Below are 144,179 nucleotides of genomic sequence, written 5' to 3'. Positions count from 1 at the left end.
TCAGCCCTCAAGAACTTTCAAAAATAACATCAAAGCATCGAGCTTGCACAATAAATTTGATGTGCATGTAGACAAGCACAGAGCACAGGACATCACCAAGACTCCTAAAATGAGTTTTGCATTGAATTTAAGTAGTACATAAAGCCTTGGGCTGGCTGGGGGTTGAATTCCAAGACATAAAAAAATTATCCGGGGGAAATTCAGCTCAGCAGGGGCTACATAACCACTCTGGGACACAATGTGCTCTTTCTTTATGTGAGCCAGAGCAACATTTTTTGCTCTTGCATTAATTCTGACCATTTTTGTAGGTCACAGAGCTGTGACTTCAGTCTCTGGAGTTGCACCTTTTTGCAGCAGGACAGATCTGCTTTGCTGGGCAGAAGTTGTTTTTCTTCTGGAGAACATTCCCTGTTCAGCTTCTCAAGAATCTTTGTGGGAAAATAAGATCTCAATGCAAATGGCTTGATTTTATTAACATTGTTATTATTTATATGAAAACATGTTTAGTTAAAAAGCAGAAATTTTCGCCAAAAAGTCACTGTAATACATTAAGAGAGAAATTCACATAAAAAATTCAGGGATTCTTATGAGCTGTTTAAATTTTATTCCTCTCCCTTTCCCTTGACTGGATCTAGAGCAGTGCTCGCTTTGCACATGCACTCAAAGAAAAGAACTCAGCTCTAACTCTCAGCTTGTTCACCAATGTGGGTTTGTAACATTGCTCCAGAACTGTGCCTGTGATTTGAAAACTTCTGGTTTCTGCTTTCCCTTAGACATTAAAATAACATGGCATTAAAATCACAACAAATATTGGGTGACTTATCCAGCTCCCACCTAATGTGTGGAGAATTTTCATTGTGAAAACAGAATGATGTCAAAAAATTACTTGGAGAATCATCTTTCATTGCACCAGGTACTTGCTTCACAATAACATGGCAAAACAATGAATTTATTTTGCAGTACCTTGGTGTTTGGGTTTTTAAAAAGAAGAAAAATGTATCTTCCTTCTGCCATCTGTGTGCTCTTAAAAAATTTTTTTAACTCCACTTACTTGGGGGTCGTGCTTGTCTTTAGACAGGATTCACCATTTTCAGCTTGCATTTCCCATGGTTATCAAACTTTTCCGCCATTCACAGATAAATCCTCTCTGGTGCATGCACAGAAATGTCCTCAAAGGAAGGAAAGGATGCTGGGGAGGAAAAGAGCCTCATTTTATCATTTGACCTCCCACGACTTGTAGGAATGGTTGGACTCCAGGGACGAGTCTGCTGAAAGCTGCCTGGGTGACCTCAGCCCAGATCTGTGACATTTCTGCTCCTCACACCTCAGTCAGCACAAGGGACCTGATAGGGCAGTTCTCCTCCCTCCCTGTACTTGCCCTCGTAAAGTTTTTTTGGTAGTGGGAGGGTCTTTGCCATGTATTTGCTCACTAGTGGGACTCCAGTCCTGCCTGGAAGTGCCACCACACACTCAGTACAGAGATTGCTGGGGCAGAACAGCTCTGATCTCTCTAAAATGGATAAATCAATTTTATTTCTTGTCTGCAGAATCCTTACAATCTCAGAATGATTTGGGTAGGAAGGACCTTAGAGCCCATCCAGTCCCACCCTTGCCCCACCTTCCACCATCCCAGGTTGCTTCAAGCCCCATCCAACCTGGACACTTCCAGGGATGGGGCATGTCAATCCTGAACTATTCTTGACGTGTCCCAAGGATCAAGCCACATAAAATGAGGCCAAATGTCCCCATTTGTCCCATGTTTTCATTCCCACACTAAAGAAAGCTCAACCTATTTCCTGGTGCACTTTTTGCTTCTTCTCAGTGTGACTGAGAATTAAAGTCTCTTCACCCCACCACAAGAATGTGATCTGGTTACAGTATTGGCTTATGTTTACTTTAGCAGGCAAATCACAGCCACTCTCTAATCCTTCAGTGCTTCCACCAACATTTCTCATGTCAGGGAAAAAATGAATCTACAGCCTTTTGAAATGGGTAAATATAAATATATAGTGCACAACATGTCCTGTTCCAGCTGGGTGAGAGCCCTAGAACTGATTGATAACACGGCTCCTTTCCTGCTCCACTTCTGCACTAGGAAAGCTAAATAAAGGTTTGAAGAAGTATTTCTATTTTTAGTACAGGAGTGTGTAGTCACCCTATTCTTTCTTAAAATTCTGCCTGTACCTAAGTTGGCTTTGTCTAGCAAAGTACTTGCACTTATTTTTGTCTGAGAATTTCAAATGCTTCCAGTCTACTTCACACCTGAATATTTGCCAGAACTGCAGCCCAGATGGAGAGGTCTGTGGTGATCATCAGGCTGATCAGAAGGAGACAGTTCTCCTTTTGGATTTGCAGATGACAGCTTGGGAAAGTGGGTATCTTTTCCCTACAAAAATATTGAGCATTAAGAAAAGAACCCAGGTCAAAATCAGAACAAAACAAGATGTGAATAGGGAAATACAGATAAATAGGGAGATAGAATACACATCAATCAAACAATGTTTATATTTTCAATGTATTTAACTCCATTTACAATACAACTCTAAAACAAATGCCACTCTGATATTTGTTTTTCATTTCCTAATAAAATAGTGAGGCAATCTAGACAAATTTTTCTGTTTGACAAAGAAATGTAACAAGAGCTGCTGTCATTTGGGCAGACTTTTGTATGTGTAATACATAATTTTTCATTCTCAGAACCTTGTGCTGAGAATTTACAGACAATGCTTTTGTTTTGCAAATACAGAGGAAGGCATTTGCTCTGAACTGATGGGAATTTCTGCCTTTTTTTTCATTTTCTCCCTGCAGTGGGGGTGTCTGCTGGGGAAGAACAAACTCCAGCGTGATTTTGCTATAATGCACACTGACAATGAGAAAACAAAGAATGTTCCAGGACACTCAAGAGTCAGTGCAAGCTATAAAACAAACTGCTTCCCATAAAGTCAGTAGTTGTGCCACAAGAATCTATTTGAAATTTATCCCCCTTATTTTAAATATTTCCTTCATAAAGAATTTTTACTTCCAAACGTTCTCTTCCTTCTGTGCTTTTTGTCATTTGGAATGAGCCAAAGACACCTACAGTCCTCAAATCCTTATCTTTCCTCATAGCCATCAAATGAGATTAAACCTGGGACCAGGGGAAGAAAGTTGGCAGGAACTGTCAGTAAAAAAAAATAAAACCTTTTCCATGTTGTGTTTGCAGAGGTTTCTTCATATCTGTATCCATTGAGAGAGAGCTTTATAATAAATGTATTTTTAGATTAAATTTGAAATTTGAGTTGAAATTAAATTCTAAGTTTAATTTAAAAATTAATTTTACATCACATTTTAGATTTAAATCTATCAGGCAGCCATTGGTGGCCACAGAGGGACATCACTCTAGCACCCCAGAAAAAGAAGGTAGAAATGTCTCTCTATATTAAATTTTATATAAGCCATGGCTACAGGAGTGAGCTGGGCTAGAAGAGCTTGTGAAGTTGTGTTGATATTTGTGTGATTGGTGCTGGACCTGGGCCCATGGGAGGCCTACTGGTTGTAGTTAGAGAAATGACTAGCTAGGAGATTTTCTCATAGAACGAGTTTCCATTGGAAAATGTCAGGTTCTCAGAACCCAAACTCTTTGTGGGAACAAACATAGCATATCAAAGAGAAAAGGTATTCCTGAGAGAAAGGGAAAACAGAGAAAACAAAGAAAAGAGGGGGGAAATCTTTCAGTATCCCAGAAAGAGGCACGAGTGCTTATGATGTTTACATGAGATGCTGAAGTCCTGCTCCAGTAATTATTTCAATGGAAAAAGGAATAACTGGAATGATGCTGTGGTGCATTTAGAGTATATAAAAAATAGTATATAGCAAAACATATTTTGGATATTTACCAGAAGTCTCTAGTTCTTGATCTAAGTAGAAAAATAAGTTTTCTGTTGGTTATATTCATGTTTCTGTATTATGTTCTCCTTGCTGCACATTTATTTTACAATATATTAAATTGCTCTCTTCAATTCTTTCTCCGTAGGTTTAGTCAGGCATGAAGCTAATAGTAGAGCTGGTAAGTACTTTTCAAGCTTAATTAATGGTCAGAAGAAATGTCAAAATTCTTGACAAGATTATTTTAGTGCGTGTAAATATTATGGTCTTGTTCAGAGTAGAGGTGAAGCCCTGGGGAAATTTGCTAGAGGAAAATTATGACATTGCCTATTAATAATAAAGTCATTGCAGATGTTTTACCAGATAATGTGATTGTGGAGGTGGAACATGAGACAAATGAACACTTCGGCAGTGATTTTGAAGACTAAGGAATTTAGATTTCAGAGTGGAAAACTCTCCACTCAGCCTTCCAGCTTATCCACTTTTAATAGAAATCATCTCCCCTATTTATTTAGGAGCAGGGAGAAAAATTAACACGTTAGAGACAGAGGAAGAAAAATTACTGAATAAAAGATGTTTTCACCTTCAACTTCCTTCTAACATCCTATCTTTTGAGTCTGTATATGTTTTGGTCAACTTTAAATTAAATATGATAAAACCCCACTTCACAGTTTTCAAATAACCTCAAGCTGTGAAGTTGTTTATTTACTTCCAGGAATTAACTGGAGGTTTAAAATCCAGGCTCACAAAGGGATGTAGAAACTGCATTCATATCAAGGTGTTTAACTCCCAAAATTTGTGAGTTTGCATCTTTAAATACTTAGAATCATGGAACGGTTTGGGTTAGAAAGGGGCTGGACGATCATCTCATTCCATGGGCAGGAATATTTTCCACCATCCCGGGTTGCTCAAAGCGCCATCCAACCTGGCCTTGGACTCTTCCAGGGCTGGGACACTACATTCTGAATTATTCCTAATGTATCCCAAGGTCAGGACGGGGAAAACAAGGCCAAATATCCCCATCACGTCCAAGCTCCATCCAACCTGGCAGATTCACAGGATTTGCCTTAACTTTCTTAGTATTGATTGATCCCTACCTAAAAAATGAGAAGCCAGGCCGAGCAGTTACAGAAGGGTATTCACAAAATTGCTAGAGGTTGTGTAAGGCCCAAACCAAACTGTTCAAAGGAAGACTCATAGCTCAAAAAAAAAAGCCCATCTGGTGGCAAAGCACCCCAGGGGTTTAAAAATACCAGTGCCTGGCCTGCAGATATGGCTCCTCATGCATTCACATGCTGATTAACCATCTGATTTGTCCTCCATTTAACTCTGACAATTGCTTTGCAAAACCCCAGTGTGCATTAAGCCTCATAAAAACACTTGTGGGCCATCGTTGTCAGCAGCACCCTGGATGTGCCAAGCAAAAAATTAACATAACTTGACTGCTATTATCTCCAAGTAAAAATTATTATTAGCATGACTGGAACACCTCCAATTCTCTCCCCACTCATGTTCAGTTCCCACTGCTAATAGGATCTTGCTCATTTTAGACTCCAGGAGCAGGACATGTCACCATGACGAGCACATACGCACCAGGGCAAGTGCTGAGAGATAACTGAGCTGTAGAAATGCCAAATATCAAATCCCCACCATCGCAGCAGGATTTGTTAGGAAGTCTTCATCATTCCTGGGCAGATAGAACAGATAAAATGCAGTATCCAAGATTATCTTGATGAAGTTCTCCTTTCAATATGCATTTTTGTAAGTCTCAGAGCACTATTAGCAAGATTTAATCAATTAATCAACATCCTTTTCCTCTTGGATACTAGTGAGGATCTGATGATGCATGAAGCACTCACAAGGTTTTGCAGCTGAAGAATCAGCCTCTAAAAGCCTTTCTTTTCAAAGACAGCGAGGTCAGAGCAAAGTTTATTGCAATCTTCCCCATAGAGAGGTCAAAAATTAATACTGGGAGTAATTAACACCCTTGCTTGCTTTGCACTCAGAAGTGATAAGTATCTTGTAAAGTCTGGGGCCACACCAGATTGCTCATTGCTTTCACTGCCTTGAACTGTCACAAACTGGTAGTAAATGTTCCAGGCAGATGTATTAATGGCATAAACATTTGCAGAGGGAGCCTGAGCAAGTTATGTGTAGGAATTCAGAGGGAGAGGATCAGTACCACTTTTAAGAAATAGCTTTTTTTATAGTATCACTCTGCTTCCCTTTCTCTTTTCTGCTGCCTGTCTCAGCATGTTTGTGTATAATTTGTGCTGGACAGTGAACTGTGCTGAAGCATGAGATGAAGTTTTTATTATATGGCACAGCAACAACACCATGAGCAAGGCATCAAGGCAAAATGCAGACAGAAAATTATATCAATGATGTCCACACCAATATCCTGCCTTTGTTTATAGTTCTTTACAGCTCCAAAGAGGGTCCATGATTTTCTTCATCAGCAACCTCTAAATTTGATTTCTTATCCCCTTGTACATTGCTTTCCCCGCTGAGAGGATGTGAAATTTTGGCCTGTCACAGGGTCCTCTTCCTTCCTTTGTCATGATCCAGAGGTGAAGTCATAGCATCAAATTTACTTTGGAACATTCTTTAGGCAAAATATTAATTAATATTGCATTGTTCCTGAAAGTCAGTTAAAATATCAGTAAGAACATTTGTGATTATGTAAAAGGAATGCCAGGAGCATTTTGAAGCTGTTAGTCTTGGATATCTTGGACTGTCTGATTTTTCCCTGATCTAATCCCACAATATAAAATCAGATGTCAATCACCAGACAACAGAGTTGGCAGCTCCCTGCTGGTGCAGTTACAACACACTGGGAGGGTATCAAAACATGTTCAATAAAATATAATTCAGACACAAGCATGAATATAATTCAAAAGGCAAAATTCTCCAATCTGGCTGGTATTTAAAAAGAGCCAAACTGTAGGACTATGTTCCAGTTATCCCTCAGAGCCTAGGACTATGTTCCAATTATCCCTCAGAGCCAATGAAATGGGAAATAAATGGGGCTTCATCTGAGCAATGCAGAGCAACAGCATTATCAATCCCAAACTGCTACTACAAAAATGGGCCAGACACTGAATGGTCACAGCTTGAAGCAGGAGCCTGGCAGGGAAGGAAACCAGGATTTGGGGAAAGAGCAGGCAGAGGAAATCCTGGCCATTCCCCTCTCACTGCTACATATGTACAGGATGGTTTGGATCTCATTCTCTCAGGCAGAGTTGAGTTGAGGTGAGGCACAGAGGTGAGGTGCTCTGATTTATCCAGGATAAAAAGATCAATGAAACAACAGCATTATGTTCATGTTAGGGAGCACAGATCACACAGTATATGCTTAACGAGCTACTCCTAAATAGACTTCCAAGCTGTGATGGGTTGAGCACTGGCCAAAAGCCAGTGCACTCGCCTAAATTATTTACTAATTTTCTGCTGTGAGATAAGGATTAGGAGAAGGACAAAAGCAAGCTCAAAACTTTAAAGGGTTTGAAGAAAATTTTATTGGCAGAACTAAAAGGAGAATAATAAGAACTAAATAAACTTTCAGAGTATTTCTCCTCCCCCCATCTCCTCTTTCTTTTCCCACTGACAACATAAAGTGACAAAATCTGGGATTTTCAGCTAGTTTACCACCTCTAAAATGATCTCTTCTCAGTTCACTTAGGGAGAGGAGTCTCTCTTACCATGCCATGGAGACTTTTCCACAAGAAACAGTTTTTTCGTGGCTTCAATGTCACAGCGAATCAGCCATCCAGGAGATGGAAATCTGATTGCCATGTGAAAGTCCTTCCCCTTAACTAATAACTTTTCCCATAATTGTTTTGGGGGCTCAATCTTTGGCTAGTGGAGTACAAGTTTAAGGATGATCTGTTCAGAAGCAAAGATTCTCTTCATCTATCTCTGAGATTATCTTCATTTCTGGGGGCAAAGAGTCTTCATCACTCTTATCTCTCTGTGTTCAAGCTTCTCATTGGATCACAGCTACTTCAACATTTGCTTGCTTCAGCACGGGTACCTTTGTTTATGCCTACAGTTTGAACGCACCATCCTCCCATGCTTTTCAGCCCAAGGCTAAAGCATCTCCTCACTCTCCTCCCATCTAGGATTTGACTCCTTCAACTGACCTCAGTGTCTCCATGTTATTTTCTTTACGTGTCTTCACCCTTTCCTTTTCTCTTACTTGAGAGAGGATTAATGTCTGTGCACTAAGAGTTAATATCTCGCCTGGGTCTTTGGATAGTCATGTTATCTCTGCCGGGCAGCAGCCAGGCTGGCTGCATGGCTGTTTTCTGGCCCCTGCCACATTCAATTCCAGCCGCAGGGTTGCTTTTCAGGGTGTGGCTGCAGAGCCACGTCTGTTCTTAGCCACACGACTTCTTGCGGCACCAGGACAGTCCCAGCAGGGTGGCTGAGCGGCCTGCGGCTGGAGCGGGGGCCAGGGGGCCTGGGTCGGCCGAAGCTCCAGCAGAGCCGGCTCGGCCCGCCAGCTGCGCTGGGGATGAATCTCAGCCAAGCTGCGCCGTGGGCCGAGCTGGCCCGGCCACAGGGCTCAGGGCCCTGCCTGGCCCTGCCGGGCCCTGAGAGCTGTGCGGTGGGCCGCTCGAGCTCCCAGTTACCTGTTCAACAGCCAGAAGCAAGAGAGCTTTTCCCAGACTTTGTTTGTCTTTAAATGTTATTTTACAGAGGCATGTTCAGCTTTCTTAAGTGGTTTAACAGGGTGTCAGTATTCAAAACTAGCTAACTGATTGGTTCTGTTTGGTCTGGTGGAACTGTTAGCAGCTCATCTAAGAGAATCACCTCTGCGGTTGATGGATTTCTCCTTAACTAAAAAACCAAGTCATCTTAAACCACAGCACAAGCCTAGAAATCGTTTGCATTATTAAGAAGTCTTGTAATAATTTATGTTTTCCACCTGTGGTTAGTAGTGCCAGTGACTAACCCTTAGCATCCTGTTGAAAAAAAATGAACCCAAAAACTTCCTTAAAATAGCCAGAAGTTTTCCCCTCTTCCATCACTTCAATTCCATTACTCAGGTTTGTTTTCTCTTTTACTTTGTTCTTTCTCTAGGCTGCAAGTTAAAGCACTCACAGAATTTCAATCAGAATCCAAGGCAGGAGCGATTTGCAAATTCACTTCTCAAGGCCGCAGGTGCTTGTAGCTGAAGGTCGGCACAAAATGTAACAGAGGTGTTTCCTCATCAGGTACTGGCACAAAGCTGCCACAGGGCAAAAGTTCCCACCTTCACTGACTCTCCAAAGTGAAACTTCATCCTACAGAAATGGATGGAATTTTGCCATGGACTTCTGTGTAGTCACATTCTTTGTCCATGGCACTCCGGTGCTTAATCATGAGCCGTCTTCTGGATAAAGAAGGCTGTAGAGAGCTAATGGATTGCCCCCCCCCCTCCCCCAATCCACTAGCTCTCTACAGCCTTTTTATTTAATAGAGCAGATGCAGCCATGTATTTATGAGAAATTTGCAGTGGTAATTGCATGGACTGCTCCTCTGGGACTTTGGAGGAGTCTGCCAAAATATCATTATTGTTAATTAATCAGATCTATTCTGAGCCAGCTGCTGCTCCTACTGAAATCAATTGCATACATTTCAATAAACCCAGGTTCCTTAGAATCTGGCCTCTTTTTTTTCCTGATAAATTCTGTATTTCTTTTGTTTCCTTAAGCAAGGCTGCTTTTCCAGCAATTCTGAAAAATCCTGATTTATTTTAGCAAATTTCATGATATTCACTCAGTCTGAGACTCAGCCCAGTAAGAATCAGGTTTATGTGTCACATTCAAACGAGCTTCCACAACACACCAGACAGAAAAGGGTTTCTTTCACTCGTTTTGAACTTGAGACATGCAGACATTAAAAAGCAGGATATGTCTCACACTCAGGCCCTCAGTAAAAGAATCAATAATAAAGAAAAAAGAATCCTTTCCTGTTTGCATAGCTTTGGAGTAAATACTCATGTTTGGCTCCTTGGAGGTCTCAGAGCTGTGACTGACTTGTTTGGTGAAATGCTCTCAGTGTCACCATCACAGGGTTTTATTTAAGACCTGTGAATTCCACACTGTGCCTCATCTTCAGGTACTTAGAGCCTTTGCAGCCTCCAAACTCTGCCAACATTCCCTCACACCTACTAGAACAGTACAAAGAGAAAGAGAGATATATAAGAAAATTGTGGATTTATTTATCCTAACCCCCAGTTTAGGATACCGTTTTTAAGAGGATCCTAGAAAATGTGTTTTCTGGCATGAAGTGGCACATGGGCAGGCCATGAACAAACTCTCACAGCTCTTGATGGAAAATCAGGATGTTTTCTTTCAAAACCAAGAATTTGAACCCTCTATGATCAAAGCAGGAGATTTGAGGACTAGAAGATACCAATAAATGCAAAGGATGTTGATACAAAAAGTTACTTCATGATGATGGAAGAAATGGGCTGTGGTTTAGGGAACTGACACTGATTTATGCTTTCTCTCATTTAATTGACATGTGTATAAGTACCCTAATTGCCCTTGGAGGCAGAGGAGAGATTTCTCACTGTCAGGGCTGAACAGATTGGCTCAATCATTGTCACTGGAATTGCTCTGGTAATATAAAGATGTGAACATTTTCTACTAATGCTAAGTCAATTTAGGACCAGGAGCAGGTTACCCTCTAGTGATTCTGTTACCCTCTAGTGACTGAAATCTTTGAGATGCTGTAGAATGTCTTTATTGTAGACATAAAACCTTGTTCTTCATATTAAGAGGTTCAATATTAAATTCCTGCTACAAAAAATCTGCTGCACAGAGACAAGGACATTTGTACACTCATTCAAGGAATCCCAGAACTCTTCCATCATAAGTAAATAGATTGGTGGTCAGGTGCCCTGTATTCACAATTGCTGGATTATGCTCTTTTCTGACCTAGAGATGGGGCAACTGAGAGGTATTTTAAAAACTTTTATTCTATTTTCAGCCTCATGAGAAGGGTGAGACAATACAGATGTTACAATTCACACCATCACAATCAGAAGCCAAATATTTCCTAATTACAATACATTATAAGTGTTTATTAGCCTATCAGCTTTTGCTGCACTATGCTGTAAATGCTTTAAAGCCAATCATATAAAATTACCCCTCGTGGGTCCTACTGCAATCTATCTTTCATAGTTCTTTCATTTCTCTAAAGTATCTAGTCTTATTTGCAAGGTCATCTTTTGAAACTTGTTTCTAGTTCCATTTCTCTCTCAACAGTGTCTGTCCATTCCATGGCATTTCTAAGTCAGCATTTGTTATCTCAAAGTTTGCATACAGTTGCAGACTACGTAAGCCTTCCATCAGGCTTTGAGAATTCTCTACAAATCCATTTCCCACATTTCTCCCTCTCTCTTGAACGGAAAAAACTTCTTTGATGGTCTTGTTCATCGTTTGTCGTGCACAGTGAAGTACACAAGGTACTATCACTAACATTGTCGCTATAGCAATCAATGCATAGAAACGTATTTTGTAAAGCCCCTTTAGTCAAGGTAAATGTCCTAGGGTGACATTATGATGCTTGTATCCCCAGTCATAAACAGAACAGTTGTTCTGTTTATGCTGGATATTATGTTCTGTGCCTTCAAGACTGGCTTTGAGTAGCGAAGTTTTGTTTTGTTATCAGCCACTCCCCCACAGCTGGCGCGACACAGAGACAGGGCAGTGCATGGTGCTGCTTTTGCTTTTTGCTTTGCTTTTCACTTTGCTCTTGCTTCTGCTTTGCTCCTGCTATTGCTTCTGCTTCTTAGTTCAGCTAAGCAGTCTGATTTTTTCCTTGGACTATTCTCCTTTCCCTTTCTTGGAATCACTCAAACCTGCTCCAGACTGGGACCTGGGAAACACCGAGAGTTTGCACCTTGTGGCCTGCAGCAACTATTCCCAGCACCGGAGGGACTGATAACAGAGAGACCACTCCCAGGAGAGACTTTCTGAATTTTTCATCTTTTTCAGAGCGGTGACAGAGTGGTGTCATCTGGTATTGTTCATTTTGTGTGCTGGGGGGTGTTTTGCCTGTTAAATAAACAGATTCTTTCCACTTGTCTCAAAGGAATCCTTCCCGACCCGGCTGTGTGGGTTTGCTTTCTGGAGGGGCCCCCTTTTGGAGGTTTTCTCCCAAATTTGCCCTAAACCAGGACAGTGAAAAATTCTAATCTTCAAACAAGTTGTCTAATGATGATCTATCATCTGTTTTAATTTGATTTGTTAAATCTCTCAGTTTTTGAAGTTGTTTGTGGATGGACTCTGAATGGTTAGACAAATTCTTATCTCAAAGTTTGCATACAAATGCATACTATATGAGCCTTCTGTCAAGCTTTGAGAATTGTCTACAAATCCATTTCCCACATGAATTCCCTAAGGGATTCAAGAGTCTTATTGCTCAAATTACCTGGAATTGAACAGGGAAATCTATCACAGGGAAAAAAATTATGCCTAGTGAGATGGATACCTGTTATGAATGAATGTGAGGTTTAGAGAAGGCCTGCCTTTTGCCCAGGCCTCTGGCAATAGGCAATAGCTTTTTTGAGGTGGTCAGCCCACCAAAACCCACTCTCATTCATGAGTTCTTTAATAATGCCTGATTTGGTTTATTATAGACTAAATTATTTATTTAATAGACAGGAAATTAACTGACATAAAACTTAAAACAAACTAATACTACACAGGAAAAAGGACAAAAGAAGGTACCTGTTAATGTTATAGCACGAGGTTAAAGGTACCTGTTTATGTTACAGCTAGTGAAGAAATAATATAACTAGGATTCAATGTATCTTACCATCCAATTGTTGGTGGGGCACACATCAAGATCCTTTCCCTCAATCCGCACAGAAGTAACCATGGAATCTGCATCCAGACTCCAGGGAGAGATCTCCCACACATTCAGGGTGTGTGTGTAGAAGGCTTCTGCTTCTGTGATAACTCATGTGTCATTCATAGTTTGCAAAACAGTGTCTCTTAGTCAATAAAATTTCCTTTATCTCTTCCCACATCTGCTCTCCAGGCTAAGATCTTGATTCTCAGCTGGGGCCTGAGCCCTTTTGGCACCAGAGATGAGCCCTTGCTGGACCTCTTACCCCGGAGGGTAATCTCTTTATGCATCTGAGGGCGAGGGTGGGGGAAGTAGGTTGTAGACATCCTGCCACAGCAAGGTTTAACTTGTTCTTGCTATGTTTCTGTCAGTCCTCTGCTGACAAAACAGATAAATCCTTCTGTCTTCATGTTCTTCCTTTGTCCAGCTGCATAATGTGGAAAAGGCCCTTGGAGCACTGGGTGAGCTGCTTGTAGGTCCATGCAGCTCCCTCAGCTCTTTTCAAAGGATTCAGTATGGACTTGGATTTTTAAGAATTGCACCTACTTTGAATTTCTATGTTCAGAGCCCATCCTTGAATAAGTCATCCCTGGCTGTTCACAACCTATTAACTGAACTATTTATTACTATTTCTTCCTTTTAAGATTTACTGTTCCTATCCCAGATTCAGCTCTGAGATCTGCCTGGGTTGTTCCTGTTACCTGGATGACCCATGTCCTCAAGGATATCAACACCATGTAGAAATACTTTCTGTATTTAACACTCTCTCTTCTTCCTCTTTGCTGTCTTCCTTGGCAAAACACTTTTCTGCAAAGATGTTTGGAAAGCAAACCAAAGCTGCTTCCAGTGCCATCCAACACATTGGCATTTTGCTCTGACAGTTGTTCCTAATGTGTTAATATTAATGGATTCATTTTCTTCAGCATTCATGGGGCACACACTACAAACCTTTTAAAAGTAGCATACAGCAAGCTGACACAGTTTGAGACACAGGTGATGGAAACACACAGGAAAAATCAGGGAGAAAAAGTAATTAAAATCACTAAAACTAATCAGGTAAATAGAGCAGGAGATATATTTGGAACCTGGGGATGAAAAAATAGAAGAGTTAATAGAATGGTTTTGTCAGGAAAATCCACAACGACAGAGGTTTATGTCCAAAAAAAGAAGACAGAGGAGTCTTTCAACTTCATTTGAAAAAAGGGAGAGAGTCCACCGGGGCACACGTCCACAGGGTTTTCTCTTTCAGGGTTTTGTGGGGCACAGCCTCCCTTTCATCCTAAACTCCTGACCGCATGTAGCCCTCTTCCTTTCCCCACTAGCTGAGGTACTGGGAAGGCGGAGCCTTTCCGAACCGCCTACCCCTTATCCCCTTTTGAACCTACTGTTTTACCCCAAAGCTGAGGCTTGTGCAGACCCTTGACTGTTTCAGGAGCCAAGCTGTCCGGGCTCTGCAATGAACCTGTTGCCCAAAGTCAGTAGAACCATTAAGACCCATTTCAAAGACGTTAACACCCATACCTTCACCCATCACATTATTTTTAAAGACATTAGAACACATCTTTCCTCTCAGTTCCATACCTTATACAGGAATTTGGCACCTTTTATGCAAAGGTGCTCTTCCAAATCCCTGCTCTGTATCTTTAAAAGTCTTCATCTCTTTGTTGCCACTGAAGTGTCTAAACATAAACCAGACTTTAGGTATCTGGTTGTTCCCCCTGTGCTGTTTTTGCCCCTGCTTGGTATGGACATCCTGCTTCCACCTAATATCTCCTGCCTGTCATCCCTTCCCCTTGGACAGAAAATGCTTTCCCCACAGCAGGATAACTCCAGATTTGCTGCATCTGCCACAAAATCAGGGAATGGTTTGGGTTGGAGGGAACTTTAAGCCCATTGAATTCCATCTCCTGGGCAGGGTCAGGTTACCTTCCCCTATCCCAGGTTGCTCCAAGTCCCATCCAACCTGGCCTTGGACATTTCCAGGGATCCAGGGGCAGCCCCAGCTGCTCTGGGAATTCTATCCCAGCCCCTCACCACACTCACAGGGAGGAATTTCTTCCCAATATCCCCTCTAATCCTGGCCTCTCACTGTAAAAAATCATTCCCCCTTGCCCCATCATCACTCCACACCCTTGACCAAACTCTGCCATGAAGCAGATATAAATATTTCAGCCAGACCTGTTCCCAGGTCACATTTAAATCATGGCCAAACAATCAGATGGATCAACACAACTGAAAGATGTCATGGAAATGGCAACAATTGTGAAATCAGGAATAGGATGCCTTGGTAACAGTTTATATCCCGTGTTCATTTTTTTGTTGTTTGTTTTGTGTCCGGAATGGTCACTGTCTCCCCTGGCTCCACGAGTATCATGATGGGTGAGGGACAGTCCAGGACCCTGCGAGGTTTGGAGGCCAGGAGCTGCTGCTTCCTTCCAGTGGGTGATCGAGTCAAGAGCCATGCAGAGTGGGAGTCTGCCATAAATACTGTTGTCCTGTGGATTTTGCCTGTGTCTTCCTTTTCTTTTACCATTGGCAGTGTGACTGGGGCTGGCCAGCTTGCTTCCGTGCTGCTCTGCTGCTCAGGAGCCCAGGGCTGGCACGTGCTGCGCCTGGGGTGCTCCCCTCCGCGCAGCGGCCTGCCCTGGGAACACCCATTGGCCATTTGGTGGGCGGTCCAAAGGAGCCATATCCCGCCCAGCCCCACTATTTTCTGCTGCTGCTTCAGAGCTTTATGTTACACTTTCACTCCACACCCCCTATCTGCCCAAGTCCCAGTGGCTCCTGTCACCACTCTGGTGAGTAGTCCTTGCTACACTTAGTTTGCTGTCCTGGGTGTGCCGGCCTGTGAAAAATGCATATTTTATGATTGGCTTTTTGCAAATATTACAATGAATATTATATCTGTTATGTTAGAAAGTTATGCTGTATTAATTTTCTTAAGTAGTGTGTTAAATATAGTTTTAGGTTATAACATAATGTTAAAATAGAAACTATGTTATGTAAAATACTTCTTTTAAGAGAGGACTCGCAGTGAGATAGCAGTCACAGGACACCTAAATCTTTCAGAAAAAGAGAATTTAATTGCTCCATTATCAGAAGAAACTAACTTCTTCTTGCCTCGCTCAGTCTTGAAGACGCCGTCAGGATTAAGAGGAAGAAGCTGACACTGACCAGACAGAATCCTGTATTTGAATGGAATTTATGCATCATGTATGAGGTGTATGAATATGCAACAGGCTGTTGTTTTTAAGGGTTAATCCTCTGTCCTTTTTCGGGCTTACTTTGCCCAGAAAAAGGTACCCCGACATCTGTAACTCTTTGTTTCTATTGTCTCATATTGTCCTAATCCAAATTGTCCAAATTATTATTACTCTAATTATATTACTCTTTTTATAACCATTTTATTACTATTAAACTTTAAATTTTAAAAACAAGTGATTGGCGTTTTTCACACTCCCTCTGCTGTTCTAGCTGCTGCTCTGACGTTCCTGCGGCAGCCCATCTCACCATCCAGAGGGGTACCGGGACCAGCTGACAGGGTGGGTTTGTAAAGGAAGCCCCTGCTCCATCCCCCCCGCAGTCTCGCCCACCACCACCCACGCGCAGAGAGGCGGCTGCGCCACAGCGCCCCCTGCACTCCGGGGGAATCATGGCAGCCACCATACCAGGCCGGGAGCCACCAGCGCCTCTGGCGGCTTTGCCTGGAACTGCACCGAAGGGGAAAGTGCCTGCAGCCGGGAGTGGGCTGTGCTGGGTGTGTGCTCTGTTTGGTGTTAATGAACAGAATGAACATAATTAACACAGCTGGTACTGGGTGTGTGTTCTGTTTGGTGTTAATGCTGCAGTTGTTGGTTTTTTGCCTTGTTATACATATGTGTATTAGTACAGAACACTTATTCCTTTTCCTATGTCTTTGCCTGAAAGCCCCTTAATTTCAGCGTTATAATAATTTGGAGGGAAGGAGGTCACATTTTCCATTCCAGGGAGGTTCCCACCTTCCTTGGCAGACAACTGTCTTTCAAACAAGGCACAGGAGAATCTGAAAATATATTTCCCACAGAAGGAAAAGAAACGTGCATCTAGGGCCCTCCAGCCTGAGAGGTGCCTTGCACTCATCACATGGAAATCTTTGGAAATAAATGTCCTTTTATGTTTACAAAGCATCTCTCATCCACAGAACAGAAAGTGCAAGGAATTACTATTAAATTTTATATTGCCAATGCCAAGACATTCTGAGATTATAGCAAATAAAATTCACATTTCAATAATTTATTGGAGAAGGTAATTCTTGAGAACTTTACTGTCAGACAGTCAGGAGGGCTGCTAATTTATCTGTGGTTCCCTTGATGCCAGAACAGCCATGGGAATGGGAATGTCACATGTGCTTTTCCTCTTGTTTTATGGTAAATAATGGAGCTCACATTGTAAGCACTTGGATCTGCCTGAGCCATGTCAGGTTCCAGAAAACAGACAAGGAAAGTCTGACTAGAAAAAAACCAAAGCTTTGCTCCATCAGAAAATGGAGCATGAAATTGTTTAAAAAAAAAAAAAAAAAAACCAAACAAAAAACCCCAAAAAACTAGAGATCACAGAAATAGAAATGGTGAAGTTTGCCCATAGTCTCTTGGCTCCAATGAGTGTCCCAGTATGCCAAAGACTTGTCATCAGAGCCACCAATGGAACGTGGGAAGAGCACGCCGCTCCCCTGCTCCTGCTGCTGCCCAGGCTCCCGTTGTTTGTGTCACTAACTCCTCCTGGGATTTTCTATGGATCAGAAATATCTTCTTGCTGCTGACATGGGGTTCAGGGAAGTAAAATAAAATACCTGCTGGTGACATAAAGAGTAGATTTTTTCCTCCACGAGAAATTACATGCCAGTGTGTTCTCTTTAAATCACAGCTGAACATAAATACTTCAAAATGAGTAAATATTTTTGGCTCTCTGTCATTCATGGAATCACAGGACCAGTGCCTGCAACTGCTGGAACAACTGTTAGAGAGTTTATTTTCTTTGTTCCCTTCATGCTTTGCTTTTTGTGAGAATGTTTGCACAATCCCTGGCTGAAGTGGACTTTGAAGTCAAAGTTTATTTTTTCAGTTTCCTCACTGATGCCTTGACTTACTTCTTATTCTACAACAGCATCATTATCCTAACTCCACTGCAGTCCATGAATTTCCATCAGTGCAGCAGAACTGCGAGCTGGGCTGGGTTTGAAGAATCTCATGGAGCACTTACTGAAGTCAAAGGGAAAAGATTTCAACTTGGGCTTGTTTCAGGTCAGACTGCAAAAAACCAAATTAGGCTTCCCTAGAAGAGGTTGGAGGTGGGTTGGAGGCCAGAGGAGGAACACGCTGCAGGTCTAAGAGCAAAATGGGAAACTGGATCGGAATGGGTGAGTGACCTTTGTTTGGTGGAGTAGGGAGAAAAAAGAATTGTCTCATTTTTCTCCCTGTTTGAACATATTCAGTCTCTCCCTGTAGCTCTTCCACGTTTTCTATACACTGGCAGCATTAAAGAATCATAAAGTGCATTTATGTTTACTTAAACCTCTTCCCACTAAAAAGACATCAGTGTGCTGCAAAATATCTGTTGAAGAGCTCTTTCTTTGCTCTCTCAAGTGAAGTCCAGCCCATCTTTCATCTCTCCCAATCCCCACAGCAGAGCCTTGATCCACTGCATTCACAGCACCTCTACTTAGCCACTTCAGGGAAACACAGTGAGGTGGACTTTGGGAGCATTTCACCACCCAGATACATCAACAGGTTGTGCTGTGGTGGAGATTTTGAAATGAGAGATACAAAAATAGCTCCTGTAATTACCTTCTGTGATGCCTTGAAGTTATTTTGCCATAAGCACATCCCTCCTCAAACACTATTTGAAAGGATTACTGTCTGCTCTCCCTCCCCACCTCAAAAGTTTGTTTGGTTTTTTTTGGCCAGGATTTGCTTCCATTTTTTTTCTTTGCAACTTGAAGGATTCCTCCACACTGTCCAATTTGAGTCTGCAGATAAACAATTCCATTTTCAACTTCAGTTTTCCTCCAATTAAGCCATGACTCTTAAACAATGTCAGAAATTTTTTAGCTTCATACCAAAGTGCAGAGGTAAAAGTGGAACAACAAACTAGTTTTGAATCCTTTAATGGATTTTTTTTCATATTCATCTTGTCAACAATTTGATCTAAGTAACAAGGAAAATCTCCCTGCCAATTTTCTGTATGAAGTACTGAATTTTCTGGACACTGGCTCTTTCCGGCAGCACCTCTGGTTTTCCTGCTAAAGAATCACAACCAATTGAATGTCAGTTGTTAACGAGTTCTAAACTCTTTTATCTGATGCTTTAGGCAAGACCATGATACCTAAGTAATTAGCTGAAAGAAAATGAGGCCAACAAACATTCTGAAGAAGCTGCAAAGCAGATTCACTGAGTTAGCAAAACAAAGCCAGATCCAGCTTTCTTTTCCAATCATCCTGGTGTTACTGGAAGCTTTTTGCTGGCACAGTAAACAGGGAGAGTGGGGGTTTTTTTCTGCCTCAGATAATGGGTACAAATTCAAAAAATCATTTCACGCTGGATGAACAGCCAGCTTGTTTGTGGCTGGGCTATCATCAAGACATTGTAAACGGGGAGCTGAAATGGGGAGAGGAACCAATGAAAGTCTGGGCATCTTCTGCTCCTGCGGTTGTTGCTGCTTCCACACCTTCTGCAGGAATTTGCGAGCCTCCTGGGCAGGTTACTGTTGCAGGGGCCAATAAATATTTACCTCAATAAATGGCAGAGTGAATGCTCTGTGTTTCAGGTTGCATTCTGACAGGTTTAACCTTTCAGGGGTGTAGTTCTGCCAGCACAGCTCTCCATCCATCTGTTTTGAAAACCCACTGAGAGTAATTTTGCTAGGAGTGGGATTCAAAAATACCCTGCCCCTAGGCACAGCTATTCTACAGACATAATTCTAATTAAAGCTCACCTTACAGTGGAATCAAATAGGAAATTCTGGCTCGTGCATCCCTTAACCTCTTCTTTTACAACAAAGTTTTATCCACAAATATGAGAATTAGGCACTCAAATCCTGCTTGCAAGAAACTCTGAGTCAGCTGTTGGCTTCTTATTGCTGCCAAGGGGGACATATAAATCAGCATTAGATCTCATGGGTTTGAAACCACCTGATCTTAGCACTGCTGCTCCTCCTCTTTCATTTTCTCTGAATGACTGTGGCTGCAACTCTGCATCATTAACTTGAAATGGGTGTTGTTTTGGAGAAACACACAATCAAACCCACTGGGGCATTAGTGGGATTGTCTTCCAAAGAGTTCCTTGCTGAAACAGATTAAAGAACACCATAAGAAAGGGTTAAACCAGCCACTGATAGACTTTTCAGGGCCAGAATGGATCACTTGCAATAGATACGTTTTCCTGGTTATAACACAAGAAACCCCATCATCCTTTGTCATGTCTGATCATCACTGGTGCCTCACCAATAAATATCAGCTCTGATCATCACTGCTGCCTCCCTGCTAAATAAAGTACTGCCTTCTGCCTTTTTATTGAATCCTAAAAGAGATTTTTTTTTTTCTTTCTACAGAAAGATACTTGAGCAGTGCTCCCCTCCTCTGCAGCTGACTCATCTGCAGTGAGATTTATCTGGAATACCAGCTCTCAACCCATGTGGTGGGGAGTTTTCTGGTAAAAACAAGAGAGAAAGCTGACACTTTTCAAACACTCCCAGTTTTTTGAGGCAGAGAGAGAATTCCAATTACCACAAGAACACAGCAGAAAATCTGCAGCCTCGTAACAAACTCAGTGAGATTTATAGGCGCTACTCAGAATGCTTAAATTAAATAGAATTTTTTCAGCCCTGAGATTTTCTTTTAACTGACTGTACAATATGTAAAGTAGGCCAGGAGTATCTAAGAGTGTGTCTGGCATTTAATACACCATTTTCCACTGCTTTCATAAGGTTACTGCTCCTCATTTAATTTCCTTTTTTTACATTATGGGGCTTTAGTATTCATGATGATGATGAAATATCTAACCCAAGACACTGCCAAGGGAAATTTTAATCAAAGGCCTTTCACAGCTGAAAGGCTGGCTTGGTTAAGTGATCAATATCTACTGATGGAAAGAGTTTGGAAGAAACATAGTTCTCTTTGCTTAAAGAAAGGAAGTTGCTCTTAGAAATTATTAGAAATTATTATTGCTCTTAGAAACTTTGGCCAATTTTTAAGGGGGATCCCACCTTAAACAGGTTGGTTGAAATCATCATGCAGCCATTTTAAAAGCTGAGCTGTGCTATTCATTAGAAATGAATATGAACAGTTTGTAGATGGCTGACAGTTTGGGAAAGAAAAACCTACAGCAAATGAAATCTGTGCACGATAGGACTTGTTCTCTGTCTCAGAGCTGCCCTTTTTACTTCACTACACATTGGGCTGAAAGTATCGGTGGAAATCTACCAGGAACACGAGGTAGGAGGGTGAGGAGCACTAATTAATGTAATTGGTTGACAGCATAACAATTAAGATGTAAAGATTTGCCCCAGCAGCAAATGAGGATCTGGGATCAAATCCCACCAAGATGGGACAGAGAGGGATGGGCTGTAGAGGATCTTAGTGCAGGTTGATTTGGAAGGAGCATCCCTTCAGTCCTGACAAAAGGGATTTTTTACAGCTTAATTACATGGGAGCAGGTTCCTAATCCTGGCCCTCTCAAGGTTGCCCATTCCAGAAATCCTATTACTAAGCAAAATACAAAACGACTGGGTTTAGTTTTCAATTGTTGTCAGTACAAGTCTTTTTCTGAATCAGGGCGTGGTGGATCAATCGATACATTTCAGAGCCTGTGTCAGAAATCAGTGACACAGAAATTTAATGGGTGTTGTTGTTCTCTCCTCTGCTCCTCCAAGCCCAGTCTATTTTTGAGTGGATCAGGGAAGTTCCAAGAGCAGTATTCCTATGAGTTTCAAGAATGTGCAGTTTCTCCTTCACCTGATTTCTGGTGTCACATGCACATTTGCATTCATTACACATACAATTAAACACTTCCACAGAATTCACAGAATTCACAGAATGACTAGGTTGGAAGCGACCTAGCAACCTCAAAGATCATCAAGTCCGACCCATGCCCTTTCTCCCTTTTTCCACATATTTTTATAATTTCTTCCTCAAAATAGATAATTCTTTCCCATCCTCCTCTTAAAAATACTGTCAATTCACGTTAACACAGTGTGGTTTAATCTTTTTCAGGCTTTGTCCATGTCACTGTTACTGTCCATGTCATTTCCCTCATCTGGAGCTCAAGAAGATTTTCCCTGGGAAAAACCGTGTGAAAAGGTTTTGTTGCAGTAAAAACTCCCCTGGACTGGGGTCTACAACCAAAAGCACATCCCTATTCACAGTAATACAATTCCCTGGCTGGCACCAGCACATGGAGCAACCAGGGAAAAACCAAGTCAGCCCCAGAAAGATTTAAAGATCTGAGGTTTGACCAAGCCAGACCTTCACTCGAGAGCTCAGATACTGTTCAGGTTTGGAGCTGGTTGTCGGACCCAACTCTAAAAGCATGGTCCAGCATCCTTTTATTTCAAATATTTTGAGGGATGACAGGAACACTTACAGTCAAAGGTTGATCTACCAGCCAAGTTATTTTACTGAGAACAAAAGTCCAAGGTTGCTGAAGCTGCATTTGCTTTGCCAACAAATTATCTGAAGGCAGAAACCCTGGATATACTGTATCCTCTGGATAAATTTGCTGCAGGCAAAAAGCTTTAGGCTTTCACAGCTCCTTTTCCCTTTGCAGCAGCTCTTAAACCTATGGTTTGAACAAGAGAAATAATCAGTGTTGCTGTAGAAATCCATAGTTATTTTCTGCAGATAGCTCCTTTCTTTGCAATGGAGCCTGATCCTCTCCCCAGGATTTTCAAGGCTGTCAGGATTTCCAGATTCTCTCCCAGAACAAGGCTCTTCTCCTTGTCTTGGTGCAGCCTGGACGGTCTGGCTGAGGCAGAGCTGGGCAGCAGTCACTGGTACTTGTGGAAGACTGGGATTTGGAAGCATTGCTGCTGCATGGCAACAAGCTTTGCCTTTGAAGATTACTCAGAAAATGTGAATCCATCTGGGGTTAAACCACAGTCCTTTCAAAACTCCTCAAGTTGCCAACTCAACAGTCCCTGCTGCCCCCTGAGCCCTGTTATCCCTTCCTACTGTTTCACTTTAATAAAAACTGAGCCATTCCATGTTCCACCCAAGGGGAGAGTCCTTGGGGTGAAAGAAAGTCAAGTCAGGGATGGATCTCTCAGTTAACTTTGGAACCAGATTTTTTCCTCAGGTCTGAAGATCCATAACTGCAGTGCTTTGCCCATCCCCTCTCCCTTGGCCAGTCAGCAGAACCCACTTTGACTCCACAAGGTGTGAGCCAGGCCTGAGCAGGTAGAAATTATTCTGATTTCATGAGATCTTACTGTTTTATTTAAGGGGTTCCTGGCCAAATCCAGCTCAGGCAGGAGGTCTCGACAAGCATCTTCATCATGTGCTTTCCTGACCTTGATGTTTGGAGTCCTGGACATGTTCCCAGTCTGATGAGTTGGTGTGGGGAAATATCTATGAATGCAGAACAAAAAATTGAGATAATCATGAAAGTCTGCCTCCCTGGTAGGCCAGGCTGATCTGAGTTCACTGCTGTGCCTGGCTGCTATCCAGAAAAGCCATAATTCCCCACCACACCAGCACCCTGAGAGCATCTTTAACTAGTAATAAATCCATGAAAATGTAAAATGTGCACATTACTTTTCTCTCCTGTGTGCCTTGTGGATATCTTTTTACCTGTTTCCTGCAGCAAAACTTGCATTACAAAATCAGAGCAATTTGGGGTAAATGAATGGATCCAGTCCCTGCTTGACTGCAGACAGGGAAAAATTTTGCTTGGACTGTTTTCCAACTACAGAGATATTTACTGTAATATCCAAATGCTGCTTCCAGACCTCCTGCAGATGAAATGCAATCTTCTGGAGCACTGGGAAAGGAGGCAGCCTTCCTGAGCTGGAGATTTGTTGTCAGATGTGCTCCCTTGGTGTGCAGGCTGCATTCCCAGGAAGTTGGGAATATTCCTAGCTGGGAATAAAGAGAAATGTCTTATTTCACATGGGAGTCGTTGAACTCTTGCCTCTTGCAATGCTTCATAAGCATCAGCAAAATCAAGATTAAGCCAAAGGGAATGCAAGCAGAGCTGGGAGACCTTCTCCATCTGGGGTTTTTATGAACAAAACAGCAGCTGTCCTGTTTTTGATAATGCACCCATCAGGATTATGCTTTGGACAAAAAAAACCTGATTTTATTTTGCTGCTACTGCTTTCTATGGGCTTTGGAAGGCTTGCAGGCATTGGGGAACACCTGAGGAATCAGAGCTCATTGTTTCCCACAGCCAGGGATTGCAGTCACACCAGCACAAGGGAATTCAGGGATCACCAGGACCTCTAATGAATTTGTTAAAGACAAATTGCACCAATTAATAAAGTTAATCTGAAACCTGGAAGAGATTGCACTGATATTCCACTCCCCTTCACACACCCTCCTTTAACACATTAGAAGGGTTTTAATTATTTCTCATTCTGTGCTTTTTTTTCTTTTCCTAATGGAGTTACAGTGCAATTTATGCTGACCACAATTGAGCAGCTTGTTTTAAAGACTTGGAATGGAGCTAAATGCAAGGCAGCAACTTTGTTTAAAACAAAGACATTCCCAATATACCACTACATGGAATAAATCAAAATCCTCAGCCTGAGTGAACACTCACAGGAACTGTGCCTTCCTCTCCTGGAGCACCTAAAGGAGTTCCAGGAGATCTGGAGAGAGACTGGGGACAAGAGAATTAGAGAACAAGGAGCTTTCCACTGCCAGAGGGTAGAGATTGATGGGATATTGGGAAGAAATTCCTCTCTGTGAGGATGGTGAGGGACTGGGATGGAATTCCCAGAGAAGCTGGGGCTGCCCCTGTATCCCTGGAGGTGTCCAAGGCCAGGTTGGATGGGACTTGGAGCAACCTGGGATAGGGGAAGGTGTCCCTGCCCATGACATAGGGGTAGGAATAGATCATCCTGAAGGTTGTTTCCTACCCAAACCACTCCATGATTCATTTTATGATTCATCCTTTTCTTCCCATACTCCTGCACTATTTTTACCTCGATCTCAAATAAATGTCATATTTGTGAAATATGCTGTAGCATATGGAGAGAAAAAAATACAGGAACATATCCAAGGAGTAATTCCAGTGGCAAGTGTCCCTTGTACCTTGCCAGGAGTCACCAGCACTGAATTTAAAGGCACCACGTTTGTCTGTGACAGGGTCATTATTCTGGGCAGATCAGCTCTGAGTCTTGATGAGAACCCAAAGCAGTGGAAGTTTTACAGCTGGCTCAGATATGCGGCACCACCAAGAACAGAAAAGCCAAGAGGGCACAGCAGGAGGTTATTTGGACCAATAAGTCTGGGGTCAATTTGGTTCTCATGGAAGACATTATTAAATCTCTGCATCTCAGGTTTCCCCCACTCCCCAGTCAAATTTTATTTCATAGGGGCTGTTTATCTTAATATTGAGGAGTCTCTGATATTCCAAAGCAGGAGCTGCCCCCACTGTTTTATGACATTTGTTATTTTGCTGCAAGGCACAAGAGAGATGAGTGATGGGTGTGATTTTTCAAAATATAAGCTAAAAATTATATTAATATTATTAATATGTTAATTATAATTAATAGTAATATTATTATTAATAAGGCAACTTATATAAGGCAAAATTTTGCTTATATAAGCAAAATTAAGTGCATTTCAGCATCAGTTCCCTGGATCTTTAACCCCCAAAACTGGACCTCTGCTTAAAAGCAGAGGCTTCCAAGAGTTATTCCAGAAACTCTGCAACTCCTGCAAAGAAGAACAATGAATCAAGAGTATTTGAGCATAAACAAGTGAGCAGTGAAAGCCCAGCAGGTTTGGGATGATGTGCACTCCTATCCTGGTGCTGGGGCACAAATGGAAAATTCCAGCCCAAAGAGCAGGGTACGTTTTCTAGGCTAAAGGAGTGGGTTTCTGTGCTTATACCACACTCAGAAAATTAAAGTAATTCAAACCATGACACAGCAGAGGTGTCCTCAATACAGACATCTCAAGAAGGGAGAAGGAGTGGCATCAAGGATGCAATGCTTTGGCAGCAGCTGTACCCCCTTCTGCCCTCAATGCAGGGAGCAGTAGGAGGTGTTTCTTCTTCCTCAGTGTGTGGAACTTGCACATCACAAACCCCATAGCCAGGTGACCAAAAAACCCCCAAATTCAAAGAGTTTTAAGGAATCAATCATAGACAAAAATTAGCTGTACAAGCTGAAACATTTCCTTTAATTGTACTAGAAGTTTTCTTTTTATTTCAGTCATGTTAACTTCTCTGCAGCCCAAGCAGTTTGAAATAACATTATTCTCTGCTTTGAAACTTCTCCACATTGATTTTGCTGGCATTATTGTTTTAATATGTCCAACTTGGCAATTTCCCTAGAAAACCTGCTTTCCAACACAAATGTTTGGATCCACTCTGCTGTCTGTGCTTTGACTTCTCAGCTCAGTGTAGTAGGAACTTCCAGACTTGTCTGTCCTTAAGAGCTCAATCCTACAGAAAGCAGTGAGTGCCAGGAAACCTTTTTTCAGCATGGAAATAGGAATCCACTGTTTGCTCAATGAGAGACAGCAGAAAAGCTTGGGAACCAGTTGAACACTGACCTAAAGTTAAGGCTGTGCTGTTGCTTGAAAGCATCAATTTAGTTTACAGGGGCCAAAAAAGAGATGCCCCAGCAGAAATGCTTTGGTGGTTTGCCTTGTATAGAAGTGAAAGGAGGATGTTTTCCAGTGTGGCTGGCTTTCTTGCTGGCACTGAAATGGAGGAGCTGGCAGGAAAAAAAAAAAAAAAAAAAAAAAAAAAAAAAAAGAAGGGGAACTGAAATCAGGTCCATCTGCTTAGAATTAGTCCTGAGTTCATGCAGAGCACTGTGTGGCAGTGATGCTCCAAAGGGGAATGGAAGTAGGGAGTGAATTACAGCTCTCAGAACATTTTCAGCTCAATGAAATATGGAAAGTGAATTCCTATGCAGTGATATGCTTGTTTGAACAGTTTTTATCAAGAAGACGTTTTTGTCCAGAGCTTTTTGGGTTTGTATTTCTGGACCTGGAGTTAAGGCAAGGCTCGGCCTGCATGGGAACATTGGTGCAATCCCAAAGTCAGAGGACTGATGTGTTTCTCTTTTGGAGAGAACTTTTCCTCCTGCTCTTATGTGGGGTGAAGATGAAATCTGGGAGTTCAGTGGCTATAGAAAAGGGGATTTATCCTCCCTCAGTAGGAAAAGATTCTTGGAAAGGGCTGCCCAGGGAGGTTTGGAATCCTCATCCCTGGAGGTGTCCAAGAAAGGCCTAGATGTGGCACTCCGTACTCTGGGCTGGCAACAAGGTGGGATTTGGACACAGGTTTAACTCAATGGTCCCAGAGGTCTTTTCAACCCTCAGTGATTCTGTGATTTTGATAAGAATATTTTTCCAGAGGTCAGGAAGGATACACAGCCCAATTTGAGGTCTCTAAAGAGAGAATTCTGGCTTCTCTGGCTATTCCTTAGCAATGGCTGGGTGCCAACGCAAAGCTTTCAATAATCCATTAAACGTTCCTTTAGGACAAAAGAAGGTACTGGAAGGCAGCACAGGTAGTGGGTAGCTTCCCTCCTATGAGCGATGGCACTGCACTAATGGAAACGGGTTTCTCTGGCCCTGACTCACTGAGGTGTAAACTCACTCCAGTGAGACTTTTCCTAGCTGAATTTCCCTGGAGGGAACATAAGAATGCTGCCCATCTTTCCAGTTCAATAACTGATTCCTTTCTTAAGGGCTTCCTGCTTCTCTTCCTTGTCTCTAAAGTGTCTTACATTACCCTTCATGCAGGCTTGGAATTGCAAAAAAAATTGTATTTGCTTCCTGATGTTCCTTTCTTTGTTTTTTAAAAAAAATTTTTTCCTCCAGACCATGCATCATTGCAGATACTCCATTTCTGAGAGGATTGCTGCACATCTGGCCAGGTTTGATGACTTGCGACTTTTCTATCCTGACATGCTCAGTGGGAAGGAAAAATGCACTGAACAAAAATTTCTGATTCCTCCATCACCAAAATGTCTAAAACTCACTTCACTGAGACAGTCTCCATCACCATACTGAACAAAAGGAGAAAAATACAGTTATACAGCTCTTTTCATTTGAAATCAGATTATTTAACATTAGTAGTATTCCCAGGGCAATACTACTTGGTCGGTGCTCACAATGGGAAATCAGCATGGCCTCTTTATTATCCTGAGTGTTGGTTTTGTAAGGAAGTTCAGATGCAGAAAAGCACATATAGAGATATCACAGGTTCTTTATCTGATTAATTAAATGAATGAACAGGCTTATCAATTAGCTAGTTCATTCATTCATTCATTCATTCATTCATTTGTTTATTTAACTGCTTCTACTTTCTCCCCTGTATCTCTTTGCTAAAATAAGTCAGTGTTCGAGCCCCATATTTTGGAGATAAGGTTTAGAAAAGGTGAGTCCCTAGATATTTGGAACTTTATTGTTGTAGTAGTAGTAGTAGTAGTAGTAGTAGTAGTAGTAGTCATCGTAGTAGCAGCAGTGGTAGTATTAATCCTAATCAAACCAGGCTCAAACATTAGGCAAGAGGGATATTTTTCATCTCCTCAGCCTGATCAACCAACAGTCAAATAAGCAGCAAAAGGAGCAACACTTCATAGACAGGCTCAGAATATCCACACAGACACTCTGAAAACTCAAACCTCTGCTGGATCACTGTCCTTGGCAAGAGATTTTTTGCTTATTAGACAAGAACTTAAATAAGCCAGCAGTTAGTCCTTTCCTCCAGGTACTTAGTATTGTGCCTAGAATGAAGCATTAAAAATAATAGATGTGACCACTTCCTTCCCTTCCTTGTGTTGCACTGACTTTAGGACAAGATTTATTTTCAAAAGCCAGCACTTGAGATGGGTTTCTTTCAAGGAGTCACAGGAATTCTGTGTATTGTTTGTCTGAATAATTTTTGGAGAGTATATCTTTGGTTTGGGTCCATTCTTTGGTATATAAAGACCAAAATACTGACCCCCGCCAGACTGGGAGCATTGGTGGGGACAGTTTCAAGGTACAGAACAACCTGAGAAATCCATATTTCCACATGTGTGGGTTTTGAAACCCCAGGGAAGGAGAATTTTCTGACACAAGGATATGATTGGTACTCATCTGCCTTTGAAGTGGCCCTCTCTAGTGTCCAGCATAAACCAGGGAAAAGGCTTCAACCCAACTTTGACTTTGACAAAGACTCTTGGTATTTTAGTCATCTTTCCAAGAGTGACGAAGAGCATCTAACTCAAAGTCCAGTCCCGTGTGAACATCAACAACCATGTGTCAGCTTACAAAGGACCATGGAACATTTTTACAAATCACTTTGCCGCAGGTCCAAATGAGTTCCTCACTGCACTCAGAGACCACTTTATTAAAAAAAAAAAAACAACAAAAACCAAACCAAACCAAAACTAAAAACCCCACAAAAACAAAAACAAAAAACAAAATCCCACACATTTAAGGGCTGTGAAAAATACCATAGGCCATGGGGAGAGAGTAAAAGGTATCAAGGGAATTACTGACATCTTACAACTCTAAAATAAGGAGGCATTTACTGAACAATGACAACAATAAAATGCTAAGAAAAAGTGTTTTCATTAGCAATAAATTCTATCTTAAAACACAGGCAACATAAATGTCAGCTGGGGAACTGGGAGCAGAACCCAGGAGACAAATCCTGAGGCTGACTCTCCATTGCCAGGAAATCAGAACCTGAACACTACTGGCGCAGCCACGAAACCCTCTGTTCCTCTTGACAGAAACCCGTCCATACACATGGAACCGTCTGTGGTGCCTTTCCCATTTTCAATTAGTATTTATATCTATCATTACAGAGAATAATTCCTTCCTGATATCCCATCCATCCCTGCTCTCTGGCAGTGGGAAGCCATTCCCTGTGTCCTGTCCCTCCATCCCTTGTCTCCAGTCCCTCTGCAGCTCTCCTGGAGCCCCTTTAGGCCTTGAAAGGGGCTCTGAGCTCTCCTTGGATCCTTCTCCAGGTGAGCATTCCCAGCTCTCCCAGCCTGGAAGCATCTCTGTGTCCTCTTCTGGACTCTCTCTCTCTCCTCCACACCCTCCTGATGTTGGACCTCAGATCTGGAGGCAGCTCTGCAGGTGACATCTTACCTGAGCGGGGCAGAGCAGGAGACTCCCTGGTGGTGTTCAATTAAATTCTTTAACATGTAAACCATTTTGCTTTGCAAATCTCATTACCACCCTTGCATGTTTGGTGTTTTCAGTAGAGTTTTAAACAGAGTCCCAAGCAGCTGGGAAGGTTTGTTTGGGTTTTTTGAGCTTTTTGTTTTCTCTTCATTTTTCATGAGATGCTAATTTGTGGTAATTGCATTCTACAGCCGTGAGAGCCTGGCTCAGAGGAAGGGAATTATTGGTGTGTGTATTTTAGTAATAACCATCAGAGAGTCAGGAAAGAAAAAAAAACAAACAAAAAAAAAAGAGATAGAAGAAAACATATCATTAAAATGCTCATGTCCTCTGGAAGAAAGCTCCAGCTTGTTCTCTTAAGGGAATAAAAATCTGCCTGGTGTCTCTCCAGCACCTATGTCTGCTGGCATCCCACCCACTATACAAACTGTGTACATTTCTACAGACAGCCCTAATTTAGGTCAGTTGGTGCAAATTAAGGAAGAAATGGACAAAGGTTTTGGTTAAAGTACAAGGTGCATGGAAGCTGCTGACTCCTTTCATCATTTGAGGTTCTTGAGGAAAGGACCCATCAGACGAGAAAGAATAAAGCCCGGCTCTTTGTTGGTGTTATGGCAATACCTTAATATCTTAATTAGGAACAAAGAGTGCTCTGTTCTGTTCAGGGCTGAGCTAAAAGGGGTTATGCTTACGACAGAACAGAGCAGATGGGTGAAGGAGCAGAGGGTGCAGCAGGAGCCAGGAATGACGTGGCTCGTCCTCTGTCTGGCCAAACTGGTCAGCTGAGGAGGCTCTCAGGGAGACAGGTTGGCCTGGGAAAAGTTAAAGCAGCAGCTCCAGAGGTCTTGCACAGGTACAGTATTGATTGTCTGGTCTTCTGTAGATTTGTGGGCTTGTTCTACAAATGTGTCTTGGTCTGGAACATCCTGTGCTTCCCGCTGTGTGACAGGCTCCTAAATTATCCTGATTTCTCCTGGCATGGCAGTGTCTATCCATGAGAAAGACAGGGCACAGTGAGCTCAGCAGACACATTTCTGGAGCTCCAGCTGCTGACTCTGCTGCCCCCCTTTGGGGGGCTTTGGATCTCCTCCCTGTCCACGCCAGTGCTGCTCCCTGGGACACACAGCCAAAAGGACTCTGCTGCCACATTCCTTTCCAAGCTGCTTACTTCTGCTGTCATCAGCTTGGGCCCCTTTCCTTCCAAGGGGATCTCAGACAAGATATGGTGATAAGCAAATAATGGGTAAATATGTGCCTATGGAAAGACTGATACACCACTAAAAGCACGTTCTTTCCCATCCTTTCCCTAAATAATTTTTTTCTAACAGTTGCTGCCCAGGGATGGCAGTGGGTGACATGAGCTCTGCATTTATAGTCCCCAAGTACCACAGCTCCTTGGAGATGAGAGGCTCCATCTATCAAACATCTATCTAGCATGACTATGGGCTGAGCTGCCTCGAGGGTTTTTTAAACACAAGCTGCAGTTGGAGCATGGGAGGAAGTTGGACACTCAGCAGAGATGACAGAATTAGCCACAAAATCATATGGCAAGAGAGCCTGGACAATCAGCTGAAACAGGGCACAACACGCTCACAGTGGCTTCCAGCCCCTCTGGAATAAGAATAAAGATGGAATTTCTTCCCTGGGATTTTTCAGAGCCATGTTTCCCTAAGAGATTTACTGCACTGTGTGCCCTGGGTGGCAAGGAAATCTTACAGGCCTGTGGTGAGTGCTGAGGCACAGGACCAGACCTCAATCTAGCTCAGATCCAGAAAAGATAAAGGAGAACTCTGGGTTTATTTCTGTTATATGGATTGTGAACTCCACTGCCCAAAGAGCTGGATGTGCCACACAGGACACACAGCAGAGCTCTGGCCCTAAGAGGGACTCAGCCTTGCCAAAAGTTGCAATCGGAAAGGGAGATGAAGAGAGATGCTTTGGTGATGAAATCAAGTCAGTGGGATGGAGTGCATTGGATCTTGTGGCTTCTCACAGGTGGGGAGGCAGCAGATAAAAGAGTGAAGGAAGGATTTAAATGAGTCCAAGAAAGCATGATTTAGACACATCTTAAATTTCCCCCAACTATTTTACATATTAAAGATGAATGTTGAGCTAAAGCTCAGAAAAGTGGTGTGAACTCTCACCCAAGGGAAGCAGCAGTGCCAGGATGGGAAAGGATGCAGCAAGACATAGGAGGGGTAAAAATTCAGGCAAGCACTCATCATCTCTGGGTAGATTTATTTCAGCACTAGGTAAAATCAGTCCTTCTGAGGCTACAAAAGAGCCCTGTCCTCCATATGTGGTCAGATTTTATCAGATCATCCAGGTAATAAATCAAACCAGAAAATTTGTTGTGAGTTACATAGAAATAAACATTTAATAGCTCCTCTCAGACCTGCAGCTGTACACAAAATCCAGTGGCCCAAATCTTCATCTGTGGAGAATTAAGAAGGTACCCTGAGGTTTTAATGGGGCTGCCTTGATTTATGCAAAAGCATGGATCTTGTTTAGCCAGCCTGTGCTTAAGTGATTTAGGAACATGGTGAAAAGTCCCTATGAATCCCAAGACGAAGAAACCTCTTATACTTGGACATGTTATCATTAAGTATGAGATCACAGACAGATCTACCCGGTTTGAAAATTTCAGCCTTTTTTTATTTCCAAAACTTTTTTTAATCCACATTTTGGATGTTCACTCAGAATCCCTATGCTAGGTTGGTTTCTTCCCTTTCTGAACACTCAGAATTTTCCAGTTTATCTTCAACTCAATCATGCTAAAAGCTTCAGGCTGTCCTAGTCCTAAAATACAGTGGAATGAGTCCAGCTTCAAGTTTAATAGACAACATTTAACATCTCTTGCCTTTGGGTGGGTCTTCTGTCTTATCCAAGCAGAAGTCAAACCCTCACTAAAATCTGAGGGATGATTCATCAAAACAACCCTTTTCACTTCTTTCTGGGCAAGTAAATAGTCATTTCAAGGCCTGGAGCACCTAAGAGAAGTTCCTCCACTCCTTGTCAGCTGCCTGCATGGTCTGGCACTGAGCTGAGCAGATTACCAATGACACTTCATCAAATGCCTTCAGACACAGAAACAATGGAATTCGGGCCTTTTGATGAGATATTTGTAATGAAAACACAATTGCTGCCCAAAATTCAGGGTTTAAGGCTCTGATTTTAACATTTTTTAGCTCAGAAATAGCTGAGCAGCTGTGGATTGCTGGGACCTCTCTCTAGGGACCCTCTCATACTAATGAGTATAATTAACAACAGGATCTGGTTTGTGGATGCTAACTGGGCAGAGTCAGGTACAAACGTTACTCAGAAGGATTGAAATCCAAATGAATAAGAGAAAGAGGACAAAAGCATTATTTCCTCTGCATCACAGATAAAGATACACCCAGAAATGGACCTGCCAAAGATCAAAGATGGAATGAGGAGCTCATCGAGGACTGTGTTCCTTCCTTACATGACTCAGAGACCTGCCTCTGTCTGGAAAATCATTTTGGGTGGCACAAAACTTTGGGTTGGAATTAGATGGTTTTAAATGTCCCTTCCAACCCAAACCATTCAGTGACACTGTGAACACCAGGGGACAGTTCATCCTTTCTCAATAGAGGACAAAAGCAGAGTAAAACCCCATATGGATCCTTGCCTAATATGTTCTTACAAAATTCCAGTGGTGGATACTCAGAATCCCATGGACAAGCTTTCATCTGTCTTTAGAGGTGCAAAGTTTGAGATTAAATAGCTCCTCCTTTTGTTTTCTAGACTTGCATCCCTCTCACTGCTTTCTCCCAAACTTTGATTAATCCAGAACTTTTACACTGGACACAGACAATTCCAGCACATCTGGCCAGAGCCAAGCACAAAGATTGCTTCACCAAGGTTGATGTGACACTAACCTGACCTGTCTGTCCCTGCCTGGGGACACTCTGCACCGCGTTTAATGACCCTCCTGACCCCAGGCTCTTGGTGGTCTCCAGGTGTACAAGCTCTTCACTGCCATAAATTCATTCTTCTCTGAAGATTTTAGGACAAAATCTGCTGTCACTTCCTTCTGCTTCCCTCCACTCTGGAGAGAGGTCCCTTAACAAGGGTATTGCTCACAGATGAGCTGATATATTGAGTATATTAATGACTAAAGTAATGAACATATATGTATTTATTTCCATGGTGCATTTAAGAGCCTGGAATAAGCTACAAGTATGGCAAGGTCTATGTACCAGTAGAAAAAAAAACCAGAGTGAGGTTCAGCTCCTTTCCCTCCCCTCAGTCTTTTAGACTCATTTCCCAATGAATCGATGGAAACAGAGTTGCCTCATCTGAAGATAGGCATCTAAAATAAACCTGCTGAATCACAGCCTTTAAGCATCTCTAGTTACTCAGGATTCCCTTCATCCATTTACGATTTGCTCTCTTCCAGCACTCTTTGTTACCCAGGGAAGGATGAGACCTCCAAGCAGCCTCCAAAAATCATCTACCTTCTGTAGATGTACAACAGAACAGGCACCGCATGTGGCAAGAAAACTGTGGAGAAACAGCAGCTGAGCATTTAGAAAGCACCTCATTTTTGCAGTTTGCAAGTTCCTCAAAATCAACTTGAATTCTTTTCTTTTTTATTCTTTTTTATGCCCCCTCACTTTGCCATTTCTTCTCTTGGGGTTTTTTACTCTCTAAGAGACAGCAAATGGTGTAGCTGGAGATGCCACAAGGGTTACTACACTGTCCCAAACTCTTTGCCCAACCTGCACAAATTGCACATTCCTGGGAGCCTGCTTTTTAAATTTTTCCTCCAGTAGCAATGGCTATTGCAGAAGCAAGCAGGCACTCTGAATTTGTTGGACCAGTGATCAGGGTTGCTGACAAGTGTAGATCTGCTTTCAGTACTCTCCTGGGGGAATCTGAGCATCACCCAAATTTACCTGTCTGTGAAACTCCTGAACCCAAAACCCCAAACTTTCCCTCTCAAAGTTACTGCCCAGAAGGAGGAGGTGGAGAGTCTGTCATGCAAGAATAGGCACATGGTTCATCTTCTTCATTGTGGATACAGGGTTTGCTAGCCTTTGGCTATGAAATCCCACTCTGTGTCCCCTTCACTTCAGGACATCACTTTTGTATCTGTTCTTCATTGGGGACTTTGGACACTTTTTTTTTTTTAAACTGCAATTAGAAGCCATGTGAAAAATCAATCTCCCTTCAACAGCACATTCTGCTGAAGGAATTTCCTCCTTAAACCCCCATCTCCAGTCAGCTGTGCTTTGTCCCATCATGCAGAATCCCCAGGCAGTGTGTCCTGCCTTTATCTCCTTGTTCCGTTTGCCCTGCAGGAAATTCTCTTTTTAGATCTCAAAAATTTTGTGTTAACTCATGAACAGGAGTTTGTTATCTGCCTTCCACTCTCTGGTCTCTGCAGGAGTTTGAGTGGAAAAAAAAAATAATAAAAGATTTAAAAACACATTGCCCAGAAAGAAAGAGTGCTCTTTCTTTCTGGGCAATACGGGAGTGGCAGTGAATTACGGTAATGGTAAGACTAATGCTCTGCTACATAGCAGAGCAGCAAAGTTCCTCCTGCTCCTTGGCAGTGTGGAGCTGAGCTCTGAATAGGGCACGGATCCTCCAGGGAGCCTGGAGCCAGCCCCTCACAGCCGCGGGATACAGGGAATCAGCCCCACTGCCAGCTGCTGAAATACCAGTGGGGCAATAAAGGGAGCAAAGCCGAGGATTTCCAGGCACGGAGCCCCATCCCCGCATGAAAGAGGATCCTGCTGTGCTGAGAATCTCCTTCCCAGATGCTCACAGGAGCTGTGCTGCCTTCTGAAGACTGAAGAGGTGGGTGTGGGGCAGACACAGCAGCTCGGGGTCTGCTCTTGCCAGCATCAGCTATCTCCACAGGCTGGGCATTATTTGGTAATGATCACAATTATAATGCTCAGAGATGCTTGATGCAACACTCACTTTTCATGTATGTGCTTAGATAATCTGTCCTTTTCTTCCTTGGGATTATTCCTCAACTTGTTCTATCTGGTAGGAAAGAAAATAAGATCCAATTCCATTTAGTGTACTGAAGTAAAATACCCACAGTGTGATACCTACTCATCTCTCCCTTCCCCCCTCCTCCCTGCCTGTGAACTGGGAATTTTGGGGCTTCAGAGTTTGAAATGCTTTTGCCTACAGGAAAGTTCAACTTGAAGGTTGGGAAATAGGACAGTTGTTACTGCTTAAAGTGTGATCTGGGGGACTCATCCCAAAGGACACTTAGAGAGTCCTTCCTCATCTGGGGTTTTACAGCCACAGTCTTAGTGGTGGTTTTTCACCTCTGATTAATAATTGGGACAGAAATTCTATATCCACATGGAGATACTGGGAAAGGTTTTGCAGCTCCCACTTGCAGCTCTCCTCTCCGTGCTCCCCAGGTCTCGGTTCCCAGGCTAATCCTCACTTTTCCATCTGAGGTACCTTTTCTCCATATTTAGTCAGCAAAGGCTGAGCTTGGCTTCCAGATACCCTGAAATGTTGTGTCACTCACTAGGAGGCTTGCTCCTTGCAACATCTTCTGCTTGGCTTTGGAGTTGCTTTTCCTTATAGATTTTCAAAATTGGCAGCTCGGCCGGACTAACACTTTAGTGGGGAAAAGTCTCGCTTAATAAAGAAACTTGAGATTGAATTCTGGGCTTCTAAATCTGCTGCACAGTTTGTATAGTCCTGAATTGTGTCCTGCAGGCTTCTGTCTTTCCTAGAACTGGTCTCTGAAGGTGAGCTAATAATAAGGATTGATGCCTAGCCCCATAAAGAAGGGAAAATTCAGGCAGGAAAACCCACATGGATCTCTCAGTTGCTGTTAAACAGTGCTGGGCTGGAAATGGTTGGTTCCACTGGCTGGAGCCAGCCTGAGGAAAGCACCCTAAAATAGCCTCCTGCTCTATTCATATATGGGAACCCTAGCAGCGAGTGTGGCTTCTGGGAATCGCATTGTTCCTGTTTTTGTCTTCTCCAGGGGGGTGAGGATCTGCAGAGAGCACGAGAGCATGGCCCTGTGCACACGGCAAACTCCACTCTTCCCCTCAGAGCAAGCCAGGAGCTGATGTATATGAGCTTTAATTTGCAGCCCAGGACCTCGACTGATGAGTGCTCCACGTACGGAAAGCTCTGACTGACAGCCTAAACCCTGGATGGGGAGTGATGGATATCTCAAACAAAACTGCTGAGCAGACATAGCAGCAATCTCCACCCAGTCAGGTTTCTAAGCCAATTTTAAGGCAGAATCAGGACTAACACCAGGCAATTAAAAGCATCAGTGATTTCCTCTCAGGAGCAGCTAAATTGGAGACCCTTTGGAATATTTACTTTCCTTAAGCACAGAACCTTCCCCAAAAGACAGAAATTATTTGAACCTGCAGCTCCAGTATTTCTTATCACATAGCCCTGGAAAGTGGGACAAACAGCCTCAGGTTTTTGTAGCCCCACTTGTGCACCCCAAGGAAAATGCAGAAGGAGTTAAATTTGACTTGGAACTGGTGAGTATTAACCATGTTATTCTGGTGAAAGCCTAGAAGCAAGGGTAGGTTTTCTAATATGTTTCTGGATCTTTCTCATTGCTTCTGGTGCTGCAGTCCTAAAACATTCTTCAAAACTCTTTTCCCCAGCAAGGCTAAGCAAATGTTGCCTATAGGACCTTCCTGATCTTGTCACACTGTTCCTGCCTGGAAAGGGGGTGAAGTTCAGCAGCCTCACAGGGACATTACCAGCCATGCCTTTCCTTCCTGGAAACTCCTCTGAGTGCTCCAACTGCACCCACTCTGTGGAGCCCGTGAACATTTCCAAGGCCATCTTACTGGGTGTTATTCTAGGGGGGCTGATTGTTTTTGGGGTTTTGGGTAATATCCTGGTTATCCTGTCCGTAGCCTGCCACAGACACCTCCAGAGTGTCACCCACTATTACATCATCAACCTGGCTGTAGCTGACCTCCTCCTGACTTCTACTGTCCTGCCCTTCTCAGCCACCATGGAGATTTTGGGCTACTGGGTCTTTGGGAGGATCTTCTGCAACATCTGGGCAGCTGTTGACGTGCTTTGCTGTACTGCTTCCATCATGAGCCTCTGCATCATCTCCATCGATCGATACATTGGGGTGAGCTACCCACTGAGGTACCCCAGCATAGTAACAGAGAGGAGGGGCCTCCTGGCCCTGCTGTGTGTCTGGGCACTGTCCCTGGTCATCTCTATTGGGCCCCTTTTCGGCTGGAAGGAGCCAGCCCCGGAGGATGAGACTATCTGCCAGATCACCGAGGAGCCTGGCTACGTCTTGTTCTCAGCACTGGGCTCCTTCTACCTCCCCCTGATCATCATCCTGGTGATGTACTGCCGGGTCTACGTGGTGGCCAAAAGGGAAAACAAAGGGCTGACCTCTGGGCTGAAGACAGAGAAATCCCATTCCGAGGAGGTGACCCTCCGCATCCACCGCAAAAACATACCTGGTGCAAGCAGCTCTGCAGCCAACCCCAAGAGCAAGCACCACTTCTCTGTGCGCCTGCTCAAGTTCTCCAGGGAAAAGAAGGCTGCCAAGACCCTGGGAATAGTTGTGGGATGCTTTGTTCTCTGCTGGCTCCCATTTTTTGTAGTAATGCCTCTTGGTAAGTAGAGCTAACTCCTGTGTGTCGTCCAGCACCTTCTGGGCAGGGAGGGCTGTGCTTGTGGCTGGGTGTGGTAACACTGATCAGAAAAGCTCTGAGGGAACAATTTTGTACTGCAAAGCTGTCAAAAAACCAAAACACTCACCACCACAAAGCAGGGACCATGAAAAAAACCGCGAGTGTTAAATTAGACCAAATCTGGTCTCTGGTGATGAAAACCAGGGAAGCAATCTTGTACTTCTTCCATATAGAAAATTCTCTTTTGTGAAGTAGAGCAGATATTTGTGACCATCTCTGCTATAGGAACAGGATCTTTAGAGGTTTGTGTGTTTATGTTTGCAGCCAGGCGACTTAAACATGTAAAAGGTCATAATATAAATACATTCAGGGTTGAAGTAGCTGTTCACAGATCTCCGGGAGTGCTCAGCATTGATGATTCCCACTCTAAGGAAAAAAATATCTGCTTCCTATTAGGAAATTCATCCTGTGAGATACCATAACTCCAAACAAAGTTAATCTTTTAATCCAGTTTTTCATATGACCAGTCAGGAGACAGCAGTGAGGGTCCTTCCAACTAATTTTATACTGCTCTGGATTGCAGCTTTTCTGGGAACTCATTGAGCCCACTGACCGAACACTGGCTCAGCCACCATGCTGGAGGTGAATATTTATTCTCCAGTTGTCATTCCAAAGTGGAGAAAAGCTGGGGATTTGTTCTGCTTTGCTGGAATATAAAGAAGTAATTGGAATTTTAATTAAACCTTGCTCAGTTACCTCTGATGCAGTTGAGGATGGAAAAGCAGAATACTAATTCCATACCTATAGCTGAGGGTGAAGGACATAGCTCATCACACTGGGTTGGGCTCTGCCATTAAATATTAGGTTTTTCAAACATGGAAACTAAAATCTGTGACTTGCTCAATTTCAGGGCTTTTCTTACGGAAAGGGCTTATGCTGTACAGGAAAAATAAAGTAAGATTTTATGGAAGCTTCATGTAGTAAGACAATATGGACAATTCAGAAAAGGTAAAACAGCCTAAACATGAAAAGAAAGATTTGGGGACTTTATTTTCCTTTTTTTTTTTTTTAATTCTGTTTTTTCAAACTTTAATAAATAACTGTTTTTTTTTCAACTAACCCCTACTGGCTTTACCAAGATTTGTCAAGACACAAAAAAAAAAGTGTTGCTAATGTGAAAAAACCCAAAAATTCAGAATTTTTTCCTCTTGGTCAATACTGGGAAGTGCTGGATTGGAACTGTTTCCTAAGGAGAAGCCCTCAAGGGTCTGGCATGTGCTGGCCACGATGTCAGCACATTGAAATGCTGCTTGCCAAGATGACTGAAACATACTCAAAAAGGGTTTGAGAGAATGCATTAAACACACTTTTCATCTGCAAATGTGATTGCCCACAGAGAGCTGGTGTTAATTAATTTGCTTTGGATTTAAGAAATCTTCTGGGCTCCAGAATGACTTTGTATCCTCCTTTGATCCCATGTAAGGAAACTCTGGAGGTTTTTTTCCTCTTTTTTTGGGGAGGTTACTGGGTCTTTTTAAAGCATATATTATAGAGCTTTCAAAACCTATTTGCTGCTTTTGTCTAAGGACAAAAAAAACCGGATTAAACAAATGAGTGGCACTAAAAAAGTCCTTAAAAAAGCCAAGGACTCATCTTGATGCAGGGCACTTTCCAAAAGATTAAAACCACTTTCAGGTCTGTCCTGTACCCAGGGCCAATTGGGATAGGGAAGGGAAGTGATCCTGCCAGGGTCTGACTTTCCAGATGTATAAAATCCTCCTTTCCAGATGTATAAAATCCTTTGTTGAAACCCTGGTGGAGGCTCGTAGCATACATGGCTGGGCAACCAGAACTTGACCAGCTCTGCAGCTTTGTGGCCATGGGACAGACCAAAACATGGTCCTATCAACCAATTCTGGAGGGATTTGACTGATGTGGAGGGGCCATGCAGGGACATCGTTTATAAGTGGACTTGGACGGCTGGACTCAATGATCCAAGAGATCTTTTCCAACCTAAATGCCTATAATTCCGTGATTCCATCAGCCAGACCACTCCCAATGCCGATTGCCCACAAGACAGACACTCTTAAACTGCTACAGAAACCTCTTCAGACAACTGTGCTCATCATTCCATGCAGCACAACTTCCCCAAACCTAGATTAATTTCACTGTAATCTACAGCACTTTCAAGATTTCCACATCCGTTAACATCCACTCTACCAGCCAAGAACTGCTTCCAAGCAAGAAACATTAGGTTTACGGAAGTGCATCATAAAGCAGGGTGGAAGCCTTTGAGGTGTAGGTATGGGAAGACCAAGAGGGATGGAAAGATATCGAGAAAGGCACAATATCCACGTTGGCTGATGCTGCTGAAAATAATTGGAGAAACAACTGAAGTATCCCTGCCATGATAAATTATTTTAATTGAAACTGGAGTGTAAATGTACCAGTTGCAGTCTGTGTAAGGAATGTTTTTTCTCTTAGTATCTCAGATTAAGTTTCATTCCAAAGGTTCTGTGCAAAATCCTTCAGCCCAATAATCCAACACACCTTCTTCTCATTTGGCTTGAAGTTTGTGGAAAAAAACAGGAAATTATAATCCTGTTGCAGGAAAATAAGTGAGGCCAATATTTGCTTTTCAAAACTTCTGTAACACACAAGGTTGTCAGAGCTTTGGTTTCCACTGGTAGAAGTCAGGTTTTCATTCCTGTGAGCAGAACCAAGCAGAACTAACATCACTGACAGCTTCAACTGACAGTTCAGTGACCACCAGACAAGCACAAAATAAAAAAACAGAGAAAGGAAAAAGCAGCTTTGAGCCTGTCTGCATCTCTCAGAGAGGGTTATGGAGAAGAGCCTGAGCTTATCTGCAGCTCCTGGGCCAAGGGGCAGGGGATTTGTGGGGAGAGGCTCAGATGCAGCTTCATCTGGGCAATCAGGGCTTGTTGGGCTCTGGCATGCCCAATCACAACCTGCATTTTTGGCTTTTTGTTCTCCTCTTGCAATTTTTAGAAAGGGATATAGGACATATGTAGATAGATGGACAGATGTAGAAAGACTCAGAGCTGGAAGAGCCCAGAAATCAGTGAAAGCCCCCAGTGATGGAAGGTTTTCATGTCACAAGTGATAGAACAGACCTTGTCCTGGAACTGGAAGACATTTATATGTTGTTGTGGGAATTCTTCAAAAGGTTTCCTTTCAGCAAGATAAAGGACAGTGCTTGGAGGTTGTTTTGAGGTGAAACATGCACAGAACTGATGTAAAAAAGGGTTGGGGGTGTTGCAAAATGGTCCTGGCCTGCGACTAATGATTTATCTTAACAAACGCTCAGAAGAGAACAAGTTCCCAGAGCTTTGCTCGTGGTCTATTTTCTGTGGATCAACTTGCAGGTGTTGCTTTCCAAAGCTAGAAGAAATTAAAAGGGAAAGTCTGAGCTAGGAGGCCACAGGGGAAAAAATCCTAAACTGTGCAAGGGAGAGGAAGGGTTTTAGCATTTGTCAATCATTCTCATGATTAACAAAGCAAAAAAGAGGATCTGCTGGAGGGTGTCTGTGTTTATGGTCTAGGAGTAAATTAGTCTTGTGAACTGACACAAACACTGTCAAGGGAATCCTCTAGTCCTGTCTGCAGATGGTTTCTATTTACTATTTTGTGGCATTTTTTTAACAGAGTCAAAGAGGACCACTCTAATTTCATTAGACATAAACCAGAAAAATAAAGTGCATTTTTCCGTCTCTGCTGTTGACACAACATGACCTCTCAGAGGGTCACAAGGCTCAGAGTAGCAACACACATCAACACAGACTCCCCACATTAATATTTCAGCGTTCTCTTAGTGAGAGAGAAAAAAAAGAAAACCCTCAGAATAAAGCCCCAGCTCTTTCTCTGGATCCCAGCTGAGGGAGAGGAAGAATGCTTGCCCTCCTTGAGTCACAGAGCACAAGTGTGTGTGCGAGTTAAACCATTGAATGGAGAGAATTTCAGCCATGAAGATAAACAGACAAGATATTTCAATGGTAAGGGGTTTTTTAGGCTTTTTGCTGATCACAAGGGGCATTTTTCATAATCACAGACTGGAAAGGCACTGTTGGTCTGGGCTGATAATTCAGCTAATGACAAAGATCCCATGGACATCCCTGGGCTAACATTTCTCCACCATTCCCAAATCCTGAAATGTGTCCCAGTGACTGAAAACACAGCAAAGGAGGGGAGGAATCAATATTAAAACCCATTTATACTAAAAACAAAGGAGGGAAGGTCGATTAGCTGTGCTGTGCTTTGAGAGCCACTCCTGTAGCTCTCCTGTGTGTGTCACCTGCCACAGGAGCCTCATCCTTGTCTCAGAATATCCCTCCTCATTCAGCCACCACCTTCAAGTTCCCAGAGTAAAGGAAACAGGAGTGTCATTTTTCACTCACTCTCAAATGCACAATTCAGGGTTGGGGAGTGATGGAAAGGCCGTGGTGAGTGATTCTCCCACCCCACTGAGCAAATGTCAGGATTTGTCTGCAATTTGGATAATGGGAGAAGTACTTGGCTCTTGCTGAAGAAGATAATTTCTTGTTTCTGACTTCAAGGATTCCAAAATCATGACAGAAAACAAACTCATGAGGCAGCCTGAGACTGACTCAGATTCTCAAACTATTCTCTGGTTGTTTTTATTGCTTTAATTTTTAAAGGAAAATTTCTATTTTATTTTAAGTGAATGACTTCAAGAGTGATGGCTTCAGGGCAAATATCAAGTACCTCCAAAATGTCAGCAATGGGATCCAGACCCATTCCACTACAGTAAGAGCTTGGGAACTGGAACTGGAGTGACAATTACATTGATTTGTGAAACAATGTGATTGTTTGGGTTCACACGGGTAACAAAACCTCAGTTTACCTTCCCATGGTTTTTTATCAGCTTTCTAAATCTGCAGCTGCCCACAGCAAATCTGGAAATAGTTGCTTGCTGAGATATTTCCCAAAAATATCATCCATCCTAAGTGGGTACAATATGAAACAGAGCATAAATTAGGTCTGAAATAATCCAAATCATCAGAGCAGTGTTCCCAGACTGACCCATTCCTGCTGCCTGACCTTTTCACCTCTCACCTGTGCCCAGACACCCTCATGGTGCCACAGAGAGCTGAATTCAGGGATTTGGGAGGGAAAACCAACTCGCTCCTCCTTCTATGTCTGTTTACTATATATCAGCAATAGCCAAACACAAAGTCCCTCTCATTTTCCCTCAGGAATAGCCAAAGCATTCCAGACCCTGGGGAGGCACAGCTGGAAAGTGCAAGACTTCCTCACATCACTGCTTTTTTTCTGTACTGGTTGTGTTAATTGGATTGTGCAGAGTCCAGGATCATTTCCTACTGTCCAACGGTTCCTTGATACCATTTTTTATTCCATAAAAAATACTTCCCATAAGGGAACAATGAGAGCATATAGGAGAGGTCATGTGTGAACAGGGGGCAGCTTTCAATGTCTGCAGCAACATATATATCTCTGTGTGTGTGTATGTATGTATATCTTATATATACTTATATATACTTATTTTTATAAATACACTTTCCAGAGGGTGGATTGAATCATGACCTGAGATGCAGCATAGAACACTTAGGGAATAAAGTTTAGAGCTAACACTGGGCTTGGGAACACAAAATGTAGCATATTTATCAATGTTTGTAGAGCCATGAGAGATTAGGGAGGCCATGGTACACAGTTAATTCCCTTTGGAATATCATTGCTCCTCTGTGCTTCATCCTCTGGGTCTTTATGGCTCTGGAAGACGTGATGCCCTCTGGACTGACTGCTTCAAGACAGATCCCAGGACCTGAGTTCTGAGCTTTGCTTCCCTGTAACCAGAGCACTCTTCCTGTTCCCAGCCTGAAGGGGCTTCAAGAGCTGGAGAGGGACTTGGGACAAGGGAATTACAAAACAAGCGGAAATGGCTTCCCAATGCCAGAGGGCAGGGTTAGATGGGATATTGGATGGTTCCCTGGGAGGTGGGGAGGGTATGGGAGGGAATTTCCAGAGAAGCTGTGCTGCCCCAGATCCCAAGGCCAGGTTGGACAGTGCTTGGAGCACCCTGGGATAGTGGAAGGTGTCCCTGCCCATGGCATGGAGTGGCACAGGATAGGATTTAAGGTCCTTTCCAACTCAAACCATTCTGGGATTCTCTATGGACACAGCCCCAATCTCCCCCATACACTGAAGCAGCATCACCCCCACCTGACCTCGGTGCTCTGTCTCAGTCACCATATTTAAGCTACACAAAATAAAAAGAGGGGGAAAAAGCAGCAAACCTAAACAGAGCTGCAAGATTCAGTAGCACAGATGGATTTGTAGTAGAGATGGATTTATAGCTGTGATGGATTTGTAGCACAGACGGGTTTGTAGCTGAGATGGTTTTTAACACCACAAAGGGTTCATGGGTCACACAAATATACGGGATCTGATTCCTATGGTGCTGGCAGCAATGATGCAGAGTAAAGAACACATGTTTTTACAGTCTGGCAGATTCCAAAACCCTCTCTGCTGTCCATCAGTGAAATGATGCATGGCATCAGGGCTGGTTTTTAAACAACCCATAATCAGGCAGCTCTTGTGACAAATGACAAAGTCAAATAACAGTTGTGAGAATGAATTAGCACTTACTCACCAGGAGGGATGTAGCAAACTTACCTCTCAGAGCTGAAGAAACTTCCAGCTGAAAAACTGGAAAATAAAAGATGTGGGAACAAAATGCAATCCTGACATTTCCAGGGATGAGTGATGAAATACTTAATGGCAAAAGATCTCAGGAGGCTCATAGTAAATTTTATTTTATTTACTTTAACAAGAAGCAATTGTATTGTGCTACTGACACTTGAGTCTCCTCAACATTTTGAAAACAAAGCAGGAATTGCAGCGTCATTTGCTCAATCCATGATTCAAAATGCATTAAAAGACCCCTTGAAGATTTCTTTACTGTTCCTCCAGCACAGACTGCAGGGGGACAGTGTAAGGTGAAGCCTTTAAACTTTAATCAGGTTTGCTGCTACTTACGACTTAATTCCTGACAGTGTGCAAAGGACGATATTAAGGCCAGTGAATAGCACAGAGAATCTCAAGGGTGAAAACTTAATATATTAGCTGCTGTTAACCCTCCAGCTCTCCTAGAGGATACCTGGATGGCACCTGTGATTCCTCCTGGTCTGGAGGGAGAGGACTGGAAAAATTTGCTCTGAGAATTAGGTGCAAAAATTCTGCTTTCTCAGCCCTGGGTGATGGTGTCCAGGTGTCCAAACTTTAACTGACATGAACTGGCAGTCACCAAATGGTCAAGGATTGAATGGAAATGCTCATCCCAGCTCCACCTGCTTTCCCTATGCTCACTGCTCTGTAGGGAACATGTACCATACACCCTAAAAAAGATATAATTCACCACACTTGTTTAATCTCATGATTAATTATGGTCATTGTTTTTAAAAAATCCCACAAAATCTTTGTTTTATTTCTCCTTTGAGTTCATCTGACCTGAGCTGTCCAATCTGAGAGCTCAGCACTGAACAAACTACTTTGTCACCAGGTTTGAAAATGCCTCCTGCTCATTAACAGATCCATCAGCCACTGAGATTGATCACAACAACATCAGTGAATATTAAAGATTTGCAAGAAAGGGACATGTTTTTAGGATTCTGTGGGGAGGAACACCATTCCTCAAGGATTTGGAAAATAAGATATTTTTCCCCTTTTCCTAGATACTTGGGTAGCCAACAGGAAATGTTGGGGAATATTTCTGAGCTACAGAGGTAACTGTGGGGCTGCAATAGAAGGACAGAGATTTCAGTGGCCCCTGAGTGTCAAACACACCCTATAGGGAGGCTGGAGGGAGAGATTTTACCAGGGCATGCACTGATAACACAGGGGAGAATGGTTTTGGGGTGAAGAAGGTTACACTTGGATCAGATATTGGGAAGAAATCCCTCCCTGCGAGGGTGGTGAGGGACTGGGATGGATTTCCCACAGAAGCTGTGGCTGTTGCATCCCTGGAAGTGTCCATGGGCAGGTTGGAGCACCCTGGAATAGTGGAAGATGTCCCTGCCCATGGCAAAGGGCTGGAGTTAGATGATCTTTCATTTCCCTTCCAATCCAAGCCGTTCCATGATTATCTGAAAGCCAGTGTGTAGTGGAATCTGTAAATAGCAAAGTCTCTGTGCTGTTAAAGCTCCTTCATTTTCTTTCACTGTGTATTATTCCAAGGCAACAACGAGTGTCTCCACTGATGAACCAAAAAAGGCTACATTAATAAATTAACATGCAGATCCCACCCCCAAAAAAGAGCAAGGGACAGACTCTGACACTGGCTGTTTTCTATTTTTATCAGACTTTGGCACAGCCCTTGCATTCCATCTGGAGGGAGCGAGGAGTTGCAGCAAACAGGAATTGTTATTGTTTACCCATTTTTACACTTGGCCTCACACTGCTGAATCCATAAACTGGGATTTGGTTCACCTTTTCTCGCACCACAAAATGGGAAAGCAGCAGATACATAGCATTTAAATGAGGAAACAGACAAAAAAAATGAGCATAATTTGGGCATTTAGAAGCCTTTCGTTATTTTTCATCTGCCAATGACTTCAGCCAGAAAGTTCTTTGAGAATGTTATTTAGTTGTTTTTCACTAAAGGAGAGAAGCATTAATTTGCTGAGAAAAAATTTAGGTTGTGGATATGTGTGCTTACTTGTGCTTCATTGCAAAAGAGCATTTGTTTTCTTTAGCAAAATCTTTTTGGTCTTAAAATCTGGTTGATATTGAAAATAATAATGAAACTGCTGTACCTGAGCCAGTTTGGAGCAACCAGAAGCTACCGCAGAGGCAGTGAGACCCATGCTTGGTGCCCAGGTCATATCTGAGGTTGCAATCAGAGGTTCAGCTGCCCCAGTACAGAAACACAGCTCCTGTGGCATGTTCTGCACTGCCTGGGGAAGACACAGCTTTGGGAAAGCCTTAGTGCCCCTAAAGAGGCTCCAAGAGGGCTGGAGAGGGACTTGGGACAAGGCCTAGAGGGACAGGGCAAGGGGGAATGGCTTCAAACTGACAGAGGGCAGGGATGGAGGGGATATTGGGAAGGAATATCTCTCTGTAAGGGTGGAGAGGGGCTGAGATAGAATTCCTAGAGCAGCTGTGGCTGCCCCTGGATGGCTGGAAGTGTTCAAGGCCAGGCTAGATGGGGCTTGGAGCACCCTGGGATAGTGGACACTGTCCATACCCATGGCAGGGGGTGGCACTGGATGGGTTTTAAGGTCCCTCCCAACCCAAACCATCCTGTGATGATTGTGATTTGGTGTTACTTCACTGCTGCTGTAGCACACACACACTCTGAAATTAATTGGGAAAGAGACCTTCTCCCTTTTAATACCTTCATTAAAAATCGGCTTGGGTGGGAAGATCCCGTGGGCCATGCCCTTGCCATTACCAATTCCCCGAGCGGCATGAAAGAAAAGGAAAAGTACAGCTTTATCCATTGGTCTGCAGGCAGACCCGGGGCTTCTGTCCTCATCAGAACATCAGAAAATTCGCCAGTAATCACAGAACATCAGAAAATTCGCTAGTAATCAGGTTTGACGTTTGACATTTGAGATCCTGTTTCCAGCTGTCATCTTTTAGATTAGGGTGAGGGGTAAAAAGGGTCTTAGCGGATACTGGATTCTGTTCCTCACATCTAGACATCACTTCGATCCCTCAATTCTGTGTTGGTTCCTTGTTTTTAGGGGTTTTTTCTAGGTTTGGTGAGGGGCTTCTTCATTTGCATGCCAACCCCGATGTCCCCTCCTCTTCACCATCCGGGTGCCATCCTCCCGGAAGCAGCAGGGTGCCACTGACAAAAAAGGGGAATTCCCAACCATCAACAACAGGTAGTTAACAAAAAACTATTAACTACAGGTGATTACCACAACAAACAGTTAGAACTCCACCCTGGAAGCAACTGGCTCAACCTGTGAACTCTGCAACTTTTAAAAATGGGCAGCTTTTCTACTCATAACACACACAACCTAGTCCGAGGTCAGAGACCCCTGCAAGGCTTCTCACCCTGCCCCCTGTCCTGTCCCCTTCCTGGGCCACGTGCTTTGCTCAGGGTGCAGAAGCTGCTGCCACCACAAGATCGCTCCACATTTCCCCGCAGATCCCGTGTTCAGCAAGATGAGCAGGTTATTAATCACCCTGCACCAGTAGTGTCTCTGGCCTAGGCAGGATTTTGATGCATTCCCACACAGGCAAAACCACCCTAAGAATTGCTGTGGCCACTCGAAAGCATTTGCTGTAAGTGCTGCAGCTTTGTTTGACAAAGACTGAGGAAAAAGGGCGGAGCAGTTGAGCAGCTCTCAGATTTCAATCAGAACATCCTCAGAGGGCATTAACAGCTTTTCCTCGGCCACGGCCACGAGAGGTCCAGATCAATCCCTGTAAAGCTTAGGATCTGCTCCCAGACATGGTTAAACTGCAGAGGATGATGGATGCATTGATGTCTGAACCTTCCACAGGATTTCTTCCACATGTTTATAGTTTTTCCAGAGGAAGCATGAAGACAAGCATTTGCCAGTGCTTAAAGTCCTGTTTATTATAAATTTGAGTATAAATTCCAAAACAAGCCGATTTTGTTTCCCTGAGGGCTTTTTTTTTTGGTTTGTTGTTTTGTTTTGGGGTTTGTTTTTTTTAATAAAACCTAAGGTTTGCATCAGGAAAAACATTTTCAAGATTTTAAATCAGCAGATAACTCATCATTCTATAGAAAAAGAAATGCCAATGCCAAAGTACTTTCTTTACGAAGGAAGCAGTAAAGAAAGTTCTTGCTCTTTGAATCATCTTTGGAAGGTGACATTGCAAGTATATATCAGAATATGTGTGTATATAAATAAATAAAAATAAAAATATTAAAATTAAAATTAAAAATATATACATACACATCTCATGGCTGCCTATGAGACCCTCCCCAGTGTTCCTTGATATGAGAAGGAAACTTTCTTTTAATTTCTCTGAATTTTAGATGCATTCCATGAGGCAGGGTGTGGATAGTTAGATTTTCTGAAGGTTTCAGGGAATATCAGTACCAATACTTCATAATTTCAAGGACTTTTATCTGTAACACAGTCAACTATAATCCCTTTTTTCTCTAACCCTTCTGAAATTGTGGGATTTTCTTGCCATCTGAAGCCCCTTGTGATGACCTCCAAGACATTGCTGTCATATGGGTAATTAATCTTGAATTAGGAGTCCCTGCAGAAGGAATTTTCCTCTATCCCTGGAATCAGCCCTCTGGCTGCCTCTCTAGCTGTAAATGGGAATATAATTCTTGTAATTATAAAATAGCTCTCTTGACTTGGTTTCTGATGGAACATCCATGTAATTGTATGACACCACAGATTCTGAAACACTTGTTCCTGCAGGAATTGTGTTTCCAATCATAATTTTTCAAGACAGAACAGAATCCTATTTATTTTTTCCAGTGTTTTAGTTTCTTTGGTTACCTGCGATTCCTCACTGCCTCTGCCCTAACACTCTGTGTATTTTCCATTTTAGGCTCTTTCTTTCCTGCAATCAAACCCCCGGACACACTTTTTAAAATAACATTTTGGCTGGGATATTTGAACAGCTGCATCAACCCCATCATCTATCCATGCTCAAGTCAAGAGTTCAAGAAAGCATTCCATAACGTCCTGAGAGCTCAGTGCCTCCTGAGGAAGCAGCCAGCAATGAAGCAAACACCCAGCTTCAACCTCAACCATCCTGCAGGCCAGAGCATGGAGAGTGGCAAAGGGGTGGTCCGGATCCCTGTGGGATCAGGAGAAACCTTCTACAAGATCTCCAAGTCAGATGGGGTTTGCGAGTGGAAGATCTTCTCTGCCGTGCAGGGTGTGCCCACCAAAAATGCTGTTTCCAAAGACTGCACAGCTGCCAAAGCCAAGAGCAAAGGGTTCCTGCAAGAATGCTGCTGTGCAGGCACTTCAGGGAGTCTTGTCCATGAGAACTGCAAAGTGCCAACCATTAAAATCCACTCAATCTCCCTGAGTGAGAGTGGGGAGGATGTATAACCAGCTGGGTGCACCAGGCTGGCAGCTTGGGGACCTCATGGGATGTCACTCTTTTTAGGGGGAAGTAGGAATAGGCATGATAGTTGAAAGGATCCAGGTGTGAACAGATGAAACGGGGCCAAATCTTCAGAGGAAGGATGTCTGTGAGTGCTAGGAGCATGAATGGAGCCCCTCAAAGATAGTGCATGGCTTCAGTGGATGTTATTCTGAGAGTCCAGCATCTGCCAGGTGTTTCCTTGGCATTTAAAAGCTTTATCTCTTTATTCTCCTCCTTTAAAGTTCCCACTGCTCTCATTTAGGCAATGGAGGAGAAAGCAAGAACCACAAAGACCCTGTGCTGATTTCAGCCTTGACACTCTCTGGCAGCTCCACCTTCAAAGCCATTTTGTGATTCCACCCCTCCCTATAAAGCCAAACCTCACCTTTGCATTTCATCAACTCCATTGCCAAGGAAAACTTGATCCAAGTGACTGCACTCCACCAAGCTTCAGAGACCAAGGAGAACTTTTCCTTTTTGTACAATCAGCCTCCCTGATCTCCACACCATACCAAATGAAAATTTGCATGTGTACCTAGTTTGTTCAGACGATCCATGTGCCTTGATGCAGGTCTAGTAAAACTCAAAACTAGGTAAGTCCTTTTCAAACAAGGCTCAAAACTCACTTGCATTTATCCTTTTGTTTTTCATCTTCTGAGTCCATCAGGAACCTGCTGAAAGGCTCAGTAATTCTTTGCTCAGTACTTGATAGCCAGATCAGTGCCACAGTCACTGGAAAAACTACAGATCTTTCCTGTCTCCCTGCCCAGTGTTTTGCTACTTTCCTTTTCCTGACTCCTTCAAGTTGGGAAGTGACCAAGTGCTCAAAGCTTTCTGTGAGATCCTGGTACTCTAGAGTCAGGAATTTTCTCCTTGTTTTTACCAGGGGGAGTTAAACATGTTCAAAGGCTTAAGGATGCCCATCCCCATGAGAAAGGGGAATTCCCATTCCCTTGGGAATTTAGGAGAAAAGCATTTGGAAGCATGTTATATTTTAATACAGCTAATCCAAATAAATAAATAAATGAGACGGCCAGCATCTGGAAGAAATAGTGGGAGGAATTCTCTGTACAATATTAGAAATAAGCCACTCTTGACATAACTCCTCCAGAGCCTGCCAAATAAGAATTCAGCTCCTTGAAACAGCACATGAGCCCCTACTCTTGTCTGTGTCAGCTGCTGTGCTGAAGATCCACTGCTTTGAAAAGGGAAACAGCTCAAGATAAGGTTCAGTATCACAGGACAGGGTCTTGAAACAACACCTTGGTGGTGTTGATGAGAAATCATTGTTTATTTATCTCTCACTCAGTATTAAGTCCCCAACGTAAAGAGGATTTGTCTCCTGTGTCTTTTGTTTATGAACTCACAGAACACAAATCTGTCGCACGATCCTGGTTTTAGCCTAAATAAGAAATCCACCTCACACTTAAGGTTCTTCAGGCCTAGAATTTGAAGCTAAAAGTGTGGAAATACCATATAAGAAAATATTCTCATGGTACTTCAAGCCAAGAGCAGAAGGAGAAAAGCTGGAAATCTCATAAGAAAGTCACGTGAGACTCATGGCCAAGGTTTCCAGTCTCCCGGGGTTCAGATATGTGGGATGTGTATTTGGACAAAACCTGAATTTTGAAACCTTTTGAAAAAAACACTCCTTAAATTGAGCAAGACAGGCAAGATTTAAAGTCTTCAGTGCACACTCTTGGTGCCCAACCCTGTCTTATTCTACAATCAGGACTTGTTTTATGACCAGTAAGACCCTTTTTGCCATATCTTCTTTGGAGTTGGGAGATTTACATAGGGTTGCTGCAGTAACTTTAGATTTATTGAGGTTTCACGGTGTCAGGCAAGGAGTTGTTGTGGAGCTACACATGGAGGCTTCCACAATTGGATTCATTTAACTCCAGAGCAATTCTGATGCAGCAATATAATCTGACCCTGTAAGATGAAGATAAATAAGTCAACCTGCTGCTGGCAGTGTCAGGATGGACATGGATGTAGCACAGTTCTCCTGCGTGGCAGAGACAGAGGCTGGAATAATGAAGTCTTGGTCTCATCTTCATCCTTTTTTTTTGTGACCAAACAGATTCTAAAGAATGTCTCTGTGTCCAGTGACTCTGAAAAGCTTCTAGTCCTCAGCATCAGGTGAGCCTGGTCCCAGCCACACCTCTGCTGCTGCCAGGTTTGCCAGTAACAACAAACACATAATTTGTTTGGCTCCCTCAGAGAATTTCTGCAGGAAAACTGCCCTGCCCTTGTTTCAAGAAGGGTCATTGGCACTTGTCATTTCAGTGGATATTTGGACTGAGAAATCTCAAAAACCGTAGAAGGAGCTCTAGGAAACAGAAAAAAAAAAGGAGTGCAGATTTAAGCAGCCCATTTTTTCCTGTTATTTAAAGTGAACTTGGCACTGGTGAAAGAGCTGCAGTCACAGAGGCTGAATCTATCTGTTTGTCTTAAAGCATGAACAGGACAAGAGGTTTTCCCAGAGGCTGGACATCAATCATCACTTGTGAAACCTTCCCAGCATAAGGATTCTGTCATGTGAAACCTTGCAGGAGCACAGAGCAGAGATCAGAGCGTGGCCAGATGGGAAGTGGGAATAGTGGAGTGCCAGGAGTTCCCCTCAAAGCCACATCCAGGATCCACACCTGACCTGGCAGTGGATGTGTCCTGCCTGAAACCTCTGAGGGATGGCTGACATCTCACCATCCTCTTGGGTCAGGGTTTTCTGTTGGGAGTGACAGCCAAGATTTCCATGTTGGGTGGAGCAGTCTCTGCTGCAAAGGGTTGAGAGCTGGAGCATCACAGAGATGACTCCTAACTTGCACAGCCTGAGGTGAAGGGGATCACCAATCCCTCTTCATCCCAGGGCAGGGAAAGTCCAGTTTCCATAGTCAATTCAGATATACTATCTGATGGTTTTGAGGCTTCGTGTACTTTGCAAGATTTTTCAAATCCAAAATATTTAAATTCTGCCCCCTATCCAAATAAATGTCTTCTCATTTTTATATTCTTTATTTTCTCTCTGCCAGCTCCAAGGATAAATTGTGCATTGTGTAAAAGAATATTCTCCTTTGCCAGGCCTTAATGTACTGGAAGTCCATAGCACTGAAAAGAAGAAAGATTCAGGCAGGAATATTTCTTGCTTCTCTACTTGGAATAAGCAAAAATGCATTTCACAAAGCTTCTTTACAAAATTTCCCTGCCTGACTTTTTCAATTTTCTGAAAGGCAACACTGGCAGGCTGCAACATCTTATACGGATTGAAGTCAGTTAAAAAAGTTCTTACTGCTTTGCTGAAGTGGAAATGCTCAGTTCTATGTGTGCCTGTGGGCCTTGAGCTACTGTTGCTCACGGCTCAGTGGGGTTTTATTAGGGACTGCATTTTAAAATAAAGCTACTGAGGCACAGACCAACTCAGTGATTCATCCAGCAAGGTTTCAGCTGTCCCAGGCTGAATCCATACTGGGTAATTAACTCCACATCCTACTCAGAGATACCTTGATCCTCTTTCCTGTCTTAATGTGGTTTGGATAAGCAAGACAATGTTGAAAACAAACTCAAGGGGACAGGCTGTTGACACCAATTTTTCCTGGATGATCTCTTCTGACAGCAGAGCCAACCACAAGACACTACAGAGGTAGCCTGTGGTGTTTTAAAATACAGATCTTCCCCCCAGCTTGACAGATGTAATTGAATCTCTGATTTCCCAGGAGGAGATGGAGCATTTGTCTCAAGGATTTGAGTGAAATGTCATTCCTTCTCTGCAGAGCACACTGCATATTTCTCATGCTGACAGAGAAGGAGAAAATAGCAAATGTGAGCTAAGGGGAAATGAATTGCTGAGGAGGAGAGCTACGGATGGCAACCATCACGTGAGAAATAACACATCTGTCAGTCCCACAACAGGCTCAAAGCTCCACTTAATGAACATTTCTCTCTCAGTGCAACACTGGCTCAAACCCAGGATGAGTAAGAGCCTCTCCTTTATCATCATGGTAACATCAACGTCTTTTTCAGAGTCAAAAATCTCCACATGTTATTAGGGAAAATAAACATGATTTTACAGTGCTCAACATCTCATCCAAAGAATGAGACATTCTTGCATTAATCCAAATTTATCAGGTGCCAAAATTCACCCCTAGTAAACTGTTTTCTGAAGTAGGAAAACACAAACCTGCCTAGCATTTCAGCATATTTCCACTTTCAAAGCAAGTCCACTCAGCCAATGATGGAAAACCTCTCTGAATTTCACTGAATACTCAATTCTTCCTGACAGTACGACTGTGGGAATTGTATACAAGCTGATTTGGGTTGGGGGTTTTTTGTTTGTTTGTTTTTGGTTTTTTGCTTTGCCAATCTTTGGTTGCAAAAAATTGGTTTTGGGGTTTTTTTTCTCTTCTGCCTGCAGCAGCTTTTTGCCTGCATGTTGTACAAGTTTGGCTGGTTTTAAAAGATTTCTCCTGAAACAGGCACTGCATTTCCTGAATGTGGTATTCCTGTGTCATTGAATTTTCTACGTTCTGTTTTCCAGATTTATCATGTTTGAACAGTTCATGCTGGTCATTTCCCTGAACAAAATACTGAATGTATACGAAATCTTGCTAAGGTGAACAAATAAATTATTGGGGGGAATGTGTACTTTGGGGTTTTTTTGTTTTTCCTCCAAATTATTCATACAGATTTGTCTTCTCCTTTTCAACAAACATTTCAGACAGAGGATCAGGTAGAGATTCTTCCCAGTACTTCTGATCTTAGTTGGGTTTAGTAGGAGCAAGGTGCAAAGCAAATAAAGGAATTCTATTTCCACTGTAAAAAGCTGAAGTTCTTAAAAAAAACTTCAAACAATTTCATTTGGGCCCCAGGTCCTTACTCTGCTCTTTCAGTTTGCTTACAGTAAAACATCAGGTCCCAGATGAAATCCAGCTCATTTTGCTGTATTTCTTATAAACAAACACCAGCAGAACAATCCTCATCCACCCAAGAATGTAAATGGGAAAGACAAGTGCTGAGTTATTATTTCCTGATTTATAAAGGGAGAACTGAGACACGGGGAAGGAAAAAACAGATTTCAAAAACAGCTGATGCATCAGGAACCTCAAAAGCCCTGTCTGTGGTTGCCTCTAGTGAAACCCTGGGAAATTTCATCCAGGGAAACTCTGGAGAAGACTTTAAATAAAAAAAAAAAACCCAAACCAAAATCAAACCTCAGTTGCCCTCCTGCTTCTTCCACAGGTCTGTTCTCTTTCTGGATTAAAATGTGCATTTATCCAGAATAATTTCGTGCTGCAGTAGAGTCTGGGAGCTTCAGCAAAGGCCTATGATTTGGTCTTTAATAAACACAGACCTTGCTCTAAAAATTCCCTCCTGAACTTACAGTTGGCCACAAAACCTGTTGCAACTCTAAGGAATAACTTGGAGTGTCAGAATGCCCTTGTGACCACCACATTTACTGTCAGATAAAAGAAAAATTTTTAAATAAAGATACGCATTTTTGCTTGCCTTTGTAATTTAAATCCAGTTCAGCTAAGATTACACATCATCATCATCATCATCATCATCATCAGTCTTGGTAAGGTGGCTGTAGGTCCTTCCTTGAATTAAAGACACCCTCTCTTGCTGGATCCTGCCAGGTGAGGAGAGGAAGGAGTCACATTTTCTGGCATTTTGGATAAGGACTCTGTTTTCCTAACAGGGTAGTGAATGTTTGACCTTACGCAAGTCACCACGTTTTCAGTGTCCAAACTTCCCTTCTGTGCAATGGGTGCAATTTATCCCAGCTGGCCCAGGAATGCTAAGTCTCATAAAACACCATCAATGATTTTGAAAAACTGACATATGTCAGGGAGAAAAATAAAACATCTTGGTGTACTTGTTTAATTTCACTACAAGGTCATGAATTAATCCGATTCTGCTTGTGCATTTTGCCATTGATTTACCTCTTTCTGGCTCCTCAGATTTCTTTGATACTTTTCCCACCCATAAGCAGCTGGTGATGATGGCACTGCATTTCCATGAAGCAGATTCTGCTCTCAAGTCTACTGGATTTTTAAGGGTTTCTTCATCATGATTCAGACCTCAAGAGAAATTCTGTGACAGTTATAATCATGATCCCTGCACGATAAAAATCTTATCTTTTGTTTTGCTAATCGAGCTGCAGGCAAAGGTCAAAGCAGTCAGGAGTTTTATTGAGATTCAATGCGTCAACACAAGTGACTCCGTGTGGCAATTACAGGAGAAGTAAACAACCAGTTTTTCATTCAGCTGCTTATTGGCCTAATGCTGTTGAGGTTTTTGCTGTAAATTTCTGCTGAAACTGGATTTGTTCAAACCCACTGGTTCATATAATGAATTAGCAGCCAATTACCAGACCCTGATTGTTATCAGAAGCTGTAGAAATGTCAGAGTAGCTGTGCAAAAATGTTGGGTTATTTTCTCCCTGATATCAACATTGACACCAAGATTCCCCAGTTTTGGCCTGGGAATGTAGCTGATCTTTTGTATGAAACGAATGGATTTGGAGCAGCTTCATGGACAGGCCACCAGTGATGTGGCACGGCTAGTGTGGTTTCTCGCTATAATGATCAGCTTCATCAGGGACAGATTCCAGATACAATTAGAAATGCTCCTTTAATATAATAATCCATCTCCCAAAGTAAGGAGAACCTGCATAATTTGCATCAGGGAGATGGGTAAGAAATTCTGCATAAACATTTCCAAGTATTTAATTGAAATTGTGAAAGGAGAGGTAGAAAAATAAGGAGTGGGATTTAATTTCAGCTGAGGACCGTTCCCACGTACACTTCCACACTACATCTTTTAGCTTTTACAGTTTGTTATAACTGAAGTGCTTTGTTATGTTTTCAGAAGAACACAGTATATGATGGATAGAAGCTTTCTGGGTATGTTTTCTTCTTCTTTGGCATTTTCTTCCAGACAAAATAGAGAAAGGGAAAAAAAACAGGAAAAAAAATTAATGCCTCCCATAACAAAAAGAATGAAGGGCTAATTCTGTTTCCCCTCAACTCAATTAAAAATATGTATTGAAACAGATCCAGCATTCCTTATCCATATTGAGCAGTCAGTCACAGGACAGTTTGCTGCGGAATTACCTCTGGCTCCTCAACATGAAGCTGGAGAATTCCGCATTAGCAAACACAATCTCAAAAAAACAATTACCAGCAATTAGGAAACCATTTCAGTGGTAAAGAAGAAAGAGTGAAGCCAACTCAGCATCACATTATCCTTTGTGTGCACACCCAGAGCCCATCTAAGCTTAGCCCAGAGTCCCTGTTCAGTGTCTGAAGGCATTTGCTGGGACTGGAAAAACTGGGAGCAAAAATATGGCCTGCGAGGAGTAGGAATCGCTCAGTTGATCCAAGGGTTATTTTAGAAAAGGGAGTTCTGTATGAGATTTATTTTCACACAGAAAAACCTACCCTGAACTTGTTGACTAAACGCATACACCTGATCCTGCGCATTCCTAACATGTTCTTTCACTCCTTCAAAGCAAAGGGAAGATAATGTTGGAGGCCTTCATTAAATATCTCATTTGTTGATGGTTTTCTCCCCATGGACAACCCTAATCTCACATTTGCCCATGGCTCTGCAGTTTTCCTTCCTTCCCAACAACAAAGCCTGATTTTCCTCTCCTTTCCTGGTGGAGCTGGATGAGGTTGTGGAAAGGGGGGGGTTTCTGCAGCTGCATCCCTTGTGAGTGACAAGTTCTCCATTTCTCCATTGGGTGACACTCAGGAGACAGCACTTTCACATCTCAGAATTCTTCCTCAGGCTTAAGCTCACAGAAAACTGCGTTTCCCCAGGAAAGCAACCCGGGCTAGACAGGCTTAATTCTACATAATACTGGTAATATTAGTCCTGAGCTGTAGGAGGAAAGGGGAGCAGACAGTCAGTCAGTAACAACCCACTGCTGAGCCCACCTCCTGCCCAGTTTTCCTGTTAAACCATCGCAGGAGCAATAATTTAGAGGAGTGAAGTATATTTGGGCACAGTTACAGATTCTCTGGCTAGTGCAGTATTTCCCTCCCATCAAATACCCCTAAAATACTCCTGAGCTTTTCATGAGCTACTCAGTAGTGAAAACTGGTGCAATTCCACTTGTACTCAATGACACCCACAACAGTATTTCAGCCCATTTAGGGCTGTGTTATATTAAAAGGTTTTGTTTTGCTGGTTGAGAGCTTTGTATCACTAAAAAGCCTTTTTTTATCAACATCCACAATTGCACTGTGATGTTTGGTGTTGACACAAAGCTGAAGAGCTGCTACCTGCTCCTTCCCTGGCCTTTTTTCCCCCCATTCCAGCTGCAGAGATGGAGGCAGATGGCAGCAAGCAAAGCCTTCTTGACAAGTGAGTTCTTTGCCACCACTGCCTCCTCCAGTTGTGATGCTTCTTTATCATCAACTCACTGCTGGAAATCACTCTGAGCTACTTCGAGGTGAGTCATTTAGTATTTTAGTATTTATTAATGACTCAAGGAAGAGTATTGGTGTATATTGACGCCCTGCCACTTAAACCAAGTATCCCCTCTGTTGGCAGCTCCCATGACTTATCCTTGAAAGAGGCTGAACTCCAGCTCAGGGACTCCAAAATGCTACTTCTGTTTCAGGAATGTTCTGAGTTTCCCCTGAGAGCCATAAAAATCTCAAACTAATGGTGCTATATCCGGAGCTGTGGTGCAAGAGGGGGCATGAGGGAGGAGCACTGCCAGGGTTTAAAAGCATTTCTTTCCTTGAGCACTTGGAAAATGGAGGACAAACTTAATTATTGTTAAAGCCCAGGATCACTAATTAAACCCCCAAAAGCAAAAGACACCAAACCCCTGCTAATATTTTTTAAATTTAGTTTTAATTCTAAAAATTAGAGAAAATCAGTTATTTTGGAAAAGAGAACTTATTGCACTGGCTTTTTATAGTTTGAGGATGCCCTGTCCAGCAGTATCCCATCCCTGAGCTCCAATGGGATTGTGTAAAAGGGATCTCAGGGGGAGCTGTTCCCCTTAGGAGAACAGGTATTTCTGAAAGAGATGTCCTGGTGTGCAGGGAGAGCACAGCCAGCTCTGCAATGAGCAGCCTATCCCTAAAATACTTACAAACCCCCAAGATTTTGTTTCTATTCAAGCTTTGAAGTTCTCACACTCATTGTGGACTTTTTAACATGTGGTGGATTTTTTATAAAAACCTGTCTTTTTCTCACATATTTAATTATCCAGTGTGTCAGCTGACCTGCAAGAAACATGGTTTTCTCAAAAATCCTGAAAGAGATCCATTTCAGAGATGAATAGGGTCTAGTTGGGGATTATTATTAATATTACAATTACTGTTACTATTATTATTACTATTGTAACACCACTAGTGACCCCTCACAACATTAACCATTCTGTGATTCTGTGATCATTATCATTATTATTGCTATTATTCTTCTTCCTATTCCCTTGGCCTTACATTTCTCTACACTCCTAGAAAACTGACTCTTTTCTGCTTTCAGTGTTACTCTGTCAGACCCCCATCACAGAATAATCACAGAGAAAAAGAACTTTTCATTCTGTTTTTTTTTAGTACTTAGTTCAGGCACTGCTGCCTAGTGGCCTGCACTGAGGCTGCTGAATTTAGCCACCAAATTCAAAGTATTTCTGCTGTTTTGCTGTTTTTCTTATTTTTTTCTCCACTCCAGACTTATCTACTTCAGTTACTCCATTACTGTTTATGTACTTCAAAAAGACCTTTTGCTGCTACCAGATAGCACAAAATATGAAGGCGAGAAGCTAAAATTTTTGTTTGCTGCTGTTTCCTTTATGGAAAACAATATTTCAAGCACGTTCAGTAAAACAAGCAGCTTGTCTGGGCTCAGGCTGGTGAAGCAGAAGTGGATTTGGAGTACTCAGCGCAGGAAGAATTTCCTCACAAGGTACACACAGAGAACTCGTGCCAGTTCAAACAGGATAAATTCACATCCCCAAAAAGTCTGTGCATTCCCATCAACTGCCTGAGGGGTTGTATGAGAATTTATAGTGTGTATGAGAAATTACAGAGAATCTGAACAGCCAAACCCCTGCCAATGCAGAGGGAAAGGAACATGTACTTATTTATGAGCACTGAGCCCAGACCCATAAATTGCCTCCTCTTTTTGCCAAAAGCACAGGTTCCATGGGGTTGTTAGCAAGCTATTTTCAGGCACTTCTATGCCTTACAGTCTGTTGGTATATCCAAGGAACATTTGATTGGGAATTCAGCTGCCTGATTCTGAATGCATGACACATTCCCCAAAGAGAGGCAGTTAAATTAAATTACAAGGCTTGGTTGGGATGTTGTTTCATTTGTGACATGCCTGCTTTTTCTACACAGGAAATATCTGAATATAAATCTCATCCCAAGCTATATTTCTATATGGATCTGGACATATTGCAAGGCTTCTGATGATTCCTGAGAATGATATACCCCTAGTGCTGCCAAGAGATGATGTCTAAACACCCCACAATCTCTGTTCACCTCCCTGGGGATATTTGTTTTGCTGAAAGCCAGGTATAAAAATACAATTCAAGGTCTATGGAGACAGGTGGCAAACAGCAAATGGGCCAGTCCACATATACTGTATCCCCTGGAATGTCCTGGGCAGTTTTGCCATCTCATGGTGGTTTGGAAGCAAAGCTGGGGCAAGAGGATCTGGGAGGAGAAAGTGGTGCTACAGGAACTCAGGAAAAGGGGGAAGAAGTCAGAGAAGGCAGGGAATTTCCCTCACCAGTTTACCCTCCCATTTTCCCTGATTCCATTTTACACCAGGATGTTGCTCCATGTACTGCACAACCAATTTATGCCTGACAGTGAACTTTGAGGATTTTATTTCTGATCCCACTGCTGCTGAGCAATGGCTACACCCAGGGAGGAAAATTTCCCTTCCTGCAAGGGATGTGCAGCCTGGTCCAGGCATCCATGAGCTCATCCCAAACAGGAACATGGAGTGTTGGCACTGCAAAGAGGTCACAGCAGCTTGGGTGATGCCAGAGCAGCAGCAGGGAGGGAGCAGTCTCGGAGACTTGGAGAGCTTCAGTCTCGGAAACATCAGCAGAAAATGCTTGAAATTAACTGAAGAGACCAAGGAAATTTTGAGACTGACACAGAAAACGAGCCCTTCCCATGAAACTCTGATTACTGCAGTGAGTTAATAGTGTATCTTCTCACATTTTTATACAGCCGAGGTTCTGCAATTGTTTTGGGATTTATTTTGTTTATTCAAACAGAGGAAATTCTTTTGAGAGAGAGGAAGAGTATCTTTGGACAGACTTTTCAGTGGGGTCCAAACTCAGTTGCTGTGAAGGGATAACATGTGCATGTGGAAATCAGGAAAGCAAAACGAAGCTGGGGTTGTTTTCCTGCTCTCCCTTCTAATTATTCTTAACCTAAGGGATATTAGCACTTCTTATGAAAGGGAAAAACAGCCTGGTCTAAATTTAGAAGAGAGAACTCCTGGGTAAATGGGAGGGCTGGAATGGTGCAAAGACAAAGGAATCATGCCACAGGGGGAAAAATCATTTGAAAAACCCCCAGAAATAATTTTTTTTAAGATGATCAAAGTAAAAGAATCTGCCTCTTTGGGATCTTATTGGTGACATGACTCAGCACCTTCCAGCAAGTTGAGACCAGCTCAGGACAAGCAGCAAACCACAGCAATGGGATGTCTATTCTCTTTGCGACCACTCAGATGTCTTTAAAAAAACAGAATATTTTTAACTTTTTGCTTCATTTTTTTAAAAGTCCATGTTTGAAAGGAAAATTAGAAATGAGAGGTGTTTTGTTTATTGGGGAGAGCAAAACAGACTGCCAAGAGCCATGACAAATTCTTCATCTTGTCATTGTTTCACACTGGCCAAATGCTAGGCACCCATGAAAGTCATTTGCTTACCTTCGTTTGTCATAGTTGGGCAGAGGAGAGGGAAAAAAATTGACAAAGGGCTCAAGAGTTGAGATAAGGACTTCGACTCTAAGGACAGAACAGGTCCACATTTAAAGCTATAAGGTAAATGTATTATTAACAGAGTCAGAGGAGGATAATCCTATTGATCCCATTGTTCCCATTGATACCATCCCATCCCATCCCATTGATGACATTGATGCCATCCCATACCATCCACCCCATCCCATTGATCCCAATGTAAAATGAGCCTTTAAAACACTTCCCCTCCGCCCCTCCCAGCCCCTCCCTCTTTCCCATGGACAGTGCAGGGAAACAGGGTGTGGGAGTTTTGGTCAGTTCATCACTCAGGATCTTCTTTTGTTTGCTCAGAGAGAGGAGTCTTGTCTCTGCTGTGCCATGGGATCTCTCTAATGGGCAAACAGTCTTCCCAAAACTGCTGTGGTGCGGGTCCCTAGTCCATGGGGTGCAGTCCTCTAAAGATAGGCTGATCTAGTTTGAAAGCAAGGGTTCTCTTTCTCTATCTCTGGAAGCAGGAGCCCTCTCTCTATTTGTATCTCCCACTCGATCACAGCTTTTTCTAGTATCTATCTGCTCCAGTGTGAGCACTTTTCCCATGGGCTGCAAGTGGTTCTCTGCATTCCCCGTGAACTTCATTCATTACGGGGGGAAGTTTGTTTCATTATAGTCCTCACCACAGCTTGCTCACCACAGAATCTCAGTTCTGATGCTTGGAGCATCTCCTCCCCCTCTTTTTCTACTGACCTTGGGGCCACCATATTGTTTTCCCTCACATGTTCACACTTCCTCCTCTGACTAGAAGAAAAATTGCTGCTTGGAGGTACAAGTTCCACTAATGCAAAGATTCTTGCAAGATCTCGCAGTATTGAGAGGTTGATCTCATGTAGGTTCTGCGTCAGTGTCCTAGGGTGACGTTATGATGCTTGTATCCCCATTCCTGTGTTCTGTTTATGCTGGATATCATGTTCTGTGCCTTCAAGACTGGCTCTGAAAACCGAATGCTTTGTTTTGGTTTTGCTATCAGCCGCTCCCCCACGGCTGGCACGGGACACAGAGACAGGGCAGTGCATGGTGCGGCTTTGGCTTTTGGCTTTGCTTTTTGCTTTGCTCTTGCTCCTGCTTTGCTCCTGCTTTTTTGCTTCTGCTCCTTAGTTAGTTTAGCTAAGCAGTCTGAATTTTTCCCTGGACTGTTTTTCTTTCCCTTTTTTGGAATCACTCAAACCTGCTCCAGACTGGGACCTGGGAACACTGAGAGTTTGCACCTTGTGGCCAAGGTGCAGCAGCTACCCCAGCACAGGATGGACTGATAACAGAGCGAGCACTCCCAAGAGAGACTTTCTGAAGCTGTCTACTTTTTCAGAGCGGTGAAAGAGTGGTGCCATCTGGTATTGTTCATTTTGTGTGCTGGGGGTGCTGTGCCTGTTAAATAAACAGGTTCTTTCCACTTCTCTCCAAGGAATCTTTCCTGACCCGGCTGGGGGGAGGGGCCGTGTGGGTTTGCTTTCTGGAGGGGCCCCTTTGGAGGTTTTCTCCCAAATTTGCCCTAAACCAGGACAGTCAGGGAATTGCTTGTCATGCTTCTGCTGCTGACCAGGTGGCCCCGCTGCCATTCCGCAGGCAGCGGTGACCGCTGTGGCGCTGGCACTGTCTAATGCCTCTTCCCATAAGGGCGCTGGGAAGGAGAAGCCACCCTGCCCTTCTGCCACCCTGCCCTTCTGCCCGTGGCACAGCTGGCTAGGGGCGGCCAGGCAGGCAAGGCTTGCCACAGGCTGCACTGAGGTGGAGGTGGCTGTAGTGGCTCCAGGGATGGCCCTGGCGGCGGTGCCTCACCACCCCCAGAAAAAAACCCATGCACTGTTTTGATTTTCTTCTTAAATATGTCATCCCAGAGGCATTACCAACCTCTTTAATTGGCTCAGTAGCATCTTCAGAGCCATCAGAGACTGATTCTGTTGGACACGATGGAAACTTTGAAGCTTCTCAGAAAGGCCACCTCTTTTGCCCTCACCCCCTACCAAAAACCAGTCTGTGCTAAATTAACATAATCTCCAAAAGACTTTTAATTAAACTAGATGAGTGTCTAAAGAATATGACAGCTCAGGCTCAAAATCTTGGACCTGGGGTCAGAACAAATCAGGGAATTAACCAAAGAACCATAAATTATAAAAAAACGCTAAACATTTAGGAATCCAAATGTCTTTGACAGCTACAAAACTGGAAATATTGTTCTCCTTTCAATGTGCACAAAGCACACATAATTTTTTTCAGGCAGATATTTCAGTATTTGAGGCTTTTTCTTCTAATGAGAAGAAGCATTTTGTCACTGCAGGCCCTGAGCTGGGTAATAATTAGCATTGACTCCATGATTGCAGAAGGCTGATCAATTGCTTTATTATCTATCTCATACTATATTCTACTATATTTATTAAGAAGCTTGTAACCCTTACAGACAGTCCAATACAGTTTTGACCTAATTGGTCAATCAATCCAAACAGAGAACTGCTGCCACAGCATTTTGTATTTCTTTTTACCCTTAAACCGCAGCTTATTCCAGAGAGAAGTGCAGCAACCAGCAGCAACAGGACTGGACATGCCCTGAAAACTCATTACTGGTCCCTGATTAATTAAATCTCTTTGAAGAAGGAAGGCAACACAAGAAGGGAGCTTTCCTGGGAAATCTCCCTGTGCCTTCAGCCTGACACTTCCATCCATGCTGCCTTCACTGAAGGTTCTCCAGTCAAAATCCTGTCTGTGCCATGTTATCTCAGTTCACTCTCATCTCCAAGCCAGAAAGGAAGAACTTCCCTTTTTCTCACAGGGCTTTGGATTTTCTCCTTTTTTTTTGGATGTCAGGCTGGTCATTGTCACATCCTTCCCCCATGAGTGCTTGCCTCTGGGAATACTTTCACCCTGCATAAAGCCAGGGGTAATTGATTTCCCTCCCAAAGCACACACAGGCCTGTGGCATATGCAGTTCACCTGATTTCTGAACTCATGGGACAAGCCTGAAGGCAGGAGGTTTTTCTCTAAATAGGAGTTTCCCCCTCTCCCATGATGGTGGGGAGCAAACTGCCCTTCCAATCTGGGATATGTCCCAATATTATCTGCTCAGATGTTCCACAGCTTTTTCCCAAGCAAAGGTGCCCAAGCAAAGTGGGTTTAGTGCAAGTTTTGGCAGCCCTAAAGACTGAAATAATCTCAACACAGAACTGAGGGTGCTCAGGGTAACCTGTGTTTTTTTCAGTTTTATGCAAAATAAAGGTTCTGGTGTGTTCATTGGGAATGGTGTGTCCAGGGTCATGTCCATCATTCTTTCTGCAGGTCTTTGGGGCTGAAGCTGGCAGGCAAACAGGGCTGGGAGTGGGATTTGGCCAGAGGAGCTCTGGCTGCTCCATCCCTGGAACTGTCCAAGGCCGGGCTGGATGGACTTAAGACTCTGGTCTAGTGGAGGATGTTGCTGTCCATGGCAGGGATGAGCTTTAAGGTCCTTTCCAACACAAACCATTCCATGATTCTGTGATCAGGAGAGGGGCTTTTCCTTTGGGATTTCAACACTAAGGCTCCATCCTTTGACACTTTGCAGGCAGGGAGCTGCTTCCATGCCTAAAACCCAGCACAAGCCAACACATTCCACTAAATTATGTCCTAAAGCTGTCATGCAGGCACTTGCCTTTGGATGGGAGCATTAATGAGCTTTGCCAGCCCCATTACAGTGCCAGGCTGACACAGCTCTTCAAAGAAGATTTAAAACAAAAATTGCAGGGGTTTGGATTATGTCTCCTCTGTTGCCGTGGTTGGTTCATAACACGTTGGGTATTTAGAAAATAAATTTATTATAAACAAAAAGGCCCATTTCATAGCCAAGTGACAGGTTACAGCAAAACCCAAAGTGTATAAATGCCAGGGGCTTTTTGCAGTTTATAAAACCTTGTTTCTAAGTTTATATAAAACATCTTTCTGGCTTTGCTTTGTGGTTTTTAAAGAACTCTAGGACCCAATCCAAAGAGCACTGAAATGGATGGAAATCCTCTCATTGATATAAGTAGTTTGGGTAAGCGTCTTTTCAGTCCAGGATGGATGCACAGGGAGATGTCTCCAGCCGGGGATGAAGGACTCTTGCCCTCTGGTGGCTGTTGTGAAATTTAGTATCAGGAAAAACTGCTCTAGGACTGGATTAGGAAAAAAAACCCACCAGCCAACCTCAGGGTGCGGGGAAGGTGAGCCTGCAGTGACAGATGACGTGTCTGGTAGCACTAGAGGAGCTGCCCTGGAGCAAAAAGGGCAAGAACGTTTTATTTTTTCCCCTACTTTTCCCTCTGTGTTGTTCCCAGATTCTGACCCGTTCAGCTACACAAAGTGGGAGATTTTTCTGGGCTGCACTGATGAATCCTCTATTATTCACCAGCTCGGAAGACCCTGCCCAACACAACTCTGCACCACCACAAAAATGATGTTTAATAAGGACTGATTGCCTGGAGATCCCAAAAACTGGAAAAGGTCTGTGGAGGAGCTGGGTTCCTCCTGGGTTTGCTGGTTAGGGTGAAGAGAGCTTCTCTACTCCTTGATTTTTTAACTCTGGTGAAAGCCAGAGCAATTTGGCCATCAAAGACACGGTCTGTGTTGTTGAAATCACCACTGGAGTGTGAGAAGGGAGGTGAAAAGAGATCTTTTCATTTTCAGTTTCTTTTAAGACTATGATTTTTTAAAGTTTTGAATTATTCATATTATATTTATTTCTAATATATTTTTATGTACTATACAGTGTATATAATAAATATAGATGTATTTAAATGTAATATATTTAAATATATTTAGATTTAATATATTTAACTATAATACATTTAAATACAATATATATTTAGCTATAATACATATTACATTAAAATAAAGTATTTTAAATAATTTTAAAATTAATAACTCAACCTGGCCACTTCTGTAAAAGATAATAAAAACCCTGAATTTTAACACTGGTTCTGTGAGGGACAGGTGGTGTCTAGGGCAAGGCACTCTGTGTTTACCATTCCTATGGGTATTCCAGGTGCAAAATCCTCATGGCAGGTGCTCTTCCTTAACCCAGACTTCCTACTGGGAAAGGAGGACAGGGATTCCCATCCTAAATTGCTGCTGTTAGGGTACCTGAGCCCAGCACCTTCTCTCTCTTTTAGGAGCTGAACAGGTGCCTTGCAGCCCCTGTCCTTTTGAGGCTCTTGGCTCTTCAGCTCTGTTTGTCCCCTGGATTTTTCTTCCCCATCCTTCTCCACATGAATTTCAGTCAGAGGCAACAGCTGCACAGAAGGTCCCATTTCCAGAGACATCAACATCCAGAGGTGATGGAGATGATTTACCCAGATGCAGCATTATCATCATTCTCCATCAGAATCTGTTGTACCATGGCAGTGGCCAGGCTGGGGCTGTAAATCCTAAAAAAAAAAGCCAGCTAGGTGTCCTGGGGTGACTTTATGATGTTTGGATCTCCATTTGTCTGTTTAGCTTAGAAATAAGTTCTGCACCTTTAAGACCGGTTCCGAGAGCCAAGCGGGGGAGAGAAGAGGTGCACGGTTTGTTATTACAAACTGCACTCACTCCTCCACATTCCAGCTCCTGGATTGCATTGTCTGCAGCACAGACTGACGGCGGGACAGAGCTCCCCTTTGCTTTTAGTTAGTTTTTAGATAGCTAAGGCAGAGAAGTTCCCTGGACTGTGGTTTCATTTTAATTGGAACTGTTTAAACCTGCTCTGGACTGAACACCAGCAGAGCACCGGCGGCTCGCTCCTGTGGCCCGCCGGGCCGGGCCTGGCCCGCGACATTTCCAGCGCAGGAGGCACTGATAAGAGACTGAGTGAGCTGAGCTACAGCCCACGGAGGGACTTTGCGAGTTTGTCTGCAGTAATCCGTGGCTGTCTGGGCTTTGTATGAGTCTAATCCGGCTAGCTCAGACTCTGGCCCACACGGACTTGCATAGAGAGAAATAAAAGACGAGAAGCGCTCTTCTCCACGTGGGACGAGTGTCCACTTTATCGGCTTGGGACAGGGCACCGCCGGTGGCCACGACCACCCAGGTGGAAGAGAGGGCGTGGCTCCCTTGCAGTGGAGTTTTATAGCCCAGGAGGGGGAGGGGAAAGAGGACCGCGGCCAATGGGATACGCTTGGGGAGGGGCGAGGGGAGGGGTGACCAAGGACTAGACCACCAGGGGTGTATAACAGGGGGGGTGTGGGAGAGACCAAGGGACGGGGAGTAAACCATCCACGTCGCCTGACATACCCAGTAAAAATTCCCATCACCCAGTGCAAAAACAACAACTAAATAAACTATTTAGTGCAATACAACATTTGTCATCTCTTTGGGGTGGCCAGAGGTTTTATTGTTTGATATTGTTCATTTTTGTGCTGGTAAATGCTTTGCCTGTTAAATAAACAGGGCTTTTTTCCACTTTTCTCCAAGGAAATATTTTCCTGATCCAGCTGCAGGAGGGGCCAGTTGAATCTGTTTTCTAGACGAGCCCCTTTGGAGATTTATCCCAAATTTGCCCTAAACCTGGGGCTGTAAATCCTTATCCAGGCTCATCTTTCTTTACAAAGAACAATAAATATCTGTTGGGGGTCACATTTCTATTCTGTCATGTTTATACACAAGCAGAGACCCCCTCCAAGCCAACAGGGCCATTCGTTGCTTTGGCTGAGGCAGGTGTGGCCAAACTTTTAAGCTTCACAAGCAGCTGTGTGTTCACACATGCACAGAGACCCACACAGCACCCACCGTCTGAGCCCTCCTCCTCCTTTTGGGCTGGTTTGTGCCTCTTGAACCAACACTCTGTGACAAAGACAGTCCCTCTGTACTTCTGGTTGTTCCACAGTTATTTTGGGATGCCAGGAAAAAACTTTCCCCTCCATGTCACGGTTTTGCTTGTTTTCAACCTTCTGTTCTTCTTAAAAGCCTGAGCCAGAAACATCCCCTCCCTCCAGCATCTTCAAAAAAATCAATCCATCATTCAGGGGAGAAAAAGAACCTGGCCATGGGTTTTCTCCACAGAGCATGACTCAGGCCCATCATGGTTTGTGTTTCATTTCAGGTACAAAACCCAGACAGTTAGTGGATTGAGAGGTATCTTGGGGAGATATTCAAGGGGATCAGCTCTGGCCGTAGTTTGAGAGTCTCTCTGCAGCACTGGTTTGTGCCTGTTGTGGTGGAAAACTCCCTTGCAGAATGGCAGACTTGTCCCTTCCTTGATTTCTACCCCAGGCTCCCACACAGCACAGGCTGAGGAACCAGATAAGTAAAATTAAATTTGAACATGAAGGAGGGAGATCATAACCCTTGGAGTAATTTATGAGGCACGCTTACAGCTGTTCTTTATAGATCTCAGTGGGGGGTTCACATTGTCCTCCACCATCTGATATTATTTGGCTGTTGAGTGGTACCTGCAAAAAAATAAAATAAATATCCCAACCCCCAAAAAACCTTCTTCAAGACCCCATTTTTGAGTAATAATCCTGAAAAATCAGAATTTCTGTCAGCAAGTCCTCAGAAAGACTTGAGCAGTTCCTGTTCTGCTCCAAGAACTTACGGCTTAAATGAAGAAGGGCTTGATTAAAACTCTCATCGCAGTAAATCAAGAGTAGCTCAGGGAAAAGAGGTTCCTACCTTCACCCCTCCAGAAAAATTTTGCTGCTGGCATTGGTTGAGGATTTTTGCCAGAAAAACACAAGTGAATAAAGTACTCACTGGGGTGCTGAGTCCCGAACATCACAAGCTGGAATACTTTTATTCACGTGCCTCCAATGTTATTTTGGGAGAGATTGATTAATTCAGGTGCTGTAAAAATAGTCTGCTGCAAACAAACAGATCCCTCCCTGGCACACTGGAAGGAGGAAGGATGTCACCTGCAGGGACACAACCTTGGGAGCACTGGGAGGATGAGGAGGGGCTGGGATGGAATTCCCAGAGAAGCTGGGGCTGCCCCTGGATCCCCGGAAGTGTCCAAGGCCACATTGTATGGGGTTTGAAGCATCCTGGGGTAGTGGAAGGTGTCCCTAATTAGAGGAGGGAGGTTGGAAAATTGATGGTGATCCCTCCAAGCGTCTCGTGCTAGAAGGGCTCATCCCCGTGCCTGATTTGTGAGAGTTTTTCACTCTGTTTCTTACACTATAAAATTCCCAGGAGATTTTAAATTGACTGCTAAACCCTGGTCACATTCCCCATGGGGTGCCCCCTGCACCCAAGCAGAGGCTGCTCTGAGTTGTCAGAGGAAAAGACAAAATAAAGCGCTCATGTGGGATATTATTTCATTACACCACTGGCCCAGAGCCTGGGAAACCTTGATTCTACCACCAGACAGGCTTTAGGGAGGGCAGGGAATCAGAGGGGAGGAAACCACAGCAGTTTCTGAAGAGCTTGGGTCAATCCCTGGATAATTTTGGTCTCAGCCATGCTGTGTCCCTGGGACGATTTCCCTTAACCAAGGGGCAATGTGGCCTGGAAAGGGAGGACACTTTACACCCCATGATGTGCCTGCTCTTTCAGGTAGCACCCAAAACAAGCCATTCCTGGGAATTGCCAGGAATTCGGAGCTAGGAGCCTGAGTGCTGTCTAGAGCTGTGACAGTTAAATGTCATTCAGTCCCAGTTCAGGTCCCTGTTGCTGTTTGAGTTGGCACCTGGCCTGTCCTCCCTGTTTCAGAAACACCCAGGTGACGTCCACCTCCTCTCTCTACCTCTCCTATTGTACATTTGTCTTTGTCCTGCAGGAAAAAAAAAGCCACAGAATATTTATAAACAAACCAGGATGTTTTCCTACTGGCTTGATGTCATTAAGGGAGAGGGGTGCAGCTGCTTTCACCCTGCTTGGACTGTTTTGTAAAAAAATCATGCAAGAATCTGTATAAAATCCTGTGGGGGTGGCTCTGATGGGGACAATCACTTGTGAAACTTGCTGCAGAATTCTGTGTGTAAATTAAAAAATGCTGTGATAAATAGCATTCCCTATTATACTTACAGCCAAACTTGATGGAGGGTTGGGGCACGGGGGGTGAAAGAGGTTATTTCAGATGTGCATGAACCAGCATTTATCAAATCTAGGATGATGGGAAATATGGCGGATTTTGGTGTTGAAAAGCATCATACAAAAATGCCAAGGCCTCTATGCTTTGGGAAGGAAGTGGTGTGAACAGGAGGGAAAACGAGAGTCTCAGGAAAGGAATAAAAACTCGATTTAAACACGGGTATCTGGTGCCCTCCTGTGGAAATGAGAGGAGCAAATACCGGGTGAATTTATTCTCTGCTCTGGAGCCAGGCTGGGAGAGCTGGGGGCGTTCATCTGAAGATGAGAAGGATACAGGGAGACCTCAGAGCCCCTTCCAGTGCCTGAAGAGGCTCCAGGAGAGATGGAGAGGGACGTAGGACAAGACATGGAGAGAAAGGATACAGGGAATGGCTTCCCACTGCCAGAGGACAGGGTTAGGTAGGATTTTAGGAAGAAATTGTTCCCTGTGAGGATGGTGTGGGGCGAGGGTGGATTTCCCAGAGACGCTGTGGCTGCCCCTGGATCCCTGGAAGTGTCCAAGGCCAGGTTTGAGCAATCTGGGATAGTGGTAGGTGTCCTGGCCCATGGCAGAGGGTGGGATTGGGTGAGTTTTGAGGGTCCTTCCAACCCAAACCCAGTCCATGATTCCCTGATATCAGTTGTTCTCGTCATTCCATGGAACACAGCCCCAGGAGGTGGGGGAAGGATGGCTCCAGAGATGAGCCCCCAGGTTCCAAGAGATCCCTGAGAACAGCCCCACACATCTCAGGGGGGTCTTCCCTTTATTGTGGAATGCAGAACAAGAACTGATGGCAAGAGATGCAAAGCAGGCCAGTTCAGATCAGAGAAAAATGAACCATGAAGATGATTAATCCGTGGAATAAACTACCAAAGGAACTTCCTACCATTTGAGGCTTCTCAAGTCAACACTGGAAGGCACTCGCCAAGTTTTAGTGGTTAATGGTCAAAAAATGCTTGTGGAAAGAACAAGCATGGAGTGGTAAATCCACAGCTGGAGTGCCAGAGCTGGAAGTCAGTCACAGTTTACAGGAATTAGCAGAGGGCACCTCCTCTGGCCTGGGTTATAGAAGAGAAAAAATAATTTCCTCTAATTGCTTACTTTATCTCTTTAATGAAGGGAACTTTGTCCCACCCCTTGCCATGGGCAAGGATACCTGCCCTTGTCCCAGGTTGCTCCAAGCCCTGTCCAGCCTGGCCTTGGACACTTCCAGGGATAGGGCAGCCACAGTGTCTCTAGGAATTCCATCCTGCCCCTCACCACCCTCACAGTGAGGAATTTCTTCCCAATATTCCATCTACCCTACCTCTGGCAGTGGGAAGCCATTCCCCCTTGTCCTGGCACTCCAGGCCCTTGTCAAAAGTCCTTCTCCAGATCTCTTGAAAGTCTAGGGGTTCTTTGATGTAATAAATTGATGGGTAAAGTTTATCACTTGCTCTGTATCTGATTTGAGACAAGTGTCCTGTGAGACTTTAACAAGAAGAGAACACAGGTAATTCATATCTCTTTAACATTGAAATACCCTCCAATATATTAATATAACCGACAGGATGTGTATGTCATGTCACAGTAATCATAAGCCCTGTGCATGTTCCACATTTATTACATCCTAGATCATTCCCGAGATAATCCATGTGCCTCGAGGGAGCTGGACCTTTACCTTTCTCCATGTCCTGCTGCCACCTGATGGCGCTGAGCAAAACAGATCCTAAAGCTTCTATAGTACAGTGACATTTATTGCTCTGCCACCAAGCCTATCAGGCTGCATTGTCCCCATCTCTGATAACTGACAGTTCCTGTTCCAGGTCAGAACAAAACCAAATGGAGGCTCTGCAGATGTGTGTTAACTGAGCACCAGATTAATGCATCTTTCACTGGGATATTATGGTTGGGATTAGCAGATGACTCTTATATGCAGCTACCCACCAAGCCTGCTCCATGGGACCTGATTGCACAGATAGTAATATTTAATTTATGATGACAGTAGCCAAATAGCAGCATGTCACTGGTGCCAGAGCCAGGATCCTCATGTTAACCAGAGGACTATTTATGAGGGGATGACCATTGACCCCTTCACAGAATAAGGAAAAGCCACTCTGTGGGGTGCCAGGTTTAAAGTTGTGTGGAGGAAGCTCAATGCATTTCACAGAGTGCCCCAACATTTGCATTTGTTCAGATGAGGAACAAGAGCTAAAACTCCTCACAAAGTCAGTAACAAACTTCAGCTGTGCTCAGATTTGGGTGAAGATCCCCCAGAGGGCTGAGCTGGTGGGTGTAGGAATGTAACATCCAATATTCTGAGCAGCTGACAGGGATGCTTGTCCCTGTGACAGTGAAATCCAACCATCACCACTCCAAGTTCCACTGGTGTTTTTGCTGTAAATCCCAAGCACCACCACCCCAAGTTGCACTGGAGTTGTTCCAGCCAGCTCCAACTCTCCCCACTCAGCTGCTATGTACAACTGTGCTTTTTTCCCCATTCCTTGGCTGGCAGAAGGTCCAAGCAGATCCACACTGAGGGGCTGAGAGCTATGCCGATACTTTTAGGGGCTTTTGCTCACATTCCAGCAGTGATCCGTGCAATGCAGAGCCAGGATTTTTCAGGCAACTGTCTCTGCTTTGCCAAATGCTGTTTTAAACCAAGTGCCCTCAGTCGCAGCTCACTTTCTCCAAAGGAAATGACTCCATGGCCCATCAATTCATCTTTACCATCACCATGGGAGTTCCTCTCCAGCTGTGCCCCTGCACATCTCCACATCAGCCCACCCCTGCCTGCTTTTCAGGGCTGTTTGTCCCTGCTGAAGGCAACAGCCCAGAACGCAGTGACACACAACACACAGCGCCTTGAGACACAGGTGCACCTACTGGAACAACAACATTTTGTCTTTATTAGGAGTTCCCATGGTAATATAACACAGAGTTCTTAAGGAATAAAACACAAGACTTGGGGTTGGGATGGGGGGGTTGTTTTTGCCATTGAGACAATGGTCAAATATCAGTACTCCTCTTTGTCTACACACATGATCAGCTTTAGCACTTACAGCTCCTCCACTCATGGTTCACAATCACAAATCCAAGGGTTAAATCCAGCTAGTATTAAATCCTACTTTTTTCTTTTATTATTTTTAGAGCTTCAAGTCACTGCGGTTAATTAATTAATTAATTAAGTCATCATCTTTTTTTTAGCATTTACATATGACATTCATTAAACAGACACAAAGCGGACGAGCTCTCACAGAAAAAACATGCTTACATAGCCTGCAAAAAACTTTTTTTTGTGGTTTTTTTTTCTTTCCTTTTCAAGAACAAATTTAAATTTAACAAGTTATCGTGAGTCAGTGAAGGAAAAAAAAAAGGAAGACTTAAGTGAATACTGAAGAGCCGCAAGTGTTTCGTAGAACTGAAACAGATCCACAATTCTTTTTTTTTTTTCCCCAACTCGTTCAAATTGATTTTAACATACAGGTGACAAAGAAAAAAATTTAAAAATGAAAATAGCTGCAATATATATATTAAGTTCATGGATTACTTAACAAACAAAGTGCAAACTCTTTATGCAAAACTAGAAGACCCAGGAGTTGAACCTAAATGCAAAATGCGTGGACGAATATGGCAAAGTTTTTCTTAACTTTCGTGTTCAAAGTGGCCTAAAGAGTTTAGGTGCTGCAGCTGGGAGGGTTTGGGTAGCTAAGTGGCTTCCAGACACTTTGCAGATCCCAGCATTCATACCTCATAACAACAAATTTGGTACTAATATCTTGAAAGCCTTCATATATATATATATGTTTTTTTCCTAAAAGAACCTGTAAACACCATTTAAGAAAATACAACTATGGAAAAATGGAGGTTGATGGAGGTTGGCAAAGCACAAAGAGAAGAGGGAGCAGAAGATGCAGCCAAATGCCAGGGCGGGCAGACAGTGGAGGCAACACTGTGGTAATAAAAGCTCTCTGTGCTAAGACAAGTCTTGGGACTGCTGAGCCCTCCAGCTATGCATACGTGGGGATCTGATGGTGCAGGTTTATCCTCCATGCCCCAAAAACAAGAAGCCTCCAGTCCCAGAGCCACCAGACCTTCAATCCCAGAGGGTGGTTAAACACCCAGACCCTGCGGGCTGCCCCAAAGCTGAGGGGCATTCCTTTAAGGACCACTGATGGTGTCTCAAATCCTAGGCATGTGAGGCTGGGTGGGGAACAGCCAGGCCTTCCCATGGGGATGTGCAGGATTCCTGCAGGGCTGGATAGCTGTGACATTTGTATAAGAGATTCTCAGCTGCTGGGGACCCAGCCAGCTCCCAGTTACAGCAGCTGGGCCTGGACTGGAATTGCCACAGGTGCTCAGCACACACTCCCTGACTGCCCTTTGAGAGCTAAAGATAAGCCCTCAAAGCTTTAAATAACCTCTCCTTGATGGCCAGGGAGGGAGTTTCTGCTACAAAAATCTTTCAAGCAACGTGTTGCTCTTTGCCCACAGCTCCCTGCCTGTCCATACCCACCTTCAGGAACAGAAGAAAAACTAACTGCTACAAACACTTCCAGATACTCCATCCCAGCAGTTCAGATGGTGTCCAGCTCCTCTGTTTGCACCAGCTCAAGACCTGATGGACTGAAGATCCTATGGACCTGCTCCATGCCCTTACTGCAGCTACATGACAAGAAATGTCTGGAAAATGCAACTAAGGGACACCTGAAGAACCAGGGTGGCAGTGGCAGTGACACTGACAGGAGTCTGTGACTTGGATGAGGTTCAGGAAGAACAGGGAGATTCCCAGTTCTCAGATAAGGCTTCATAAACACAATGGTACAAACATATTGAAAACACACACACAAACATTAAAAAAAAAAGTTTCCTCAAGGACCTAATTTGCAGCAAAATCCAGGAGAAAAAAAGAAACCAAGGAAAAACCAAGTGAACAGAATGGAAGTCCCCAAGGATTCTGGCTCAGCCACTGGCTGGGGTGATGTTCTCTGCCATTCCTAGTGCTGGGTCCTGTTTCTCACTCCTGGCAGCATCTAGTGACCTCAGCGCTGGTGGTGGAAAATGGCCACAGACAGGCTGGGATTCCTGGTCCTTCGTGCTTGCCTAGCTAATTCTGTCGGAACACAGAACCCTACAGAATATCCAGTTTAAAACCCTTGAACTACTCCTCTGCTTGACATTAAAAAAAAAAAAAAAGCTTTTTCTATGCATTTATTTTTCTTTCCTTTTTTTGCGTGTGTGTGTCTTGAAGGCAGCTCCTGGGAAATTCACTTTATCCTTCCTTTACTAAAAGAAAGATGCTGAATAGGACAGAGACCATGTATCTCAAATACCCTCTTTACATTTACTCTTTCATGTCAGAGGTGTCAAAACACGGTTTATTTCTTTAAATGTGTAAGGGGCTGAGGGGGGGGAAGTGCGAGGGGTTGGTGAAGATGAGGAAGGAACCTGAGGGGACTGAAAGAGGTGCTTTTATTTCAGCCCCTCCCCACACTGGGTGCCCGCAGTAACTGTCACAGGCTCTAAAAGAATCAAAAAGGATCTCCAGGTGCCCCAGTCCCCCCAAGGTGTACCCGGTGGGCACAGGAGGGTTTGGTCCTTAGCCCAAGCTGGTGATGTTGGCACGGCCACCCGGCGGGGCCACAATGCGCTGGGTCGTGCGGCGTGGGATGTTGTCATCGATCTGTGCTCCTGTAGGAGAGAGAGGAGGAGTCACCAACTCTGCAACTCTGCCAGCGTTTAAAATCCTCCATGTGGGTGTAGCACTTTGATGCTGCCTTAATGACCGGATTTGCTCTTAGAAGGCTTTTCCAGCCTAAACCATTCTGTGATTCTGTCTTTGGAGGAAAAGCCTTCACTGGCCCAACACTGCCTTAATTCTGCTGAAACCTGTTCTGCTCTGAGCACCTGAAGCACCCAGCCCTGCACAGGTAAGAGCTGGATGAATGATTATCTCTTAGCCAGCTTTACTATCCCTTTCTATAGTCCGCCCTTCTTGCAACTGAAGGACCAGCTGAGAAATCAAATCTTCCAGAAATCACATCCCAGATCCAGAGCTGCTCTCAGCTGGCAAAGTTCTCCTGAAGCTTGTGTCATCGTAAAAAAAAAAAAAGGGTTTTTGCTATAGCCTCTTAAAACCAGAAAATACCCATTTCTAAACACAGTTGGAATGGTCTCAAGCTGAAGGAGGGCAGTTAGATGAGATATTGGGAAGAAATTCCTCCCTGTGAGGGTGGTGAGGGGCTGGGGTGAAATTTGCAGAGGAGCCGTGGCTGCTCCATCCCTGGAAGTGTCAAAGGCCAGGTTGGATGCAGCTTGGAGCAACCTGGGATAGTGGAAGATGTCCCTGCTCATGGCAGGGGGTGGGAACGAATGGGCTTTAAGACTCTTCCCACCCAAACTATTCCAGGATTCTATGATGTGCCCTCTCTAGACAGCCAGCCAAGGACTGAGCCCAGAATACATTGGAGCATTCATGTGACATCATGAGAAGAAGCAGGAATTTAGGACAGCTCCTGTACTACTCTTCTTCCTCCCTAAAGGGAAAAGCTCACAGCTAAAATCCCCCCACAGCCTCTCTCATTCCATCCCTATCCCAGCAGAATGAACTCAGAGCATGGGAGCACAAACCAGCCACGATTTCAGTGCATTAAATCACTCAGCAATAAATCACTCCCAAAATCACATACCAGACAAGCTGAACCCAGACTGGTGCAGGTTCCTCACGGGCGGTGCCTGCTGTTTGGCAGGAGAGGTCTTGGCTGAGGACGCTGGCGTGACCGTTTTGGGTGTCACCGACACCTCACAGACTGGGCCGTCGTAGAGGCCTCGGGGCACCCCCCGCAGCTCAGCCAGCTGCAGGGAGAGAGGGCAACACTGCCTCAAAACACAGCTACAACACAACCCTAAAACACAGCCAAACACAGCCCAACAGCTGCTTAGATGTGGCTCAGCCAGTGACACACATTTCGGGATTGGTTGTTGGTAAGAAAATTTGAAAGCACACAGCATCTCTTCTGTACTGATCCCTGGGGAGCTGCTCTCTATCTACATTTATTTTGTATCTATATCTAGATTTTATCTATATCTATTTTACACCTATATTATATCCATATCTATATCTATATATCTACATATTTATATCTGTAACATATTTATATTTGTATTATACTTACATCTATATCATGTCTATTTCTATTTAATACGTAGCTCTACATCTGCATTATATCTATATCTATTGTATATCTCTATCTATATATATATATATGTTTATATGTATATCGGTATTGCATCTACATCTATTCCTATTTTGTATCCATATCTCTGTAAATCTATCTATATAAATATATCTGTGTCTCTGTCCAACCCAAACAGTTTTGCAGCAAACAACTATTTTCCTACAAGCTAAAACCAATGTTTGTGCAGCTCAACACCTTCCATGATGGAGAGCTGAGGTGCCCTGAGTCCGTGGGCACCCCAAGGCTCCTTGGCAATATGGACTTTTGGCTGCTCTGCACTCCCAAAAACCCCCACTTTTAGATCATCCTTGCTGTGCAATACTGTGAGTTGGGAAAAGCATACGTTCCTACTTTGCCTCTAGATTTCTGTGCAGGACAAGATGCCTACTAATTCGTATGTGACATGGAATGTGCTGTGGCTCCAGCCAGTCTGTCCCCTGCCCCAAAGGTGCTGTCCTTTAATGATCCCAACCTATGTGCCACTGGATTAAAGGCTCCTGACAGGTCTCAAATGCACCTTATTACTCATCCCCAAAAAGCCAAGCAGTGCTGAGACCAGCAGGGCAGCCCAGAGGAGCCAGGCTGGCTTCAATGGCCAGCCCTGGAGCTGCAGATTGGGATAAATACAATTATTCCAGTTGAGATGCTGCCCAATTGGATTTATAGGTCAGACATGTATTTCTGTGGGAGGACACAGTTCCTGATCCCAGGAACAGGGATCTGTTCTCCATGGGGCTAAATTATGCCAGGTTGTAATTTTGATAACTTGCAATTTCTTCAAAAGATCAATCAAAGAAAGATGATTTGCAAGGAATGGGAGGATCACTTGCGCCCAGCAGAACCAACAAAGATCAGGAGTTGTCCAGCAGAAGGCAACATTTCAAACAGCAAAATAATTTCTCCCCAGAAATTATTTCATCTATAAATAAACTCCTTCAATTCTCAGCAACTGAGTTCAGTGTCATCTCCCTTGTCAGGCAAATTCAGGCATATCAAAAGACAGGTTCAGTTTTGAATGGGTGCATTTTACAGAATCATTTTCCAACTATTTTAGCCTCTTAAAAATAGAACATTGTTCCTCTTAAGCAGTCTGTAGGCTGTGCCTGTGACTCACTAGTCACCAGACAAGAGCATCTGATCGTATCTGGCAGAAGGGAAAGCAGCATAACATATCTGTAACAAGAAATTACAATTCTAAATTGCTGCTGAGAGCTTTGATATAGAAATGCTAATGATAACTTTTCCTGGGACCTCTGTGACAGGAGAAACCTGGTGGGTTCTGGGTAGTTTGACAAAATGGCAAAATTCGAGGGTTCCTGGACACATATTCAGTTTGGCTCTCCTCAGCAAGAGAAAAATTAAAACCTGCAGAAAACCCAAGCTCAATCCAAAGTATTTTCCTGTAATGACTTGAGTGAACAGCAAAAATGAAAGAGGAATGAGATAAATGTGGCTCCCATCCAGGGAACAGCAGTGTGGCCTGAGCCAGGGGACAGCATCTGTTTTCCAGACACTTTAACTCAGTGTTGTCAGAGGGAGAGAACAAATGTGCAGCCAACCATTGACACTCACCCTGCTCCTTGCTTTGATTCGCTTGTACACAAAGTCAGGGAAGGGTTTCCTGGGGATGTACCTCCCAGAGCCCTCCGTGACGTGGAGATTCCCATCCTCCAGCACGATCTTGCCCTGGCTGATCACCACCAGGGGAGACCCACGGCACTCCATGCCCTCGAAGATATTGTACTCCAGAGACTGCAATGAGAAAACGAGCACATAAGGCAAACATATTCACCCAGCAGAGCCTGCTGGGCTTTAATTAGCAATCACTGGCCATGCTAATTGCCAAAATTTTAAGGACAGATGGAAGCAAACTCAACAGTGTTTACCTGAGCTGTATTTGCTGTGATTTAACAAAGGCTGCTATAAATTATCAGTCTAACTTTAGGGCTTTATTAATGCAAAATTTCCATTGAAATAAGGTTCATAAAGAATCCCAGAATGGTTTGGGCTGTAAGTTTATCCCATTCCACCCCCTGCCATGGGTTGGGATCCTTTCCACTAGATCCAGTTGCTCCAAGCTGCATGCAACCTGGCCTTTGACACTTCCAGGGATGGAGCAGCCACAGCTTCTCTGAGGAAGAAATTGTTTTTTCTCTTCTTTGAGAAAAAACAATTTCAAATGAGAGCCTCGCTGTTTAAACATATTTAGGCACCTATGTCTGTTGAGCTGAGGGCAGATTTAGAAGCCACAGAAAGCTTTATGTGAGTTTCCTACTAAAAAGAATAATTCTGAAAAATCTGTATTTCAAACCAGTGTTTTGGTTGATGGGTCAGGGGCCAGGACAATCTTATTTTATTTTAATGGGATTACTCATCCTCAATTAACTGGATTGGAAACATCACACCATGGGAAAAAGGCAAGTTTGAAAGAAATCACTGCAAATGTGAAACATCCTGGAATGAGATGCACTGCAACCATGTTATTTGGGGACTGTTACTCTAGTGACCATCTCTGAGTCAAATGCAGGTCTTTTTTACCGAGTTAATGATGGAGTTTGCCCTTGAAGTGTGTTATAAGTATGGGCAGGCCTGAGTGCAGCTTTGCAATTAGCCAGACCAGTGGTTAAACCAAGTCTGAACCAGGTCCAGCCTGAAAAAAACTGGGGTGGTAAAGGAGGAGGCTGGGTCAGGAGCTTATGGATTAGGCTGCTTCCAAGAACAACACCACCTCCCTCTCCAGCTCCTGATGTTTCCTTGCCAGAGAGTGGCAAGAGCAGTGCAAATTCTTGGAAAATATCCGTAAGTTGCTCAAACATTTAAAAAAGTAGCAATCGTCCAAGGCCACATAATCAGAGGGTGTCCCTGTGCCTGTGTCAAGGGGCCTTTTGTGTTCTGCTTGGCCAAACCAGGATATCTGGACTCCAAGGGCATCACTTGTATCAGTTTCTCCTCTAACACAAGGCATCGTGAGACCCAAAAAAATTACAGACTATGGGAATCATTAAGGTTGGAAAAGAGCTCCAAGGTCACTGAGTCCAAGCTGTGCCTGATTCCCACTTTGTCACTGGCCCAGAGCATTGAGTGCCATGTCCAGACTGCCTTCCTTGGACACCTCCAGGGATAGGGACTCCAAACCTCCCTGGGCAGCCCCTTCCAATGTCTAATCACCCTTTCCATGGAGAAATTCCTCCTGATGTAGCTTCAGGTGTGACGCCAGGTACAACAGGCAAAGCAATGACAGGGGACAAGGTCAGAGATGTGTTTGTAAGCAAACAAGCTGTGATTGCTCAGCTTTTCAAACTCTTGGGAATGAGAGCCCTTCATCCTCAATGCTCTTGGCACAGCTTAAGGGTGCAGCCTTTAGCCACAGCTGAGTGCTGGGGCCTCTGACACACTGTCAGGGTTTTTGGGGGATGTGCAGCTTTCAGCAGACAAAAATACTCCTGAATGGAGCTGGTTCTCCTTTGTCTTGCCCAGATCCATGCCAAAATCATGGAACCAATCCTGACTGCACTTGGGCATATCCACAAAAGAGAAAGTCTATGAGTTCTGTGTCAGGAAACTGAAAGAGTCCAGTTCATTTCCCAAAGACAACAGCCACTAAATAGAAATGACTTTCAAGCACTCCACCCAAACTACTTCCAGCTCTCTGAGCTATTCATAAGTACAAGCCCAGGTTCAGACCATGAATTCTGGCACCTAAAAGCAGTGAGTCCTTGGGTTCCGTCTTCTTAAGTCATTCCTCTCCAGATTGGATGGAGTCTGGAAGCACCTCTAAGGTGACTGAAGTGACCAGACTCCTGGAATTCCTCTGTCAGAAGCCTTAGCAGAGGCAAGATGAAGCAAAACCATCTGTGACCAATTCTGACAAAGAGTTAAGTCACAGGGAAGTGAACCAAACCTTTAAAAAAAATGATGTTTCCTTGTGAATGTGCCCAGGGATCCAAGTGTGGAAGAAAGTTTTGCTCCTTCAGCTCCAGAGTGAATGAAGGCATTCATGGGGAAAAAGAACAAGCAGTTTTTTCTTTTTCCAGGGAAAGATTCCATAGGTTCATAGTCAGCAGCGAAACAAGTTGTCAACAAATGCAAACAGTGGCTGCTTTCTCTGAGAGAGGGCTTGAATGTCACAGAGAGACTTTAGCCAGGCCCCTGCACTGGAACCATTCTGCAGATTCCCACAGGCTGAGACAGCTTGATAACTGCAGGGGCCAGGTGTAAGGGATGGGACTCAGCAAAAGTGTCCCTAAGAGTGCCACCACTGCAGAAGCTAACAGCGACAAGCTGCAGAAGAGCTTAGGGGAAAGTCTGGTTGTTTTGGGTACTGCCCTTTGCCAACTAATTTGGGCGTGACCACCAGGAAAATCCTGACTCCACACACATGTGCCAGATCAGTAGGTGGTATAAATCCACTCAGACCCTGGATCTGGGCCAGATTTCCAGAAAAAGGGTCCGTGAGCTGATAAAACTTCAGTGAAAAGGGGCAGTTTCCATTCCCACCACTGGCATGCCTGGATGTCATAAACAACACATTGTCCTACAAGGCCTTTGCATATTTTAGAGGATTTAAAGAGCTTTCTGTGAGCTCAGATCTATGCACCTAACACTCAGGAAGAGCAGATGTGCTCTCTGCTCCAGGGGGAATCCATGTGATTTCAGATGGACTCATCCTGCTCACACAACTGAGCTCCACAGTGAGACCAGAGAGGGCTTCAGGCACAGGGAAAATGACCCTGGGGTTGTCACAAGTTCCCGTTGCTGGCAGCACAGCCTGGCACTGAGGAAGAGAGGGGTAAAGGAAGTAGGCAATGGTAGGGAACATCCTTACTATGTTGTGGGTCTTGGCAGAGATTGTCTTGACGCTGTCAGGATCCCAGATGACCAGGTCGGCATCGGAGCCCACGGCGATGCGGCCCTTCCGCGGGTACAGGTTGAAGATTTTGGCCGCGTTTGTGCTGGTCACAGCCACGAACTGGTTCTCGTCCATCTTGCCAGTCACCTGGGGGGACACCACAGGACTCAATGCATGAGCCAGCAAAGAGCTGGCAGTGCAGCAGATTCCCAAGGATCTCCCCAAGGGGTAAAAACACCAAGTGGAAGGACCATGACAAGAAAATAACACATTCCTGCAGCTCCTTCCACTCTCAATGTCCAGCTGAAATGTAAACTCATGACAGGTGTGACCTACCACAGCCTTATCCCAGATGATGGACATCCTCTCCTCAGTGCCATTGGTTCCTTCAGGGATCAGGGTGAAGTTGTCCTTCCCCACAGCTTTCTGAGCAGTGTTGAAGGTGCAGTGGGCACTGCCAGTCACTTGGAGGTCTCCACTGGAAGAAAAACAAAAGGTATTCAAGATATTTTACGGTAACAGGAATGCTCCTGAAGGTCAAACAGCTTTTGGCTTGTTGGCAGCAACATCCCTTTTATCACCCATTTCCTCGTGATGAATCACATGTTGTTTGAACACAGAAAGCTCTACTCACCAGGACAGTAGTGAGTTGAGAAAATCAGGAGTGGTCGGGTCAGGACTCAGTGGTGGAGATGTAACAAAAGCTGCTGCCTTTGCCCAGTTCTTGCTCCAGTAATGGGATCCATCAGTGCCCAGGCTGGCTGTGATGGGCTCTCCATACACCACGGTGCCTGTGGGACAGGGACACACATAAACCTTCTGTGAACGCCAAGGAATGTGCACTTCCAGCCTGGCTTCCTGGCAGAAAGCATCTCCTGGGAAAGGACACATGCTGCAGGGCTGCCTGATACTTCCTCTGAAGCATTAAATAAAGATATTGCTACTGACCAGAGCTGGGAGCAGCAAAATGGGCACAACCCTTTACACAACTGCAGAGGTTGGCACTGATTAATTGTTCTTGAAATGGTTACTGTAAAGATTCATTTTATTGTTTATATTCATTTTATTATTTATTTATCCTGAGCCAAGAACTTTGGAAGAACCTGAGAGCAACTATAAGGGAGTGAGGAGATTCAGTCTGATCTAGAAGAGATGTGCAAGAAAAAGGATTTTAAAAATAGTTTTTATAAATTATAGTATGAATTAAAGACCTTCTAACAAAACCAGGTTTCTTGGAGTAGGGTCTATGCATAGACCAGGTGAGAGAAAACTCCTAGCAGGAATGGTTTTTTGCATACCAAGAAAACCCATTCCCACAGGGGAAATATCAGAGTTCCTGGTTCACAAATGCAATGCAAGGGCACTCTGTGATCCCCCCAAGGCACACAGCAAATCTGTGGCAGAATTGGGAAATGGAACTACATCTCCTGACTCTGTCCAGTGCGCTCACCACCAGTGCATCCTTCCTCCTCATTAACATTTTTGGAACCACATGAAGGAACAGCAGATCCTTAAGGCCAGGATACTCTGCAAGCTGGAGTGTACCAGCACCATCTGCACACCAAGCAGATGCTGCAACTTCAAAAGCAGCACGAGCAGGCAGTCCCAGGGATCTGCTTACCAAATGCAACCTCGCCAAAATCTGCTCTGTGCCCACCCACCTGCCTCCCCAAGCACTTCATGGGTTTGGATCCGCCTATCAAAGATGTGGGCAGCTGAGATGCCAACCCTAAATACTTCAGTCAGGAAAGATGGGCAGAGGGACAACCAGAGCTCTGCAGGGTCTCACACCTCACCATGCAGAGTGAAAAGACAGAATATTTCTTTCACTATATTGCCAGAGCTACTGTTACATCTCTGGGGGCTCAAGACAGCTGGGACAGAGCCTACTAGCTGAGGCAGGATGATGATTAACTGGCTCCATGCTGCTCCCAGGACCCTGCTGACGCAGGAGGTCCAGGAACAGCCTTTGCTAGAGAGTTTCCAGGAGGAAAAGAAGAAGCTCTCTGACATCACTGGCCCCAAATAGGGTTCTGAAATCAAAACAAGGCCAAACACATGCTGGCTATTAATGGGAGGCCTCTTGTGGTCCAGCGCACTGGCGATATTGTTCGGCAGGGAGTGATGTCTTCAGGGCCCAAATCTGCCAGCGACAGAGTCTGCAGGGAATCTCCTCCATACAAAAGCCACTGGGAACATCTGGCTTTAAATAATGTCTGTTCTTTGCCATTTAGCAAATCAAACCTTGGATTGATTGTTTTTGCCTTGGATAGTCTTCGGTTATGTTTCCTCTATTGTTTGGGAGGGCAAGACCAGTGCGTGTGGCCCTTCTCAGTTACTGCACAGCATTTAACTTGAGTTATTTGAATAAAGGAACAGAGGATGGGGCACCATTTATACCCCAAATTCTCTTTATAAGGAGAAAACACATTTTGAATGAAAACTGCGTGTTTTGGCTCGCTCAGGAGGCTGAGTGAAGTGATCCCTGTTGATCATGCATCTGGGACAATCCCAGCACCTTTCACAGGCAGGGTAACATCCACCCAAGCCAAGTTGTGTTTTATGGCTTTCTGTGATCCAGGTGTGTGGTCCCTTATCCCAAAGCCCCACTCCACTTTCAGCTGGTGGTCTCAGGACACTGAGTGTAGCAAGAAGGTGTTTCTATTGATGCTCCACCTTTGTGGGGCACATGCCTTCAATATTTTTATCTGGAAAAGAGAAGAGAGACTTCCCTGGCTCGCAGGATACAACTGCACTATGACATCAAGTTCTTTCCTGGGGGGGATGCAGCATGCAGCCACATTGCTAGGTCAATGCATCTTCCTTCAGGATGATCCCCTCCGATGGAGCTGGGAGAGAAAGATTCATTCCAAACAGCTTGAGCTGCTTTCACAGACAGCCTTGAAAATCAGTCCTCCTCACCAATTCCTTTTACAGGAATCATGGGACCAAAATACTCCCAAGCTGATGCACAAACACCAATCTGTTTGCTGGAAATCAGCTCCTCTCGCATCAAACACCCAGATGGAAAGTGATGTCATTTGTATACCCATCCAGGCTTATTTAGGTTGCAGAAAATTAAATCCAAGCCTTGTGAGGAAAGAAGGGGGTAAATCATCCCTCCTGGTTACTCACCCAACCTGAGCAGCTTTAAATAGAAGTGAAAGGTTTAGTCACAGGATAAAGCAGCAGACAGCACTCACTCTGTGGGCAATCCTGACTCCTTGAGGGCCAGGCAACAGAGGAAGGGCCTGGGGGAAGCTCCTGCATCCCTCAGAGCAGTTCAGCTCCCTCACAAGCCTCAGTCAGAGAGGAGAGACATGAGCAGCAGCATCCACAGGGGGTCTGAGTCTTGCTTCTTGCAGCATCCCCAAGCAGAGGCAGTCAGAGGCAGTCATAATTCCCAAACCTAACCCAGCCTGCTGATTCTCATCCCTGCACAGATGTCAGGCTATGAGTTACACCACATGAAAAGCCTATTCCACAAACAAGAAGTACAGCACAACAGCTACAACTGGTGAGCCTTTTTGGCTACTCCAGCTAAATACAACAGGGCTTGTGAGTCAAGAACTCCATCAGGAATCAGTGCTGACCCCAGGAAGCACAGCAGAATGCACCAAGGGAAAACCACAGCAGCTGGAAGGAGGACCCAGTTGCAATCTCTGGGGGAATTCACTACATGGAGAGAGCATGGAATGACTCTGTGATATCATGAAGGCACGTGGCTTGGTGGGGGAGGATGAGTGTGAATAGACAAGTTCAGGACTGAGCAGAACAAGCAGCTCCTGGCTCTGACCCAACCACTGAATCCTTGTGTGTTGGAAATGAAAAAGAAACCTTTCCTGTAGGGATGAAGCTGATGTTGGCAGGAGCTGAAGTGCACGAGCTAAGGAGGAAATAACTTACCCTTTTTCCTGGCTTGAGCAATGACATCAGCAGCACTTTTGCTCATCACCTTGGTGATGTACAGGGGGCAGTTGGTCTGGTTGGCAATGGTTATTGCCCGGTTCACAGCCTCTGCCTCCACCTGAGAAACAGAGGCGGCAGCAGGTCAGGGACACCCAACAGCACCCCACTCATCCTCAGAAGTTACAGACCCTGCTGTCCCAGAAAACAAGGAGTGACAAGGCATTTCCCACCTCTGTGTCTGAAAAGGCACAGTGTAATCACAGCAGTTAAATGACATCAAGCTGCAGTTCCCTCTCATTACTACCTTTTCTCCCAGGCCACTTCAGAGCCCCTCTGCCTGAACTAAAATAACACTCCAGGTGCCCAGGGTCAGAATGATTAAGCTCCTCCTTTAACCTAGACAAAAATAAGCAACTAAATGTTGACTCAACAGACCTGCTCCTGCTCCAGCCCACGCAGAAGGGAGATGCTGCACCACATACTCTGGTAAACCACATTTGCAAACAAGCCTCCTAAATTGTACCCTCCACTACAATCTCTGGCTTGGGATCTGAGAGAGTGTGAACCACCCCATAAATCAACTGCTTTTCCTTGCATGTGTACAGAGAATTAACCTCAGCCAAACTGAGGGTCACGTTGTAACTGCAGCCTCAGGGTGATGGGCATCACTCTGATTTTATGGATCACACATCCTAATCAAAGGATCCAGGGACAGATTGAGCAGCTGGGTGATGCTCACTGTGCCTGCTGCCAGCAATGCCACAGACATTTTCCAAGTGAACAACAGAGGAAACAAACCCAGAGCAATCCCCCACCAGATTCCCCAATGCAAGAGGCTCCCAGAACCTCTTCCATGGACTCTGGTGGCATTGGCACACACTTAGCACTTGTGAAAATCTGCTCTGCAGTGACTGATCACAGCCCAAGTGCCTCAAATCATCATCACCTGTCCCAGAATACATTGCCCAGGCAGGTTGTGTCCCATTCCTGGAAGTGTCCAAGGCCAGGTTGGATGGGGCTCGGAGCATCCTGGAATAGTGGAAGGTGTCCCTGCCCATGGCAGGAGCGGGACTGAGTGGGCTTTGAGGTCCTTTCCAACCCAAATCACTCCAGGATTCTGTGACTGCTGGCTCTCAACACTGTGCTTGGAGGAAAAGAACCACTAGCTTAGGGAACCATGGCCAGGCTGATGTCCAAGTGTCCTGAACAGCTCTGCTCAGGCCAGCAATGCCACCACTTGCACTCATGCCCTGTTTGCAGCCAGAATGCCCCAGGAAAACAACAGCCAGGAGTTTTTACAGAAAACCAGCCCCCCAGAGTCAGCAGGGTACTCTCTGGGACTCAAAGGGTTACAGCCCCAGGCAGGGGATGCTCACAAGGGGGTATTTTCTCACCCAGATGCCCCAGACATACGGGAAAGGCTGTGATGGAGGGTTTGTTCCAGAATGTTGGACCCAAAGTGTCACAGCCAGCAGCACTCACAAAGGCTGAAAGGAAGAGCCAAGAAAAGCCCAGTTGTCGCTCCTGAGAGACAAGGGGAGGACTCAGACAGGCCAGAGCTTCCAGGCCATGGCCTCCCTTTGCAAACTCCCCATTAGAGCGGGTCTGTGCACAGCTCTGCCTCTGCAGCACCTGGGAACCACATTTCCACTCCGTGCCTCAGTTTCCCATCAGGCAAAGCAGAGATGAAACAACACACACCTCCAGACTTTTGGGCAGAAGGCATTTGAGCAACTGTGAAGCAACAGGAGAATATTTTCTGAACAAGGCTGCTGAATTCCTGCCTTGTGCCCAGATGCTATGGTGACAGGCATATAACAATAACCCAACAAGTAGTCCAAAGGGGAATGTTTGCAATTACCAGGATGCATTAGAAGCCCTAGCACAGCAGTTCTCTTGGAAAAAAAACCAAAACAAAACAAACAAAAAAAGAAAAAGACAGACATTTCCTGGAGCATTTCAACTGCTTGTGCTTCCAGCATTTTTGTGGCTGAAATAAAAACAAAAAAAATGATGGATTGCTTGAAAAGTCATCACAGAATGAACTGAGCTGTGAGGGGGAGAGTTTTCCAGAAAGTGATGGGTGAGGCTGATTTGGGATGGTGCTGTCTTAACTCAGGCCCTGTTTTGTGGCAGGAATAACATGCTGAACACTGAGGTGAGCAAAGCTAAACCCCCGAGTCAGCAGTGAAACTTAAGCCTCAATTTGAGCCTCCTGCCAGCCTGGGAATTCAGATGTGTGCACTCCAAGACACAAGTGCATGTGGCCAGCCCCTGAATGCTTCACTCTGATGTATTCTACCTGAAATGAGTAGGAGTTTTGAGTTAATACATGTTTTAGATTTGTTCAGAGAGTCCTGCTGGTTTGCTGTAGATGGAGTTCTGAATGACAGAGCTGTCCAGTCAGATGCCAACCATCCTTAGGACGGGCTTTGCATTCCCTGAAGGACAGCAGGAAAAACCAATTCTAGTGTCAACAGCACCCCAGAGAGACACAACAAACATCCACTTCACTGAAGTCAACAGGAATTAGGGATCTGCTGCCACCCTTGGAAACTGGCCTCTTTCAGCAGCCAGCCCAAGTTGGATGTTTTTAAAGCACAGAGTCACTCCCGTGCTGCAGAAAGGGGGAGGAGGGAAGCAGATGACATCGTTTCCTGCTCTGTTTCCTATGACTTTCAAGGCAGAGAATGTTGGACCAAATGCTTCCCAAGCCTGGGCAGAGCACAGCTGAGTTCAGCTGCACAGAGGCTGCCCCATATGACATCAGGGAGAGGCTTCACTGAGCCTCATCTGCAGCAGCCACATGTCCTCAGGCTGCCTTTTTCCTCCCTGCACTGAGGTAGAGCACAGTCCTGCACAGATAAACAATCCATCCATGCCTGGGACCCACACAACTCACACTTTAAAGCTCCTGCTCCATGAAGGATGAGCTCTTAAACAGCCAGACACAACTTGGCTGGTTTGATGTCCAGATCCTTTAAGGTAAGAGCAGCATTCCCTTGAAAACAACACAAATTGAACTCCGTGAAGTGTCACACCAACATCTGTTCCCATTCCCCTGATGCAGGCCAAAAAATATGTTAAAAAACCACAAATTGGATGACTGACTGGAAAGCTCAGTGCAAAGTGCTCACAATTTCAGGAAGCAAAAGATTCCAGCTCTGGGAGCCACACACAGATTTTGTGTTCTGTGGGGATTCACTTACAAGTGGAGCTTTTTTTTTTTTTTTCCCCTAGGCAACAGAATGATTTATCTTCCTACTGAACTGCCTCTGGATGCTGTTTGTCAGAATCCAGGGGAGGAAATGCAGAGGGAGCATGAGGGGCATATGTGGATGATCTCACAGCCCCAGCTCCCAGCTGCCACATCTGGAAGGCAGCAAAGCCCCAGGATCTTGGAGGAACAAAAAGAGCTGCTTGTACAGAACAGATGAACCCCACAAACCTGGAATGCCACAGTGAGGTGTCCGGCTTAGAGACAGTGAAGGACTGTGAGTGAAGGATGCAATGGGAACCAACCTCAAAGGCAAAGTTTTAAGGCTCTTTAAAACTTCTGGGATTTATTTCAAAGGCTTAGAGGGATTGGAGTGCTCGTCCCTGGAGAAATCCACAGGGAAATATGAAGGGTAACTATATTAAAGTGCTGCACTAAGGCCTGAGCATGACCTCCTCTCTCTGGTACATATTTTCTGTGCCTTCAGCAAACCACTTAATACATTGCTGTAAAAACCTCCACCCCATTGGTAAAATTTCATCAAAATATCAAATATCACAGTAATGGAAGCTATGGAAGTACCTAAAACAATGTTAGGATTTGGGCATAAATTTAAAAATTCTGCTAATTCACTGGAAGTCTGACAAAATAATGACCAAGAGAGAAGCCCAAGACACTAGACCTAGAAAGGACAATAGCAGAATTCCACCAACATAACCCCAAATGCAGAAAAATCCTGTTTCCAGCCACATTCATGCCAACATGAAGTACTTAATGGCAATGGAGAGATATTACAAATTGGGGAGGGGGTAAATGCAAAGGCAGGGGAGTTCTCACCTCTTCAGGTCTGCTCAACACATGCCCTTCAGGGCCTGTGATCCCCAGCTCCAGGATCCTTTGCTGCTCCTAAGGCAGAGAAGAAAAAAAAGCAGGGATGAGATTTAAAGCAACAGGGAATTTTTCTTGCAGTACACAGAGCTATTGGAAAGGGGCATGAGTGAGATCCTGAGCATCTGTGCTGGTTAAAAATCACATGGGGCTTTGCATAAGGGCCCTGCAAGAAAGTCCTGTCCAACTCCCCTTGCTGAGAATAACCAGAGCTCACAAAACCTTGCTGATTTGTTCACAGGAGGTCAAGGAAACCTTTTATTTGGATTCGCTTCACACTGGGCTCATAGCCCCTCGACTTTCAGCACTCATTTGTGTCTATAAAATCATCTATAAGATGTGGCAAAATGATAACTCATGGAAAAAATTGTCCTGCAACTGGGCTCAAGGACTGGGGTGGGCTCTTGCCCAGCCAAAGAACACAGAAATCCTCTGGGTGCTTGAGACACAGTGTACAAAATGAGCTGGAGATAAGATTAAATTGAATACATTATTAACATTTCTCCCTTGCTCCTGGCTGGAGGATAAACAGACCCCAAACATCAGCATCCCATGTACGGTATGAAGCTACATCCCTTCCCACTCCCCCTCTTCTTATTTCCTGCAGAACAATTTGTTCCACATAGTGACAGTCACACCCAGCTTTTCACTTTTGGGGAGAGAGGCAGAGATGCCCAATATCCACCCCAAACTGTAAGCTGCCACAAAAACCTATTTTATCAGTGTCAAAGGAGTTAAAAACTGCTGCACAGCCCCACTCACACCCTTAGTACAACTATGCCATGCTCTCAAAAGCTTTGGTGGCTCTCAGTTTGCAAAGGAGGAGTCAGAATTTAAACCCCTCCCAGCATTTGAAGCCAATACTCAGAGAACAAACAGGCCATACCTCAGCAATGATGTCACCGTTCTCAGCATGCACTTGGGCTGTGGCGCCAATGTCCCGGATCACACTCAGGACCTCATAAATCTGGGGGACAGGTAACACACATCACAACAGGAACACACCTGTTGGTGAGGCCACACCCCAGATCCCCAGAGAAAACAGAATTTTGCAGAGGAGAAAAGAGAAAGAGAAGCACTAAGCAATATAAGATGTGGTTTGCTGGAGAGAAGCAAACCATTTTCATGCCTATCACTGAATTTCCCAATTTTACAGTTGGATGCTGCTGATGTGGCAAAGAAGTATTATCCAGTGGCAGGTTTGGAGTACGAGAGGAAGAAACAGCAACAACTCAAGCCCCACAGCTGGATGATTTTAAAGGACTTGCAGAGTTGTACCTGTTTGATGTCTCATTTACTGGTGCCTGGCACGAAAAACATCCCTTATATCTGAGTGGTAGGGGCATGTTCTCCATGGAAATCCAGTATCTGGAGGTAGGAGCAGTGTGATTTCCCACTCCAGCAACCAGTCTGAGAGGGCTCAGGTCCAGTAACCCCCAACTGGCGCCATCAATGTTCCCTCATCAAAATGTTTCCAGAGCCCTCAGAGATAACTCACACACCAACACTCCCAGGCATTCCTCTTCTCCCACACCTTCAGAAACATAAACTGCTCCTCTGAACAGCTAAATGTGCCCAAATGTGCCCACCAGAACAGCAAACAGGAGGGCAATTAATTCCTTTCTAAGGTCCCAGTGATTCTACCACCAAAAAAACACCTCTGGAGCAGGATCAGTTTTAGCTTCCAAACAGAATAATTATAATTAGCCCAGAGATCCCCCTGTCCTGCCCTGTGCAGAGGCATAAAGCAGCAATTCAAAGAACTGCCACTGCTTCTAACCCAAAGGAGCTGGGAAAAAACCTCCAACCTCTCAAAATGAGAGTTTTACCATTGCTTCCCTCAGCCAGGCCTTTCAGGGTTTGCTGTTGGTTAGGTTTTATTTTTAATTAAAAATATAATCTTCACAGCAGAGCTATGGGTGCTGTTGCCAATCTTAGGTACTGTTACACACATAAAGATTGGAACCAGGATAGAGTGTCAGATCCCAGGATATTGAACTTAAACACTAATTTGTGACAAATTAAACACAACGCCTTCCTTCCTACCTGAGAATCACTGAGCTGAAAGCGATCTTTGAAAGCCATGTACACCAAGAAGGAATTCACACCTAGGGGAAAGAGAGCACATTGGAGTAAAGCCATGGACTACAATCCCTAAATCAGCTGCCAGCAATAATTCCATGAATTCACTGTAGGAGGTTGAGTAACAAAATAAAAGCAAAAATGGATCTCACCCAAAAGCAGAGACTGGGCCTGCATGGCTGATCCCCCTCACCCTCCAGGGAGAACAACGGGAAATCTGTGTCTGTGACGTGTCCAGACCGACCCTGACTGATCCTAAGCTGGCTTTTCCTCTCCAGCCTTTGGAACCACTAAAAGCTCTCACCCAGCATGTGTGGGAAGCTCCTATTATGGCATAAAATGCTGGGTTTTCAAACTACAAACAGGATGGGAAATTACTCCAGCCTGAGGATGAAATGCCAAGGGTAAATAAAGAGGGGGAAAACCTATGAGGTCGTTTTACTCAGCTCTTCACTTTTAGCATCCAGAGCTGGATTGGTCCTCCTGGGGCTCCTATTTCCCTTGTTTACAGCACTTTAATGGCTGCAGGTATCATCAAGGGCACTGATGAACCCGAAGGACCTTCACTGGACACAGGAGCTGCTCTGCATGGGGAAAGCAGGAGATTCACCTCGGGAAAATCAGTGCTGCAACACCAGTGTGCCCCAACCCCTGAGCCCTCTGCAATCCCAACTGCCCAAACCTTCTCAAGGAGCCAGAATGGGCCTAAAACAGCTTTATTGGGATATAAAAGTAAAATACTGCATGAGAGACAGCCCTAAATAATAGGGGATCCTGAAAAACAAGGAGGGGCAAGGCTTCCCTGGCTTACCATGATCTTTAACTAGAGCTTCCATCTCCTCCTGGACACCTTTATGCCACTCAGTGATGTCCACGTGCAGGGAGTAGTCACAGCAGGATTTGCTGTCCGCCCACTCTCGCCACTGGTCGAATGCCGTCAGCAAACTGGTCCCAGGCTCAGGAACCACGTGGTCAACTGGGAACGACAACCAAAGCACTGGTAAATTGCTGGTGCAGAAGCTTTCCTGGGTGCCCAGGATAGCAAGCACAGCTGTGCAAAAAGAGGCTGCTGCAAAATCAAGGCATCCTCTTTCCCCTTAAAATATTTCTAAGTTTGCAATTTATTTCTCAGTGGTTTCTAGAGAATGCAGCACAGAAGTCAATTATGGAGCAGCAGCTGAAGGAAAATGAGATGCTAATACAACCTGTTTCTACAGCTGTTGGTGTTACACATCTCAACCAGGAGCACCTTCCAGAGGACTGGAGGAAGCAGGACCAACAATTAGTGGTTGGAGAGATCTCTCTGACATTGAGAAGGTCCTGCTGCCTCTGGCACCTGCTTAGTTTGATCCTCACACCAAATCCAGCAGCAACTGGATTCACAGGCAGCTGCAGCTGCAGGACAGCCTCAGTGGGTGATGCAAGGGACCTGGATCTGAAGGCTCAGTGTTCCTGGCTTTTATTTGAGCACATGGAGTCTCTGAGCTCTTCAAAAGACACAGTGAAATAAAAAAAAAAGCAAGTCAGCATCTCCAAATCTCCAATACTGAGCTGAGAGAACAGGAAAAGCCTGTGTGATTTTGGGGTCACAAACTGGGAAGCACTGCTGGGGAGAAGGAGAGGGTCCAGCTTGAATCTACATTAGAACACACAGAAAAATATAAAGTTGCTTCAATTATCAGCAGAGAAATCCCAGCAGCTTTTTTTTTTAACTTTATGGTGACAATCAGGGCTGCTCTAAGTCACAGCTGGGATGAGAGACAGAGCCCCTGGGGTCCACTCACCCCCAGGGCAGAACAAAGCTTTGCTTTGCCCCCACACAGACACAGCAGCCAAGATTTACTGGTTTTGCACTGCCTAAGGAACCAGATTCACACTGGGAAAGGCAGCCCAGCTCTCCTGAGCAGCCACGAGCCTCAGTCACCGAAGTCAGCAGAGACCTCTCAGCTGCCTGAGCTGTGTACACACTGCAGCAGCCAAGAGCTCACCCAAAACAACATCCCTGCTGCAAAACGCTGCCCACCCTCTCCCCTATGCAAAGGGAGACAGCTTAGAATATTTCTGCTTTCCAAGAGGCTTTTTCCCCTGGCAGCATCACACCAAGGCAAGGACATGATATGCACATCCTTACTGCCTTGGCAGCTGCAGCTTTCATCAGCTCAGGGCTGCAGGAGTGGCTGGGGGTCTCTTTGTTCCCCCTGTACCCATCACAGAAATCCATGCTACTATGAGTGAAAACTTGGAAATTTGCCTCTTGTCTGGCACCACACCAAGGATGTGCTTTTCACCACCACTGCAAAAAGTAGCCCAAATATAAGCAGACAACAAACTGACCTGTTTTTAAAAAAATCATCCAATTTCTGTTCCATGATCTGACCACCCCAGTGGTCAGAAACCTTCCACTAAATTCCAGCCTGAATTGTTCCTTGGCCAGTACAGAGCCCTTGTTGCTCTGTCAAAGTTAATCTTTAGCTTAAGTAGAAGGAACAACAAGGAGAAAAATAACATTCCTTTTGCTTTTCCAATGGGATGTGGAGAAAGCCCAGGTTTACACAAATGTCTAATTAAAAAGCCAAAAAAAAGTCCATTTAATCTCTAACACATCACAGGAATAAATCCATCTCCACTTGAGACTAAAAGTGCTCTCAGAGCTCTATCAGCCCCAAGATGATGGATGGGTTGTGGGCATTGGGAAATAGTGCCTGAAGGCACCAAGGGGTTAACAGAGAGTCCTCAAAGCCCAGCACTGAGCCCCTGGGAATGCTCTGGAGGTCCCAGGAATGACTGTGCTGTCAGGGATCAGAGCTTTATCACCACCTCACTTCATGCACTGCCCAAGGATGACAAATGGGATTTTTTGGAGGCAGTGGAACCAGGGGTAAGGGAGCTCTGTCAGCTCTCTGACAAAGCCAAACCACAGCTGGTTGCAATAAGAGTCAGGCATGGAAGTGCTGGTGCAAGTGTGCAGGGAAGTCAGCTCCAGGGGTTGGGAATATCTCCTGTGGCAGCACCCCATAGCTCCCTGACAGCCAAATCACTCCCTTGCCCCTTCAAAACACAGCTCACTTTTTTTCTACAGCAGCTCTGCCAGGCAAACATCAGTGAACGACCACTTCCCCACATCCACATGGAAGAACTCAGCAGGAAAGCAGCCTGAGAGTGCAAGGTGAGAGCCTTTGCACCCTGGGACTGAATTGGTCTGAAGGGACTCAGGGGAAGGTCCCAGCAGAGCATACCAAGAGACAGTCATGGTGACAGGGACATCCCTGGAGAGGGGCCCAAGAGCTGGGGTCCTCTACCTGACCCTGGGGCAGGATGGAAGCTATGCTGCCACAGCAGGCAAGCAGGAGCAGTGGATGCTGCACAAAAGGCGTGGAGAAAGTGGATGTAATACCATATCCTGGTCTGGAGGCAATTCAGACACAAATGGCAGTCTCCTTGATTTTTCCATCCTCTGTGCAATGAAAGGGGCCAAACACATTGCAAGATCATGGCCTACATCCCCCCCATGCAAGGTGGGCTTTGGAGGAGACCAAATAAGTAAAAATGAGCCCAGATCCAGGAAAGGAGAGTAGGCAAGGTTGACTCTTTTTCTGCTCTTGAAAGGACTGAGCTCTGAAATTGCTTCTGCCTGTTGAGATGGCCAGATGGAAATGCAGCTTAGAGAAGCTTCTTCCAGCCCTCAGGCACAGCTCAAGAGCTCAGAGTAAAACAAAAAGCTTTTTCTTTCAGGTCCCCATGCTCCAGAGCAGCACAAGAAACTGATGGAGGCTCCATCCCACCACGTTCCCACAGCCCCAGGCTTCCAGGATGACCCCTGGGGATGATCTGTCCCAGGACCATGGACACAAGGGCTGACCTACCCCAGCTCACAGCAAATCTCCCTCCTGGAGAATTCCCAGGAGGCTTCCCATGGGAAAAGCAGTGCTGTCCTGACCCCACAATGCTCCTTCTCCCTGGGAATCCCATCCCACTGCCGAATCTTTCCTTCCATCACCTCGGGAACCAGGAATGTTCAATCCCCGGGTGACCCCACGCCTGCAGGGCACACTTAAAACAAACTGCAGTGACACAGGCTGTTGTCACCCCTTTATTCCCTCCACCACCACAGCCTTGATCTGGTGTGCTTCCCAGCCCAGATGTTTTCTTCCTGTTGTTGATTTTTTTTGCGGTGCAAATGAATTCAGCCGCTTGAGGTCTGAGAAGGAAGTTGCCAGCTCATTTTTAAACTAAAAGCTTGTTCCAAAAACAGAAAAAACAAAAACGAAGAGAAAAAAAAAAAAAAAAAGAAAAAGAAAAGGAAAAGATAATGTAAGAATCACTTCATCAGTGCTGAAATCTTCAAAGAAGAAATTAAATAGCTTTGGGGGCCTTGTAGTGGCTCCCTGAATCTGAGTGAAATTCAGGTCTAATCCAAATGTTTTGCTTTATTTAACACATTCTCAGCAAGGCACAGGGCAAAGCCAAGCTCAGGGTTACACTGGTTTCTCAGCTAAGAGCAGAAAACATTCAGTAGATTATCTTTTAACCTTTTGAGCTGCAGAACCCAAAATGCAGCAGCCCGGGGCTGAGGGCAAACAAGGCTGTTACACCAGCAAAGGAAATTCTTTAAAAAAATGAGAAAAACTATTTTATACATTACAAATGTTCTAATTTTTTTCCTTATTAAACACAGACAGGATTCCAAAATACCTGGACAGTCTGTCTTTCTCCTGGACAATCCAAGTTCTAACCTCCCTCTGAGGGCAGTGGGATTTGAGCACCTGTGGACACACATGCTCCAGCCCAAATCATCCAGACTCCTAATTACCCTTCCCATTCCTGGTGTGGCTCTCCTGTCATTACACACAGGCTTACAAGGTGCACCTGCTCCTGCTTCCCAGTGCTGCAGCTCCCACCCACCACCAGCCAGGGCTGTTTTCTTGCCTGCCCGGCTCAGCTCAGGGTCCTTCGCTCCTCCTCCTCCTCCTCGGGCAGATTAATCAGCTCAGGATTAAAGGCAGACAATGAGCTGAAGTGAGACAACAACACTGGGTGATCCATGTGGCTCTTCTGCACCAAAGCTGGCACCCAGCCATGCTGGAATATTCTGAGTCTCATGGGCCAAACTGGTTAGATGCTGGTAGGGAGATAATGGGGTATGAAATGAAAGGGGAAGGCAAAAACTTAGGGGAATGGATGAAATGCTCCAAGCATGGGGAAAATAAAGCAGTGTTGTTTTAACATAAGCATGGAAAAATCATGGAAAAAAAGGTTAGAAGTGCTAGCATCACCCATTATTAACACATTCTTATCATGTACTAACACAAAACCTGTACTAAAATCAGATCCCAGCACAATCCCATCCACACAAGTAATTTCAAAGTTCAGATCGTTCCTACTGCTTTTTTGCACAATTCACAGAATCATGGAATACCCTGAGCTGGAAGGGACCTGCACAGATCAAGTCTAACAACTGATTCCAGAAAGGGCAGCCTAAAAGCTGAACCACAGTTAAGGCTGGCCTGAAACACCTCCTTGTCTTCATCCAGCTGCTCCCAGCCATTAAAACCACTTCCACAGCCCACTGAAAATGGTGCCAATTTCAGCTTTAAATGGTGGCTTTAGGAAATGTTGCATCACATCTTGGCTCCCTTTTCCAAACTCTGGGGCTTTCTGCTCCTGAAGAGCTTTCCTGGAGCAGGGTGGTACCTGCACCCTGAGCAAGAAGGGAGATGGGCAAGAGGGATCCAGCACAGAAAGCTGGGGAATTACCCAACAGCCTGCAGGATACTCTGAGACTAGAGCCAGAAAAATTCCATATGATCTCTTTCTGGCGCTTGGAATCTCTCTCAAATTAAAAAAAATGCAGATGAAGAGCAATGCCATTATATTTTTGACCCCTTGCTAAACTCTAGAGAAATTATTGCTTCAGAGGGAGAGCTGGATCAAGCTCTTTGCCTTGCCTTGAAAACAAAAGGGATTGCTTTTGGGATGGATGTGCTCATGGGTGGGGATTAATGGATTTTATAGCTTCCTGGCATTGTGGCATGTGCATTTTTTTTTTCTTTTTTGCATCCTGCCTCAGTTGAGCAAGCCTTGGCTTGCAAACAACCCGTTCCTGGAGCTTCTATTAATAGCCCATGCTTCCAGCTTTCCACTGGAAAGGATTTTTTTCAACTGGTTTAATTAAGTGTCATCCAAAGCATGCATGAAAATTTTCTGGGGCTTTAGCTCATGAATGCCACTACCAGGAAGGAGAAAAACTGTTTGAAATGGACAATATAAACATGAATTAGGGTCAGATGTTACCAAAATTGTGTATGTAATAAAAACCATGTATTCAGGATGGTTCCAGTTGCTATTACAGACTGCAGTTTTACACATTATTTCTTGCTCCTATCAGCATTAAATGTGCCTATTGTTTAAGAGGAGTTTATAAGGTGAAAATCCTTAACATTTAAGCTTAACTGTTAGCAGGCAGATCTCCCCTACCCAAAACTTTAAATAGCAACTTGATCACTATAAACACATCTGCCTTTTTAATACTACTTAATCCCCACAGCAACTGCGTGTGGTGAAATCTGGTGAATTTATTGAGTTGTACATTCTGTCACAAGCCATTTTATTGAGAGGCTGTAATTAAATTCAGCCCTGGTAATTGCACAGGTCCCTACTTAGAAGTCTGGAGTTGTCAGGCTGTGGCTGCAGGAATATTCTCCTGGCACTGATGTGAAGTGGGAGTAATTCTGTGAAAGCAAGAGGAATAAAATCAATCTCTGTGAACTGAAAGTCAGGCCCTTGACTGACCCATAGATTATACCATCATCACAGACCTTATTTCATCCAGAGGCTTCAAATTCTCAGCTGGTAAAATATCACAATTCCTTCTACCTTTATGTATCATTACCCTTTTATGTGTCAAGGAATTGAGCTACCAAAAGCTGCCCCATCCAGTAACAAAGCCATTTTCAGCAACAAGAATTCTGATTTAAGAATTAAACCCCAATTTCCAGCTAAGCAGCCCTGCACCCACCCAGAGACCACAACCCTCCTCTGAGCTCAAAAATCCCAAATCAAGCAATCCAGAAGAGCCTCACACCTCCTTTTTTTTCTGATTCCATCCTAATTCTTCCTCTAAACCGCACTCTGGGTCATGGGTTTGATCTGGGAAAAGGAAGGACAGTGACAAAATCACTTCAAAGGAAACTGCTCCATCGACCTGATGCACCTCAGCTAAAGAGAAATCAAATGAAGGATTTTCTTCACATCCTGGTTCCAGCAACCAGATTTTCAGCTGTGTATTTGTGGGGATTTATTCCCACAATATTTTATTCTTGTTCCCTCCCCCCTGTCCCCCTTCCCCAAGAAAAGATACTGGAATAAAGAGATTATTCTGAGGAGTTACAGCCCTGCACAGAACAGCATTTATGGTACTAATAAAACTACCCAAGGACTGGTGTCCTGTACATGCCTGCCAAATTCATAGTAAAGGCAGCCTAAATGACATCACATGTTGTTTTCTGTCAGTTCAGATCCAGTTTATAAGACCTGATGCAGAGAAATCAGAAGCTGGACCAGGCTCAGAAGAATCAGACACATCCGTGCTCCACTGATTACATTTTCAGACTGCAACATTCCCTTATTCCCTCACTGATGTCATACAGATATTTCACTTGCCCTTTTGGCTGATTACATCCAAAATACAATTGACAATTTGAGGCCAGCTGGACCCAAACATAAAGAATTCACACAATTATTAATAACCCCCCCAGCAGCTGGCATGGCAGCATATTAAGGTCAGATCAAAAAAAAAGGCTCCATCTCTTCCCAGTACAGGTTTATTGTGCATTCATTGTATCTCAGGAGGTCACCATGGCAGAGAAGGAGGGGAACCAAGTTCAAAAGAGACATGTAAGTGGTTCCAAGATTTATCCTTTCTTTCAGGCATTACTCCACACTTGAAGGCCGTGAAAAGAGCACACAGGGCTTCAAAGGCTTCCATATGAATTGGTCTGTAAACCTTGAGGGACTGAGATGGAAAAAAACCTTGGTTCGTAGCCATGACTTTCAAGTCAAGACAAAACACAAGAATTAATAACACATCCAAGGGGCAAGAGCTGATCAGACACAGGAGGACAAAAGATCACGTGCCATGAGCCAACTCTGTCCCTCTCAGGTCACTGGAGATGTGTCCTGCCCCTTAGGCTTTTTCCACTCACTGGGAAGCTGGAACAGTTCTGGCCTGGCATTATTCTCACCAAGTTTTGGATTCTCACCTTCATTTCATGGCCCAGGGCTGTTTCAGGAGCGTTAGAGATGAAGACGAACACGACTGCAGGATGCCAGTTTTTACAATGGAATTTTGTAGTGGTTCTGAGAGGGCTTTGTGTGTTTGGCATTAGAAAAGTTGGTTTCCCCCCCCCCCCCCAAAAATAAACTAAATGTGAAGAGTTTTGATTCTATACAAGCACTTTTTATTAATACAGCTTGTATTAATACAGAGGAAAAGAAAAGCCCTGTATTTGTCAAGTAAACATCTCCCCTGCCTGGATGAGAACCAGACACTTCCTCCTCTCATGACTGTAACAAGGTGACATCATGTTCCAAGGAGGAAGTTGTCACCCATCACTACCAAACCACAGCCACTTCTGCTACAACACCAGCAGTCCCCATCCTGTTCCCACTCAAACTACACTCACACACAACTGCAGGCAGGGAAGTGAGCGCTGAATCAGACCTAAATGTTTATGGAGAAAACCTGGTGGGAGGTGCAGCAGAACCTGGTTTCCACCAATGGACAAGGATCAAGCAGCACATCCGTCCCTCACACAGCCATTTCCTGACCACACCTGCCCATCTGCAGGTGTTCTCTCCACTCTGCAGCACCCATACTGCCTGCAAATTAGCTCTTGTGCTTGCTGAAATCATTAACCTGTGGGAGGTCCTAACTAGATTATCCCCAGTTTAATAAACAGAGACTCCTGTGGCATGTTCCCCAAGCCGCTGAACTTCCTCCTCCAGCTCTGAGCCAGCCCAGCCTGGCCTCACAAGCTGTCTGGTGTTTTCCTAGACTTGTGAAGAGTCCAAGGTTTGGGGCATAAAGCTTCACTCCTGGGCAGGACCTGAGCTGCCCACCCACAGAGAGACACCCATCCTGTGGCAAACTGGTTTGGGAAACTCCTACACACAAGATCTAACTTTTGTTTTATCCATGCACCAAGTCTTTAGGGGCAACTGTTGCTTTCTACACCTCGGCTTAAATGTGGTATTAGAAGGAAATTATTTACTATAAGGGTGGGGAAGTCTTGGCACAGGTTGTCCAGAAAAGCTGTGGCTGCCCCATTCCTGTCCAAGGCCAGGCTGGCCAACAGGGGTTGGAGCAACCTGGGATAGTGGGAGGTGTCTCTGCCCATGGCAGGGGCTGGGACTGGATGGACTTTAAAGTCCCTTCCAACCCAAAACATTCTGGGATCCCATGAACAGTTGGAACTGCCCCTGGATCTGGGCAGGATGGCTCAGTGGGAGATGCTCCATACAGCTGCCACCTTCCCCTTTATGACAGTGTTTGCATTGCAGTAGGACTGACTGGTTCAGAGTCCTCAGCTGTGGTCCTGGTTCCATGGCCCAATTCTGCTTCTAAGAACACATTGCACACCTACATTTTACTCAGCTGCACTACAAAAGCTTTCCAAAACTTTTTCCATTCACAGTGGAAAGAGTCTCTGCCCATCAGGCTGAAAAGTCCTTTGTAGCCCATCAGTAGCCAAACTCTTCTCTTGGGACACTGATATAATCCTCAGAAATCTTATCTGAAGAAAAGAAAAGCCTGCTGGAAAGTATCATTAACTGACAGCCACTCTGGAATGAGATATTTTTTAAGCAATATTGGAATATTGGAACAGAGAATCCTGTGACACAGTCCCTGGCTGCTGAACTGGCCTTGCCTGGCTTTTCAAGGAGTCTGGAATCTTGCCAGGCCCATGAAGAGCCCCAATTTGGAGGCACAAACCACTCAGGGTGTTGCAGTTTAGGAACTTCCCCCTACCCTGCACCAACTCAGTGCTGTGCAATAATTTGGGAGGGCTCGCCAGGATCTCCTTCCCCAGTTCCTGCTGCTTGGAGGCTGTGCAAGGGAATTTCATTCATATGTAAAACACCACCATCGAATCCCCCAGATCCAAAAATATCTATGCTGTACATATGTAGCTGCTTCTAGGGACAAAAGCAATGTGGTGGAAACACACTTGGACAAATGGGAAGGGAAGCTTCCAAAAGCTGAGCCCTTTTTGGTGGGCTCTGAAAACCAACCAAAGCATCTCCCAGTTCACATTTGCATGTGAAATCTACAAGTTCCTTCTTTTACCTACATAGGAAGCCAAAAGCACACTCCTCTGGATCTGCAGATGTCAAGTGGGAGGGACAGGGATTACCTCCTTACTTCCAGTGTTCCCCACACCAGCTTCTCAGGTAGCTCTTCACAAAAATAATCACTTTTTACTTATGGTATGAGGCTCTAGGTGAGCTTAATTAATTTGAATTAAAACCACAACCTCTCAGCAACAAAGCCACCTCCCATTATAGACAGCCAGCAACCAGCATGAAGAAATGGAATGACATTCCCATTGTCACAGAGGAGGTCCCAACACCAATTGCAGGGTATCAAGGGAAGAAAAGAGTTCTCCCAGAAGCCATAACTTGTAAATGTCCATCCCTGCATTCCTTGCAATGCACACGGCTTCCATGGAGTGAGGGCTGTGAAAAGATGCAGGCACAGCCCCAAGCTGCTAACAACTGGCAGTTCCTGAGTGTGATTAAAGTGTGCCAGACAGGAGGAGCTCATTTGTATTCCTCAAACAATTCTCCCTCTCACCAGAAAGATTAAAAAAAAAAAAATCCAGTTTCTAAGAAACAGATGGGATCTACGAAGTCTAAAGGCACTGGGGCTGAAGGAAAGAGGGGAAAAATGGCTCTGCTGATCAAAGACATCAAATCCCACTCCACAGGCAGCACTCCAAATCCATCCCAAGTGGGGAATCCTGCAGTTGGTTACAGCCTTTGCTTCTTTCAGGTTCCACTTGCTTCCCTCCCGTGGCACACAGAGCTAATTTCCAATGTGGAGAGCTGAAAGGTCCTGCCTGACCAGGGCATTTTCTGCTTAGTCAAGCTCACAGGAAGGAAAAAGCAGCCAAGGTGTTGAACCTTGAACTGGTGGGGAGGCAAAAATTCCCTGCCCAGAAAAACAGGCCAAGAAAAGAGCTGGTGGCATCACTTCCTACTGCTTCTTTGAAGACCTTGTCAAGACTTGAAGGTGATTAGGACACTTTAGCTAGCAAGGTTTAACACACATGCTCTGAAAACCTATCACAAGCAGCTAATGATGTTATAAGAAGCGAGGTGGATAATAACATTTTATTTTAAGATTTTTTTTCCATCCACAGCCGACCTGGAGGAGCCAACTTTTACACCAGCCCCCATGAAAACATCATGTACATTTCCCATGGATGTAAGCGGCTGGGTGAGACACAGCCCATCAGAGAGACCCACCAGCTCTTTACTCCTGTGTCATCTCTAAGGCCTGCATCTTGGGGATGAGAGCACTGGACAAAGAAAGCAAAAATTTGGGGGTTTTGGGGACTTTTCACAAGGGCATGTACTCATAGGACAGAGGAGGTGGCCTTAAGCAGAAGGGGGGCAGGTTTAAATGACATATTAGGAAGAAATTCTTTATTATAAGGGTGGTGAGGCCATGGCTCAGGTTCCCCATACCTGGAAGTGTTTAAGGATAGACTGGACAGGGCTTGGAACCATCTGGGTAGTGGAAGGTACCCTGCCCATGGCAAGGGGTGGAACAAGATGATCTTTAAGGTCCCTTCCAACCCAAACCATTCAGTGATTCTGTAAAAAAAGCACTTCAAAGCAGCTCTTCAAGCAAAAGAACACTTCCCCATGCAGTGGGAAAGCAGCATCATTGATCCCCAGCATTAAATTGAATAAGAGGCATGAAGTGCTATTGCATCAACAGACAACACAGGTTAATTTCTCCTGAAATAAATCCCTCTTTTTGGATGCATGAAAAAATCTAGGTCAGTCACATCTGCACTGTCAGAACTGCTGCCACTCCAGCCCTTGTGTGTTCCAAACTAAACCAAGCTCCAGCACGCATGGAATTGATTCCGTCCCCTCCTTCTTGCACAGGAAGAGGCTGGAGCAGAATGGGTCAAAACAAACAGAGAAAGTGACCCCTCACCTGCTCTTTAAAAAATATCAGTGCTACCAAGTGGCAGAAGGATGGAGAGGAGAAAGGGGCAGGATCCCCAGCAGCTCTGGGGAAGGAAAAGATGGAAAACAGATAAAAACCTCCTGATTGACTCAAAAACAAGCCAGGCTAGACTGCAGAGGTTTCACAGGACTCCAGCCCAACATCAGGGCAAATGACTTCACCTTTCAGCACTGAGAGGGAATGATGGCCCAGCTCAGTGTGTGACACCAGTGTTAAACATCCCACCACACCACAGGTCTCCTGCATCATCCCAGACACAGACATACGGCTCCTGAGTCCCTGTGTGCTCCCCACAGGAGCCCGTTCCTCACAGCACAGAGAGCTGGCAAACAATAGCTATGGCCCAAAGGGTCAAAAAACTCCCCCTCAGCACACACAGAAACACATAACACATCTGAGGTCTGCACAGCTGTTTCCTCCTGTGCTCTCTGGCAAGGGACATCAAGGACTTGGCATATCTCCATGAGCCCCCACTGGAATCCCCCCCAGAACAATGGGGCATCCCATCCAGCACTGCTGGGATGCTGGGAGCAGAGCAAGCCCTGGACAGAGGCTGCACAATCCGCTGCAGGCAGAGTCTAATGGACTTAGAGGGGTTTAAAAGCTCGGGAAGAGAAGCTCACACCAGGGAACTGCCCAGCTCTGCTTACAGGCCCACTTTCTCATTAAGGATTTTAAGCCTGCCCTGAATGAAAGGTACAAACACAGCAGCAGGAAGCTGGGAGCTGGTGAAGCAAAGAGATTTAGGGTGAATCGGGGCCAAGGCTGGTTTTGGGGGTGTAAAAAGGACCAAGGGGAGCTGGAGAGAGGAGGGACAGGGCAGGAGGGACTCTGAACCTCTGTGTGGTGATGTCATTATTCCAGTCACAGATAGCAAGGATTCCTACTCATAGAAATCCCCAATAATGTGTAGACACTTTCACTATGTTTCTAGAGAATTAAACATTTCTTTGGGGCAGAAGAAGCGCTGCCAGAAAGAGAAACGAGTTCCAGAGCCAGGGCAGTCTGTCTGCAGGGCCGGTCCCAGAGCACAGTTCCTCTTTCATCTCTAGGTGCAAAGAGAAACAAAACTGGGGCTGGTGCCTGTGGAACAATGCAGTGCTGTGTACACACAGCCAGGGACCTGGGGAGACACTGCAGCTCTGTGGTCGCTGCTCTTGGATGCAAAACACTTGGTTTTATAATTCCAGCTCAGCCACAAGTCCCTGCCTGACCACTGCTGTCACCCCCTTCTGTCTCTGCTTCCCTTCTCTTCCTCTTCCCATTTAGACTCTACACCAGCACAGGACTAACCCTAATAACACAAAATAAATGCACCCAGTCAGGTAGAATAGAATTTAATCTCCACTGGTGGGTTTAAATACCACCCCACATCCTCATCCTGTCTAAACCCCACTTTAAGCTGAGACTGTCACAGAGTCTGATCTCCTTTGGGGCATTCTCTGTCACACTTAGATCAAAACCCAAAAGGTGAGGAATCATTCCTGACTAGAAACATCTCCTTCCAGCAAGGTGGTGATCTTCACAATGACCTGGGAGACCTGGTGTCACCTCACTTTGAGTTGGATTGTGGCTGGGCAGCTCAAACCCTGCTCAAACCCCTGCCGTGCGGCCCACAGGAGCTCTTTAATTGCAGGGTCAGGAATTAGGGAGCCAACAGCAGCCCATGTGAGGCTCCCCTTCATTTCCTGAACTTCCCAAGATACACAGGCTCCCCTCCCCAGCCTTCCCTCCCCATGTCATTAGGATAACTGCTGCTCAAGTTCAAAAGGCTGTTGGCTTCCAAGCCACCAGGCCAGAAAAAGCTATCATTTCTCTCACTGTAATTTCTCTCTATGATTATAACAGTGGTTGACTGAGTCAAGAGAGGCAATGTCAGCAAGAGATTTCACCCAAGGACAGCAGATACCAGAGAAGAAGCAGAGTCTGGGAGGAGGGGCTCAAATGTGTGTGGGAGCTGGCCTGGATGGATGGAGTTCTCACTGGGACATTAAACAGGCTCAGGGATCAGAGAGCCAGTAAATATACAGAGCTTAACTTTTTCATCCCTTCTGCAGGGCTGGGAGCAGACAGAGGCAATCCTGCCCCTGCTCAAATCAGGGGGAATTTTTCCACTGATTTTGATGGGGATTTCACCCATCACAGTTAATCAGCAACCAAACCATCACCAGGCTCCAAGAGGCCACCCTGTTCCTAGCAGGGATTCTTCCTCCTCTAACAGCTCCAGGGACTGGGTAATATCCTGGGGTATTAACCTAGCTCAGATTGGGAAAACAGGGACTCAAAAATAAGTGTGCAGAGCCAGACATTGGGCTTTGGTGATCCTTGGAGATCATCCCTTGCAACTCAGGATGGTTTGTGAGTCTATGAAAAATGCCATTTTTAGCTCACCAAAACTTTAGCCTCTTGTAAGGGCAACTTCAGACAGAATCCTTTTCCAAAACTCTGGAAGGACTGTTCTCTTTCCATTGAATACAGGAAAGTTTAGGGAAGCAACCAGAACAGGTTGGAGCGTATTTAATACTCTTCTCTCCATCAAAATTCTCTGCGGAGCATTCTGGAATTCTCCTTTCAACTTAATGCCCAAACACTGCATTCTGACATTTCAAAAGGGCGAGAATCCAAGTTTCTTTCCCAGAGCAATGTTATCCTAAAACCCAGAGGGAGGGCTTTTCAGCTAACATACCCACACCAGTATTTTTCTAAGGTGGGGACCAAGAAAAGGACTGTGCAAATTGTCACTGCAGAAAAACAAAGATATCACAATACGTCATTTCAGGCAAAACCAACTCTGTTTGTTCCTCTGCTAGCAAAGGCAGCTGGAGCCTTGCTTTTGGCACTGCAGAGGGGAGAGACAGAAGGATCATAGCTGGAATTCCTGCTCAGATGGCCTCAGGGGAGCCAGCAGAAAAAGCAATCAGCCCTAACTCCTGAGTGGAGCAACCTAGGGAGGGCTCAGGAAAGCAAGGGACTGAGAGACAAAAGGGCAGATTTGGATCCTCACCCCCAGCCCCTTTTCACTGATCAGCTGGGAAGACCTGGATTGGAGCTAGATCTGCTTCCCACCAGGAAAAATCTCCTCTGGTGCCACAAAAACCACACAATTGTTCCATTTGACACCAGGACCCATCTGATTCCCCCTCCCTGATGCTGCAGGGATGAATTTAGAGAGGAACAAGCAAATAAGGACAGGGCTTGGATAAAACAGGTTACATTCCTGTGCATTCCCTGGATGTGTCTGCCATGAGAATTAAAGAGGCAACATTGAATTTGATCTGAGCTGAAAATGAGGTTCACCAAAGCAGATCCTCCAGATGATTCCTGGCACTGCAGATCAATGCCAAAACTCACCAAAGTCAGAATTTCACCCACAATTTTTATAAACCAACCATCAGTGGAAACCTATCCAAGGTTCTTGGTTCAATTTCACTGAAAACTGCATGCAAAATAAGTATTTCCCTAAAACGATTGTAAACAGCCTTAAAGTGCCCTCCAGCACAAAAATGTGAAATAAATTGAAGCATGAAGCTAAGGAAGCTGTTTTTGTGCCCAAAGTGAGGGTCATGCATAGAGCAGAGAAACAGATGGAGTAAAGGTATTTGTAAATAAATCATACAAAGTTTGCTAAAAGCACTAATGAGGAAATTGGGTGGTTTTTTCCACAGATCTCACATCCAAAAAGATGTGTATTTTCCTAAAAAAGACTGAAGAACAGAGACACAGCTGGATACAAGTCCACGGGAGGAACAGATTCCCTTTGTAAAATCCCAGCATTTAAAACATACAATGAGATAAGAGTGTCATTTTCAGGCTGCAATTTGTGATATTGTGAATCCAGTTCACCAAATATTGTCCTCTTAATCATAAGAGAAAAAATGTTGCCATCCACCACAGCTTCCACCTGCTCTGGGGAAGCCCAAGGGCCACCCACCAAGAGAGTGTTGACCAGAGCTTCACTGTGGAAGAACTTTTCCAAATGCTGTAATTTTGCCCAGAGAAACAGCTGAGCTGACACAATGCAGAGGCTCCAAAGCTTTGAAGTCTACTCTGGATCATTCATCCTGCTTTCTGCTGCTCCAGTTGCTGATTCTCACCTACCAGAAATGTCTCTCCATCATCCTATTTAGTACAATTAGTCCTTGCTGCAGTCTCAGGAGGATTTTTTTGTTGTTTAGAGATGGTTTTGTATTTTGGTGTCTTTATCTGAGATACTCAGGATGGTAAAGTTTAATCCCTAGTCTCCTCTAAATGGTTTGCTCATGGTTATAATCCAAATTTATGCTCATTTTCACAGCTGTAAAAGGAGAATTTGTAAAATGCAGTATTCTCCTCCCACCTCCCTAACTCAGAAAAGCATTACATTATCATTAGTGAAGTATTTAGATATTACAGCCATAAAGGCAATAAATATTTACACACATAAAGGATTTCTGAAACAGGAGGCTCTGCAGAGGTAAAATTAGGCATCCAAAGTACAGGGCTACTCCATAAAAAATTTGCCAAACCAATTTCTACTTTCAAAAAGCGCCACTGAGGGGAACAGTGCTGCTGAAAGGTCACATGCAGATGACAGAGAATGTTATTTTGATCTAATTCAACTTAACAAGGAGAACAAAGTGATAACTCAAGTGTGAACCAGGTACTCTAACAAAGGAACAACCAGTGAAACAAAGTCAATGAACTGAGGCTGAAAATAAAAAAAAAATAAATAGCATTTCAGTGCTATTGATTTAAATTGACAGCAAAGATTTGAAGGAGAACTGGGTATTAGTGTGCACAAAGGGATCATCCACAGCCACATCCCCTCTGTGGGTGAGGCTATCTTCAGACACAAACCTCACACTCTGAAGTGAAAATGTTATGAAAAATAATTTCCTGAATTATTTTAAGATTATTGCTTTGAAGCATTAACTAAGACCAACTTCCAGCCTCCTGTCAACCCATTCAAGTCCACCCACCAGGCCAGGGATCAAGGACTGCTCACAATCACGCTCTGGGGGACGAGGATGCTCCAGTCCACGCAGGGCTTGGCTGGAACTGAGGAGAGTTAAGCTGGTTTCTGGCTGTGCTTAAGATCTCCTTATACCCATAGACTGGACAACAGACACTAATACATGCTCTGAAACAGCTTCTTTTATTCCTCTGTACCTGAACTCCCCTCCTTGTGGAGTGGCAGCACCTGAGAGTACATGAAAGACTGTGAGATGCTCAGATTTTGGATCACTTCTCATCTTTATCCCTCATTCCCACATGCAGCAACTGAGCCTGGGACACCATGGCAGATTTTTACACCTATCAGCTGCCCTGCAACAAAGGGCTGTTTTTTTCCTCGGGCTCAAACAAAGTTACAAGGTTATGACTATGACTTGCTTGTGGAGTTTTAAGATCCTGCGGCAAACATAAGCAGGGACGGATAGCCTGGAAGTCATTCCTGAGGCATTTTAGAGGCAGAAGGGATTAGATTAGATACCAAAAGTATCTAATCCTGCTGCCAGCACAACAGTCAGTCTGCCTGTCTTTTTTATTTTGGGGTATTTTTACTTCACAATTCCTCTCTTTCTCCAAAGGAGGAGCCCAAGTGGAGCTACACTAAAAAAAATCCTGGTGGCTAAAGCAGATCCCGAAATAAGTGGTCCAGTTTTCAAAGACACACTGAACACTGGCATCAGTGGGTGTGAGAAACACAATAGATATCTTTCCACAGACAAGGGACCAAGGCACAGGAATGTGGGGGATCTGCTCCTCACTCCGGAGCCAGACGTCACAGAGACAACTGGTTCCAGCAGCAGCACAGCCAAAAACCTGCTGAAGTCACACCACCAGCAAGGGAAGACAAATGAAATGAGTGACAACTGCAAGATGGGGAAATCCTGGGGTCCTGCTTTTCCACCCCTATTCCCACAAGCTTTGCCCAGCAACTTGACCAGACATCACCCACTGGTTCAGAACAAGGTGACTCCCAAAGCTCCTGTTCTTATCTGGGAAAGAGAAAAGCCCAGCTTTGGTGGAAGAGGAAACCAGGCACTTACTGATCATGGTGGTGCCCCCAGCCAATGCAGCCTTGGTCCCTTGGAAGAAATCATCAGCAGATGTCATCCCCTGCTCTGGCATCTGGAACCGGGTGTGGACGTCGATCCCTCCAGGAATCACCATCCTGCCGTGGGCCTCGATAGTTTTCACTCCCCCTGGCACGATCAGGTTCTCCCCTATTTGCCTGGGGAAAGAGGTTTTGAGGAGCAGGTCAGGCACACCCAGGTAAGCAGCCTGTAAACAAATACCCCTGTGCTACTTAGCCTAGCTGCTGTTGTCTTTTTCCATATAAAGCAGGGCACAGGATCAGGACACGTAGGGCTGAGGGTGCTTTATTCTTCCCGTGGAAGCAGTTGCCTAACGGTGAGTTAAGTGTGCAATTCCTTCAGGACTTTAGGATAACATTAAAAGGAAGGGAAAGAAGGAGCCCCTCTGGAAGGGGCCGTGCAGGTCATGGATGATCACTGCACCCAACACAGCTTTCCAGTGGCTGGGCTTTTTAAAGCAACAGCTCAACACTTGATTCCAGCTCTCTAACAGCTATTGGTTTGGAACAATGAAAGAATTTTTGCTTCTTTATTTTCTACCTTCCTCTCATATGTAAGTATTACAGAGTCTCTACACAAACATAAATTCAGGCAGATATTGGTTACCAAATTCCTGGTGAGACCCTCAGAGGTCTCTCCAGTCCAGCTCTTCACAGACCTATTTTTAGCAGTGCAGTAGTGGATGCAATTAATTAGCTGTCTCTGGCTAGCTCCTTTAACTTTTAACCTTGATTGAAAAAGCACATGTGCTGGCTGTTTAGCCAGAACAGGAAAATTCCTTGTTTGTAACCTCTAGCTTGTCTGTTTTTTCCTAGGAATAATTTTCCAAAGAAATCTGTAACACATTTAGTGTGCCAGGAACATATGTTCCAGGCCTGAAAACACAGAAAGAAGTCTGAACCTCTTCCACTACAGGGTCCTTTTTTACTTGAAGAGGGGTTGGAGTGATCTCTGCATCACAGACCCAGAGAAGTCATCACTGCAAGAGACTTCCAGAGGTCACCTTAGTCCAGCCTCCAAGTCTAAAAGAGAATTGTGTTAGGATGCTGAACTCTGAATTCAAAATATCTGAAGTCATAACTCAGTGAGACTTTACAGCACAGATAACTTCAAACACATGTGTCATCTCAGCATGGGGCTGCTCTCATGGCTAAAATTAAGCACATGTAAGTACCTCCTTGGAGCCAGCAGGGTTTGGGCCTGGTTGTTTATTTATTAAATACCCTGCTTTTAAAGCTCCTTCATTAAACACCAGGATAGACGTGGAAATATTAATTTTTCACTGTAATTTAATAGATCTCTCTGAGATTAAGCTATTCCAGCCAATCTGCAGTGCATTTCTGTACATACCCAATCCCACCATAAGGCTTCACTTACTTTATCAACCCATCCTCCATGTAAATGTCTGCATAGAAGGACTGGTCGTCATTAACTATTTTACCACCTTTGATCAAAAGACGATCGCTCTACAACAAAAGAAGCACAACACAAGACACAATTATTCAATGGGAGAGCTGACAGTCTGCAGTGTCACTCCAGAGATGAAAGAGGAGGGAAGGCAACAACCTCTGCATTATTCACCAGCACACATCAAATCACAAGTCAACTGCTGCACTTTCAACTGGAAAGATAAAATGCTTTATTTCATCTGCAAGGCCTTTCATCACTGATGATCCAAAAAAACCCCAAAATCAGAATGAGGAAAGAGGTGGATTCCAGTGATCTTATCTACTCTGGCAGCTTCACTCCCACGTGAAGCCTGCCACCATCACCTGCAGCAGCACCACTAAATAGCACTTGGAGGGATGTGTTAGAACCACATCTCGTTTCTTTCTGCCTTGGTCGTGTGCAAAATTTCCTATACGCATCCACACCGTGGAGTCACTGCTTGGCTCAATGTGAGTCAATTGCTGTCAGGGAAATGGCCCAAAAGTCTGTTGCCAGGGGTTACACAACACAAACAAACTCCTTTGGTCCACTTCAGTGATGTTTCGATGCAGTGGATCCAGAGCACCACTGCAGAACCAGATGGAAATTTGCACGTATTTAGCAAATTAGGGTTAAGGGAAGGATATACAAAACAGTTATTAAAATTTCCTCAAATTAGAAGACAGTTTGGCAGGAACAGGAAGGTAATTATAAAAAGGCAGCTATCAGGCAGCACAACTTTATCCCAGCCCAGGTTATAGCTTGCTTCTGCAAGATTTTAGGTAAAAAAAAAATGTTGCCGTTTGTGTTTTTGTGGGTTTTTTTGCAGTAGTCATAAACAAGAGTGAGACCCACTGCAGAGCTCCTGATGGGGAGGAGAGTTAAAAGTGGCTGCTACATCCCCTGGTTCCTTCATTCCCCACATCACAGATGCATTTTTACAGCAGATGAATATTTAAAGCAAAGCACATACATGCTGTGAATCTTTGGTTTAAACCACACCTTTGGCCCTCAGAGCTGCGCTTGTACTTACTCTGATTCTTTTTTCCCTTCTCAGGAGGGGAACAAAGCAATACTACCACAGCCAAAGACTGGGGAAATCAAAAGCTGGACTTTTAACTCAAGAGGTGCCACGGACTTAGAGAAAATATATGTAAGAATTTATAGAAAAATACATATAAAACATTGACGGGGATGCTCAGGGCCCTGATTTTGAAGTGCCAACTCCACTCGTTGAAAGAAGGAACAATCAGGCATTTTCCCAAATTCCTCATAATAAAACTGAAGAGTTGGAGCATCAAATTCTCAACTGACACGGTTCTTTTAACACCAAAAGAGCTCCAAGAATTGCATCAGATACTGATTTATACCATTAGATCCATCTTTTGTAACACTGCTTAACATCTAGGAAATGTTAAGACCATCTCCCTCCTTTTCTGCTTCTCCTTCCTCCTCCTGCTGCAGTGGAGAGTTCCCCTGGATAATGCCACTGATTTCAAATAAAAAGAAACCCCCAAAATTTAAATTTAGGAGCTGCTGCAAATGCCAATAAGCCTGAGTGAATTAATGTGGGGTGTGAAAAACCCACTTGTCTTTCAATACCAGCCTCTCCAGCAAACTGTTCTATATGTTTACCATTTCCAGAAATACTGCAGTGTTGATGCCCACCTCCACTGCAGGCTCCTCATGCCTTTAAAATGGGAAAGTCTGGGCATGGATGTCACCAACAGCTCAAGTCTTCATACACTGGGCATCAATTACAGAAGAAGAAGGGAAAAATATACATGTAAAGTGGCCACAAAACGCAGCCTAGAACATTTTAATGATGCTTCTGGCAGTAACCAGGGCTGCTGCTGGGCTCTTGAGAGGGCTCCGAGATCAGGACGAATCCTCTTGCTCATCTCAACCACCTTGGAGACAAAAGCACATGCAGCTCACATCCCTGTGAGGGCCTGCCACCAAATCTGTGTCTATTCAGCAGCAAAATCAGGGCAGCCACACATCCATTATCCTCCTTTTTCCAGTGTTAGCCTCAGCTGATAATCCCAGGTTTGCACAACAGTAAACAGAAGCAGAATCTGATTTTCCTACTCCTTTGCGGGAGGATTGGGTGCACAGAACATAAATCAGAGCGTTCAGCCAGAAGAAAAATGCGTCATGCTACTCCTGGCCCGTGACAGGGATTCAGTAGGAACCTCTATCGCCCTTTAAACAGAGGCAGCTTTTTAAACTCTTTACCATTGGACTCTTGGAGGGAAACTGACTCCCCTTTCCAGAGAAAAAATAATTAAAAAAAAAGAAGAATGCACCATTTAGCAATAACCATTTTATACATCCCCTGCCTTCCTTAAGCACTGCAATTGTACAATCCAGCGACTCCTGCCCAAACCCGACACGTCAAAGCCCCGTTTCAGAGCTCCTTTTCCTGCCCCCGAGGATGAGGAAGGAGGACGGGGAAGGGTGTGTCCGTGGGGAAGGTGAGGAACCGCTGCCAAGGATGAAAAACTCCTGTGTCCAAAAAAATAAGCAGCTCCAGCAGCCCGTTAGTCGAGGATATCTTACGTAACCAAAAGTTGGTACCCTTGGATCTGCAATACCTGCCCTAAATCGGCTCCCTTAACAAGGAGACCGAGGGAGGGGTTTATATAACGGCTCCTTCCCTGCTCCCCCAGGACCGCACCGAAACCTGCGCCTTGCCAGAAGCTTCCTGGAGAAGAAAAGACTATCCTGGAAAATCCCCAGCGCCAGCCCGGCGGGGATTGGGGTCTCCAGCTGATGCCCTCGCCGGGGCCGCCCTTCGCCGGGTTGGGGCGGGCGGGGATGGAACGCCCGGGAAGGCACCGAGCCCCTCCTAGGCACAGCCCCAGGGCTGGAAGAGCCCCTCCGGGCACAGCCCCAAGGCAGGGACCCCTCGCCGGGCACAGCCCCAGGGCACCGAGCGCCCGAGCGGGGGTCCCCGGTGCTGTCCGGGGGTCGGCGCTGCGCTGCTGCGGGGCGATGCCGCTGAATCCGCCCCCGGCCGGGCTCGGCTCCGCCGACCCCGGCCCCCCCAGCGCTGCAGCACAGGAAGCGCCGCATTATCCCTGATCCCATTATCCTGCCCCAGCCCCGCATCGCTCCGGCACACAAAGGGCTCCATCCCCGCGCACCCCTCCCCCTTCTCCGCCGCTATTCCCCTGCGCTCCACTCACCGTGATCCGCGGAATATTTTTCTTCCCCTGATAAGACATCTTGGGAAATCAACCCCCGATGTATTTATTCAGTAATGTTATATGTTTTTTAAAGAGAAGCGCAGCGGCTGCTACACCGCTATTGTCTCCCGCGTAGCAACTGCTCCGCAACCTCCCCTTCACCAGTGTGTAAAGGGAAAAAAAAAAAAAAAAAAAAAAAAGAAAAACCCACACAAACAAAAAAAACCCCAAACGCAACAAAAAAAAAAAAAAACCGGAACAAAAATAAATCCCCCGAGGCTAAATCACGGCGAACCCAGGGAAGGGGAGCGAGGGTGGGGGGAGCGGTGCGAGAGGTGATCGGTGCTCTCCGCAATGGCCGGAACGGCAGACGCAGCCAACCCTGCGCGCCTCCCTTTCTTCCCTGTGCCCGGAGCCCGGCCCGGCCCAGCCCCAGCAAAGCCCGGCCCAGCCCAGCCCAGCCAAGCCCAGCCCAGCCCCGAGCAGCGGCGGGGCGGCAGCCGCGCATGCGGCCCCCGCCGCTCCCGGGCCCCGTCCGCCCGGCGCGCTGCGCCATTGGCTGAGTGCCCGCGGGGATGCAAATCAACGGCGGCTTCCGCCCAATGGCAGAGCGAGGGACGCGCCGGAATGCAAATGAGCGGAAGGAGGGGCTGCGCGGTCCGGGCGACAGGGCGCGGGAGCAGGGATGGGGAGCGGGAAGGCGTCGGGATATCTCGGGATATATCGGGATACACGGACCGGAATCCATCGGAACACGCCAGGCACCGCCCGCCCGCCCGCCCCCCCGCTCCCATCGAAACGCTTCCCGCGGGCCCCGGGTTAGTGAAGCTGCAGCGCTGGGCGGGGCAGCCGCGGGGCTCTGGGAAATGAGCCCTTCGGGGGATGCGAACGCCGCGTTTTATTCCCCGCAGGGGCTGCGAGATCCCCCGGGAGGAGCGGGAACGACCCCACTATTGTCGGGTGTGCGGACACCGCCATGCATCCCCCGCTGAGGCTGTACCCCATCCCGGGAGGAGCGGGAGCCATCCCCCACTCCCGGGGCTGCGGACAGCCTCCATCCGAGCCCCCGCACGAAAGGAGCAGAGCACGCCCGGTGGGGACCTCGCTGCTTTCGATCTTCTTTGTCCTACCCCACCCTTCCTGGCGCTCCCAATTAGCAAATTGGGGGGGGGGGGGGGGGGGAGGGAATGAAGATCTGAAGCCACTCCCGACGCTTTGTTTTCCCAGTCTGCCTTCTCCCACACCTCGTCCAGAAAATGCAGCCCGGATCCAACCCCCCACAGACACCTGTGGTCACTAACCTGAAACCTTAGTGCCAGGGAAATGTGGGCTCAGAGCTACGCACCCGGGCGTGGGGGTCCTCTCCATGATGCCTCGGGCCATTCCTTACTACTCCAGTGCTGCCAACTCCGTGTTCCATGTTTCAGTCACACTTGGAGTCAAATTTCTCAGTCCCTGAACTCCATAAGCTGGTACTTCAAGGAAAGAAATGCATTAAATGGCATAAATATCTCCTCATTGTTTACAAGGCACTTGTCCGAGTGCAGGAAAAGGAGGTGGGATCCGTGGCCAAGCAGGTTCCTCTGACATCAGCTGTGCTGGGGTAAGGTACAACACAATTTTTGGAGAACTCAATACCACAAATTCACTTCTGCTTGAAGATTATAACTAATAATTAAGGATCAAAGACTTACCTTCTTCCGTCACTCACGATGAATTTCACATCACACAAACTGCATCTTTGCCTGCCACAAAATTGTGATCTCTACGTACCCAAACACACCATGTACAGCCAGTAGGAAATGAAACCTTTGGTCTAGGAGAGCAATAAATCATTATAAAAACATAATCTGTTCAAAGAGACTCCTATCAGGACCTTTTATGTTTGTTTCTTCACAGGAAGCTCAAAGGAATATAGAAAGTAGTTTTTCCTGGGTATAGGTAGGATATCCCACAATACTTAAGGAGATGATATGTCAATCAGTTAATATCCAATTAGCAACAAATGAAAAAGTGGCTCATTATGACAGTGACAAAATGATTAATTTGTCAGCCTGTAGGGTTTATTTTGATTTAATGATTAGAATAGACAACCCTGAATGAATTATCCTGAGCCTCTGATGTGTGCTTGAAGAAGTTTTGAAACCTTAGCATATTTTTGCTCAGAACATGGCACCAGGAATCTACATCATGTCTCTAAATTTAGACAGTGCAACTGTTCCTCTTTTTTTCTCTTTGATGCTTGTTTTCCTCCTCAGTTTAATACCCGAATGATTCCATGCCTTTTATTTGCAGGTAGGAGAGTACCAGAGAGGAATCACACACTGCCCAAGGCTGGGAGGTGGCACCCAGGCCTCGGGCAGTGGATCACCAACACACCTAGAGCCCATCTCAGCATCTCAGCTGCCCAAATACACCTATTGCAATTTTTCTTTTTTTTATTTTAAAAAGGCTTCCTACTGCACATGGGCTTAATTCAGAGCAGCAGTTCTTGAACGTTGAGTATTCCATAGTCATATATTCCATAACTTGGATCCAGCAGTGACTAGGGTCAGAAAGCAATAACCAATCTTAAGGTGACACTTGTCTTTCTCATCACCTTGTTGCAAGAACCTAAGTAATCCAGAATGAAATAAATTCAGAGATTAAAGGGCTGGAAAACCACACTTGTTGAAGATGCAACATCTACACAGCACCAAATTTTTAAAACTTCCATGATTTAGGACTAGAAATGAGCTCCCAAGCATATCTACTAGCTCCATTACAGCACACCAATATGCCCCAATTTTCTTTGCTTTTAACAATGCGCTAAAACGTTGTCAAAATAGGTAATTTTCAAATTACTGTAGTTGCAAACTGGCTTATTTACCCTTGCTTGAAAAAGGTAAGGAGTGGAAATTGTCTATTGTATAAGCTCACGTAAGGAGAGGGGAGGATTAGAGCTAATTGACAATGTTAGGATGAGAACAAGTGGGGAACAGCCTGGAATTACCTAAGTGCATCTTTTTGATTGGTTCTGATAGAGCTTGGAGCAATCTGGTCCAGTGGAAGATGTCCCTGCCCATGGCAAGGGGCTGGAACTGGGTGAGCTTTAAGGTTCTTTCCAACCCAAACCATTCCATGATTCTCTGAGTAATTCTTCTGGTAAATCTCTAGTTCCTGCATAAACTCCCCCACAAGTTAAATGAAGAAAAGTAACTATTTATGAAACATCAGAGGCAGGAGTTGGGTCCTTTGTTAAAAGAAGAGAATTGAACTTCCTTGTTAAATCCTGGCAGGGCTGGATCCAGCCCTGCTGCCCTATACAGTGCTAGGATATTTTGAGAAGTGATGGGATATCTGGATAATACTGATGCACTTTGTCTTCCACAGGTCTCTTCTGCACACAGGGGGCTGAACAGGATAAAATTATAGGTGTCACATTAATGAGCACTGTCTAATCAATGCTAATAAAGGGAAGGACAAGAGTGTCCCTGACCCATCCTCAGGCTTCAGGTATTTGGGGGAATATTGGCCAGGATCATCAGCAGCCCTTCCTGCCCAGCTGCTGCAGCACTTGTGAGGCTCTTGGCAGCAAAAACTTTTTTCATGTTAAAGGAACATATATATGTCTAAATTTGTATCCTGCAAAGGTCTAGAGGGAAAATGGCACAGGAATGCGAGAGTCTTTGTGCAGTGATAATCTATGCTAAAATCATCAAAATAAATCTATGCTGAAATAAATCAGCACGGGCATCAGAAGAAATCAATTTACATCAGCTCTGAATCTTAACTCAGAGATTCTGTGAACTACCATAAAGCACTTGGAAAAGAGTTTTATTCCCACTGTGAAGTTACTGGATGGTTGGGAAAAGAAGTATTAAAAAGAGTTTCTTCCTCTGTGGAATTTTAGTGTAATGGCAACAAAGCCCACAGAATTTCTGCAACACCCAAATTGCTTCTACTCCTACTGAATACTTAAAGGTGTGTCCCCAATGGCATTTTGCCATGAAATTAAAAAACCTTCAAATGGAAATATCCATTTTAAAACTTAATGAAAAGAGGAATCAGAGATGGATTTAAATGAACTGGGCCAAAAGAGCTTTCAGGAGTTCACTCATCAGGCCCTAATTTTCTCTCATGATCCTGCCATTGCAAGTGTTGCATCAGCTCCAACTCTCAACGATTTTAAAGGAGTTTTCCATGGATCCAGGAATGTCCTGTATCCTAGGAAGTGTAGGGAGAATTAAATCCAGGCTGATACATGGTAGGAGGAGTTACATCTGTCCTTCCCAAAAGATTATGAAAGAACTGTCCTTTATTAATCACTGTAAATTAAATTACTGAGAGGAGTTAAACTTGACGATGAGCATCTCTTGCTTTATTATCTTAGAGGAGAAAATTAAAATTAAGAGTCATAGCACAGAAATGACCATGGGGGGGTCAAATGTTACTACAAGGAGGTAAAAATCATGCAGCTTCTCAGAGAAATAGCCTTTTTTTTTTTTTTGCATACAGACTATCACTTTTTTTGAGGGTAAGATTCACTTTCTAGCCACACAAACAGGTCAATCAAAATGTGCATTCGATCAGCAAATTAAAATTAACATTCCAATTGATTTTCTTTCTTTTAAAATCCAGAGAAACCTTCAAGAGGCTCAAAAATAGCATTTTAAGAAGGCTGTTGGTGTTAGAGTGTGTTTCTTAGAGGAAATGTCCTGAGTACCATGATGTGAATTTTCCTTAAACAATCCCAGCAATTAAACAATTCCCCATCATGTACCTGGGAATGAGCCAGACTCTCTTCAGGGTTCTAGACAGGGATTGCTCTGTCAGGGGTTATACAATTCACAGAAAAAAATGTGCTATTCTCTCCAAACCGCTCACAGCCACATCCCGCCCTGACCTGCACCACAGCTAAATGCAGAATTTCTGGAACAAAGGCATGGGACATTCAGGCCTCACTGTCACTGCTTCTCCCTTTCATCCTCTCGCACCCCCAGGCCCATGGGAAGCATGGGTAGGTACTAAGAAATGTCTGTTTTCAGTGACTGTACAGTTTTTTAACATTATAATCTCTTCTTCTTTCCCAAAAACCTACAGGGAAAAGCATCAGGCTCTCAACCACTGCTGTCCCTGCTTGTGCCAGCCAGCTTTGCCTTCCTCTGAGGTGCAGGATGATCATGACTCAGAGAAAAAATGGAATTTTGACCTGTATTCTCCCACCCTGAGAGTCATTCCTGTTCTTTGGGAGGGGATCATAGGACAGGACATTGATAATCACACAGAAGTGCAAAGAGGTTTGGGTTTTGGTGGTTTTTTGCTCCCAAATGCTGTTGTTTTATAAGCTAAGAGAGTTCATGAGGACACATGCCCCCACCCTACCTGAACTTTGTTGACAACGTCATTTTCCAACTTTGCAACAACCTCCCAGGAGATAACACCCAGATTTGATGTGCCACAAGACAAATGTATGATACAGGGAGTCAGGCACGGCCCTGCAGGTAGAAAATCTCAGGCAGACCCTAAATGACTGCTCAGCGTCTACTAACACCAGAGAGGGCCTGTTGAATTGTGTCCAGGGAGGTGGCATAAGGGTGGCACACCAAACTGCCACTCCCATGTGCCAGTAATAGAATTCATCCCTTGGGATGCAGCCTGTATCAGCTCCAAGCTGAGTAGGGAGATCTGGCTCCAAGTGTTTAAATTTTCTCATCAAATCTTTAACCCAAATAATCTGTTGGCCCTGTATAAAAACCCCTTCTTCATTCCTGCCTGGAAGTGTGATATTAGTAAACTCTGCATATAAAACCACTCCACTAGACACCCATTGGATGTATAGAACAGCAGCTGTGCAGAATGATGGCTTTGAGAAAAAGTTAAAAGGATTGTGGCATTTTTGCTCCTCACTGTTTCCACAAACCATCCTGACCCATTGGAAGAACATGCAAGTCATCCTTCCTTATGATTATTTTGCAAACAATGACTGTCGAAACAAGGCTAGAAAAATTGCAGGCATTGTAACAAACTAAACTCAGGACTGCATTTCAGTGTCTGGAACAGCTCCTGTGTTTTAGACAACAGTTCCATTAATGTTCCAGAGTCTGTGATTATTTGAGCTCTCAACAACATCCTGTTATTCATTATTTCTCTCCAGGAATGAACAACCATGATCCTGAGGGCTTTGAGGTTTTAGGAAAAAGTCCAGTCATGTTGCAAGCTTCATGATAGTGTTTTGCAAGTGAGTCCTCTCCTGTCAATTCCAAACTAAAAACATTTTCCTACTGTCTGTTTATTCATTGTTGTTATTTGTTACAATAGGCTTTGTTGGTTTAGACCAGCAGTTTAAACACAGTGCTCTGTGCTTCCCAAAGGACCAGGAACTGTTTTAAGGGAGGTAAAAAAGGAATGTAAAAGTGCACAGGGGGAACACCTGAACCACTGGAGTAACAATGAGATGGCAAATGAAGGAGAGATCCGGAATCCCAGCTCTTGTACTGGTGTTGTAGAGTGTGAGCAGCTACTCAGGCTCTCTCTGCAAACCAGATTAAAGCCCTGTGATCTCTCTTACAATTAAACCTTGCTTTTCTCTATAGATGTTCCCTAAAATACTGACTCTCTCCCAAAAATGTCAATAGGTCAGAAAGGCAGAAGGAATAGCAATTACAGATATGGGAAATCTGAGAAATACACTAGGAGAAATGACCTAGCTCAAGCAATCAATGGCCAACGTTTTTTAAACCCCAGATGAATGCCCCTCTCTCAAGACTTGTCATGTAAGGAAAAGGGGAATATTGCCCTGGGATGCCATTCCAGCAGTCCCTGCTCTGGGACCAGGAACCTTCCAGCTTCTGCACTGACTACAAAGCAGAGCTGATGGGCAACAGAGCTGGGGAGAGGCTGAGGGAGCTGGGCAGGGGCTGAGCCTGGAGCAAAGGAGGCTCAGGGGCCCTTGTGGCTCTGCACAGCTCCTGCCAGGAGGGCCCAGCCGGGGGGGCCGGGCTGTGCTCCAGGGAACAGGGACAGGAGCAGAGGGAACGGCCTCAGGCTGGGCCAGGGCAGGCTCAGGGTGGGCACTGCAGGAATTTCCCCATGGAAAGGGGGCTCAGGGCTTGGCACTGCCCAGGGAGGGTTGGAGTGCCCATCCCTGGAGGGGTCCAAAGTAGGCCTGGACATGACACTCAGAGCTCTGGGCTGGGTGGCGATTGGGCAAGGTCAGACCTGATGGTCTTGGATGGCTTTTCCAACCTGGATTATCCTGGGGGTAAATCCCACTGCAGAAACTGATCTTGCAGGTGCACAGCAGCTCCTGAGAGCCAGGCCAAGGACCTCTTGCCTCATTTAAGGAATCCCACATCTGAAGATTATGTTCTTGGTACATCCCAGTGTTGGGGTCAGGGCCTCAGAGCACTGAGCAGGGCCCAGACACTGAACCAGCAGCTCCAGAAACAGGAACAGCCCAAACAGGGAAGATGAGAAAGTTCAGATGGGAAACAGAAGCACAGCCAGTTCTCTGAGGCCTGGCAGCTGGAAGCAGCAGAGCTTGGCTCTGAGCTGAGCTGCAGACCTGTTGAATTGGCCACCAGAGATGGAGCTGCAAATGCTGCTGGAACTGAGGCTGAGCCTTCCTGGTGCCTCCAGAGATGATCTTAACCCTGAATTATGAGGCAGCACAGCCCAGGGGCAACACATGATAGATGGCTACAGAATATCCCAGGCAAGACAGACACAGAGAGATTTGATTGCCCTTATCTTGCCCCACAAAACAATATATTGCAATTTAATGTGGAATAATTACATCCCCTTTTTTATCCTCTTGACAGTTGAGACCTCAGAGAAAAATATAAAAAATAGCTTGTCCATATTGCTTTGTTAACTATTTCAAAGGGGTTTAAGACAAGATCTTTCTGTATGTGACAGAAAGGATGACTGAGTTTTAAACCCATAAAGCCAATTTTACTTGCTGAGGATTTAACCATTGATTCAAGCTATGGGTGCAGTCATCTGGAAAACCAAAGCTAAAACATTCCTGCAATAAATTCCCAATCCATAGCATGACATTTATCCCAAGAGACTTCACTTACCCCAATGCTCACTACCCCTCACATCACGATCCATTGGCATCAGTGTTAAGTAAAGCTAATGAGAAACAACTCAAGTGTTTTGTACCATCCCATTATTTCATCCCCTCAGTTAACATTTAGACAATAATCTTTAAAGTAGAACCAAAAACACACTTTAAAAAATATTATTAATATTCTCAGTGGATTCTGATTTTGCACAATGTTGTACTTAAATTTTTATTATACTGGTACCATTTAATCAGAAAATAATTTATCTTTTCAGAGTTAATGTATATCCTGCTTATACTTATGTCCCACAGGACATCAGATTGTCCAAAATTAGCTCTTAAAATGTCATGAATTGCAGAACCTTTGACTCTCCAAGATGAAAAAGCCTTTTATTCTTGAAATGCACCTTGATTGGTCCAACAAGACCAATTAATCATGGAAAGTTACTCCATTAGTAGACACTTCAGCATGATCAGAGTAAACTTCAGGCATGTGTAGTAGCAAATTTTTGTTTGGGTTTGGGAAAGCAGGTTTGGAGCAGTGTGGAGCACATCCTCCTCCTCCTCCTCCTCACTGGGGCTGGTGTGTGGGAATTCTGAAAATCTGTGCCTGCCTTTGTAAGCTCTTTGTGACAGCAGTGGTTCACATGTGGAAATATGGCTGGATGGAGCCCTTAGGTCACTGCAGCAGGGGCTGATTTGGGGAGGATGAGCCTCTAGTTCATATTTTATAACTAATACATTTGATTAATTTCTATTTTTATATTACCTCCAGTAATACTTCATGTTCCTGAAAGCAGGAGAAAGTGGTGAATTAGCCCATATTCTGAATTCCAGGCAGATTTCTGCCCATCATACACAATCATTATCAGATTTAAAAACCAGAAGGCCCATCCTAGGAGCAGCTTCCAGAAGAAAGGGCTGCTCTATGCCCACTGGGAGACTATTCAGAGAAACTTCTGCCCTATGCCAGGAGTTTAGCAGGCTGCTGGTGGGTACTTCATTCATTCATTTCTGCTCTTCCAACCTCTGCCAGCACTGTCAGAGGTGTGCACTGAGTATTTTGTGGCTCACAGCTGAGTAAAGCTGGTTTAAATCGATCTAGTGAGGAAAACAGATGGGCATGGTCAGGCAGATCTATAGGTTCAGTGGGTTTTGCCTCTGGAAGAAGATGGGCTTTATTACACCCTGACAAATCCAGAGAATGAGAGGTATCTGCAGCAGTCTTAAAATCCTGGGAGGAGTTCTGGGTTGCTACGAGGATGCCACATTCCTGTGAAAGTCCCAGATCTTCCCGAGTCAAAAATTCCCACTGTAGCCAGCAGCCCTGATGAAAATTGGCATTGAAATGCAGCTCCCAGGGGTCGCTCCGGTGGCTGTGCTCCCCTGGGAGCAGGGGTAGGAGTCCCCCCTAGAAGAAGCCTGCAGGGATTTGATCCCGGTAGGTGGAGGCTCATTGATGTTCTCTTGCTCACAATCGCGTTTCTGTTCCGTGAGCTGCATTCCCTGCCTGGGTGGGGCATTTCCCTACCTTCGTGCTGGGGGAATCGCCTAAGAAAGAAAAAAGTCGCTGTTTCTCCCCAGACGGGAGGGCAGGGCGGGGTGTTTGTGAGTGCGGGGGAGTGGGGGGGGGTCTTCTTTCTTCTTGTGCCCCCCTCTCGTACACCTGCAGAGAGCACACGGACAGCTTTCGAGCTCTGAAGGCTCTGCGAGAGATGCTGCTGCCCAGGGGAAGGCGCGGACTGCCACACGGATGCGGGGGACATAAAAGCCAGCGGCTGCAGGTGGAGAGGATCCGTCCTCTCTGCAGCCTATCGCGTGCCCGAGTTCACCCCCCACAATATATATATATATATATATATATCTCTATATATATGCACCCACCTTGTCATTCAGGTTCTGCAGCGCCTCCTTCCCCGTGGCACTCCTGATCTCCACCTTTCTCCCGAATTCAACAGATGGTTCCCCTCCCTTCCCGCTCTGCTTGGAATAGACGGACTGAGCATCCGGACCCAGGTGGGCAACATCCTTCTGCTTTGCCACGACTTTGTTACATCCGCGGCCCACCGAGAGCGAGTCGAAGTCGATGGTCTTATTCTCCAGGGAGCCTTCCACCGGGCAGAACATGCCACAGAATTTCTGCCGGGGCTTGGGACTGCCCGAGCCCAGGTTTTTGAAGAAGGCTGGCACTTCTTCTTCCTCGCCCTGCCGCCCGTTCTGCTTCCTCTCAGCCATGGCTGGGGTGGTCTCCCTGCTGAGGGGGAATGACAACAGCGGTAACCAGGAGGATCCTGCACACACACACACACACACACACACACACGGAGAGAAGAGATGGGGAGGGGGAAAAAGGAAAGCGATAGGAAAGAAACAGATCTGGGTCCTAGAGATACGGCAACATCAACTGCAAAGGGCTGTGCCCGGCAGGTCCCCTGCCCCCATCGGCACCAGCCAGCCTGTGGCTCGCTCTCTTTGATGCAGCGCAAAGTTGAAGCAAGGATGGGGCAGATCCTGCTGCAATAAAGGGAGGAGGCTTCAAGTTCCCAGCATCCAGATGAGGAGGGAGGGAAAAGGAGAGAGAGAGAGAGAAGAAAAAAAAAAAAAGCTCACTCTGCAGCAGAAACTGAGGACTGCTCCGGAAGTGATGCGAATGGTGAACTGGCAAATGGACTCGATCAGGTTGGAGCAACAACCCCCTTCACACCCACCCTCTCCCCCTCCCCTTCCCCGGCGTGCAGATCTCGCTGTTCCAGGAGGCTGATGGGGACCGGGCACCTCCTCCCCTCCGGCTGCTCCCCTTGCCCGGGCAGGGCAGAAAGGGGCTCTGCCTCCCTCCCTCCCTTCCTCCCACCAGCCTGTTCCCTGCCTCCCCCAGCCCAGCAATGGTGGAGAGCTCCGGGAATCCCATTGTTCCTCACTTTTCCCAGCGCCGCGGAGCCGGAGGGCGGGAGCAGCTGGGATCGCAGCTGGGTCAGTGGGGCTCGGGAGCAGAACGCTGACTCAGCTTCTTGGGGTCTCGGGCGCCGCTGGTGCAGACCCTCTTCAGGGGGAAAAGGGCTGATGGATGGCACTGAAGAGAGGATGAAACAGAGACGCAGATGGGAGAGGGATGTGGGAACCGGGGGAGAGAGGAAAACGAGCTGGCAACCGGGACTCACCTCCAGGAGCCAAAATTATTGACCTTGCGAGTCAGTTAAGCCTCTGCAGTGCCAGGAGACCCCGGTTCCTCCCTGCGGGAGATCAGGGGAGGCAGCCAAAGGCGGCTAGGGCTGGGGGCAGGTTTCTAGAGGAGGAGACAGAGCAGCCCCGCGCGCTCCTGCCCGTGGTGACCGTGACCCTGCGACAGGGGCGAGGGGAGATTGGGACAAAGGGGACATGGGGGCAGAGGGCAGGGAGGCAAAGGGGAGATGGGGGCAGAAGGGAGATGGGAGCAGAGGAACGATGGGGAGGAAAGGAGAGATGGGGTAGAGAGAAGATGGGGGCAGAGGGAAGATGGGCAAAGGGGAGATGGGGGCGAGGAGAGGTGGGGGCAGAGAGGAGATGGGGGACAAAGGGGAAATGGGTGATGGAGAGCAGATGGGGCAGAGCGAGGGTGGGGAGCAGAGCGGAGATAGAGGGCGAGGAGAGATGTAGCGCAGAGGAGATGGGGAAGAGGGAAGATGGGGGCAAGGGAGAGGGGATGAGGTCAAGGGAGAGACGGGGGCCCCGGCGGGTCTCGGCTCGGCCCCCGGCGCTGTCCCTTCAGCACCACCCGCGCCCGGCGCCGTGCGGGTCAAAGCCGGCCGGACTCTCGCTGCCCGGCGCAGCCCCTTCGCTGCTGGGCTCCAACCCAGCGCCTGCTACGCATGTCTGGCATAATCTGGGACTTATTCCCCAGGGTTTGTACCTAAACGAGCCGCTCCAGGGCCGGCAAGGTGGAGGGAGGTCTGGGGTCATTCCCAAAGGGCTGGTTCGAGCAGAGTCCACCAGACCCTGTGAGCCTGGGAGACCCTGGGGACGTGGGAGCAGAGCCAGTCTGGTCACAAAGGTAAGAAGGGCAGCACACAATAGGTCGAACGTGGCCGTCTCCACATGTTAATACGTTTTTCATGTGTGATTTGGGGCCCTCAGGATAATCCATATGTGATATTTGTGCGGGCCAAACCCAATGGCCAGGCTACTTATTCCCATGCATTATTCATTGATAGGCATCTTTGCACATGCATGCATTAACAGTTAACTGAGAGGCATCTGTGTCCAAATGGCTACCAAGCACCTCTGCAAGATTAAAAAAAAACAACCCCAAAAACTACTAAAAGAAATAAATCGAGGTGTATTTTAAAAAATAATAATCCCAGAGCCATCTTTCCCTGCAAACCACACCGAAATCAAGGCATTTGTATCCAAAAGGTGGAAAACCACCAAAGCCAAGGTCACAGCTGAGCAAAGCCCCGTAATAAATGCACAGTGCAGTGATAAAAGACTCCAGACTAAAAGGAAAAGAAAATAAGCCTGCAGTTTGGCCCTGGAGGATGAGGATGATGTGCTCTGGTAACTAATGAAGGAGGGGGGAATGCAAAGACAGGGGCTCTCCAGGGAAATAGCCCCACCTCCTTCCCCTCCTGGGATCATCCCCAAGGACCCAGCAGGGTTATAGCCACGCTGATCTCAGGTGCTTGGCTGGGGACTGGAGCCCAACAGATGGTCTCTCAGGTACACACAAGTGCTGTTTTATTTAAGGTTTATAAATATTAATTGCCACAGCACTGCTGATCAGGCAGCACTGGAGCTGCGGCGAGCGTTGGTGGAGGCTCCAGCAAGAGGAAAGCCTTGGAGTGATTGTGTTGACACGTTCTGCAATTTGCTGAGATGAAGGCAGTGGCTTTTAGGGACAGCCTGGAATCCAGCTCATTCATCTCTTGGCACAGACCTGGAAGATTCTCAGATGGCCACAGGCACAGGCTCTGTGGAAGGGTGGGAAGGATCTGTCAGGAAAGCCAGAGGCTGTGCAGGGATCCAGACAGGAATGAAATCCTGCAGACAGGACTAAATCTCCAAATGTCTCAGAGCTGGTAAAAGTCGCTTCCAAAGGCTGAATTTTCCTGCTGTACAGATCTGACTCTTTTACAATAACCCTACCACATACACATAACCTCACAATGAATATCAATCTCCAAGTGCTTCCCCTTTCCACAGGCACCTGAGGACACACTGAGCAGAATTTCAGTTTCAGGGTTTGTATTTCCCGCTGGGTTTATGGCAACTCTGTTGAAGACCTCACCCGTGTCTGCTGATCTGCTGAGACTCTGGCTGGTCTCTTGTATCAAACCAAAGATGATTTCAATCACCCAGAGGAAATTCAGGCATTCCAAAAAATTACTGAACTGCTAAAAGACATCCTCCTTTGGCTTTATTCTCCTTTTTGGGTATTTCACAGTGTCTGTCTACTAATTCTGTTTTTATAGTCCTTTCATGGACACTGAAAAAACAATGGAGGCAATTTAAAAAAGTATCGCAGTCTGGCTCGCTGTGATCCCTAATCTGGCTCGGCCGGGGGAAGCATGGCATAAAATAGAGGAATGGGTACAGTGAACTTGCCCAAAATAAAAGATCTTTAATGGCAAAATAACAAATGCAGAAACTGCACCATCTGAGGGACAAGATCCAAAGAGCTGGGGGCATGGCAAACACAACCAGGGATCTTTGAGGGCAGGGTCCAATCATCAACTCAGAACTCTGCCTTATATACCAGAACCAGCTGAGAACAAGAAGCAGAAGCCTGACCAGATACAGGATAGTTCTATCAGCAGCCTGGCTCCCATGACCCCACTCTTCTGGCTGTGATCTGGCTAGGTGTGCCCCTTCAGTATCCTGTTTCCCATGGCCTCAGGCTGATGCCTTCTGTCAATGCTGCTGAGGCAAAAGTCCCAGCTGGATGCAATTCCATAAAAAAGTTTTTATTTCCACCTATGAAACCCAAGTATCAGATCTTGCAAAACTCCCAACTGTAGAAAATTCTATTTTTTCTGTTACACTTGAACTGAAACACTTAAATGTGTCTACATGATTCCACAGCTTTATTCCTCAAATATTTCTTCCTCCAGGAAAAGTCTTAGCATGAGTAAAGATGCACCAGCCAGTGCAGTGAGAACTCAGACCCTCAAAATCGCTCTGGGTTTGGGACCAGACATAGAAATTATTGCCTACATGAGTCCCACTAAACCTCTATAATGCCTGTAACACAAACCTTGTTTAAGATTCCAGAATTTCCAGTCAGGTATTATCAGATTCCCATCAACTTTGTTATCATAAAGAGAATATGGGATGATAGAATTTATATTTCAATTTGAATTCATAGCTACATAACACAGAACAATTCCTGAGTAGTAAAATATTAAGCCAGCAATTGGAAATGCCCATGCTCTAAGCATGGAAATAACAACATTTTACTGAAAAATCACTGGCAGCTGATAATCCATGTGTTTAATAATCCCATAGGGTTTCTATTTTCACTGAGAACCGCATAAATTACTTTGAGAATGACACTGACTCTGATTTGAATTTCATAAACCTGGTGTCAATATGAAAATTCCTCAGAAAACTGCTCATATTTGGCCCTACAAAGGTGAGGAAACACTGGAGAAACCTAAACACAACCTTAGAAATTGATCAGGGCAGTTGGAATCACACTGGTAGTTTCAGTCTCCATGCAGCAGCTTTTTATTCTGCTCTTGTAATGAACATTAATGAGTTCTTGTTATATCAGTTATAGGGGTGTGCAGAGCAGAATAAGCTGAATGCTTATTTGCAGATAAACCATTTAGCAACACATGAAAATGGGTTAAATTTATAACATTTTATGTGGACATATTAATTGAAAAGAGGAACAAAAGAGGGAAACTAAGTAGAAAGACATCTTCAGATTTTCTTAATATCCTAAAACTCCGGACACCTTGGAGCAAGTGACTTCCATCAGGAACAACACCCCAGAAAAGTGATGAATAGAGCGCTTACCTGAAACTGCAGAGGAGAGTGGCAGAATTGGCCTAATTTAAGATCCTTTTATGCTCCTGCACAAAAGTCCTGAGTGCCATAAGTACTGCCTGGCTTCAGCACTCAGCACCCCATGAGAGGAGACAATCCCCATCTGGGGATTTGCCTTGGCAGAGACAAGGAGAAGGATGGCATGAAGACCCTGGATTGCACAATTTCCTTTTGCAAAAATAACTTTACACTGAGAGAAAGGAAATGTGAGCACAAAGATAGGCATTGGGCTGGCTCCTTGTCAAACAGGGGGAAAATTGTCTCTTTACTCTCATACTGAGACTTCCTTCATGCGCAGAGCCCTGGAATCTGACTGGAAAAACTCAGGAGCACAGGACTGATCCCTGTGTCACACCAATGGTGACCAGCAATTTCTCATCTCCTGTTCCATCTGGCCAAGAAATCCCAGCTTTTACAAGAGCCTGGAGTGACAGGACAAGGGAGAATGGCTTTAAACTGACAGAGAGCAGGTTTAGATGGGATATTAGGAAAAAATTATTTTCTGTGTGGGTGGAGAGGGAGTGGACAGAATTCCAGAGCAGCTGTGGCTGCCCCTGGATCCCTGGAAGTGTTCAAGGCCAGGCTGGACGGGCCTGGAGCAACCTGGGATAGGGGAAGGAGTCCCTGCCCATGGCAGGGGGTGGGGATTGGGTGGGATTTAAGGTCCCTTCCCACCCAAATTGTTATGGGGTTCTCTGATTCCACTCCTCATGAATGAAATGTCTAATGGTGCTTTATTCCATTTCATTCTCACAGTTACTTCCAAGGCTGAACAATCAAACTTGATTTGAATTAGAAACAAGGCAATATAAGCTCTATGTTGTTTTATTTGTCTTCCATCCTTATGTGAGATAATTGCTGCAAATCCAGAATTTTCTTCATTTATTAAACTAAATGACAGCAACTACTTCCAAATCTGGGGCTCTTCCTATTGCAAATAATTAACTATTAATTCTTCCAGTGGGTGCAAGATTTATCATGCAAAGCAGGATCCCAGTGAAATTTGGGTATTTTCAGAGGCAGAACTCTGTAACAGAACTCCACTGAGTCAATTCTCCAGTGAGAATGTGCAAAGAAAGCCTGGCACAAGCCACTGTGGCAATTTAAGGGATGGCTTAGAGAGCTCCAGCCTGGATCTCTGTAGGGGATGATCTGTAAGGTCTCTTCCAACCCAAACCACTCTGATTCTCAAAGAGAAGCGCAACAAAGCTTGAATGTAAATCAACAACATTTTAGGGATGCTCAGAGCAAGGATCTGTTTTAGGCTGTGCTGAACTCTACAACCAGCACTGCTTACAAAATTATGCAGCCCTTAAAAGCATCAACCTGTTGCATGTGCCATTGCAATAACAATTCCCCTGCCTGGCCAGAAGCTGGGAAAGCCACCTTCCCTCCTTCTGAGTGTTGCCTTACCCATTGCTGCTCCCCACATCCCACCCTGGATTTGAATTTCCTAAGGCACATGTTCATGATCGGGAGGTGGCACTGAATAACTGCCATTTCCAGAACACTCCTTGAGTATTAAAAATCCAACCAAATCCTAAAATGCTTCATTGGATTGGAAATTGTTGTGGCAGAGCATAAAATCTGAAAGACCAAGTTGTCCACAGAGAAATCATTAACCAACTTCCCTTTGGGATATGATAATTGCTGGAGTGGCTGACAGCTTTTCTTGGCGGTGAGCACTCAAAGACGAGACACATTATTTCAGGAACATTAAAGACCAGCAGAAAGTCTTTTGATAAATGAATACAGTCCATTCAAATGCTGAGACAAAGATCTTTGTTTTTTCCACGGTCCTTTTTATTTCTGTTTATCCTATGCCTCACTTTTCCTTTATGTTTTTTTCCTCAGCGACCTCAGCTAGCATAAATTTCTGAAAATTAGATAATTTCTGCCACTCAGATTTTGTTGCCAGTAGGTTTTAGTCCATGCAAACAGTTTTGGTCCATGCAATAGTACAAATATTGAGTCAATTACCAGAGGATTTTCCAAAGGTCCAAATGGAAATGAGGCCCACAATTCTCAGTGACTTCCAGAGGGAGTGGAGAGCCTCATTGCTATCAAAATCTCTTCCCAATAATCCAGCATGTGAAAGGCAGCAGCCCGCCCTAAAATCAGATTTTTCTCAGCTATTTCCAGGATGATCATGGACAGAAGCAACAGGAATGTCTCAGAAGTGTTCAATATTTAAGACAGAATTTCCAAAATTTTTGATTTCCTTGAGAACCACAAATGTCCTGTGACATTTGGAAGCCCCACCACAGCTGAATTACAGCTGATGACTGAGATATGCTTCTTCCAGACAGTGTCATTAAGAGAACTCACCCATCTAACCACAAAAAGGCAACATTAAATATTAACATTTCCTCTGAACTCCTCTCTCAGAATATGACAGCTTCTGGCTCACCATCACTGACATTTGTGTGGAGCTGGTACTGGGCAGGAAATAGCCATTGATTTGGGGACTGGAAATTATCTGAAGTTTTTCCAGCATTGTCTCAAAAGAACCCAGAATTGATAATGGCAACTTTACTATTGGAACATGGCTTAAAATCTGACCTTCCAAGGCAGGGAGCTCTGGCCAAAAAGCAAAGAGGAGTGAGTGAATATCAGTTTATGTCCTGTAACTGGGATCTCCTGACTGCTCCCCATCTCCCCAGATAAGGTCTTCCCATTGCAGACATGCCAGAGCTGTGATCCATGTGAACTTCACACACCTTCCAAGTACTACATTAATAAATAATAATGTCAAAAATAATAGCCAAGGTCATAAAGCACAGCTTGGCCTGTGATTCCCCTGCTTGACTTTGAGCGCTGGCAGCTCCCTGGGTTCCTCTGAGACAGGGCACAACAGCACTAAAAATAAGAATCAGATGTAAATTCAACAGGAGAAGGAGCTCAGGTTCATGAAAAACAATTTCTTCTTGGATTAACACACTGCAACTGCATCAGGGATGAAGCTCAGCTTCACCTTTCCTTTCAGCTGCTCTAGAATTGCTCTCCCCTGTCGCGGCTCTTCCCTAACAATTCTAGAGCAGCACTTCCCATTCAGTGAAACCACCTTGCCTTTTACTGGAATAAAAATACTTAAATATAACATAATGATATCCTGGGACATCACCTGCCATGTGATACTTCCATTACAGGATGCTGGGCTCAGGGAAGGCTTCCTTGGGCACTGGAGCCAGTTTTGAGCACCGAGAGGCAGCAACAGAATCCACACTTGGTTCAGAGCTGAGAATATTCATCACACATTCACACAGGCACATCCCACCAGCACAGAAATCCTTCCCCTCTCCCTTGTAAGGAATTCACTGTGCATATCTGAACTCCACAAGTTGAAAGAAAAGAGGGGGAGGGTCCATCAGGCCCCAGGGGAGGAAGGGATGCTGGATGAAAATGCCCAGGTGAGTTCAGAAGGTGTTGCTTGCACTGATGGTTCTGTTTATCAGCTGCACGGGCTGGAATCTCTACCAGTTCATAGTGCAAAAGCATCTTACCATTAAGCTGCATTAAGCAGCTTCGCCTTGTGTTTGGGGATGGCTTTAGAGCCTATTTTAAACACAGGGCACCTGTCTGCAGAGGTAGGCTCTGAAAAACTGCTCTGAATGCTCTGCTGGCTTACATGCACCCATCACTGACCTGGTGAACCCAGGTGAAGGAGAGGAAAAAAATCTTGAGTCCATCAATAGAAGTAAACAGACTGTCCTGCTTTATTCTGCAATAAAAATGCCAACCAGAGGCAGTAATAGAGAAGAAAGAACTGCTACACTGGAAATCCAATGGCTATGGCTAAACTGGGCCACAGTGCCAGATAGGTACATTTTTTTCCAACTGGAAAAAATGGGAAATAACTACACAAAACAGATTTTCAAGCAGTGCAACATTTTCAAGAAACAGAAAGAGCTAAAGCGTCCTATATGCTTCAGATCCTTATTGCAGCAGGTCATGAGCTGTATAATATTACAAACATACGCAGAAGCAGCAGCCTTTTCCAAAGGTCTCAATCAAAGATTTCCTTGATGATCAGTGTTGCCAGGGAGCTGGGATTTGGTTCAATGTCAGAAAGAAGGACAGGGATGACAAACAGTTAAACAAAAACTTCATGCTGAAAATTTCATGCTGAAAATTTCGTGCTGTAAATATCAAAGCAAAAATCAAACCAAGTCATTAAATCCCATAACAGGAAAACTTCCCCTTTCTCTCTTGTTTTCACAAAGATTTCTCTCCTCTCCACATGTGATGTCTGGGAGAGCCAGTGCTAACTGGAAAGATACCTTAGTGTTGCTGAATTTTAATTTAAAGCTAAGAAGAAGCCTCAAGCTTCAGTTTCAAGCAGTGATGTGCCCTGGGCTGTCTGTGCACTGCTCAGGTTCTTCATTTTGCTGACACAGCTTGAAAACCCAATCAGGCCACGCTGCCCAGCAGGAGAGCCCAGGCCCCTCTGCAAAGCCTTCATCCCAGCACTCATGCACAGCCCCCAAAACCATTTGTCATTTCTGAAAATCTCATCTCATTACATTTTAAACAGTCCCACAGACAAAGGCAGCATTATTGGCCTCACTGTACACATGGGAAATGAGGCATAGAAATTCAAATTCACCTCCAACCACAGCAACAGCCTGGGACAGAGCAAGACACTGGGCCAGGCTCCTGTTGTGCGCAGCCAGCCCTGTTTGGGGATCCTCCTCCACCACTGCTCTGCCCTCACAGTTCCCTGCCCCTGTTTCCAGGCAGGAACAGCATCAGTGGTAAGAAAAGGGACTGAACAGACCAACAGCCCTGAAGCCTCAGATCTCTTTGTGCTGCTCTGCACAAAGTCTGGGGCATTGCTGTTGCTGCTGCAATGAACCAGCGTCCTTATGTTGCACTTATTAAATAAATTTAATCTTATTAAACTGCATACAAGCTTTTATTTCATAAATCTGTTTGCCTTCCAGATCACCCAGAGAGTTAACTCCTGCCTGGGCTCTGCTTTTCCTCTCCATAACCTTGCAGACAGCACTCCTGACAAACCAGACATCCCTGTGATTCCATCGCTGCCAACTTGGAGCACTTGGAATGGGCCACAGAGAGGATGGGAGTATCCAGGATGCTGCCTTAGCATCCCATAAACTCGGTACCAGTGTTTCAAAAAGAGTACAAGTTGCTTGTATATTCCCTTTAATATGTGCTTTATACATGGAAATATTTGTTTAAAATCACCTAAAACCCCTGTTGAAATGAAAACACAGGGTATCACTAACTCTTGGAGGGGAGCAGTACCAGGAGATGCAGAATTTCTGTTACATTTTGGGCAAAACAGCCTTTCCTGACCTGGTGTGCTGGGATTTTGTTTTAAAGATCTGAGGTCAACTCTAAACAATTTGTTAAATAAAATTGAGTGAATCAAAATGTAAAGTTTCAGGTTTCCATCTGATAGGGATCATCTCCTCTGGAGGCCAAGCAGGTTGAATTGTACTTTTGTAGGATCAAAGGAAATGTTTGCAGAGAAAGTTCTTACTTCAAAATTAAGAGCTGCAGTTTAAGAATCACTTAACTACCTGCAAAGATAATTTGAATAAATATTTTATAAATATTTTGATAACTTGAGTAAATTGATACATCAATCTTTTAATTCATTAATTCTTTAGTGATTAGAAAATTAGACATGGGGATTAAAGACAAAGTGACATAATAACAAAATTAATTACTTAAGATGTCTATTGCATTAGGCATTAATTAATCAGCATCTCAAAAATCAGATTTAAGAAATATTAGTGCTAGGCAAGCAGTTTTTTACTAATAAGAACATGTACACAACTCAGCACCAACAGAATTACCTGAAATATCGTCAACATCAGAAAATCCATGAAAGTCCAGTCAATTTGGTGGAGCAGGATTTTAAAGCACATAATTTTTTGGTGTATCTCTCTTGTTCAACTCAAGGCAGGACACATTCCCTGAGCCCAAAATATATTCCCACTCTCTAACTTTAACAAACAGCAGTAGAAACTAAGTGAAGGCAAATATTGAAGAATGTTTCACCAGTACCAGGTGGGGGAATAAATGATCAGGTCTGATAGAAAAGATGCTCTGACTGAGGATAAATTTCAGGGTGCTGGGAGGAAACAGTCACCACTATCTCTAGGAATAATTAAGTTGGGAAGCTGGGTTTGATTCCTTATGAGAACACACAGAATGTGGTCACTGGAAACCTGCCCCCTCCTTGGAGATGATTCAGTCTCTCTCACCTGTGACTTTCTCTCCCATCACGGTTCTTTGGGAGTCCCTGTGTGTGTGCAGCCTTTAGCACTGGGTCATTTTCAAGGTTATTTGAGTTCTGTCCTGAACAAAGACCATTAATGTGACAGCAAGGGCCAATTTCTGAGCTCCTTCCCCAGTGCTGGAGGAGTCTCTCCTCCTTTAACTAGAACAAGCCCGTCCCTTTGGTGGGACACGTCTGTTAAATGGCACAGACAACATGGACCCTCTGCTCCCGCCGGTTACAGGACAGACCATCCCTGAGCTCTGATGTTTTCCATGGCAGCAGCAGCTCCCAGAGGGAGAGCAGTGCTGGCAGAAGGAAAAGAGCTGCATTGTGTCTGGAGAGGGGATGTCTGCACACTGATAAAGGAGCACTAAGTCAGTCTTCAGAGCACTCGCAGCTGCGGAATCTACCGGCTCTAGTTCATCCTGCAAAAACACCACGGTAAGCTGCTGCCTCCCCAGAATGCCCACCAGCATTCCCTCCTGCAAAGATCCAACTGTACAAAGCTCCCAAATTTCCCCTCTTTGTGTGCTGTGGACATACGGTTCATTGTGGAGTGCGCAGAGACAAAGGAAGAAAGCACAAGCTCACAAAGGAACCCCCGGCTAAAAAGCGCTGTGCACTCAGGGGTTAAAAAGGAAAGCGAGCTGTGAGGATGTTTAGAACAGCAGGGCATCAGCTGGAGCCGGCACGGAGGCCTTCCCACTGCCATTCATAACAAAATCAGGAGGCAGAAAGTTACTATAGCAATGGCAGCAGAATGCAGCTCCTCAGAGGCTAGAGAGCTCCTGCAGACATCGGGGCTCTGTGTCCCCATCCTGCAGGGTGTGAACTCCCATCAGCTCCACTGCACCAACATACCCCCCTCTCCATGCAATTCTCACTGTAGATCACTGAATTTTAGCTTAAACCTCACTGAAATGAAGCCCAGCTAAAGACAAAGCACAACCGTCCACCCCATCACTCTCCAGGCGCTAAAGCAGCCAAAAAGTCACCCATTCCTGCACAATGAAAGATTGGGCTCACTTTATATGACAAAAAGCACTGAGCAATAAAACCATCCATGGGTACAGACCCCTCCTCCAATGCCTTTTTCCAGGCAGTTTATCAGTTGTGGATTTATCCACTTCCAGCAGGGTAAAGCTCTGCTGGTGTTGGCATGTTATCCCACTGGCCAGCAGCGTGACAAAGGTGTGACAAGGGATTCTCAGGTGTCCAGGACCACCTCCAAACCTGGCCTTGAGGTTCCTGCAGAGCTGTACTCGGTCCCTGACTCAGCCCCTGGGCCTGGGTTTGACACAACTTCAGCAGCACCTGGATGGGGCTCGTGTGAAATGAATTCAGCATTGTTGGTTCATCTCCAGGGGCCACAGTTTCCATATGTGCTAATGCAAAACTGAGCCCATCTCCCAGGAGATCTGATTGTCCCCACATAAACACAGGAAAGCCCTGGGGAATGCTGATCCAGAAGGACTGGCTGGGACAGAGAGCAACCCCCTGCAATTGTAAGAAAGCCCAAAGGTAAGGTCTGGTTCAGATACATCCATACAAGATCATCTTCCTACTCCACAGATCATCCCCTAAAAGCCTAAAATCACAGCTTCTGTATTGACCAGGAGAGATGCTGAAGGGATATTCAGTGAAAAGAAAGACATGATCAGCCAAAGAATATCACAGTGTGAATGTAAATTAAAGCAGCCACAATACCTGTTTACCCCCGGGGCTTTTAACAGATGATGGGAATACAGAAATGGCTTAGAACACTCCTTGTGTCTCCCTCCTGTTTATCCCCATGTCCAATTGAGCGATTCAAATCAGACCCAGAGGAATTTTCCCATTCAGGGAAGGCTTTGGACTACATTTCCCCCTCTATTAATAAACAGTTGCTGTCTGAGCTCTGCCAAAGATTCTCAGTGTAAAAACAGAGCAGACTGAGACCACTTTACCCAAAAATCTTGCAATTTCTATTTTCATTTCTGGATTAGCAGAACCAGACTCTTTCACCCCTTGTGAAGCAATGACTCCACCAGCAATGACCATCCATCCCCAGCTTGTCCAGCTCCCACACAGCACCACTGACACCCTGCCTGATGATTTAGTCTGCCTCAGATGTCTCACCTTGTCTTCCCTAATTTTTAGTGCTGACCATTCTGCACACAAAATGGGGGGCTGCTGCAAGCACTGATTTCTAAACAGGCCACGTTGCCTTGGTTACCCATTGCCAAGCCTCTCCCGAAATCAGCCTTCACCTTGGATTGGTTCTGTTTTCTGTGTTACTGAGGAAGTTCTGCTCTCAGACAGCTGGACTTACATGAATCAATTAAATAAATAAAAACCTGAGGGAAATGTCCTTGGATGTGCACCATTTGTGAAGTCTTGTACAAATCCCCGTCAGAAACAACAAAACCAGCATCAGAGGATGCACTGCTGTATCAGTTTGGCACAAAGGAGGTTTCAGAGCACTCTAGGCTCAGCGTATGTCCCCCTCCCGAGGAGCTGGAGCTGACACAACTCTGCTGTCCATTAGTGGTGAGACAGAACTAAAACTAGGGCATCACTGCTGCTGCCTGGGCCCAAAGCCCTTGGCTGCCCCTGCCCCAAAGCCCAAATCTCCACAGTTCAAAGAAGGCAAGGGAGGAAAGAAATCCCTTTGTGCTGATTTTACAGAGGGAGAACAGCAGGATTTTCGGGATTGTCAGATTTTGGGGTTACAAGCAGATCTCCTGAAAGGGGTGCGGGATGTTTGGCACGGGGACTCACACCAGGGTGGGTTCAGGGTGCTGAACACTCATCAACACAGCACAGACCAAAATTACTCACAGAGATCCATCACGGGCTGCTTTTGATAAACAGACACATTGAGAAAACTTGGATGTGTCAGTGGGTAAATCCAAAGAAGAAGACACAGCCAAATCCAACAAAAGCAGTGCTCACAATTTCTGTTCACTATCCTCCTGTCCCTAGAAATTAGCTATTTTCTGTAGCTACAGTTAAAAATAACACCTGATTAAAATTTTCAACACTGTCTGGGAGAATTGAATCAGAGCTAACTAAAATGTTAATATTTACTGAGAAAAGTCTCTGCATTCTTCTGTGTAAGAGCAAGTTATATTTGGTTAATCCCATTTTTGGAAAGTACAGGCAACATTTTCAGCACTGTAAACCAAAGGGTTATTGCTATCTATGTTTATTATATTTCTAATTGTCATATCAAGTGAAAATTCTTTAAGAATGTGAAATAAATAAGATATCCTGCAGCACTCCTGCTCCACCTCTATTGAGTTGTAAAGGCCACCTCTAAGGCTTTCAGTGTTGAATCTTAATTGGATCTTCCAAACAGAAACAATCCACTCCTCACACAGGAGTTCCAGTAAGGAGAAAGAAAAAGAACAAGGAATTTTAATTGCAGTGCAATCCTTCCTTGTTGCAAACGCCACATTGCAGGGACCTAACAGACTAGAACCAAAGGCAAAATTCACTGGGAACCTCTCAAAAGAAAACACATTAAAGTCCATTCATAGATGGATCTTCAGGCATTCGGCCATGGTGTTGTTTAATGTAGGAAGTAATATAAATGAAACCATTTGTCACTCCTGACTGAAAGGAAAAAGGGGAACCAGCCAATTTGTCAGCAGATTTTGCCTTCATCATAATTGCTGCATCCATCTTTGCTGCCTCTCCATGCCCCACCACAGGCCCTGCTCCAATCTGTCAGCAGTTCTCACACTCAGCTTTTGTTCTGGGAAAACATTTCATTCTATAGTTCATATATCTTGATGAGAGCCCTATAAATATACACCATTTTCTACCCTTGTTCCTGAGCTGTATCCAGCACCCTGAACAGCCAAATTACCTTTCAGCACCGCATTAAGTCAATGGTTCTCCACTGCAGAGCACGGGTGTCAATGGGGGAAGAGCCCACTGAGCCACCCTGCACACTCAAACAACCTGCAGCTCATCAGTTCCATCAGGAATGGTCTCAGTCTCTACAGAATATTCAAGGTTGACAGCAGGCTGCCAACTGCAATTCCTGACAAGCCAGACAAAGATTTGCCAAGAGGATTTGAGATCCAGCTCCCATTTGGTCTGTGCTGCAGCAGGCAGTGCTCTGCTGGGCATGAAGATGAGTTGGGAGGATGGGGATTAGGGTGGCTTTCTTAGGGAGTTATTGGACTCTGGTATTACCCAGACCCTGTCAGAACGTCTGACCCAAATTAAGTTTGGCAGAAACATATTCCAAACCTGGGCTATGGACTTGAGTCCATTCACACCATGGAGTTACAGAATGGTTTGGATTGGAAAGGACATAAGAGATCAACCTATTCCACCCCCTGCCATGGGCAAGGACACCTTCCACTATCCCAGGATGCTCCAAGTCCCTGGCCTTGGACACTTCCAAGGATCCAAGGGCAGCCACAGCTTCTCTGGGAATTCCATCCCTGCCCCTCCCTACCTCACAGGGAGGAATTCCTTCCCAAGATCCTCTAGCCTTCCTCTCTGGCAGTGGGAAGCCATTCCCTCTTGTCCTGGCACTCCAGGCCCTTGGAAATTCTCTCTCCATCTTTCTTTTAGGTTCCTTCAGTCACTGGAAGGCCACAATGAGGTCAACCCAAACCTTTTCTCCAGGCTGAACAATCCAGCCTTTCCTTCCAGCAGAGCTGCTCCACCCCTCTGATCATCCTGGTTCCTCCTCTGGACTCTCTACAACACCTGCTTCTTCATGGGGCTGTGGAGAGGACTCCCAACTCTTCCCACAGCTTTAAAGCAAATTTTACAAGCATCTTTTATTTGTGACCATCACAATGTCAGAGTAGGAGTCCCAATAATTCCCAAGGCAGGGTCCTGACAGCCCTTCTGCAGGGCAGCCAGGCCTAGGTGGAGCAGTTTAGCTGCGCTGCTCCTCCAGGTTGCAGGATAGGATGCCTTGGGACTTCAAAGGGGTTTTGTGTGTATGTGAGGGTATTTTGCAACCCTTGGGAAAATCAAATTGCATGTGTTCCTTGTGCTTGTCCCTGATTGCCCCAGTTAATGAGTTTTTAGTGCACTGAACCCTACTTAATACATTGCCTGATAAAATGAGAGTAATGAATCAATTATCCAGAAGGGCCAGCTTTTGATCGCTCTTACGCACTTATCACAGCGGCAGGGTCCTTTCCCCACCCTCCTCAGCATCACAAACCTTCCCTTTGTCATGATGTCCTGGACACAATGAGGGGCCCCTCTGGGGGAGTAACGTGGCTGCTGGCCACACTTTGTCCCTGCTGTGTGGACAAACACTTGGCCTTGCTGCCACTTGTGCCTTGCTCAGCTGCTCTCAAGTCTCCAGCCAGGACCACACTGGAGAATGCAGTTATCCTGGAACCACAGCCTTGTTTGGGTGGGAAGAGACCTTAAAGATCATCCAGTGCCACCCCCTGCCATGGGCAGGGACACCTCCCACTATCCCAGGCTGCTCCAAGCCCCATCCAACCTGGCCTTGGGCACTGCCAGGGATCCAGGGACAGCCACAGCTGCTCTGGGCACCCTGTGCCAGAGCCTCCCCACAATTATTCATCTACACTAACCGAGGACATATCTTCTCCACCAAAACTAAGCCTTGCTGAGCTCTCTGTGCTACCACCAGTTTGATATTCACACTTTGATTGCAGCTGTTTGTACTCTCCATGGGAAGTGCAAACCCATGGCATGGGGGGTGACAGTCCCCACAGTCAGGCTGAGCCTGCTCCCAACACACCCCTTAAACATCCTTAGCCCCAGTTCATGGAACAGCCACTGCTGACAGAGTTCTAGGAGTGTCTGCTGTCCCCACAGTGCTTTCCTCAGACTGTCTCCTGCTGCTGTGCTGACTTGACAGATGCAAAGTTTCTCCTCCTATTTTAATCCACTGAAGCTTCTGACCTTTTATGTTCCCTCTTTAGCTTAGGCTGCCCCTCTCTCATGGC

At 45.0% G+C, this 144,179-nt stretch overlaps 2 protein-coding genes and 1 long non-coding RNA gene across 4 annotated transcripts; 2 read left to right on the top strand and 1 right to left on the bottom strand.

Annotated features, from left to right (window-relative positions):
- Positions 1-37,799: 37,799 nt before the first annotated feature.
- ADRA1A (adrenoceptor alpha 1A) lies at positions 37,800-50,765 on the top strand. Its single transcript, XM_066567399.1, has 2 exons — positions 37,800-38,682; positions 50,254-50,765. The coding sequence occupies exons 1-2, from the start codon at positions 37,800-37,802 to the stop codon at positions 50,763-50,765; spliced, it is 1,395 nt and encodes a 464-aa protein (XP_066423496.1).
- A 23,888-nt stretch (positions 50,766-74,653) lies between these two features.
- DPYSL2 (dihydropyrimidinase like 2) lies at positions 74,654-127,584 on the bottom strand. 2 transcript variants are annotated; one of them, XM_066567241.1, is made up of 15 exons: positions 127,572-127,584; positions 126,846-127,215; positions 113,670-113,758; positions 112,245-112,429; positions 94,765-94,929; positions 93,918-93,979; positions 92,758-92,838; positions 91,821-91,889; positions 87,764-87,884; positions 84,492-84,648; positions 84,194-84,335; positions 83,834-84,004; positions 80,581-80,760; positions 78,460-78,625; positions 74,654-77,461 (listed from the first exon to the last, which is right to left on the bottom strand). In XM_066567241.1, exons 2-15 carry the CDS (start codon positions 127,194-127,196, stop codon positions 77,370-77,372), a joined length of 2,031 nt encoding a protein of 676 aa, XP_066423338.1. In that variant the 5' UTR covers positions 127,197-127,215; positions 127,572-127,584; the 3' UTR covers positions 74,654-77,369. The 2 variants fall into 2 exon arrangements, with proteins under 2 accessions (XP_066423338.1, XP_066423339.1); XM_066567242.1 differs by lacking the exons at positions 126,846-127,215; positions 127,572-127,584 and adding an exon at positions 116,912-117,089.
- On the top strand, positions 127,177-137,127 carry LOC136567595 (uncharacterized). Its single transcript, XR_010785136.1, has 2 exons — positions 127,177-127,640; positions 136,928-137,127. It is a non-coding gene; the product is annotated as an uncharacterized lncRNA (long non-coding RNA).
- The last annotated feature ends 7,052 nt before the right edge of the window (positions 137,128-144,179 follow it).

Source organism: Molothrus aeneus, chromosome 29 (assembly GCF_037042795.1).
Source record: "Molothrus aeneus isolate 106 chromosome 29, BPBGC_Maene_1.0, whole genome shotgun sequence".
Taxonomy (NCBI): domain Eukaryota; kingdom Metazoa; phylum Chordata; class Aves; order Passeriformes; family Icteridae; genus Molothrus; species Molothrus aeneus.
This window is presented reverse-complemented; position numbering and strand designations above follow the sequence as displayed.

What these genes read in the sequence shown, in the direction of transcription:
- DPYSL2 (XM_066567241.1), bottom strand. Translation starts at nt 127,196, where the DNA reads ATGGCTGAGAGGAAGCAGAACGGGCGGCAGGGCGAGGAAGAAGAAGTG. An exon ending in ATGGAGGATGGGTTGATAAA is followed by an intron (nt 112,430 to 113,669) that starts GTAAGTGAAGCC and finishes CTCTTTCCCCAG; the next exon opens with GCAAATAGGGGAGAACCTGA. An exon ending in CTCAACTCACTACTGTCCTG is followed by an intron (nt 84,336 to 84,491) that starts GTGAGTAGAGCT and finishes TTTTTCTTCCAG; the next exon opens with TGGAGACCTCCAAGTGACTG.
- ADRA1A (XM_066567399.1), top strand. Translation starts at nt 37,800, where the DNA reads ATGCCTTTCCTTCCTGGAAACTCCTCTGAGTGCTCCAACTGCACCCAC. An exon ending in TTTTGTAGTAATGCCTCTTG is followed by an intron (nt 38,683 to 50,253) that starts GTAAGTAGAGCT and finishes TTTCCATTTTAG; the next exon opens with GCTCTTTCTTTCCTGCAATC.